Source organism: Impatiens glandulifera, chromosome 4 (genome assembly GCF_907164915.1).
Source record: "Impatiens glandulifera chromosome 4, dImpGla2.1, whole genome shotgun sequence".
NCBI lineage: Eukaryota > Viridiplantae > Streptophyta > Magnoliopsida > Ericales > Balsaminaceae > Impatiens > Impatiens glandulifera.
Window position 1 is genome coordinate 60,427,318 of NC_061865.1, and position 120,521 is coordinate 60,547,838.

General features: G+C 30.4%; 17 protein-coding genes, 1 long non-coding RNA gene and 1 pseudogene across 20 annotated transcripts; 10 read left to right on the top strand and 9 right to left on the bottom strand.

Moving 5' to 3' along the window:
• Window positions 1–14,472: 14,472 nt before the first annotated feature.
• On the top strand, window positions 14,473–15,924 carry LOC124934329 (guanine nucleotide-binding protein subunit beta-like protein). Its single transcript, XM_047474847.1, has 2 exons — window positions 14,473–15,427; window positions 15,537–15,924. Exons 1-2 carry the CDS (start codon window positions 14,546–14,548, stop codon window positions 15,633–15,635), a joined length of 981 nt encoding a protein of 326 aa, XP_047330803.1. The 5' UTR covers window positions 14,473–14,545; the 3' UTR covers window positions 15,636–15,924.
• A 241-nt stretch (window positions 15,925–16,165) lies between these two features.
• Window positions 16,166–21,706, top strand: LOC124935594 (transcription factor MYB8-like). Its single transcript, XM_047476018.1, has 4 exons — window positions 16,166–16,174; window positions 20,659–20,857; window positions 20,949–21,078; window positions 21,195–21,706. Exons 1-4 carry the CDS (start codon window positions 16,166–16,168, stop codon window positions 21,562–21,564), a joined length of 708 nt encoding a protein of 235 aa, XP_047331974.1. The 3' UTR covers window positions 21,565–21,706.
• A 7,595-nt stretch (window positions 21,707–29,301) lies between these two features.
• On the bottom strand, window positions 29,302–31,304 carry LOC124936603 (uncharacterized GPI-anchored protein At4g28100). Its single transcript, XM_047477116.1, has 2 exons — window positions 30,519–31,304; window positions 29,302–29,788 (listed from the first exon to the last, which is right to left on the bottom strand). Exons 1-2 carry the CDS (start codon window positions 31,155–31,157, stop codon window positions 29,444–29,446), a joined length of 984 nt encoding a protein of 327 aa, XP_047333072.1. The 5' UTR covers window positions 31,158–31,304; the 3' UTR covers window positions 29,302–29,443.
• A 9,399-nt stretch (window positions 31,305–40,703) lies between these two features.
• LOC124933970 (protein CHROMATIN REMODELING 35-like) lies at window positions 40,704–46,608 on the top strand. Its single transcript, XM_047474424.1, has 6 exons — window positions 40,704–40,781; window positions 40,948–41,034; window positions 41,248–41,816; window positions 42,442–42,822; window positions 44,051–44,212; window positions 44,776–46,608. Exons 2-6 carry the CDS (start codon window positions 40,953–40,955, stop codon window positions 46,591–46,593), a joined length of 3,012 nt encoding a protein of 1,003 aa, XP_047330380.1. The 5' UTR covers window positions 40,704–40,781; window positions 40,948–40,952; the 3' UTR covers window positions 46,594–46,608.
• Window positions 46,609–48,727: 2,119 nt separating this feature from the next.
• On the top strand, window positions 48,728–51,985 carry LOC124933555. 2 transcript variants are annotated; one of them, XM_047473971.1, is made up of 4 exons: window positions 48,728–48,922; window positions 49,011–49,781; window positions 51,148–51,210; window positions 51,292–51,985. In XM_047473971.1, the coding sequence occupies exons 1-4, from the start codon at window positions 48,785–48,787 to the stop codon at window positions 51,628–51,630; spliced, it is 1,311 nt and encodes a 436-aa protein (XP_047329927.1). In that variant the 5' UTR covers window positions 48,728–48,784; the 3' UTR covers window positions 51,631–51,985. The 2 variants fall into 2 exon arrangements, with proteins under 2 accessions (XP_047329927.1, XP_047329928.1); XM_047473972.1 differs by having other exon boundaries at window positions 51,175–51,210.
• Window positions 51,986–59,584: 7,599 nt separating this feature from the next.
• Window positions 59,585–64,279, top strand: LOC124934131 (probable serine/threonine-protein kinase SIS8). Its single transcript, XM_047474609.1, has 13 exons — window positions 59,585–60,536; window positions 60,634–61,074; window positions 61,207–61,310; window positions 61,376–62,280; window positions 62,356–62,396; window positions 62,478–62,546; window positions 62,711–62,811; window positions 62,903–62,981; window positions 63,058–63,156; window positions 63,230–63,298; window positions 63,394–63,443; window positions 63,532–63,708; window positions 63,797–64,279. Exons 1-13 carry the CDS (start codon window positions 60,078–60,080, stop codon window positions 63,906–63,908), a joined length of 2,706 nt encoding a protein of 901 aa, XP_047330565.1. The 5' UTR covers window positions 59,585–60,077; the 3' UTR covers window positions 63,909–64,279.
• A 61-nt stretch (window positions 64,280–64,340) lies between these two features.
• On the bottom strand, window positions 64,341–70,613 carry LOC124934132 (golgin candidate 2). Its single transcript, XM_047474610.1, has 10 exons — window positions 70,432–70,613; window positions 69,290–70,339; window positions 68,107–68,217; window positions 67,897–67,956; window positions 67,006–67,063; window positions 66,336–66,379; window positions 66,098–66,190; window positions 65,106–65,231; window positions 64,948–64,995; window positions 64,341–64,870 (listed from the first exon to the last, which is right to left on the bottom strand). Exons 1-10 carry the CDS (start codon window positions 70,522–70,524, stop codon window positions 64,529–64,531), a joined length of 2,025 nt encoding a protein of 674 aa, XP_047330566.1. The 5' UTR covers window positions 70,525–70,613; the 3' UTR covers window positions 64,341–64,528.
• Window positions 70,614–72,275: 1,662 nt separating this feature from the next.
• On the bottom strand, window positions 72,276–73,500 carry LOC124936706 (uncharacterized protein At3g28850). The gene has a single exon (XM_047477225.1). It carries the CDS (start codon window positions 73,423–73,425, stop codon window positions 72,385–72,387), a length of 1,041 nt encoding a protein of 346 aa, XP_047333181.1. The 5' UTR covers window positions 73,426–73,500; the 3' UTR covers window positions 72,276–72,384.
• Window positions 73,501–74,920: 1,420 nt separating this feature from the next.
• On the bottom strand, window positions 74,921–76,667 carry LOC124936029 (protein C2-DOMAIN ABA-RELATED 4-like). Its single transcript, XM_047476480.1, has 3 exons — window positions 76,545–76,667; window positions 75,303–75,398; window positions 74,921–75,217 (listed from the first exon to the last, which is right to left on the bottom strand). Exons 1-3 carry the CDS (start codon window positions 76,653–76,655, stop codon window positions 74,921–74,923), a joined length of 504 nt encoding a protein of 167 aa, XP_047332436.1. The 5' UTR covers window positions 76,656–76,667.
• Window positions 76,668–77,843: 1,176 nt separating this feature from the next.
• On the top strand, window positions 77,844–78,410 carry LOC124935595 (60S ribosomal protein L19-1-like). The gene is made up of 2 exons (XM_047476019.1): window positions 77,844–77,955; window positions 78,040–78,410. Exons 1-2 carry the CDS (start codon window positions 77,844–77,846, stop codon window positions 78,408–78,410), a joined length of 483 nt encoding a protein of 160 aa, XP_047331975.1.
• Window positions 78,411–81,315: 2,905 nt separating this feature from the next.
• On the top strand, window positions 81,316–87,412 carry LOC124936028 (probable serine/threonine protein kinase IREH1). Its single transcript, XM_047476479.1, has 18 exons — window positions 81,316–82,123; window positions 82,213–82,286; window positions 82,370–82,552; window positions 82,632–83,870; window positions 84,573–84,745; window positions 84,843–85,089; window positions 85,168–85,260; window positions 85,329–85,469; window positions 85,546–85,638; window positions 85,731–85,935; window positions 86,016–86,101; window positions 86,175–86,263; window positions 86,337–86,388; window positions 86,474–86,533; window positions 86,622–86,801; window positions 86,872–86,949; window positions 87,040–87,189; window positions 87,258–87,412. Exons 1-17 carry the CDS (start codon window positions 81,409–81,411, stop codon window positions 87,121–87,123), a joined length of 3,792 nt encoding a protein of 1,263 aa, XP_047332435.1. The 5' UTR covers window positions 81,316–81,408; the 3' UTR covers window positions 87,124–87,189; window positions 87,258–87,412.
• Window positions 87,413–90,953: 3,541 nt separating this feature from the next.
• On the bottom strand, window positions 90,954–93,368 carry LOC124936056 (probable inactive receptor kinase At1g48480). The gene is made up of 3 exons (XM_047476508.1): window positions 92,538–93,368; window positions 91,817–92,458; window positions 90,954–91,734 (listed from the first exon to the last, which is right to left on the bottom strand). The coding sequence occupies exons 1-3, from the start codon at window positions 93,250–93,252 to the stop codon at window positions 91,133–91,135; spliced, it is 1,959 nt and encodes a 652-aa protein (XP_047332464.1). The 5' UTR covers window positions 93,253–93,368; the 3' UTR covers window positions 90,954–91,132.
• Window positions 93,369–95,452: 2,084 nt separating this feature from the next.
• On the bottom strand, window positions 95,453–98,340 carry LOC124935597 (glutamate receptor 1.3-like). The gene is made up of 5 exons (XM_047476020.1): window positions 98,058–98,340; window positions 96,708–97,972; window positions 96,314–96,620; window positions 95,874–96,241; window positions 95,453–95,809 (listed from the first exon to the last, which is right to left on the bottom strand). Exons 1-5 carry the CDS (start codon window positions 98,338–98,340, stop codon window positions 95,453–95,455), a joined length of 2,580 nt encoding a protein of 859 aa, XP_047331976.1.
• A 2,734-nt stretch (window positions 98,341–101,074) lies between these two features.
• LOC124935598 (L-type lectin-domain containing receptor kinase IX.1-like) lies at window positions 101,075–103,030 on the top strand. The gene has a single exon (XM_047476021.1). The coding sequence runs from the start codon at window positions 101,075–101,077 to the stop codon at window positions 103,028–103,030; it is 1,956 nt and encodes a 651-aa protein (XP_047331977.1).
• A 3,207-nt stretch (window positions 103,031–106,237) lies between these two features.
• Window positions 106,238–108,799, bottom strand: LOC124935599 (glutamate receptor 1.4-like). Its single transcript, XM_047476022.1, has 5 exons — window positions 108,517–108,799; window positions 107,502–108,430; window positions 107,108–107,414; window positions 106,659–107,035; window positions 106,238–106,594 (listed from the first exon to the last, which is right to left on the bottom strand). The coding sequence occupies exons 1-5, from the start codon at window positions 108,797–108,799 to the stop codon at window positions 106,238–106,240; spliced, it is 2,253 nt and encodes a 750-aa protein (XP_047331978.1).
• A 2,512-nt stretch (window positions 108,800–111,311) lies between these two features.
• On the top strand, window positions 111,312–113,291 carry LOC124933893 (annotated as a pseudogene).
• Window positions 113,292–113,967: 676 nt separating this feature from the next.
• On the bottom strand, window positions 113,968–115,483 carry LOC124936823 (cell division cycle-associated protein 7-like). Of its 2 annotated transcripts, none has more exons than XM_047477345.1 (5): window positions 114,852–115,478; window positions 114,681–114,758; window positions 114,523–114,613; window positions 114,384–114,439; window positions 113,968–114,292 (listed from the first exon to the last, which is right to left on the bottom strand). In XM_047477345.1, exons 1-5 carry the CDS (start codon window positions 115,306–115,308, stop codon window positions 114,219–114,221), a joined length of 756 nt encoding a protein of 251 aa, XP_047333301.1. In that variant the 5' UTR covers window positions 115,309–115,478; the 3' UTR covers window positions 113,968–114,218. The 2 variants fall into 2 exon arrangements, with proteins under 2 accessions (XP_047333301.1, XP_047333302.1); XM_047477346.1 differs by having other exon boundaries at window positions 114,198–114,292; window positions 114,384–114,423; window positions 114,852–115,483.
• Window positions 115,484–115,846: 363 nt separating this feature from the next.
• LOC124937048 lies at window positions 115,847–117,340 on the top strand. Its single transcript, XR_007099214.1, has 3 exons — window positions 115,847–116,037; window positions 116,540–116,723; window positions 116,805–117,340. It is a non-coding gene; the product is annotated as an uncharacterized LOC124937048 (long non-coding RNA).
• Window positions 117,341–117,550: 210 nt separating this feature from the next.
• Window positions 117,551–118,689, bottom strand: LOC124936571 (chorismate mutase 1, chloroplastic-like). The gene is made up of 5 exons (XM_047477079.1): window positions 118,659–118,689; window positions 118,361–118,552; window positions 118,148–118,257; window positions 117,978–118,074; window positions 117,551–117,892 (listed from the first exon to the last, which is right to left on the bottom strand). Exons 2-5 carry the CDS (start codon window positions 118,515–118,517, stop codon window positions 117,849–117,851), a joined length of 408 nt encoding a protein of 135 aa, XP_047333035.1. The 5' UTR covers window positions 118,518–118,552; window positions 118,659–118,689; the 3' UTR covers window positions 117,551–117,848.
• Window positions 118,690–120,521: the final 1,832 nt, after the last annotated feature.

The following is a 120,521-nucleotide window of genomic DNA, read 5'->3' on the forward strand; positions in this document are numbered from 1 at the left end:
TATGTCAGATTAAATATCTCATTTAGATGTTGATCAATATTAAATCAAGTTTTGAAATATATTCAAAAATTGATTGATAGATTCTCTTTAGTTCTAGATTCAAATTCAAACCCATATCCAAAAATGTTTAAAATGGGCACAAAACATTTGAATATAGAAATATATATGATCCAAAATATTATTTGTTTAAGATGAATGAGTGGTATGTTGAATTTTTCACAAGAATAAGATAATGAAAAAGTTTAACAAATTTTATCATCACCACTTTCCCTATGCATCCCGAGATGATACAAATATGGTTACATATGAAAGATGTTGAACCAAGGGCGAATTCAAGAATTATTTTTTCTATGGGAGGAGATAAAGATTATAGATATTCCATGAATATCATTGCTAAAATACAATAAATATACTAAATTTAAAATGTGATAAAAATACTTGATTTAAAAAATAAATGTATACATTTAAAATTATATAGTTGAAAAATAATTAAGTTAAGAAAACGTGATAAGTGAAATTAATTATGTTTAAAAAAAATAAGATATAAAAGTCTAATTTAGTAAATTTCAGTCTAGTTGGGTGAGAATATAAAAAAAATATGAAAATAAGAATAAAAACATAAAATTAGGTGTTTGGTTGATGGGTTTCATTTCAGCAATTTAATTACCGGATACTTAGGAATCATCTGTTCCTTTCTAAATTGGTAGAGAATCATCTATTCCTTTATAAATTGGTAGAGAATGAATATATGCTCGAATGATATATTTTCTCTCCCATGATGTTCACTCTTTTATATTCTCTCATAATGAAAATAATAATAATTATTTATTTATTTATTAAAATTTGTTTCAATTATTTAAATAATATCAAAATTTATGTAAATTAAAATTTAATTAATAAAATAAAATTTAATAATAATTACAATAACTAATAATAATATTATCATTTTTATATAATTAATTTTAAATATTATATATTAATAATAAAATTATAATATATTAATTAAAATATAAAAACTTACAAATAAAATAACAATTATATATATAAAAATATTTAAAAAATATTTAAAAAGTTAAATATGAAATATTTTAAAAAAAATTATTATTAAAAAAAATTATACAATGTTATAATATATATTATTAAGCAAAACATTATATTTAATTTAATTAATTATTCATATATAATATTTTAAAGACTTTGGACTTATATTTGAATTTGAATTCTTCAACTATTTCTTATAAGTATTCTTAAAACATATATATAATTAGTATAATCATTATTTTATATATTTAAACAATTATGATAAAAAATAATATTATTATTTTAATTAAATAAAAATAAAATAAAAATATTAATACTAATTCCATTTACAAAATAATATTAATATTTATCTTTAATAAATTTAAATACTATTAAATGAGAATAAAAATATCCAAACGCAGAAATGAGAATTATTAATACTAATAACCAAACACTATATTTTTATCGATCATACTTATTCTCATTCCAAATATCTATCCATTCATATCTTAAATTCATTCACATATCTAATATTATAATATTACGACGTTATAATCCATCAATCCATTTCATAAATTCATTCACATATCCAATATCCAATATCCAATATCCAATATCCAATATTATGATGTTATAATGTGATTCTCAAATACATAATTTGCTTGCACAATCTAAAAGTTCTAAACTAAATATAATCATATCCTCCACTAAGTAAATCAATTTTTCTAATAATTAGCGTATTGATCCAAATAATTTATTATATTTAAGTTTCAGTTTCAGAGGACATAGTATTTTGTATATTTCTAATAAATATATCCTTTTAAATTAATATTTATGAAATTGGTGTTTATGTAAAATATTAAAAAAATAAGCTCAAGAATCTTTTCAATAATTTATTACTTCGCAAATAGATATAGTTAAGGAATAAAGAGGTTGTAAACTCACAATTTATAAGTTGTAGATATTTTTTTGTTTCTAATTTTATACAAAAACATGAAAATTACTTAATTTTGAGATTTATTTTTTAAAATAACATAATATTCAATAAATATAATATCATTCTATATAACTTTATATACAGTTTTTTTATTTAAACATATTTAGACGTGGATGAAAATAGTTTTTTTTTTTTCAAATATATGTATAAATAAAATAAATGAATATAGAATATTATATAAGATATATTTAAAATTACTTTTTTTTTACATAAATATACAAATTAATAATGAGAGAAAATATATATATATATATTTATATATATATAATAAGATAGAAAATATAATTACTTATATATAAATTAATAATTAAAAAATATTACACAACCAATTTTAACTCTTTGGATTCATAAGATTTCATATTATTTGGAATAAATCATTATTTTGGGGAAAATATTGTATCTATTTATTCTAAAATAATTAAAATAAAGACTAAAAATAAAATAAATAATTATATTGATAAAATAGTTTATAAACCCAAAATAACTAAAATCAAGGTAAAAAGATAATATATAATTATTAAAAGAAAATATGTTGTATCCATTTTTTCAAAAAAAATTAAAATTAAATTCAAAATTAAAATAAATAATTGTTTTGGTAAAATATTGTATCCATTAATATCAAAATAATTAAAATTTAGGATAATACTTAGCTAAAGAGTATACAAAATAATAAATGATAAGTTAAAATAGGTATATCTTGTAATTAAATTTGTTGTGTTTTGTTAAAAAAAATTAAATAAATAAAAGCCAAATATGTTTTCAAGTTCATTGTTCTTTAATAATCAATACTGTCACCTCTCCTCTAGGCAACAAAATGTGGATATCTCCAGATCTCCCTGAGGTTTTGAATTCGAGCCGTCAACGGTAAATTATGCGTCTGGTTAAATATTTAAGTGTGTTTGCGGGCTAAGTGTTTAACCCGCAGGGATTAATCGCATCCTATAAGAGAAACGTTATCCAACGTTCTAGAAAAAATAAAAAATAATCAATATTGTCGTACACAATTAATATTTTTTAGAGAACTAGTACTAATTCTTAATTCATTAAAATTTTAAAGAATTAGTAGTCAAACCACATTTCAATAATCATTATATTTTCCAGTTGTGTTTTTCTTTTCATGAAATCAATAATCTAATTACATAATCTTAGTTAATGTCTTGATTTATTGTTAATTATTTTAAAATTTATAAATTAGTTTATAAATTGAGAATGTCTAATATGTTACTAGCTTAAGTTTAATTCTAAGTTTTTTTTTATAAATTATGATATATCTTAATATTTAATGTTAACGATTAAGTTTAATGTATTTTTTTTATAAATTATAATGTATCTTAAATCTTAATACTTAATGTTTTAAATTTATAAATTATGAAAAGATGGTCTAAAACAATGCGAGGAATATTTTTGTTGTATCGGAAATGTTTATTTTTTGCTCCATCGATTTAAAAACATTTTAACTCCGTCTTTAAGGGTATTTAAAAAAAAATTAATGTCATTTCATTAAAAATCCAAAAGTAAGAGAAATGATCAATTATCAAAGTTAAACTAACCCTAACTTTGATTAAAAGAATCAAACGACTCTATAGTATCTGATTAAAAACAAATAAAAAAACAGAGATTACAAACAACTAAAGCATATCAATCATACTATATTACATTCTTGTTCAATGTACCCAATATCATTTCCGCTACTTTCGGATCCCAATCTGCTGCTCTCGTAGCCCACCTACTTTTTCTAATTACCTATTTGGCTCTATGCTTCTTTATTGGTGATGGAACTGTTGTATTTGATGATGACTGTTTCTGAGCATTGACTTCATTCCCTTGAATTAGTTTTGCTTTAGAGAAGCCAGCACTAATCTGATAAAAAAATTATGTTTCAGTATATTAGGATCGGGATCGACGATAGGGGACCGGAGTCCGGCTAAAGGAGAACGCTTACACACACACACTCAACGGTTGGCGTAAATCCGGTTAAAGATTAACATTGGTCTCTATTCAACGCAAACTGTCACAAACTCTTGAACCGAATTTAAGGGCGGAAATGTTTGTTTTAGTTTGAAGCAACACACACAAATCGGATAGAAATAAGACTAAGGAGGAATCAGTTGAAATGAGGGGAAACAGTTAGGATAAGAATCAGTTTGGAAACTAAGATGACCAGAAAGAGAAAATAACACAACACAGGAATTTTATGGATGTTCGGAGTAAACTCTCATACGTCACCCCTTCTTCTCAACCTCGAGAAGGATACTCTTCTAAACCTTGAGAAGAGTATTCACTAGAAGATTTGGTTAAATATAACACACTTGTACACAACCCAGTCGAACAACTATGACTTAGTTGTTGCCTGCTTTCGAACTCCTAGAACACACAACACTTGTTGATAGACACTCTATCAACTTACAAAGAACTCACATGATGGAGAAGTGATACAATAATTTTCGGTAAGAAAAACACTCTCTCACAGAAAAGATATGCTGAAGCAAAAGCTTGAATGTATTTGTAGAGAGAGATTATTTTGATTAGCAAGAGAGCTCTCTGATCTTTAAGTGTTGTATGTTCTCTCTCTTGTTGAACCCCTTAAATAGTAGAAATATGACAACGGTCATATTTCTCCAACGGATACTTGTAACGGTCAAATTTTCTTCATAAGACATGTTGACAGTCTGTCTCTGCTGCATCTGCTCCCAGGCAGTCTTCAGACTTACACTAAAATGACAATCTGATTTTTTATGGCAGACTTCTGTTTCCAAGAAAAGTTCCATCGGACTTATATTAAAATGGCAATGAAATCATATGAAAACTGTTTTTCCGGACTCTTAATGGAATCTTAATTTGGAGTTAAGAATGTTGAAGGCATTTAATAACCGGAGCTGAAGGCAATTAAATGATCGAAGCTCATTTAATACTGAAACAAATTAATTGACCGGAGCTCATTTATCACCGAAGGCAATTAATTAACCAGTCATGCTTCATTAAATACCGGTTGACCGATCTTCACTTCAGGTGCATTAAGTGTCGGTTGACCGATCTCCACTACCGAACCGACTTTCGGTCGTGCCGTCAAATATCGGTAGTGGTTTGGATACCTGGTCACCCGTGTGACAGACAAGGGTGTTTACCACTGCACTACAACACCTTGTTGTTATCTTTAAAACAATTAATATATATGATATGACTTAGCAGTTTAACTTATATATTTAATTGACCTTAGTTTTATCCATTCATTATTAAAACTTTTCATAAATTCTAACAACTTCTCCCTTTTTGATTATTTAATTTTAATATTTAAAACTTATAATTGTTGGTCGCTTAAGTTAATTAGCATATTTAAATAGTTAATTAATACTACTACTTAATTAACTATTACTTATCAATTTCTCTCTTTTTAATTATTTAGAATAAATATTCAAACCAGGCGAGTTTTATGATAAAATCAGTTTAGGAATTATTGTAATCTAACAATCCTAAAATATTTCTAAGGGAAGAAAACATAGACTCGAGAAGTGACTTCGTGAGGATGTTAGCCACTTCATTCTTGTTCCCTTCATGTGATGTTTTCGTCAGCAACCGACTGTCTAGATGCAATGCTGTTTCTTCCAAGTTTTTGTCTTGATTTACCTGCATTCATAGACAATAACAGATTTGATACCCATTTTTCTTTGGGTCCGTGGCTTATTAGTCCTTTGGGAATCATGTTTAACAGAGACATGATTCTAAAGATTGATGTTGCTTGAGAATAGAGAACCTCGCTCTGATACCACTTGTTAGGATCGGGATCACCGATAGGGAATCAGGATCCGGCTAAAGGAGAACTCTTACACACACACTCAACGGTTGGCGCTAATCCAGTTAAAGATTAACATTGGTCTCTATTCTACGCAAACTGTCACAAACTCTTGAACTGAGTTCAATGGCGGAAATGTTTGTTTCAGTTTGAAGCAACACACAAATCAGACAGAAATAAGACTAAGGGGAAAACGATTATGATAATAGGAATCGGTTTGGAAACTAAGATGACCGGAAAGAGAAAATAACACAACACAAGAATTTTTTGGATGTTCAGAGCAAACTCTCCTACGTCACCCCTTCTTCTCGACCTCGAAAGGATACTCTTCTCAACCTTGAGAAGAGTATTCACTAAAAGATTTGGTTAAATACAACACACTTGTACACAACCCAGCCGAACAGCCAGGACTTAGTTGTTGCCTGCTTTCGAACTCCTAGAACACACAACACTTTTTGACACTCTATCAACTTACAAAGAACTCACATGATGGAGAAGTGATACAATAATTTTCGGTATGAAAAATACTCTCTCACAGAAAAGATATGTTGAAGCAAAAGCTTGAATGTATTTGTAGAGAGAGATTATTTTGATTAGCAAGAGAGCTCTCTGATCTTCAAGTCTTTCATGTTCTCTCTCTTGTTGAACCCCTTAAATAGTAGAAATATGACAACAGATACTTGTAACGGTCAAATTTGCTTCATAGGACATGTTGACAGTCTGTCTCTGCTGCATCTGCTCCTAGGCAGTCTTCAGACTTACACTAAAATGGCAATCTGATCTTTTATGGAAGGCTTCTGTTTCCAAGAAAAGTTTCATCAGACTTATATTAAAATGGCAATGGAACAATCTAATCATATGAAAACTGTTTTTCCAGACTCCTCATAATGGAATCTTAATTTGGAGTTGAGAATGCTGAAGGCATTTAATAACGGAGCTGAAGGCAATTAAATGAACGGAGCTCATTTAATACTGAAATCAATTAATTGACTGGAGCTCATTTATCACTGGAGGCAATTAATTAACCGGCCATATTTCATTAAATATTGGTTGACCGATCTTCACTTCAGGTGCATTAAGTGTCGGTTGACCGATCTTCACTTCAGGTGCATTAAGTATCGGTTGACCGATCTCCACTACCGAACCGATTTCCGGTTGCACCGTCAAATATCGGTAAAGCCGAAACCACTACCGAACCGGTTGAGCAATGTGAAACCGACCGATCGGTAAACCGATGTCTGAAGTCGATCCTAGAAACCGATCTCCACAGCCGGAACATTAAATACCGGACTGATCTCGCCTACATGGAAATTTCGGTATTTTGCTCAGCTTTCCTGAAATAACAAAAAATACGATTATTTATTTGTAGCTGGTGAGATTCGATCCTAGTCACCCGTGTGACAAGCAAGGGTGCTTACCACTGTAATACAACACCTTGTTGTTATCTTTAAAATAATTAATATATTTGATATAACTTAGCAGTTTAACTTATATATTTAATTGACCTTAGTTTTATCCATTCATTATTAAAAATTTTCATAAATTCTAACAATTATATTTTAACACAGTATTTTAGGAATTTCACATTTACCTTCACATTCATTTGCTTCATTTTTGTCTGACTTGCTTTGGTATATTTTCAAAGTTTCCTCTTCACTTTCATTAACTTCATTCTTATCACTTCCTTCCTCCGATTCTTCCCATTTTCCTTCCCTGACTCTTCATCTTCTTTCTCTAATTTTTCATCCTTCATTTCTTTTGATTCTTCATCATTCTCATAATCTGCATCTCTATTTTTAACTTCCTCATTCTAATGGTCTGATTCTTCAGTTTCAGCTTCCTCATTTTGCTCCTGAACTTTTAGCTTTTCCTTTAGTTCTTCAATTGCTTTTGCACAATTATTAATGGGATGTTCAAAAGTATTGCAGAACATACATTTGTTTAGCCTCCATTCATACGTAATATCCATGTATGTGGGTTTGCCTCTTCTATCAACTATTGTCATCTTTGTTGGTAAAGTGTTTTTAGGATGCATTTCAATGTTTATCTTAGCATATGTGATGTGTTCGTTTTCCTCTATTATTGGGTCCATATATAATGATTTCCCAAAGAGACTAGCAAAATGGCTAAGTGCTTCTGCGTTATACATATGAGCTGGAATGTTCCTTAGTTTGAACCAAATTTGAGTTGTTTCCTTCGGTTTGCTGAGTAGGTTCATACCTTTGGACTATTTTTCTAGCTTCATACAGTTTGACCCAACATATGTGTGTCTCAGCTTTAGAATATTTTCCAGATTTGTTTCATGCTTGAATTTCAAGAAATAGAGATCATGGATTTGCTTGTACCTTTTCCATTGCCATATGTTTTCATTGTTTTAGCAAAACATCCTTAGTGACTAGGAAAGATACACGATTCATACCTATGTAGTTCCCAACAACTACATTTCCCATTTTTTAATGCATTTTCCCTCCACTTCAACAGGTAATTTAAACTCAATAGGAGATTTAAGAATCTCAACTTTTGGTTTAAAATCTCGTAGGTAAGTTTTGCCGAATCAAACAACCGAATTTCGCGCGACCGTTCTGATTGTGTCGAACGTGCCAAACGTGTCGACCGTGTTGATCGTGCCGATTGTGTCGAACGTGCCGACGAACATGTCTTATCTTCTACATGTGCTCTCGCGATAGGAGACGAGAGTTTTTATGGTAGACTTAAACCGTGCACTTTAAAAAATATATATATTTTTAGTCGATTACTTTACTAAGTTCCATTACCTTTCTCTCAAATCTCGTAAAATAGAGCGAGTAAACGACTCTCGCGGGAGTCGTCTCGTCTTAAATTGATATTATGAACCAAAATAGAACTTAACAATATTTAGATATATTTTTTACTTTTTTTTTAAAGTAACTTTATTTCTGAGTAATTAAGAAACAAAATTTTTAAAAACTCTTTTAGGCTAGGTATTTAGTTATGTGTGAGAAAGAACCTTCCGCGCTAGCATACAAAGGCGGATCTAGATCTGTGGGCTCAATAATTAAATTATAGTGATCACGTAATCATATCACAAACAAAACAAGAATCAATCAAGAAATAGAAAACTTTCAACGCAATTCGAAATTCTATTATATATGAATTAAGACTTAGGAGTGGAGAATATATTTACCATTCCATTATGTCCCGCTTTTACTTTTTTACTTTGGGGATTTTTTTACTATCATATCCGTTCCATTTGGTTTCAGAAATTCCCTCGGGGCACCGTTTATATCATATTCTAAAAAATAAATAAAATTTTATATAATTAAATTATATAAACGATTTTTTTAATATAATATATTTAAATTTTATTTTATTATAAAGAAATAAACTTAAAACTCTTATAAAATATAATGAATAAATAAATATATTGGTAATTTTATATATTTAATTATGTTTTTAGTGTTCGGGGCATAATCGAGATGGGGACACAAATATCATTTTCCGCCCCATTCTCGATCAATTAAAAGTCAAACCGAAAAAAACCCGCACCAAACGGGGCAATTTTGTTCGATTACCGCGGGGCAGTTTCAAATTTTCATTCTTAGCTAAAACGATAATAATACCATGTTTGCAAATACCTAGAGCTAGAGTGAAGTTGAAGCTTAAGAACAATGTTATTAAAATTGTTAATATATACATAATTAAAGTATATAATTTAGGGGTGGGTCGGTACGGTATAGCTTAATGTTTTATCCATACCTTCCTTATACCTTACCTAAACTTTCGGTGCAAAAAATGCATACATTTACCTTACCTTGAATTTCGGTATACCTTGATTTCGATTTACCTTAATTTTGGGAATACAAAAAATTCATACATTTACCTTACCTTGATTTCGGTACGATATCGATATTATACATTTGATACCAAAAAAATATATTAACTTAAAAAAATCAATCTCATCGGTAAGGTAGAGATTCATTATATTGAATAATATTTCAGTATAATTATATTTTGATATTATTCAAAAATTATATTTTTATAATTAAATTAGCATCAAATCTATTTAACTATTTCCTCATAAGTATTATATATATATATATATTTATAGATATTTTAATTTATAAATACTATGTCGGTATATCTCGATATACCAAAATTTTAAAAATTTCATACCTTTACCTTACCAATAATTTTGGTATTGGTATCATACCTTACCTTTTTCTCGGTATACCTTAAAAATCGATATTTTCTTTATATTGTGGTACGGTATTTGATATACCTTTAATATCGGTAATTTTTCTCACCCCTATGTATATTCCAAAACATTATTTCATTTAAATCAATATTTTAATAAAATATTATTAAAAAAATATAGTCTTTAAGTAAATTAAAAGAAAAAAACAAACACAGCTTCAACTCTGATGGGCATTTTCAAACAAGGCCATGTGTAGGGATGGTAACGGGTACCCTACCCGTCGGATAATAAAGTAGTCATCCCTAACCCTAAACTCGACCCCGATGGATGTATTTATTTTATCTCCATCCTCGATTTATCGGGTACCCATTACCCGATTAAATATTGATATGATTGTAAAAATTTTAAAATAAAATATAACTTTAAAAATATTGATGAAAACAAAAAGACATAACATACCCGATTATTTACCTAGTTAGTAGATATTGTAAAGAGAACAATATTGTTGTTATTATAATGGAAGAAAAACTTAGTATGATGTTGAAAAAAAATTAAGAGTTTTTTAGGAAGAAAAATGAGAAGAGATAAATAATATTTTTGAATAGGAAAAATGAGAAAGAGAAATAACATTTTGTGATTAAACAAAGTTTTAAGATTAAGAGTAATAATCATGAGAAAAGGAATCTTACTAGAAATATTAAAAAACTAGCGAGATTTCAATACATTTTTACGGTTAAAAAATCAAAATAACAATCTTATCTTTACTCCCGTCAACCAACCAACCAACATATTCTTTATTACTCAACCATCACACTTTTGTCAACCAACTTATTTCATATTACCCAACCATTTCCTTATTTACCAACCTTTATAACTCATTTCCGTCAAACAACAATAATATTCTCACCTACTTAAATTTACTTCCGTCAACCAACATAATTTTTATTCTCTCTTTATAATTATTACAAATTTTTACCGGGCGAGATTCCATATATACTACTGGTCGATTAATACTTAAGACGTCGGTTTAAAATATCGGTATACACTGTTGTTCGATTAATATTTAAGATGTCGGTTTAAAATTATGTTTTCAAAAATCCAATAACGGATAATATTTTTTGTATTATATATTTAAAAATAATATTATTATAACAAAAAGTAAGCTTAATTATTTTTTATTAAATATGAACAATAAATAAATATATTTATTATATTATATATTTAATTAATTTATATATATATAACATAATATATATATATAATATACAATTTATTAAATAAAATACTAAAATAATTTTAAATTAAATTTTTATTTTATCTTTATATATTAATACATTATAAGTATTTTTAAACAAAATATCCATCCTCAAAATAATCACACAAAGTTACTTTTTAATCGACTACTCTTTTAAAACCTCAATAAAAAAAGACCCTCATTTGATAGTCCCGCCCCCTCCCGAATTCTCGGTGGGGTTATTAAAGTATTATATAAAAATAATAATTACACGCCTTAGTATATCTTTTGAATTAAAAAGTCATTTAATTTATTAATAAAAATATTAAAATATTATTATTTTTATAAAATTAAATTATTTTTTAAAAAAAAACTATATAGCTTAATCACTGTTTGAGGCCGGTCATTTTTACCGAATGACATTCTAACTTTTAAATTCTGATATATAAGGTTATATAATGTTGAACTATTAAAATTTTAGTCATTTGAAATTTTTTTCGAAAGGAAAAAACACGTGTTATCTTGTTTTAATATATTATTTTTATTTTTCTAATTAATTTGCCACGTTTTTAAATAAAATGATATTTAGAAACGTTTTAGACGTATTTTTTAAAATTGAGTATTGTTTTCGTATTGTTTTCAAGATTTGCACATTTTAATTTATTAAAAATTGATTTGGGTGACTAAAAAATGTATAATCTAAGGAAAGATTTCAATTTTTTTGAATAGAGATAGAAACTTCGTAACGATATAACATTGGCTATAGTTTATCAATATGAACGTATTTGTGTTTAAATATATTGAAAAATAGACCAATGAGATAGTTGTTAATTTTATTTTATTTATGGGATAAATTAATTAAGAAAGGAAAATTGTTAGGTTAAAATAAGAAAACGAACGTTTATTCATTTAAAAAATCTTTAAATAATATATATATAATAATGCTTAATTTTTAAAGTGTCCGGATTTCTGTGTCGAAAACTGTAGTTAATTTGAATATATATGTGAGAGTGAATAGATGATTGGGTCGGATCGTGGGTTCACCCGTCCACCCATAAACTTGAAAAATCAAATAAAAAATGTAATATTCTCAAGTTTTGAACTTGCAATCTCATAATATATGTTTAACATCTTAACCAACTAATATAATATCACTTTATATTTTAAAATCAACTTTAAAATTAATGAACGTATGACATTTCTAATAATATAACTTCAAAATTTAAATAATTAAACTAATAATATTTTTAATTCGTTTATATAATTTATTTATATATATAACATTATATATATATAATTGTTAGTCATATCAATTATATATGCATCCATAAATTTATAAAAAGAAATCAACAATCTTAAGTTGTGTAATAATGAAGTGTTCATTCTACATAATAAAGATTCAATGTTCGATTCTCACCCGATACAAATTTGTAATAATTATAAAGAGGATTAAAGAATATGTTAGTTAGTTGACGGAAATGAGTTAGTAAATGAGTGGGAATAATATTGTTGTTTATCGGAATGAGTTAATAAAACTCGGTAAAGAAGGAGATAGTTGGGTAATATAGAATATGTTGGGTAACGAAAGTGACTTGGTAAGTGGATTAAAATAAGATTATTGGTTGACCAAAAGCTCGGTAAATAAGAAATGGTTCGCTAATAAAGAATATGTTGCTTGATTGATGGAAATAAGACGATAAGTAAATGAGGATAAAATTGTTATTTTGTTTTTAATCATACAAATGTACGAAAAACTCGCTAGTTAAAATTATGATAGTTAAACAAATTCACATGTAACACCGTTCAAAATTTAATTTCATTTTTACTGAATTTGTTATAGTGAACTAACTCTAACTGAATAACGTCTTTCCTTTCCCTACTTAAATAAAATACAAACTCATTTCTCTTCCTCGATCTCTATCTCTTACAAAAATCTGCAAACGGATTTCTCTTTCTCTCTATCTTTTACAAAGATCTGCAAACGGACGACTTTCCAGAATTCCAAGGCATGTCTTCATCTGGCGCTGTTGATCTTGATCGAAGTAACAATTTATCAAAACCGAATAAGGTCTTATTTCAACGTTTCCAATTGCTACTAACTAATGCTCGCCGGGATGAAAACAAGACGAAGAAAGATTTAAGTCGATTAAAGATCGCCAGAGATGAAAAGAAGATCTCACGTAATTAGTACCTATCTCAAAGACAGAAATTCCAGAAAGAACTGTTGGAATATACAGATACTATCTCAAAGTTGGAGTTAAGGATTGAGCGTCTTTTTCTGTAATTTTTTCTAGGAATTCATTTGGATATATATTGACATACATTCATAATGTTCTTTTTCTGGATTTAATATCTACTTTCTTTGTTCTTCTTATTAATCTTGATTATTATTAATGATCTTGCTATTCTTGATAAGGCCAGCTTTCTAAAATTATAACACTTCTACTAACTCACTCCCGTTAAAAATCTTATTCTCAAACATTAATTTATCTCTGAAAAATTGGTAGAGTCCGTTGGTAAGTTTATCGTTTTTCTCGAAAACTTTCGAACTCAATAACCTCATTTAGTAACGATTTTTATTTTTTAATTTTAAATTTTGTTTTTTATTTATTTTATCTTCATTTTTAATATATATATATATATATATATATATATATAAATTATTGATTGTTTTTTATAATACAATGTACATCTTCTAAACTTAGCATGATTTGAGCATTTTTCTTTTTTATGTTAGGAAAATTTTGATGAATTTTCATTTTACATATTGTGTGAAGTCCGGCCCGAGGCATATCCCCATTTCACATTTTCCCAATTTTTAAATATATAATAATATTAATTTTATTTTTTTCTTTTACAATATTATATTATATAATATATTAATTTTTTATTTATATTTTTATATTACACATAGTATACTATATTTTTTTAATAAAATTTATAAATACTATATTTTTTTAATAAAGTTTATAAATACTATATATATATATATATTTTAATTTTATGTGTGATGAAAAATTGATTTTTAATATATATTTGTTTATCATCGTTTTAACTTAATTTAAATAAAAAAATTTAATTTAAAAAACTATATATAAATACTTAAATTTATTATGTATGTGAATAAAATAAAAAAATGAATTGGGGACAAACAAGTTAATATTATAAAATTAACCCAATCCAAATGTAAATGGGCCCAATATACATCTTCTCTAAAACCCTAATTGCCGCTAAGCTATATAATTTCTTGTTTCACATTCTAGGGTTTCATCATAATACTCTGTTCTTCCTTGTTTACGCGAGAGAGAGATTACCAATCAAACTGCAAAAATGGAGACTCTTGTTCTTAAGGGTACGATGAGGGCTCACAGCGATTGGGTTACAGCAATCGCATGTCCAATCGACAACTCGGACAAGATCGTCACTTCATCTCGTGATAAATCCATCATTGTCTGGAATCTCACCAAAGAAGACAATGTTTACGGTACTCCCCATCGCCGTCTTGAAGGCCATTCCCATTTCGTTCAAGACGTCGTCCTTTCCTCCGATTGCCAATTCGCTCTTTCCGGATCCTGGGACGGCGAGCTTCGTCTTTGGGATCTGACTACAGGGAAAACCGCCCGTCGTTTCGTCGGCCATAAGAAGGACGTTCTCTCCGTTGCGTTCTCTGGCGATAATCGCCAAATTGTTTCCGCTTCTCGCGATAAGACGATCAAGCTATGGAACACACTTGGAGAATGTAAGTATACTATTCAGGATACTGAAGGTGGTCATTCTGATTGGGTTAGTTGTGTTAAGTTTAGCCCTAGTGATTCACAACCCAGTATTATTTCTGCTTCATGGGATCGATCTGTTAAGATTTGGAATTTGAGTAACTGTAAGCTTCGTCATACTTTGTCTGGACATACTGGGTATGTCAACACTGTTACTGTCTCTCCTGATGGTTCTCTTTGTGCTACTGGTGGAAAAGATGGAACTATCCTTCTTTCTGATTTGACAGAGGGAAAGAAGCTATATTCTCTAGATGCTGGTTCGATTGTCCATGCTCTTTGTTTCAGTCCTAATAGGTATTGGCTTTGTGCTGCTACTGAGAATGGGATTAAGATCTGGGATTTGGAGAGTAAGAGTGTTGTTGTTGAACTTAAGATTGATCTTAAGTCTGAGTTGGAAATTGCTCCAGAGGGTACTCAACCTGCTATTGCCAAGACTAAGGTTTGTGATTCTAATTCACTTTTTTTACCTGAATTTGATGAATTGTTCCATGATTTGACTTGGGTTCATATGGGTTTGTACTGATTGAAGAAAATTTGTTGTTTTTTAGGTGATATACTGCACATGTTTGAACTGGAGTGCAGATGGAAGCACACTTTTCAGTGGATATACAGATGGAGTTGTTAGGGTTTGGGGTATTAGTCGTTAATAAACCATCCAATCCAGTTTTCAGGTGATGATTATGATGATGATTCTTTTTGGGTTTCAATTGGTTTACTTATTTTGATCTTTTTTTGGTTTTGAATGTTGGGATTTTAGTTCAGTTTTGTTTGAATTCAATTCAAATCAAGAGTTTATTTAGTTTAATTTCTCTGTTTTGTTTGACAATAACCCTAGAATGAAATCAAAGCTTCATATAGTTAGACTATACCAATGAATTGAGAGGTTAATTGTTTTTCATTTTAATTATCATGGATCAAGTTTAATTAGTATGTTAATGATGTTGATCTTTGTTATTTTCCTTTATCATATTTTATTTTAACTTTGGTTAATTCTTGTCATAACACTATTATTTTAGACTTTCCTAAATATTTGAATCAATTAAATTGTTTCAACCTTTAAACACTTGTAAAAAAAATGAATTTTCTAAGGAACTTGTACATATGCCTATATCATCCCATTTTGTAGAAAATTAACTCCTTTTAAGCAAATATGATGTTCTTCACTATTTTTAAGTATATGGTTTGGGTAATATCATAAAGATTTTGCCTTGTTATTTTTTTTAAAATTCAACTATAATCTAATATCCTTACATACTCTTAAATACTAAATTATTTTTATTTAATTTATTATTATTATATATTATTTTTTTATAAAATACCTTCTTAAAACTCCAATATTTTTTTAATTAAACCCAACAAACTCTAAATTTTTAATAGTGATTTATTGGTCTAAAAACTTAAATTGTATTATTCTTTTTTGTGCATTTCAAATTATTGTATACATATATGTCCTTATGATAAAACATAGTGTTACATCTATTTTCTTTTATGTTATTTTTTTTGTGTTATTCTTAATTTTGAAATATCTAAACTAAAAAAATAACAAAACTTGTACCATGTACGAATCTCATCTCTGACAGTCATATATTTATGACTTGATAACGTTAAAGAAGGAAGCAAACTTTCTTCTTTCAAAAGTTGACCTATCATCATACATAAAATTGTTGTTGACTTTGATTTTTTTTCTCTCTACCATTCTTTCTCTTTATCTACCTATTAGTCAACACAGTTTATATATGATTCTAATCTAACTCAAAATTTACAATTTTTATTATTTTATGAGTAAAAGATCACAAGGAAATATGTTTTTTAGTAACTAATTTGTGTTTTGTAACCAATGAATTTAACTATAAGTATAAAAATTGATTTTTAGAAATTGATTGACAGTTAGAAAACTAACAAATGTTCAAAATGATTGACTGATAGAAATATTAATTTTTTGTAGACTAATCTTTACTTCTTGTCCTTTAATTAAACCTTAGCTAACGCATTGATTTTCCATGGCCTACCACAATCAATTGAACTATATTATATAATATATAATATAGTTTCATGGTACATTATTTTGAATAATGGATAATTCTTGTCTATATATTTATATATATAATTTGTAAAAAAAAAAGTTAGCTATCCTTATTTCAAATAAAAGTTATGTATAAAAAAATAATTTACAAAATAATATTAACAAATTTAATAACAAAATGAGAATTTATATGTTAAATAATATGATAAAATTTTGATTTTAAAATTTCAATGAAAAAGATTCAACAACCTTATAATTTCTTTTTGGTGACTTCAAAAATATGTAACGATATATGATTAAACAATGTCTGAAAATTTTCAATTTAATATTTTGATCTATAATCAAAATTATTTTTGTATGAATGTGGATATCTAACACCATAAAAAATGGTGCAAAAATGATAGCTTATAAAAACATGAGAAATTCATTAAAAATTTTAATGTAGCTATACATATAAGAAAGTCTCCAAATGAAATGATATTTTTTTTTGGAAAGAAGAAAAAGATCTTGTTGTTCATTTGTTGTTAAAAATGGAAGAAGAAGGATACTAGAAATGATCTTAAGACAATTAGAGGGTATAAATAATAAATTATTTACAAATAACTGAGAATATTATTTTAATTATTTTTTTTTTTTGGATGAAATCTGATCTAACTAAACAATATACCGCAACATAAACCAAACACAATACCAACTTTAACGTAGGTAGTGAAAAAAAGAAAGAGTCATGACTCCGATATGATGTTAAAGAAGTTATTGGAGGGAAAAAAAGACTTTTTTTTCCTTGGGATGTTTTTCTATAGAAAGAAATCTTTAAATCATATGATAATTTCATGATTTCATATATATAATTTATCCTTCACATTATATAAAATATATATTTTTTTTTCTCAAATATTCTTCTCTACACACCAACCGTGGAAGGCAGAAGCCTAGGGTTTGACTAATTTGACCAATTTATCTCTATCATTAAACTTTTAAAAAAAACTAATTATGTTAATTTTTTGTATTAGTTTTAATGTCAAAATATCATATAACTATGTATTGTTTTTAAAATGTGTTTGAACAAATTTAAAAAATAAGTTACATAGGACTCTAACAAAACTCAACTCTAGTGCTTGTTTGATTATGATTATTTTGGGTTTAAGGACTTTATCCTAAAATCCAACATATCATTTCAACAATCTAATCTCATCTTTTATATATTTAAATACTAAAATTATTCTTTATTTAATTATATAAAATTAATTTATCTTTAAAAAATAAAAAATATTTTTGATTTTTAACCATAATTTTTTTTTTTTATTTAATTTAATCAGAAATTGTTTTTTATTGAAAACAGTTTAGTGTCATTTCATTAACAAAACTCAAAAGTATAAAAATAATTTAAGGGTTAAGATCAAACATAGACAAACTCTAATTTTGACAAAGAAACAAATAACAAACCTGAATTACAAATAAGAAAGAGAATTGTAACAAATAAATACTACCTAAAGTGTTTTAAATCTGATTTTGTTGGTGACTATTCTATGTTTCATCTTTGATTTAAGCTCTAATTTTCTTAGTTCTTCTGAATTTTTCGGATCTATATAAATGTAGTGTCGATTCCACTGCTAACCACTTAAGTTATGGTCACATTTTAGAAAAACAATTATTATTTTTTTATTTTTTACTATTTGAGTTACTATGGTGGTTGAATTTCATAAAATATATAATATATTAATTAGTTAGGACTTTCTTGGGCAAAGAAAGTTGATATTATAGGACTTTAAAATCTAACATTCTATCAGAGTATTAAATCCAACGGTCAATCAAACAACCCTAGAGACATCACGTGCCGCCATGCCTTGTTCATGAACACCTCCGAATCTCCATTCAACTACCTCTTTTAGTGCCCTGTTTGATTTCTCAATTCATTCTAATCCACTATTTTTTTTATAAAAAAATAAAATTGTTTGAAATGTTATGATCTTAATAAATAAATTATTCATTATATCACCGTTGAATTGATGATGATCAAAATAATTAAAAATAAATAAATTTGAAACAAGAAAGTCCCATTTAGTAACCCTGCTAGCTAGGATCCCAACACCTCGAATTTTGAGTCTGGTTCTTCATGTATTTGTGTTTTTTATTATTCTCACATTCTGTTTTATTTATTAATAATTTTAAACACATCTTAATAAAAACTATAAATCTAATCAAGGCGGATTTATCTTATTGGCTATGTAGGTTGTAGTTATGATATTATTATTGTTGCCCAGCCCGGGAAGATTTTAGATCATATATCCCCCTTGAATTTAGGTTAGATTGGTTTAGTTTATAATTACAAATAAATTATGACTAATAAATAAAATTAAAAATACACGAGAATTTAATTACTAATAAGCGCTAACAAATAAATATGATAAATTGGAGTATTAAAAGCGTATGAAATATAATCAACGTTGTTATTCTAACTATATTCAGTCTAACAAATGTATACTTGGAAAGTTGGATATTTAGAAAATAAGTTGAATCAAGCTAACCCTTATTGTTGTTGGTTGATTATAACTTATGACAAACTAAACTTGTTCAATAAATTATTTTAAGTTGTTTTCATCATAAATTTTATAATTTTGAAAATGTGAATAGATTGATGTTTTCTTCCTTGCAAAAATATCAAAAGAATAAGATTTTGATGATTTAATGTTTTGTTTGTACCATAATTTTATGATTTTAAAATATGTGAATCAATTTTATTGAGTACTAGTTTTAAGTTCTTACTAAAATTTCATGAGACTTAACCATTTTTTCTTTAGTTTTTTTTTTTTTTAATTTTTTTAAGAAATTAGCATAATTATACTTTTATGGTTCTCCATTTCAACTTAAAAGACAATTTAATATTAATCAATATCTAAATATTTTATTCTTATAGTAAGTCAAAACATTTTATGGTGAATTTTTTATTCTAACTTTTTGAAAGTTATATTGAGTAGGATATCTTGTTTTAAATTTATGTGATTAACCCATAATCAACTATTTAAGCTTTTAAACAAACTTTTTTTCACCATAATTATTGCATGCATGACGATTATTAATGAATATATTTTTTTAAATAAAATTATTAGATGAGCTTGAGCCAGTATATTTATGCAGATCTTGATTGTAAATTGTTTCTCCTATTTTAGTCTAAATTGTTATATTATTATGTATTGTAATTGATTAGTAGTTGTTTTTTAATTTATGGTAGGTTTAATGTTTTTTTTTAATAAAGTCAATTTCATTAAATAAAAAAATAAAGAAGTTGTATCTTGTTTGTTAACTTCAATTTATTAATATTATTATTATTTTAATTAAATGATCTCTAATATAAACACAACAATTTGTATTACTGAAACTAAAAAAGTAAAGGAAAGAAAGACTGAAAAGCATGCATCAACAAGAACCCTAGTTATAAAATATAATTAATTTAATTAGTCATTGTTTTTAAATAATATATAATAAAGAATAATGCTAGAAAAAGATTATCAAATAAATATTAATTAAAACCACCAGTCCAAGTCAAACCTGAGATCCCCCACCTCTCCGTCTCTTGTGAAATCCATATACCTAGAACCTGTTTTATTATATATATAAGTTAATTTACTTCTCTTTTCTTTATCAAGAACTTTAGATATGGAAGGAATGTAATTGAATTGATTCATTCCAACAGATCAATATTAGTGAGATTAATCATGAGAAAACCTTGCTGCGAAAACGAAGATAAGAACAAAGGAGCTTGGTCCAAACAAGAAGATCAAAAGCTTATTGATTTTGTTCAAAAGAATGGTGAAGGAAATTGGCGAAAACTCCCACTATCTGCAGGTTCAAATCACTTCTTTATGTAGAAATATATGTTTATCAATATTATTATTAATGAAAACATTATCAATATATTTATATACTTGTGAATCAGGCTTGCTTCGATGTGGAAAGAGTTGTCGGTTGAGATGGATAAATTATCTTAGGCCTGACCTTAAACGAGGTAACTTTGGAGAAGATGAAGATGACCTAATTATCAAGCTCCATGCTCTATTGGGAAACAGGTACTGCCTATACTTTCAATTGTCATATTCTATTTTTCTTCTTCTTCTCTTAACATTTATGTATATTTTTTTTTGTTAATATGTTAAATAGATTGTTCATAAATATTGTTAATTAGGTGGTCGTTAATAGCTGGAAGACTACCTGGAAGAACAGATAACGAGGTTAAAAACTATTGGAATTCACATCTCAAGAAGAAACTTATAAAATGTGGCATTGATCCGAATAATCATTCAATCAATAATCGCCCAACTCCATATTATTCTCAAGAACGCGCTAAATCACAAGAGATTAATAAGCCCGTTCTTGAATCAAACGCCACAATAGCTGGAGAAGAAACAAGTCATGTGGTACCTGATTTGAATCTTAAAATAGAATTGTCTGATAATTTGAAGGTTGTGGAAGAGAAGAAAGAGCAAGAGTTAATGACCGTCGCAAAAGAAAAGATCGAGGGCAAGCATTTTGCTACTCTCGCCCTCTTCACGTAATCTCATATATATATATATATATGCATATTATTGTAAATTAATTTCCCTATATGATATATATAGTTCTCTAATTGTTGTTGTTATTGTCATTTTGAATTATATAGTTGAAGCAGAAGGAACAAATGGTATTTAGTTTTGTGCCTATCTGTCTATGGCAATTTATTAAAAAATACCATGTTATATAACTAATTATTAAGTCTTTGATACTTGAATATTGTTTAATTTTGTGCAAGAAATTTAAAATTTGTTGTTAATCCAAGAAGGGTTTAACAATGAACTGCTTATTAGAATCTTCTAAGGAAGGAAGAATATTAATTATAGATGAAGTTTTGGATAAGGTTATATGTGTATACTTCATGCAACTTTAAAAGAATCCCATAAAAATGTTGGCTAAAAGCATTATCCAAAAGACAATGAAATATTTAATCACATGGATTAGGTTACTAATTTCGTTTTAATAAAGCCTATATCATGATGTCAATAACCAAAATCACAATACAATTTCAATAACAAATATTGAATTGAAGTTGAAAATTCATATTGCCCATTTTACTCAAATAGTTTGTTTTTTTTTTAGGTTTTTCTACCATAAGAGGATGTCTTTTTAGGTTTTTCTAGTATAGGAGGATGTTTTATTTCTTTTTTCACCACTCAGATTTTAGTTGGTGCGTTCTTTTGTTCGGTGCGATATTTTATTTAGTCGGATCGAATTTATCATCTCCAATTTTGTATTCTGAATAATACTTTTCAATTGTGTTGGTGACTATTTTTCGAACCCGTGTTTATCTTTTTCTTTGCAGCAAATGAGATGATTTTGTAAAATTTTAAGTTTTATTTTTTGAATTTTAATTTTTATAGGTTTATCTATATTTTGACCATATTTGTAGATGGTCAGTTATCATTTGACAGAACTTTATTTGGTGTTGTTTACCAATCCTCAGGTAAATATAAATTTCATTGCAGTTCAAAATTCTGGTTAGAGATTCTTCTGACACCGTTTTATTGATTTGTTCGGTTTATTTTCCTTTATCACTCATTTATATTGAATTAAAATTACGTGATCGGTGGATCATTTCTATTAGATTTTTAATTTTGCAAATTAGTATTATGTGACGTTTAGAACTTTATTTAATTCATTTGATTTTTTAGAAATTTCTTCTATTATCTAAATATATATAATGATGTTTAATTTTTAAAGTATCCGGTTTGCCGGGTCGAGAGTTGTGGTTAATTTGGATATATGTGAGAGTAAATGGATATTTGGGTCGGATTGTGGGTTAACCCGCCCATAAACTTAAAACGGTTAAAAATAAAATTAAAAATGCTATAGGTATGGTTCGAACTTGCAACCTAATAAAACAAATAAACCTTTTAACCAACTAGGCTAATAACAATTTATATTTTAAATTCAACCCAAAATTTGATAAACGCGTGACATTTTAACAATATAAGTTCAACTTTTTAACTCACTAATCTATACATATATAATGATGCTTGATTTTTAAAGTGTTCGGCTTGTTGGGTGGAGAGCTGTGGTTAATTTGGATATATGTGAGAGTAAATTGATATTTGGGTCGGATTGTGGGTTGACCCGCCCACAAACTTAAAACGGTTAAAAATAAAATTAAAAATGCTATAGGTATGGTTCGAACTTGCAACCTAACAAAACAAGTACAACCTTTTAACCAACTAGACTAATAACACTTTTTATTTTTAATTCAACCCAAAATTTGATAAACGCGTGACATTTTAACAATATAAGTTCAACTTTTTAACTAACTAATTTATATATATATAATGATGCTTAATTTTTAAAGTGTTCGGATTTCCGGGTCGAGAGCTGTGGTTAATTTGTATATATATGAGAGTAAATAGATACTTGGGTCGGATTATGGGTTGACCCGCCCATAAAAATTTTATGGTAATAATTTTTTACGGTTTTTTATATTATTACTCGTGCAAATGTACGGAAAACATGTTAGTTTACATAATAATGTTTGAAATGTAACTCCTTGTTTGATTTAATGAGAATTGATTTGTATTAAAAAAAATTGAGAAGTATAGTTAGTTATGGGTTATAATTAAATTTGTGTGAGTGAATAATTAAATCCAATTATGAATTTATCTATATATTGGTTGGAGTGGTTATAATTTACATGTGAATGAAAGCAAGTATTAACCAACTCCATCAAATTCTTAATAACAAATCACAAGAATCATGAGAGGGTAGGAAATAAATTAAATTTCATCTACCATTCAAGAAAAGTACAATGTGCCATGAAGAATTAATATTAATAATTACTTACTAGGGTTCATGAAATAATTATTTCTATATTTGTCTATTTTAATACATCTTCTTTTCTCTTATAAGTCAATTTAAAGGATGAAATAAAATTTAAACAAATATTTTATTTTATCAAAAGTGAATATACATATATAATTAGTGATAAAGTCCTTAAAATGTTCACCAATCTTATGATTCATGGATATGAACAAATATTGGATTTTATTAATTTCTCAAATTGATGTACATTTTAATTAATTAAACTTGTTTTACAATTTGCGTATTATGAACGATATTTATTTTGCCAGAAATGAATTGATCATTTATAGTTTTGCACATGTATAAAAATAATAGTTTAATTAAGATGAATTTTCAAATTGAATAATACAATAATGGCTTATTATTGTGTGTAATGTTCATCCTTTAATCTTACACTTCTGCATGTGAAGACTATACAGTAGTACTGAAAGCTGCCCTTAACTTCCAGTCTCATTTTCAATTTTTTATTTTTTATTTTCAAAATCTACTTTGTATTTTTAATTTAAAGTATATATATATATATACATCCGCTTCAATTAAAAGTTTTTAGTAAGATCTAGTCAAATATACAAAGTCAAAACATATTTGTAATTCATTTCTTTATTTTGTTTTTAATTTAGAATAAATTATATATATATATATATATATATATATATATATATATATATATATATATATATATATATTAATGCACTCATTTTGATATCAGTCTTATTTTTTATTTTATTTTGATAAGTTAAATTTTTACTTAAATTTTTTTTGATGAAGTCATAATTGTAGTAGGACAATGATAGTTCTCTTTCACATAAAATAATAATAATAATAATAATAATAATTGATTTTTGAATTAATTAAGTCATTTCTAAACTATTTCCTGAAAATGGGTTTGTCACGTCATGACCTATTTAATTATAAATAAACAAAAGGGCAAAACCCTCTAACACATATTCCTTAGGCCAGTAACATTTTGGTTTTTTTTCTTAAAAAAAATTCTTTAGGCCTTGGTTTGATATTATATATCCCAATATTCCAAATTATTATCCCCATCAAAGCATCTCAACCACTAATTAAAGTACACAAATATTACTCTTTTATAATACTTTATCTAATTTTAGGACAATATTATTATTTTAAAATGTTAAATTTAAATTAATAACTAATATATTGTCTAGTTAATAAATATAATCAAACACTAATTAATACCATATCTGAAAAAAATAATTTGAGAAACACCAATCAAGATCAACACAATTTTTCAAAATAAAACCAATCCAAGATTTTTTAAAATAATTTTAGATTTGTTTAAATAAATCGCCATTGAACAAGATAATTTCTTTCTTGTTTAATTTAATACGAAAATGGTATTTTATTTTCAAATGTTTTAGGTTAGATTGTTATTATTATTATTACTATGAACATCCTAATTTAAAGAATATGTTAAGAGAAATTTTTTAATTTTTTTTTTATAATATAGAGTTTTAAGCTCATGTCAATTACTAATCATCAATTAAATTTTACATAATCATTCCATTTTCAAATATATCAAATGGCCAAAGCATCATTAGTATGTGATTCTTATGTTCTTGGTCAATTATCTCATAATAAACAATTAAAAGAAAATCTACTTTTAGTTTCTTTTTTTTGTTCCATTGCCACTATTTAGTGCTCACCATCAATCCTTGGCTGATTAATATTTAATTCAGCTAAAGTAATTCTCTTTTTATTTTTATTTTATTTTTTTTGGCCACATGAAAGTGAAGATGCCATGTCAACGGGATTGTGTCTGTCGAATTCCTATTGGTTAAATTATCGAATATATATGAGACAGACTTATAAATTTTATTATTATAAAAGAAAATTTAATAAATTGGTTAAATTCATAACATTTGTAAATAAATATAAAGGTTCTTTATCATCTTAATTTTTATGGCTTTATTTATTTCGAATTTTTTTATTTATTTTTGTGGACACTATTCTCGATAAAACTAACACAAACCCATTTAAATCAAATATATTCTTAATGAAAATCAAACTTAATACATTTTTTTTAGTTTTTTAAACAATTTCTTTTTTATTTAATATACTTAGTAAGTTTTATTTGAAATTCATAATCATTTTTTTTTTGAACGATTTTAAATAGTATTTGAATTTGAAATAAATATTTTGTGTTTTGATTTAGTCAGTGTAAAATGATTTAAAAAGTAGTTTATCATATTACGATGTACGATTGTAAAATGAAAAAAGAAAATAATTTGTGGAATATTCTAAGCATTAAAGATGGGACTATATATAAATGGAACACACATCAACTTCTTAAACTCATATACACCATATATAGTTAGGTGATATTGAACTAGCTAACAATGGAAGTACATCAACTTTGTGTGATAGGTAAACTTTGGAATCAATGGTAATTAGGGTTTAGGTGACAGAAGAGAGTGAGCACATATGGTCTTTCTTGCATCGATATTATGCTCGAAATCTTTTGTGCTCACTCTCTATCTGTCACATAACCCGTCATTTCTCTATCTTTAATTTCGTCTTATAAATTAGTTTTCTTGTTAGTATCATAAAAACATGTGCAATTTTTCTTCTTTTAATTTTATGATTAAATATAGAAATGCTATCAAAAATATATTAAACAATATCGAGCTTGAGTTATCTTGGTGATAGGGTTTAAAGCTTTGAGTTTTTTATGGTATCAAATTAAATTGGAGATTATGAATATGCTGATTTTTGAATAGTTCGAGGGCTATTTTTCTAGGTTGTTGATTGTTTAGGTATTTTAATAATTTATTTAAAATTAATCAAAATAACTCATTCCATCTTATAATTCTTGGCAACTCACATCTAATAAATTTTCTATTAAAAAATTTATCATATATCATATAAGTTTAAATTTATTTTTATCCAAATAACTTAATTAACTCACTTTTTTTTTTCAATTATAAAAAGCCAAACAATATTATTCGAAAATAATTCTTAATAACTCACAAATTAAAAAGGTTTAGAGAATGTTTGAAAAAGGTTTAGAACATGTTTAGATGAGTGAAATTGAAATTAGAATTGACATTTGAATAATTTTAATTTCATGAGAATTGATATTAAATTACAAATTTATGTTAAAAAAATATAATACAAATAACTTTAATATATATTATATATTTATTTTATTAAAATATTAATTTGACACAACCGATTGAGATAGCTCAAGTGTCAAGTTTTGTTTAAGTTTAGATTCTCATTAAAAAAAAGTTGTTCGACAGGTTTTCGATATTTTAATTTCCTAAATTCAAAAATAAAATATCGGTTTCACAATTAAAATAAATATATAAGTTCAAAATATTATCTTACTAAATTAAAAAGAAAAAAAATAAGTTCGATATTTTAATATCCTAAATTCAAAAAATAATATCGATCGAAAACGTTAATCGTGTTTTAACTGATAAAATAATAAGTTCTTCTGTTTAAAAAATATAGAAAAAATTAAAATTACAATTCCGAACTAAAAAAAATAAGAATTATAAAATTACACCATGTAATCAAATATAATTTTAATTGGTAAGGTCTACTAAACCTAAAAATTGAAATTCGACCAATTCCAATTCCAATTCCAATTCCAATTCCAATTCCAATTCCAATTCCAATTCCAATTCCAATTCCAATTCCAATTCCAATTCCAATTCCATTGTCAATTCTAAGATTACCAAACTTACTCTTTTATATAAAAATAAAAGTATTTTTTTTATCTAGATTAATCCAAAAATATAAATGTTTGAAAATTAATTGTAATAATAAAACAAAATTGACACTCTATGTTGGTCAGGTGGAAAGTGTTTATCTAAATTAACAAATGTCACGTATCTAAATGCGTTTTTTGAATGAAAGTGGAGGATAATAAATGTGAGTCTCATATTAGCTCTCTACTACAAAAATAAAAATAAAAATTTGAATTTGAAATAATGTTTTCAAATGTAATTTGTTATACGTAAGTAAAAGTCTTCAAGTTTAGTACTGGATAATAGATAATCTCAACTTTAAGGCCCGGTTACTTCATTAAGGCCCAATTATTGTATAAAAAATAAACCTTCAATGGGCTTATCAGATTTTGCAGATTACTTACGAGGCTTTCGGCCCAAAAGACTTTTTGCTTACGTGGAAAACAAACAGAAGGAGATGCCAATCCTTTCACTCTCATTAAAGCGGAATAATATAAAAGTGATTTTGTTTTATTATTATTATTATTACTTTTTTAAGTTGAATAATGATTTAGTGCAATCTCATTTGCAATTATGGTGGAGCTTGATTGGATTTTAATTTAAAAAAATATATTATTAATTTTGTAATATATATAATTAAGATATATTTAAAAATATTATTAAATATAAATTAATATTTTCAAATAAACTTATACTTTTAGTTGTTCAAAACCAAATTTGAAATGTACTAAGCTACTTGTTAATTTGTTTTTATATACTTTTGTGTTTTAAAACAAAAATTTGAGATATACAAAGATTATACAAAATTAACAGATATTAGTTGATTAATCTACTTATTAGAATGATTTAGATCATAAATTTAATTATTGTAACTATTATTCTTTTTAGATTGATTCTGAAAGTCGGTTAAGTGCACTAGACACTAGGTCGAGACGAAACTAGGTTAGAGTTAAAGTAGACTCAAGCCCGAAAAAAAGTTATATTAAAAATGTGACATATTCTTTTAATTTTTTAATTTAATTAACTATTTATTTTTCTAATTCTAAAATATCAACAAAATCATACTTGATATACCTATTTCATTCACATTTTTTTCCAAAAAAAAATTAAGTTCACCCCAATTTTTTTTCTTGAATTCGTGATTACATCCCACATACATTTTGGTGATTTTTTTTTAATTGTTTTGAATGATACCATCCTCATCTCTCATTTTGAGTTTCACATCTCATTACTCAAACTACTAAGTGATTATATTTTTACCAATGGTTAGATGGGATTTTCATGTTAACCGTGATTTGATGAGATTTCATTACAATTTTAAAAAAATAAAAAAGAATAAAAAATGAAAAGGAAAGCTCTAGGATTCCTTTATGGAGAGAGGGATATAAATTGACTAACATTTAAATTTGGTTGAATTGATGACCAAATTACCAAAGTTGTGTCCTTGATTTGTTTGTTCTATATATAATTATGTGGCAAATAGAGACAAATGGTTTTGTACATTATTATTGGATTGAAATTGGACCCTACTTTTGCCCACATGATGCCCATTATTGCTCATTTGGCTCCCACTTGCTTTGTTTGAGTTATTTCATCATGGCCCTTCTACTGGCACCACCAAAGCCAGATGTTGACATTTCACCAGTTAACACTAACTAAACTACCCTTAAACAATTTTACCAAACTACCCTTGTCTAAAACAATCAATTATACATAAAAATTAGATCATACAAAGGGGGTGGATATGTCAGTGGCACTGAAAATAATAAATTTGAAAAACCAAAAAAAATACTTAATAAACTACAATGTTTTAACAAGAGAATGTGGTAGAGATCTCTCATGAGATCATATACCTATTATTAACAAGTAGTATATATAGGAAAGATATTGATAAGGCATAGATTAGTGCAAGTGAAGAATAAGCTGTTACGGAAGGCTGACCGCTGATTTCTGATGAATCAACGGCCAGAGGCATTCCGTAACTGCTTACACTACATGTGCGAGGATCCGAGCCATTGGTGCTCATCATCATGGCTCTGAGGACTGCTGAAACTGTATGGATGTATGCGGGTCTGTCCTTGGCTAGAAGCCAAGTTAGACCCATTAGTTTACAATCCTTTGTGTGCATTTTGCTTGATCGATCCTCGATACTACTCATGTTCTTGCTCTTCTTCTCGTTAAACTGCAATCAAAACACTCAAATCAATAATTTTTTAAGGCCTATTGCATAAAAATTGACCTTATAATATCAAACTTAAAGGCTTTTTACATTAGTGTAACTACTAGTAACATACCCAAATTCAAATGGTAAAGTATTAAACTATATATATATATATATATATTAATCTAATTATTATCAAAAGAAAAAAAATACATGCCCCATCAAAACATGTTTGAATAACAAATTAGTATTTGTTGTTTTGAGTTGATTAAGATTTTTAACTAATTCACTTCTTCATAACTTGACAATTTAGAAGAAAACTTTTTGAAATAATTTATAACCAAACAAGTCTTTAAAATATAATAATCATTTCATTCATTTAAATATTATTTTTATTTACTAAAATACCAAAAATACCCTTTATTTAATTATTTAAAATTAATTTATAGAAAAAAAAATTAAGGGTATTTTGGTGCTTAATCAACCAAAAAATGGGTTTTTTCTCATTTTTAATGAAACAGGTTTTTTTAGAAAAGAAAAAAATAAAACCAAGATCAAACAAGCTCTAGTGGAGAGCATGTGAGTTTTGCAGTCGATAAAGCTAAAAGAAAAAAACCAGACTTTTCTTAATGGAATCATCTTCTTCATTGTTCTTGAATGAATTCTCAATCCACACCCTGAAAACCCTAATTTGTATCTTAAACTCAAATTATCATTTAAAAATCTATTAAAAAAAAGATGAAATAATTACCAGATGAAGAGTCTGCAAGCATTTTGAACATCCAGCAAGACCCAAATTCCCCAAACAATCCTTCTCCAATTTCACAACTCTTTCATCTCCAACCAATTTCCCATTCTCCGAAACCCTAAATACTTCCGGGCAGCTAAAAGGATGCAATCTAATTCCACAAAAACAATAAACCAAATCGCAAGTCTCATTTGGTTTAACCAAATCAATACCTCTATTATTCAAAGCATTCTGAAGTCCATCCAAACAAGTCTCAGAATCATCCGGCAACATAGGAAGATCAAACGCCGCCGTCTGAGGAGCTCTTCCCGCCCTACCCAATGCAGTTTCTGAATAAGCAGCGTAAACCCAAGCAGCAAGAACCGGACAACATCGTACCCGTCGAGATAAACTCGACCGGTCGGATTCTGTTTTTCCTTTTCCAACACTACAAGCTGATTTCACTCCACGGAATAACTCGCCGGGAAGATCAAGACGGCAGCCGGATGCGTCGGATTGTTCTGGAAAAGCTGGAATTGTCGCCGGAGGAGATGAAATCAGTAGAGATTGGACTTGGGTTTGATGGGTTAATGCCGATTGGGTTGTTAATAGTGAGAATAGAGTGATGAGTGTGATGGCGTTTGCGATTGCGATTGCGACCATAGCTGTGTGTTTAAAATACAGAGAGAAAGATTCAAGCTTTACAATGCAAAAGGACTGCAATTTGGGTTTGGCTTAATGGGCAAGACTGGTCTCTGGTTTTGTATGTGTGTTTGTGTGTGAGAGAGAAAAAGAAGATATTGAATGAATCATTGAGGAAGACAATGGTGGTGGAGCCACAAATATGGCAAATAATCAAAATAACTGTTGGGTGGAGAATTGTTTTTGGGTATTGGATAAGTTTTGGCTTTTACTAAGATAAAATAGTTTATCATAAACAAAAACAAGTTATTACATATGTTATAAGAAGTATAAAAAATCATTCATTTTTCAAAGTGTTTGAATTTATTTGATGATAAGTAGTGTTGGAAATGATTAGGTAAAGGATTAGTGTTTGAATGATTTGGAAATCATTATATTTGTTTCTATATCAATTTAGTTAATTTTTGTATAATATAATGTAGGATAAAGGAACAAACAAACTTATAAGAGAGAAATATTAGATTATTAAGACACTTTAATTTAAATTGAATCTAGGGTTAGCAAGATCCATCTGCATAGCTGTTTCAAGAAAAATTAGGGTTAGAAATTTCACTCCCTCTTTGCGGTATTGTTCATTTAGTTTTATCTAGATTGTTTCGTGATGTTATTCATTTATTGTCACAATTGTGAAAATTGTTTCACAAGTTATTCTCATTTGTCTTTTTTTTTTTTTTTTTTTAATTCAATGTATTTTTTTTTCGAATTTCTATATACCAAAATCATAAATTAGAGTTATGGACCTTAAGAATATTAATTTTTCAAAATTTGGACACATCAAGGTTTAGTATAAATACAATTTTCTATTTTAGTTGGGCTTAAGCATAATAAAACTCTTATATAAATCCAATCCTTAGTAGGACTTAGGCTAGGTTGATAGTTGTTGTTAGACTTCAAGATTATGTGGTGTTCCATCACATTTATTGTGTTTAATATTATGAATTCAGTTTATTTTGCTTTGGAAATATGTTTGGATTTAGACTTGATTATCTATCGATTTGTTTTCCAAACTTTAGATACAATTTGTATCGATTTCCTTTAAACCAATGAACATTTCTAACTAGGGTTCAAAATTTAATGTTAGGATTAAAGTTTTATTAGTTTTTTCAATCAATTGTGACAAAACTAACGGGCCCGTCAGACGGCAAGTTCTGTGCTTAGTTGAGTGTGTTTGCGGGTTACATACTTAATCCGTTGTCCTATTTTTTATTTTTTATTTTGTAGATAATTTTTTGTCTAAGATTTTCTTTCAATATTTTTATAACTCTAATATTTGTGAACAATTCATTACTATGACCTTAATTAGCTAGGAAAATATCACCTACTTTCTCTGCACTTATTAGTTGCTAATTACATGAGTTCATATATTTTTTAACATTTCATGTGAATGTGATGGTTGAGGCACAATCACGTGACCCTTTGAAATGGGCTTCACTTTGGATTTTTGTACTCAATAGAATAGTGCCCCCACTTTAACTTGGCACCATTTCTAGCTTCCAAAAACCAGCTCTTCTAAAATATCGGCGAAAGTGATCGTTGTATGGCGATGGTAGTGACCATACATTCCCTCATCGTTTGCAATTCATTTGTGTTTACGATTCTATCCCATCCGTGAAATTTGAACAAAGTTTGTGACCGACATGCACAAGTATGGTTAAATATTTGATTTTCACCGATCTTTCGACAAATATCTTATGGTTTTTTTTGTTACTTTAATTCAATATATTAGCATTGTTTTAAATGAAACCCCTAGATAAAGATAATTTAAAATCCTTTGATAAGAGCATATGTTAGATCAAGAATGTTAAGATTTCTTGTTAATTGAATGTTAAGATCAAGATTTGCTTCATCATTACAATGCTTAACAATATTTTGATTGTTCTAGTGTTAGAAAACATTTTTGAATCATGTCACATTAGAAGACAACTTTATTCATATAAAATTCAATATTTAAAAATAATTAAAAATTAAGAAGTTTTGTAATGATATGGAAAAATCAATATCTTAATAAATTTGTATATGGGTTAGATTTTAAAATGACAATGAAATGAATTTGATTTGGAGAAGATATGAAAAATAAACTTGATTATAAGCAAATTTATAAAATTATTTATGAACAAAAAAATAAAATAAAAGATATTTTCAAATAGGATAATATAATTCCAAATATATATCATTTTCAAAAATAAATATGATTTTATATTTTCTAACAATATATAAAGTAATGTAATATATAATCACATTTATAACATTCATAAAATTTATTCAACATATTTGTTATCATATTTATGATCTCAATTATGATTCATAAAATCTGTATTAAATATGTTTGAAAAAAATCACAAAATTAAATAAATAATTTTATTTATGATCTAACAAATAATATGAATTATGATTTTGAAAATACTTTTTATAGTAAATAAATATAAGATTATACTGTAATTTGAATCATAATTTTGAAAATATTTTTATAACAAATAAAGTAAAAAGTCATATTATAATCTACATCATCTTGAAAAAAGTAATTTGGATAATAATCTTTAAAGATAATTTGGATAATAATCTAAAAAAACAATAATTTTGTCAAAAAAAAAAAATATTCAACTCATATAAGTCAAACAAAATTTAATTAAAATAAAATAAAATATTTTATACATTCAAAGGTAATTAGTTATTTAAAGGTTCTAATATTAACATCTCATTATTAAATTTTTTATTGAATTTATTTTCTAGATAATTAACATTTTATTAAATTTAACTAGTCCTGAATAGTGGGTTGATAATTCTTAAAATTACTACATTCAAACAAAATATTAACATTATGATATCTATTATATAATAATGTTTAATTTTAAAGTGTTCGGATTAACGGTTTGAAAACTGTGATTAATTTGGAGATATATATATATATATATATATATATATATATATATATAATAAATGAATACTTGAGCCGGATTGTGGGTTGACCCACTCATATATTTAAAACCGTTAAAAATTAAAATAAAAATGTTATAGGTATGTTTCAAACTTGGAACCTAAGAAAAACAAATACAATCATTTAACCAACTAGATTAATAAAACTTTATATTTTAAATTCAATACAAAATTTGATTAACGCGGGACATTTTTAACGGTATAAGTTCAACTTTTTAACTAACTAATATATATATATAATGCTTAATTTCAAAGTGTCCAGATTGTCGGGTCGAGAATTGTAGTTAATTTTGATGTATATATGAGAGTAAATGGACATTTGAGTCGGATTGTGGGTTACTCGCCCATAAATTTAAAACGGTTAAAAATAAAATTAAAATGTTATAAGTTATGTTTTGAACTTCCAACCTAACCAAATAAGTACAATCATTAACCAACTAGACAAATAAAACTTTATATTTTAAATTCTATATCAAATTTGATGAACGTGTGACATTCTTAACAATATAAGTTCAACTTTTTAAACTAATATATATATAATAATATTTAATTCAAATTATTCGGATTGTCGGGTCGAGAACTATGGTTAATTTGGATATGAGAAGTGATAGAGAGAGGGAATTTGGTGAGGAAATTTGGTGAGGGAATGATTTGGCATCACCTTCATTGGTTAGAAAATGTAAAAGTGGGAGGAAAGAGAGAAAAGAGAGAAATTATTTGATTTTTTCAGCGAATAAGATTATGCCAAGTCATTCCCTCACCTAATCTTTTCTCTTTGGAAATATATATGAGAGTAAATGGATATTTAAGTCAGATTTTGGATTGACTCATCTATAAACTTAAAATTAAAAAGATTATATGTATGTTTCGAACTTACAACCTAACCATACAAGTTCGATATATATATATATCATTTATATAATAAATCTTTATATATATATATATATATATATATATAAATAATAAACTGTAGTAAAAAAATTTAATAAATTTAAAAAATATATATTTAATTTAAATATATTAAAATAATAAATATTTATTAAATATTTAAAAATATAAATATTATATATATATATATATTTTAATTGTTAGTCATATAAATTATATATATAAACGTTAATGCTACATAATGTTGATGGTTAATATGTGAAATAAAAACATTAATTTATCGAAGTGAGGAGATGAGAGATAGTTGTATTTGACATGAGATAGTTGGTTAGTGTGAGTATGACACATGATGAGAGGTTGACTGGGTCAATTGAGGCGGATAAAAATATAGAATGAGATGGGAATTGGTGTGTCAAAGTGAGGGTAAAAGAGATTGGTAATGTAATAGAGTAAAAGTTTAAGTTTAAGATCATAGGTATGAGATGTCCGATTATGATAGATAAATATAAAATGAGATGGGATAGTCGGTTAAATAAATAAAATTAATAAATTAAAATATATTTAAATTAATAATAAAAATCAACGTTAATAGTATAATAATAATTCATTCATATAATAAATCTTAGTGAAAAAAATTAATAAATTTTAAAAACAATCTTTAATTAAAAATGTTATGAAGTTGTAACCTAACTGAATAAATTATAAATTTTTAACCAACTTTTTAATTATATATATATATATATATATATATATATATATATATATATATATATATATATATAATAAACATTAACGGTGAAAAAGAGAATTTAATTAATTAAAAAAAATAGACATATTTCTTTATATTTATTTTAATAATAAATTTAAATAAATAAAATTAATAATTTAACATTTATTTAAAATAATAATAAAAAATAAACTTTAATAATATAATAATAATTCATTATTATATATATATATATATAAATAATAAATTATAGTAAAAAAATTAATAAATTTTAAAAATAAATATTTAATTTAAATATATTAAAATAATAAGTATTTATTAAATATTTATTATATATATATAATTTTTAATTGTTAGTCATATAAAGGGAAATTTGACGAAATGACCTTAAAAATTCCTTAAATGCGCGGGTGACTAGCGCATAAATTTAATTGCACAAATGATCATTTTAAAATATTTTGACAAAATACCCCTGTCACGTAACGTGAAGGGCAAAATCGTCTCGCAAAGGAAAAACCTGTGAAAAGTCCAGAATGATCGTGCCCTTCACGTGACGATCATGCCCTTTGCGTTACGCGACGAGGGTAATTTCACAGGCTTTCCCTTCGTGTGACGATCCTGCCCTTCGCGTTACACGGTGGGGATAATTTCGTTAGAATATTTTGAAATGGTCATTTGCGCAATTAAATATATACGCAAGACTCTTTTTAGGGTCATTTCGTCAAATTTCCCCATATAAGTTATATATGTATACACAAAATTATAAATATAAATCAATAATATTAAGTAGTCTAGTGGTTGAAATGTTAATGCTACATAATGGAGACCATGGTTCAAATCCCGTTAATATGGAGGTCGATTGCAATTAGTGGGATAAAAATATGGAATGTGATGGTTTTGATTAATCGAAGTAAGGTCACACTGTGAGAGGTCAATTGAGGAATTGATGAGTCAAAGTAAGGATAAAAAAAGATTGATAACATTGAAGATGGTTAATTTCACCTAAATGAAATTGTGTAAGGTCACACAATATGAAAGGTTGATTAGGGTGTGGATAAATGTGTAATGAAATGCTTAGTTATCCGAAGTGAGGATAAAAAAAGTCATGTTATATATTGTAAAATATGTGAAGAGTCATGTTATATATTGTAAAATATGTGAAGAGATGGTCACGAGATAAAAGGTAAGTTGGGAATTGGTGACCAAAGTAGTAAAAGATATCGTTTGATGTTAAAGATGGTTGATTTAACTTCAGTGAAAGTGTAAGGTCACATATGAGAGATCGATTATTAGGGTGGATAAATGTCGAATGAGATAGTAGAATGTTGATTATTAGGTCACAAATGAAGTGAATTGAGGATAAAAAAGGTCGAGTTATATATTGTAAAATATGTCAGGAGATGAGTTGTTTGACGAGTGAAAGCAAAGTCTCAAAATGAGAGGTCAATTGTGAATTGGTGGATAAATATGGAATGAGATGGTTAATTAGTCAAAGTGAAAATAAGGTGAGAGGTCAATTAAGGTAGATAAATGTGGAATTAGATGTATGGTTAGCCGAAGTGAGGATAAGAATGTCGGGTTGTATATTATAAAAATGTGAGAATATGAGTTGTTTGATGAATTAAAATTAAGGTCTTCGAGAGAATATAGGTCGATTGTGATTGGTGGATAAATATGGAATGAGATGATTTTTAATTAGTCGAAGTGAAAGTAAGGTAAAAAGATATTGATGGTTAATATATGCGAGAAATTAGTTGTTTGACCGAAGTGAAAGTTAATGTCACGAGATGAGAAGTCTGATTTGAATTGGTAATTAAATGTGAAATGAGATGGTTGGTGAGTGTTTTAAGGTCACGAGATGAGAAGTCGATTGAACATTGATGAGTTAAAGTGAGGGTAAAAAATATATTAGTAATGTTTAAGATGTTCTATTTTTTATTTTAATATATTATTTGTGATTTATTAAAAAATTAAACATTAAAATACTTATTATTATAAATTTTTTTATTAAATTTATTTTGTTGTCTGTGATTCTTTACATTCGTATAAGAATATTCATAGTTTTTTTAATTGCATTAAGAATTGAAATTTTAATTTATTATTATTATTATAATATAAGAAGCTAACACATATTTGATGTTTTAAAAACTCTTAAAATTATTATTTTTATTCAAGCTATCTTAGTGGAATGAAACTTATTATATTGTTACTACACTTTTTGTAATAGTAATAATTTCATCAAAATAATTTCATACTATTTGGTAAGAGAATAATATTAACTAAAATGTTTTAAAAATTCTTAAAATTCTTATTTGTATTCAAGCTATATTTAAGCTACCTTAGTAGAATGAAACTTATTATATTGTTACTACACTTTTTTTAATAATAATAATTTCATCAAAATAATTTCATACTATTTGGTAAGAGAATAATATTAACTTATTTGAAAAATATTATTTTGTTTGAGGATAATTAAATTTTCTTTTTGTTAAACTAGATCTATATTTTGATTTATAAGGATCTTCACTTTATATTTATATATATATATATATATATTAATAAAAGGTAAATTTTTTATTAAAAAAAATATTGTGAATATAAAAAACATTAAAAAATAAATTTTAAAAATCTAAAAATAAAAGGAAACAAAATCAAATCAAATTAGATTCAAATGAGCTAAAAGATGTCAAATCCGTTACATAATGCGTTACATATTCCTTTATCAAGATTCTTTTCGATAATTGTGAGAATATGGAGAATGAAACATTTGATATAGTAATGCCATCTTTTTTTACTTTGAAAGATTCAACAATTCTTTTATTTTCAAATAGTCAATCACATAATTGGAATGATAGACATCAAGTTTGTACCAATATTGTTTGGAGTGCTCTCATTCCATTTTTTATTTTCAACGTTCCCAAAAATATTGACATCTTCGTGTATTTTTTATTTAGTAAGAATTATATTTTAAATATTTATTATTTTAAGAAATATTATTTTACTTAAACTATTATATTGATTTTGAATAACGGTTATAAAAAAAATAATTGAGTTATAATTGAATTTTGTTTGGGTTTGATTTATAATTATTTTATGATTATAATTTAATATATTTTAATTATAAATTAAAATATAACTAAATTTTTAGTTTTAATTTAAATAAATGTTAGTATTATTTAAATGAGATAGACTTTTATTAACACGAGTATAAAGGTTGAACATTTATCCATATTATACCTTATATGAAGAGATTTAAATATACATTAATTTCGATACGGTATCGATATTATACTGTTAATTCCGAAAACAAAAAGTATTACTTAAAAAAAATTATGATTATTACAAAAACTTTAAACAAAATTAAAATTATGTTTTATAATTAAATTAACATTAAATTTATTTAAAAAATAAAATAAATTTGTTAAATTTAAAGAGAGAATATATACTTTTATGTTTTGAGGAAAAATAAATTTACTAAATTTCGTTGGTTGATTCATGTACCATTTGATCTCGCTGAAATGAAATTAGTCATTATTTATTACCTTATAAATATTATATATATATAATTTTATTTACGTATATATCAATAAATCAATTTTAGAAATTTCATACCTGTATTGTATTAATAATTTTAGTATAGTATTATACCTTACATTCTTTTTAATATATTGAAAAAATCAATAATTTTAATATTATGCGGTATAGTACTTTTAATATTTCGATAATATCAATAATTTTCCGACCGTTAGACTTAACTTATAAATACATTAGTATTGTGTAAATTAAAATAGTTTAGGTATTTTGTAATAATAGTTTTCTTTTTTTATAAAAATTAAAAAACCACAACATAAAACTTGTTTAAAATAGACAAAATTTTAATAAAGGGTTTCATTATATTTTAGTTAAAATTGAATTTTGTTTGGGTTTGATTTATAATTATTTTATGATTATAATTTAAATATATTTTAATTATAAATTAAAATATAACTAAATTTTTAATTTTAATTTAAATAAATGTTAGTATTAATTAAATGAGATAGACTTTTATTAACATGAGTATAAAAATGGAACATTTATCCATATATTATACCTTATTAGGAGTATAGGAAGAGATTTAAATATACCTTAATTTCAATATACCTTAATTTTGATACGGTGTCGATATTATACCGTTAATTCCGAAAAAAAAAATTACTTAAAAAAAATTATAATTAATACAAAAACTTTAGACAAAATTAAAATTATGTTTTATAATTAAATTAACATTAAATTTATTTAAAAAATAAAATAAATTTGTTAAATTTAAAGAGAGAATATATATTTTTATGTTTTGAGAAAAAATAAATTTACTAAATTTGGTTGATTCATTTTACGTTTGATCTCGATGAAATTAGTCATTATTTATTACCTTATAAATATTATATATATACAATTTTATTTATGTATATACTAATATATATCCATTTTAAAAATTTCATACCTTTATTGTATCAATAATTTTAGTATAATGTTATACCTTACATTTTTTTAATATATCGAAAAAATTAATATTTTTAATATTATGCGGTACAGTATTTTCAATATTCCGATAATATCGATAATTTTCCGACCGTTAGACTTAACGGTCGGAATACATTAGTACTGTGTAAATTAAAATAGTTTAGGTATTTTGTAATAATAATTTTCTTTTTTTATAAAAATTAAAGAACCACAACATAAAACTTGTTTAAAATAGACAAATTTTTAATAAAGGGTTTCATTATATTTTAGCAAAACTAACTCCCACCTCTTTTGTGTGACTCCTCCGTCTTTCCGCCGACCCCCTCCGCCGACGTCCTCCGCCGGCGTCCTCTGCCGGTAAATAGACCTAAGAAGAACATATCTCGTCTTTGAATACTTATTCAGTTGATTTCTAGCTCTTAATCTGCTTTATTTTGCTTTTGAAACTCTCTTTCAAGCTCTCTAACCACATGCGCTTTCACAGCATCACTGCGGAAGATTCCATAAGTAGTTTTACTGTCAAGCTGTTTAGCAATGTAAGTCAATTAGATGTCATATTTGTTAATTTTATAGTCATTTGTTTGATCAGATTTAAGGTTTCGACAGAATTCGATGATTCGGAAGGTTTTGAGCTATATACGCTTGGAGTTGATTGATTATGGTGTTGAATTGTTTAACGTTTTCCTTTTCATTTGATTATAGTGAAGATGATGGAGTCGGCTCTTGAACTCGTGCCTCTCAATTACGCTCCACCGATTTCCCCAATGTTTCAACCACTTACTCCTCACGGTATATGCTTTATTGGAAATAAGTTAAATTCAGTTGATTATGCGTTGTAATGATTATAAGCGTTACGATTTTGACCTGAATTATCATTCTCAAGTTATTGAAGGTTGTGGAATCCTGTTAATTTTTTAAATAGGGTTTTGTGTTGTGTATACCTTACAACTTTTAGTAGAATGAAAATTGATTTATTTATTGGTTTTGGTTTTGGTATAACAGACTCAAACTTAACTGGCCATAAGAGGGTGAGAACATCGGATATTAGTCCTAGTACATTTACATACGAGAGACGTGCTAAGAAGAACGCAAGAACTGTATCAGAGAAAGTTATTGAACATTCTGATCCATTTGCTGTAAGAGCTGTAGTGGAAAAATGTGAAACTGGGGAGTATGGAAGCGTGACAAAGGAATTGAAGGGACTTCTGTCTTTGAATGCTAGGTTTCGGAATAAATATTATGCCCTTTATCCTGAAGTTAAACTTAAATATGAAGGTGTTGATGTGGCGTACTACAGTAATGATATTGTAAGTTTGGAAAATCCAGCTAGCTCTTCTGGTCAGACTAATAATGTGATAGATTTGGATGGCGATGAAGATGTTGTTGTGGTTGCTTCACCTTCTGTAAACAATGTGAAGGGACAAATTGTACCACTTGTCATTATTGATTCTGATGAAGAAGAGCCTGAGCCTGAGCCTGAGCCTGAGCCTGATCGTAATAAACGTCTCCTTTGTCCATTCCAAGAGGTTGCTTTGCCAAAATCTGAGGAATTTTTAATGAAGAATTATCTGGTGAGTTGGGAAACTAATGAAGTTCTTTTCATAGAATAAATTACTTTATAATGTCCTGTTTTCTGGAACATGTACATGGGAATCTCCGTCACTATCTTTTTCTAAACTAAATGTTTCGAGAGACCAAAAAAATGTTCAAGACCCTCAAAATGGTTGTAAATCAAGACTCAACAATTTACATCAAACAAATAGTCAGTCTTCTAGGACAATAGGTCTTTTAAACGATTTAGCAGCCTGTCTTCCTGTTGATTTTTCTGGAAGGAATTATGCTTTTTTGTGATTATCAAAATAGATTACACCTGAAATATGCGGCAACTGTTTTAAGTGCCTCATAATGTTGTTATTCGCTGCTTCCTAATCAGAATATTTGGAAACACAATTCATTACTTGGGAGTCTAACTTTTCATTAATGTAAAAAATTTAGTAAACACGGAGGTCAATGTTGTTGATAACAATTTGGCATTCAGACTATTGGAAACATGGAATGAAGAATATAAAATGACAATTTTAATCTCATTCAGTTTTCTCATATCTTTTGATGCAGAACTTTTTCTGATTCTTCTGCCTTTTAATATTGACTCGTTTTCTGTTTTCTTTCTAACAATTGACTACTCGGCTGGTGCAGGACATGAGTTATCCCCCACGATCAAATACCAAAAAGATTCAGGAAAAGAGCACTGCACGACCAAGTAGCAAAAAGATTAAGGAAAAGAGTTCTCATGTTGGACCAAGTATCAAAAAGGAAGATGTAGACCAAAATCTTGAAGAAGAATACAAACCAATTAGTATTAAAAAGAAGTCTAAAAAAGATAAAGGTGTTTATGCCGGGATGGAGGATGATGAGTTAGAGGAACCTCAGGAAAATGAAGCTGAGAAAGAGAAAGATAAAGGTGTATATGTCGGAGTGGAGGATGATGAGTTAGCAGAACATGATGAATCTGAATCCGAACAGGAAGATCTGTCTCACATTTGGACGGAGATGACTGTTGCATTAGAATGTTCAAAGGTATCTTGATTACATTACAACACCATAGCATGTGATGAATGTGTTACTCTTATCATTTGTTAATACATGTTTCTTCATGGCTCATCACTATAGCAATAGTTTGGCGAAATGTTTCAATTTATCAGATTTGGCTGGGTTGTATGTTTCATGACACTAAAATACACCTGATACGTGTTTCTTGTTAAATATGATACTGGAAAATGAGCATGAGAATACACATGGAAAATTAATTTTTTCCTCTGAATATACATGGAATGCTTTCAGCTGTTTGGATAGCTATGCAGATACCCGCCCTTTGCCTTCCTAGTTTAATATAGAGTATTTTAAGGTGAAGATCTAGGACACGTGTGCTTAAGTCTGGAATGGAATGACCTTGTTGGCTGATTCAACCATCACTCTTATGATTTTTTCTCTTTATAACAATCTATAGTCTGGCTAATAACATTTCCTAAGCTGGTTAGGAACTACTGAGGCAGAAACAAGCCCATTTGTCACAATCTATGTCATTATCACTATCACATTTGAAAATCACCAAAGTTAAAACTTTCTTTATTTTTGTTTGGTATAATATTTTTTTATCATGATAGATTATTATATAGATCATGGTCCAGATTATAACGTTGTTGCTTCATTTAGTATATACACTATTTTTTTTGTTGATCATCCAATTATTGTGTTATTTTTTCCTTCATTTTGTATCGAGATTTGTTTTAAATCAATTTGAAAAAAAAATGTAACAAAGCAACCCAATGTATGTGCTGTCCCTATCTAAAGCTGTTTGTATTTATAGAATAAGGTTTCTCATGAAACTGATTAAATAGTAATCACTTGACATTGATGTCATTGGGTCTTTTAGTCTTTTTCATCTTTTGCCTCTTGAAAGGGAAAAAATGTTACTCCCTTGTATAGTTAAATGTCCATTTTAAGATTTGGATTTTATACCACTTTCCATTGCAATGGGATTAGGATTAGCAGCAGCATCTGGATTGCTTATGATATATATTTCAAGCCTGACAATTATTATTGGAGAAGTAAAATCTTGGTTTAGAAGATAAATTAATATTTAGCTTCAACTTTATTAGTATTGGTGGTGGCAATATTGTGAGTTATAATTTCTGTAATGTGGCATCATAACGGAAAAATCAGATAAAATGCTATGCATCTTTTTCCATTATTTCTTCCTTGCAAATCTGCTGTTTTAGAATTTTGATTTGATATTCTCTCTCAGGTTGCTTCTGTTGATCCTCCTCCAACTGAGGAACATGTACAAGAGGAAGGAGATGATTGTGACCATGACTTTATCTTGAAAGATGATATTGGTTATGTTTGCTGCATTTGTGGGGTCATTCAGAGAAAAATTGAGACCATAATTGAGTACCAATATGCAAAGGTACAAATGTATACAATTATTCTTTCTAATATTTCGATATATAAACCAATGAGTTCTTCCTTAAGACCATGTAGTATTCATGTTTTGTTTTATTTTTTTATTTGTTTTTCCAAATTCTATGGTATTTATAGCAAAATCTTATGAAAAAATTGAACCAGTTTAATGCAGGCTAATATGTTTTGTTAGCTAAACATACTCAAATGATATTTTGAATAACCAAGTGGTTCTTTCCATATAGTTTTGTTTGATGTAGGTTATTTAGGTAAAAAGACGGGTTTACATATATAATGATAATAATTAAATAGAGGGTAATTTTGTCGATGCTTTTATGAGTAGATTGTTGACGTGTAAGCAGGTTATTCCAGACAAATATTTCTGGAATAAATCTGTTTCATTCAAAAAAGAAAATTTTCTCAAATTACCCACCATCAAACAAGGCCTATGTTTTGTAATGCTTAATTTTTATTTTTATGTTCTTGGTAGATATACCAGCTTCTTTTTCCGTGCATTTAGAAGTTCATTCATAGATTTATTGTTTGTTTCATTTTTCTATCCTGACATAGAGCTCAAGATCGGGACGGACTTCCAAATATGAACCCAGGACATCTAAAGAAAAGGAGTCTATTGAAACGACTCATGATGGGGTTAAATATTCAGGAAAGAATTTCATTGTTGCCGAAATGTTTGCTCACCCAAGGCACAGCAAGCAAATGAAGCCACATCAAGTCGAAGGGTTCAATTTTCTGTTGAGTAATTTAATGGCAGACGAACCTGGTGGCTGTATCATGGCTCACGCTCCAGGATCCGGAAAAACTTTCATGATAATCAGCTTCATACAAAGCTTCATGGCTAAATATCCTCTTGCTCGACCATTAGTCATACTTCCCAAAGGCATCTTAACAACATGGAAAAAAGAATTCCAAAGATGGCAAATTGAAGATCTTCCACTTTTCGACTTCTATTCTGTAAAAGCAGATTCAAGAACTCAGCAGCTTGAAGTCTTAAAACAATGGGCTAGCGTGAAAAGCATTCTATTTCTAGGGTATAAACAGTTTTCCACCATTGTAACCGACGACGAAAGAAACAAAGTGGCCGCCGCTTGTCAGGAGATATTACTAACTTACCCTTCAATCCTCATCTTGGACGAGGGACATACTCCGAGAAATGAGAACACTGACGTTCTAAATTCGCTTCGAAAGATCCAAACGCCTAGAAAGGTAGTACTTTCGGGCACACTGTATCAGAACCACGTGAAGGAAGTTTTCAATATATTCGATCTTGTCCGTCCAAAGTTCTTGAAAACCGAAACTTCCAGATCCATCATCCGTCGGATATTGAGTCGAGTCCCAAGCGTCAGACGTCACGTGAAAGCCAAGGGTTTGGAAAGCGTCTTCTTCGAATCGGTTGAGCTCGCGCTTCAGAAAGACGAAAACTTTAAGAGGAAGACAACCGTCATACAGGACCTACGCGAAATGACGAGGAACGTTCTTCATTACTATAGGGGAGATTTTCTAGACGAATTACCCGGGCTTATTGATTTCACGGTCTTTCTTCATCTAACTCCTTCTCAGAAGCTCGAACTCGAAGACGTGAGGAATTTAGTTAGGAGATTTACGATTAGTTCGCATGGGAGTGCTCTTTACGTCCACCCGAAGCTGAAAACCCTTTTGAAGAGTTCGTCTAACCGAGAACAGAATATCGACGATGTCAGAGTGGATCAATTGCTGGAGAAGATTGATTTACGAGAAGGTGTGAAGGCTAAGTTTTTCCTGAATTTAATCTCGTTATGTGAATCAGCCAACGAGAAACTGCTAGTCTTCAGCCAATATCTTCCCCCTTTAAAATGTCTGGAACGTTTAGCGGTTAAAGAGAAAGGTTGGAGCATGGGGAAAGAATTATTTGTTATAACAGGGGACTCGAGTACCGAAAATCGAGAATGGTCGATGGACTGCTTTAATAATTCGCCAGACGCAAGAGTTTTTTTCGGTTCAATCAAGGCTTGTGGGGAAGGAATTTCATTGGTGGGGGCTTCTCGAATACTTATATTGGATGTTCATTTGAATCCTTCAGTTACTAGGCAAGCAATTGGGCGCGCTTTTAGGCCCGGGCAAGAGAAGAAGGTTTATGTTTACAGATTGGTAGCGGCTGAGTCTCCGGAAGAGGAGGATCACATGACATGTTTTATGAAGGAATCAATTGCGAAAATGTGGTTCGAGTGGAATGAGTACGGCGGTAAACAGGAGTTTGCGATGGAGACTGTGGACATAACGAACTGTGGCGATCAGTTTCTTGAATCTCCTAAGTTGATGGAAGATATTAAATCTCTGTATAGAAGGTTGGTTGGTTATTTATTTTATTTTTCAGTATTAAACAAAATTTGATTATTTTATTTTTTTTGTTTTTTCAGGTGAAGATGTTCTAAGGAAGGGATGAAGGAACTATCCTTTCTGATTAGGGTAGTTATTTTGAAAGGCAAATATGGGTTAGAACTTAAAACTTGTCAATATTATTATTAATAATGTGATAGCAATTCAAACTTTTTTTGATTTTATCAAATAGAGTTTGTATATGCTTTAAATAGGATGGATTCCTGAATTTATTTTGATACATGGTAGTAGTTGCTTAAAAGAGTCTCATAAGGCTGATATATGAAATCTAATTTTGAGTTTTTTATGTTATTTTGGTGAAGTTTATTTTTTGATTTTATACTATTTTGGTAGATATTTACTTGATGTCATATTTTGCATATGTACATTATTTATTTTCATTGGAAATGTATCTTTGCTCGTGAATCAATCAAATAGTTATGAGTATTTGATCAAAACGATATATGATCGAATAGATTTTTGATATAATAAACCAATAGATTAGGGTTGCATATATGATGAAATATATTAGTTAGAGTTATGTACAATTTTTGTTATATTGTTATTTTTTACTTGGTTTTGTATGATTAAATTGTTTTAAATTAATTTAAAATATGTTAGAATATAAGTTATTAGATGTATCTGATCAGATATTTAAACAATTATTAAATTATATAAAAATCTATTAAATTTGATCCATAGTCAATCTCTATAAACGGACAATGAGTCTTGTCTAAGTAAACAAAATTTTGAGATTCGATTTTTACTAAAAATCATGTTATAAAAAAAGCATAGTTTTTTTTTTAAAAAAAAAATCTTGTTTATTTTCTTCTTATTTTACCATTATTTGATACATTTCATATTATATACTAAAACTTAACAAATGTAATACATTTTAAATTAAACTTTATTATTTTAATTAGTTTTTTATAATATATATATAGATAGATATAGGTTAACTAACTTTTGGTTATTCATACTATATAGTCAAAAACAAGAACAAACATCCATATTATTTCACAAAATTATCAAAAAAAAAATTTGTAGTAATTGACGAAAGTTATTTCGGCTTCACTACTTCTTCCGACTTCAATTGCTGAAAAAAAATTAACGAGTAAAGTCTTATGAACGAGTATAACTTTGTTTATACAAGTAATTCTTGTTTGTGTTATATAAAAAAAATTAAGAAAACTTTCACTAATGTTTAATCACCTTAATATCTATATCTAAGTAGATTAGTGAAACCATTCTACCAAAAAAATATATAAAATGGACTTTTTGAATATTTAGTTAAACTTTTATTTTCATATTTTTTAATTACAAAGAAATACAGTTGTAAATTAAATTTAAATTTTAAAATTATTTAGTAACAATTGAATAAATTAAACTTGTAAATAGTATAATATCTTATTTAATAAAAAAAATTGTTTGATATATCCATGTAAATAATATTTTGTAATTCATATAATTCTTAATATAATTACAAAAATTCCTATTTAATAATAAAAAAAGCAAAATACATATATAGGTTTAGTCAATAAATTTAAATTTACAAAATCAATTCAACCAAATCTATATTACATTTACTAAATTCTATATTCAGTCCATAAAATATTTATTCAACTAAATCTCATCTACTTTTAAGAAGAAAACAAATCTTAAAAATTAGAATTCAATATTTTCTTTTTTTTCTTCTTCTCAAATTCTAATAATAATTATTTTTTCTTCAATATGTATAAACCCAATGACCTATTTAAATTAATTAATTTCAATTTCTTTACTATTATTCTTATACTTATTTACTTTAAAATATTGTCTCATATAAAAAATAAAAACTATTTAAATAGATTAATAAAATGTTTTTTTTTAGACATTAATTTTGTAATAAAATAACTTTTTTCTATTTTTTTTATTATGTTAAATTTTCCTTACATGATAATATTCCTATTTATTATATACTTATTTCTAAAAAAATATTTAAAAATAATTCAACTCTTTGAAAATTGGATCAGTTTTGTAGACCGTATTCATTATTATTTTCAAATATCCAACTGTCCAAATAAATTATCCATACAAGAAAAAAATCCCAAAAATTAAAATAAAGAAATATTTAATATTATCCCAATAATAAAAATAATAAAGAGGACCACAAAACAATTATATCATATTCTACTTTCTCTCTCTAACCTTCATCACTTTCTCTTCCATGGATCCATCGATCACAGATCCAGGTATCATCGTTTGGAGTCAGCCGGAGCCGCCGGCGACTTACATGGAACCGATCGGAAACCTAGTTCTTCCTCCTTCCTACGCCGGCACTACCGATCATACTCCCTATCCCGAGGTAAATCTTAGTACTGTTTAAGTTGTTCTTCCTCTGGAGTCTGAATTTCGTTTAACTGTTTGATTCTATATGAAATTTGTATACGCAGATGATAACAGCTGCAATTGCTGCTTTAGGAGAACCAGAAGGATCTAGTCGTCAAGCGATAGCGAAGTATATAGAGCAAACCTACGCTAACCTACCGGATAATAACGCGGTTTTGCTTACTCGTTACTTGAAGCAGATGAAGCAAACTGGACAGCTTGAAATGGTTAAACATTCTTACTTATTGCCTGGATCTGTTCCAGTTTTTGAACAACCTATAACCGGAGATGAGTCTGCAGTTGTTTCTGATTCTGGAATGAAAAGACGACCTGGCCGTCCTCCTAAGGTTAAGAACGGAGATCAGGTTATTGGAGATCAGGTTAATGGAGATCAGGTTCAGGAATCGGTATTTGTTTCGTTAGGGCTTGAGGATAAGGATGAGTCTACTCATCAGACTACTCCAACTATGTTAGGTAAACGTGGCCGTGGTAGGCCACCGAAGAGTCAATCATCATCGGTGATTGATGAGAATGGGAGTAGAAGAGGACGAGGTCGACCGAGAAAGATTGAGTCGATTGGATTGGGATCGAGATCGAGAGGATCGAAGCCGAGGAAGGTGGCGAAACAGTCGGCTGGAAGGCCGAGAGGAAGGCCGAGAAAGTATGCGATTTTACCTGCTGCTATGGATGATGGAGGAGCTTCGGAGGTGGTGGTTGGTGGCGGCGGTGGTGGTGGAGGAATAACTCCGGCGAAGAGACGTGGACGATTGCCATTGGGTGGAATGTTGAAGAAGAGGAGGAGTTTAAGTGGGAAACCATTGGGCCGGCCCAGGAAGGTACAGATCTATTACTCTTTAGATTCTTATGGAATTTATTACTATATATTACTTACTACTGATGATGTTATTTATGAAACTTAAAATTAAATCTAATATTGACTTTTAAATATAAAAATAGTTTATACAAAAAATAACTAAATAAAAATAGGGTAACGATATAGAGCCGGGAATTTGGTGTATTCATGGAACCAAATTCATGTTCTATATATCACTCATAAAAATATATAAATTTTAACTTAATTTGATAAAATGTTAAATTAATATTTAAAAATAAAGATAGGACGATGAATATTTGGTTTAAAAAGTAATAAACCGAATTCGAATTTTATTTTTGTTTTTTTAATCGAATTTTAAACTTAATCAAATTGAAATTATGTTTTAGATTTGATTTTCGAGTTGAAGATGCATCGTGAAAACTATTTTATTATTTATTTTAATTATATAAGTTATTGGATATAATTAAATAATTATATATTTTATTATATATTAAATTAGAATAATATAACAATTATGATCTAATAACATATGTATTGTTATTTTTTATGTTAGATTTTTTTAGTTGTTTTTGATAACTTAATTTAAAAAAAATCAAATTTGAATCTATTCAGTTTTATTCGAATTTGGTTCGGTTTTCGAATTGGTCTTAGAATAACCCGAAAATTAAAGCAATGAACACCTCTATCTAACACGTACTCAAATATTATTATCATTATAATGATTTAATTTGATTTGGTTGTTTTGGGGATTAAATTTGTTTATTTTACCCTCATTCTAAATTATCAAATTAATTCATTCATAGTTTATGTATCAGCTTTAATTAATATTTATTGAATAAACTAATTTAAATAAGAAAATACTTAAATATTATTTTATTCTTATAATGAACTAATTTAATTAGTTGATTTATTTTACACTCATTCTAAATGAACCTAGTTAATTCATTAACATTTTAGCTTTACTTCTAGTTCAATGTAAAAAGTAATAAGTGATTTTAAATAAATCAAATAAACTTTTTAATTTAAATAAGTACTTAATTATTTAGTTTAATTGAAATCTGTATTATCAAACATAAGGCATTGATGGATCTGGGTATTTGCATTTAATGTCAAATAACATTTTCTCCTATATTCACCCCCTTCATAAATTTGTATCATTCAAATACAATAAAAATAGTCTCATTTTTCATTATAATATATAGCCTTAATGGCTTTTTATCCCCCAAATAACTCAGTTTTTAATTACTAGGGATTCATTGTTAATGAATGATAATTAATATACATAACAAATCCTAGTTGTTGTTTTTATGTATTATTTTTCTTGTTGCTGATTTGGTCTTATTATTATTGTCTATATCTAATTCTAGAATGTTGGAAATCTGCAAACTCACCAGGCACATGGTGATCTCTTAAAGAAGCTGGAAAACATTGTGAGTTATATATACTACCCCCTATAGATGTTTTTTTGAAAACAATTTTTCGCATACATTTATTTATATTTATTTATGCAGCAATTGAAGGTGAAAGAAGTAATCGATGTAGTGAAGCCGCACCTGAATCCAATAACTGCTTCAATCGCCATTGATGCCCTGCAAGAGCTAGAACAACTCGCTCAAGTACAACAACAAAAGGCAGTTCCAACTGCCACCACCACCGCCTCTGCACAGCCATCTCCGGTTTTGACCACCAGCAGCAGCCAGGAACAAATTCATTTTCCGAATCCAATCTCTCATTTCCCAATCTCAACTGCCCCCTTTTCTACTAATAATACTGCAGCATCTCCATCTCCCTTCCCGGTTTATCCATCACAGTTTCAGGCTTCATATCCTCCTCAAGGACCAATAATCTGAAACCGAGAAACCAACCAACCATCCATCCAACCGAACCGCCATGCGAGGAGGAGGAGGAGGAGAAATGGAGGGTTCTTCTTCCATTGTTGTTTCAGGTATTTGTATGTAAGTGTTTTTTAGCAATTTCCAGCATGAATAAAAAAACAACATTAGGTAGTAATAGTAGTAGATCATTACTAGCTTGTGGAGGGGGAGTCTTAACTCTGTTTTAAGAATAATATGTTTGTCTTTTATGAGTATGTATGTGGTCATTTTGTTGCTTTTAGGACCCATAATTAGTAGCCTTATGTTTGTTTGTTGTTATATTCATCTAATGTCACTTAATTCCCTAGTTAAATCATTAGTTTTCTCACTATATTTTGTGCTTTTATATTTGTGTTTAGTCATATGATTTTTGAGATTATACCCACAATGAGTTGCTCGTTTTGATAATAGAACTAAGGTCCCACTTTTGGTTTTCATTACATGTATTAAGATTGAATTGGGAAGATTATGACCAAAAAAATATAATGTTTTCTTAGAATATCTGCTTGAGATCAATTTAAATAGTGTAAAACTTGTAAATTTAAATTGTATGATTTTAATGTCTTTATAAAATATTTAAACAAGTTATACATACTTAATAAATACAAAATTTAAGGTTTGTGTTGCTCATATGTCTAGTCTTTGCTTAAATATATATATTAAACTAAATTTAAGTCATATTATCAATGTATAACAATGATTCAATTTTACATTATTTTAGGTTGCCTTTGTTAAGATAGGTATTGGGGCTTAATTTCAGTTTTTATTTTTGTTAAAATGTACCTTTCTTTGGTATATCTAGTTAATAGGTGGATCATAAACTGAAATATTTTGGAGTTAAAAAGATATTTATTAAATTGTTAGCACCGCATAAAAATATTCTTCCTAAAATAGTTGTAAATACGAACAAGAAAAACTTTGTTATCGTCAAATTTATAGAAAAATCGACTATCTAATTCAAATCGATGACCATCTTCCATCGCATTACAATTGTATTGCTCTAACATGTGAGCTATGCACAACCAAGTCACATTCTTTTTGCATTAAAATTCTTATCATACATTTCAAAAGAAATTAAAGTTAAATTACACTATTTAAAATTAAGAAGCTACAATTCTTATCATACATTTTCAAAGAATTAAATTTAAATTATACTATTTAAAATTAAGAATTATAATTAAAATTTGTAATTCTTTTATGCATTTTAGGCTGGAACAATTCTAAAATTTATTCTTTCTATAATTTTTTTCAAACAAAACATTCGATCAATTTATTATCTATAATAAGTTTAACAATCCTATATATATATTAATAATATTCAAATTCTATGACACTTAAAAACAATTCTTCACGAATTTAAATTATAATTATGTTCCTTCCAATTCTATTTTTTTTTCATTCAAACAGTACCCTTAATGAATTTGCTTATAAACTTATATATCTTATTAAATACTTGTCTAGGATTGTCTCTTTATTCACATATAGTGACTAGTTTATCTTAAGATTCTTAACTACAATTTCTCAAAACTAAAACTGAAATATTATTTTCAATTAGTATAAAGTTTTAAACATCTATTTTATATGATAAATTATATTTCAGTGATCAAAATTCTTTTTAAAATATATTTATAGATTTTTCTGATTAATTGATTAAAAAATATAAATATAAATAAAAATATAAGAGATTCAGATTTCATAGGCTGAAAAAGCTAAAGATTCTTTATTTATTTAGTTGTCCTTAAAAGCTTATCACATAAAAGGCACCCCACGAATATGCCCACTACTACCACCTACTTTTTTCAAACCTTTATTTTTATTTCTTGTCGGATTTCTATTATTTTATATTCTATAAATGTTTTCCTATTTATATATTTTTTAATTTAATTTAATATTCAAATAACATAGATAATATTTATATTTTTGTACATCAAAATTAGACAGACATAAAATCATGAGTCACATAGATTACCATCAATTAAATTATTTTAGTTATTTAAATCAATGATCTTAGTGTAAGTAAATAAATACATTTATTTTTACTTAAATTAGTTTAAGTGGGCATATTTTAAAAAAAATATTCTAAATTTAAGGGAGTTATTTATTTTATATTATAGATCATGACTGTGAGTTTATACTACTTCCTATCTTTTTTAAAAATATATATTATCTTATATTATATTCTTATTGAATATATCAAAATAACCCAGAATAGTTATAGAACATTTTGATGAACAATTTAATTTTAAAAAATATATAAATAGTTATTGTGCCTAATCTTTAAGGAAATAATAATAATTCTTCCATTGAAATTTTAGTAGGAATCCTTGAAAGCAAAAAGAAGCATTTCCAAATTAGTTGAGAATTATTTTAAATGGAGTTAACATATTCCTAAATACTCTTATGTTAGAATATTCACATTATACTTTGTTTTATTTAATAAAAAGTTGATTAATATATTAAAATTTGATTCATTTTTTTTTTTTATCATAAAAGAGATTGCAATGTTTCGGCCTTATTTGTAATCTCGATCCCTTAAAGATGAAAATATTAATTAATTCTCAATGAAAAGTAGAATATTAATTTATCATTACAACCTTATACTCCAAGTCTCCAATCAATTATGTTTTTAAGTAAAATTGTATATAAAACATTCAAATATTAACAAATAATTTAATTCAGACATATATTGTGATATTATTATATTAAATTAAGAAGATCAAACTTGATTTTATTAGTCAAAAATAAGATTAAAGTGATGAATCATTCTGTAGGAAAAAACAATAATGCAAGATGACACTCCTTTACAGCATGGAGATTGAGATGAGAACAAAAAAGATATCCAATTATTTATTTTAAATTGTTAATTAATTATAAAAAAAAACTATGCCATTAAAATTATTTAAATATTTTGTTATAAGCCCCCAACTTTTTGTATTAATTAGGTCAGACTAAGCTAATTTTCAGAATAAACTCTTATATCATATTTAATTAGTTTGTCCCATCAAAAATGGAAATAGTTTGTAGGCCTAATTAAACCAATGAATTATTTTTCTCAAACTATAAGATATAAATAAATAATTATAAACACTTTAAGGACTTATTTTCAGAGTTTTTCAAAATAAATTAATAAATATCTCTCATCATTTTGACCCATTTGAAAATAGTTGCTGGATCTAGGTGTGAATTCTGCATATAATTAGATGTCTATATTATAAAATATCAATAAATAAAAAATATTTGACTAAATTTTATGGTTTGAATGGGGATGCATGATTGTTAGTGATTGTGATAATTTTTTATATTTTTTTTATAATACACTCATTTTTTAATATAAACTTCAATGAATCACAGTCATTTGTGAGATATAGACAACAAAATAAAATAAAATTAAGTGAACTCATTCTTTTACATATTAAATTTATTGTTGTTTGAATTAGTATTCTTGTTTATTTTATTCTTGTAACAAAGTATATTATTTTATATTAATCTATGTACTATATTATTTTACATTTTAAATTAATTATATTTTATGTAGGTTATAATATTATTTAAATCTTGCTCTACCTACCATGAATTTTTTGAAAAATTATTTGTGATGTGACATGTGTGTTTGAATAAGTAGATGTTAATTCCATTTAATCTTAATAAAGATGGGGTGAATTTAATTATATCTAATTTACAATTATATATATATATAATATAATTAATTTTCTATTTATAAATGAAAAATAGTGAACTTTCAAATGATTTAAATTGCCTGATAACCTAAAGTTTTTTCTTTTGTACTTTAATTACTTTTTTGTAGTTTATCTTTTACTAAAAGTATTTTTTTTATAAATAAAAGTCTCATTTAAAAAAATAATAATAATAAATTTTAAAATGTAGTTGGAGTAGAAATGTTGATGACAGTCCAATTAATACACTGATAAGGATGTGCTTCTTGGTAATTGTTATTTGTCATAAATCCAACAACTATATTTTATAATAAATTAATTATACAATCTAGAGAGTTCAATAATTTTATAAAATATTTAATCAATTTTGAAAGTAATTTTTTTTATAATGAAAGTGATGTTTCAATCATTTTTTTTATTTAATTTGTTATACATAATGTTGTTGATTAATTAATAATTTTTTTTATATATGCCCTAAAGCCTCACACATATTTCATTTGTGACCTAATATTGGATCATTACTTACCTGCATAAATTGCATGTGAAATGAAGGGTTAAAAAGTAATTTTATTTTTAATAATTAATTCAATATTTCTTGCTTTTATTTTAAGAGGCCGTTTAAATTAACATCACGAGATATTTGACTATAACAATAAAGTATTTTTAAACAATTTTATTAATAATTTCACGTTCAAACTTAACTTCTTTTAACTCTAAAAACATTATTTCGAAACAAAATATTGTACATGCAATATAATAATGTAATATTCAAAAGAAAAATAAATAAAAAAATAATAGTATAGAAATGTGACATGGCAAATGAGTTATAAGTTATATATTAATTTTTCTTTGGTATCATGGGATAATTAATTAATAATGAAAGATAGTATTCAAATAATTCCCTCAAAAAGTTTTATGCTTTAAGTCACTCTCATTATTATGGATATATGTTTATTATTTTTTAAACAAATTAAGCTTGGCCACTCCTTTTAGGAAAATACATTAATGGTGTTTATAATATTTTTTAAGTCTTATATCAAAATTCAACTCTTTTAACAGATATACAAAAACTAGTTGTTTTTATAGCATTAGTCTCATAATTTAATTTTAGTTTTTTTTTTATCAAATTTATTATATATATTATAATAATTAAGAGAAGATTATTAGATTTGTGTATTCTCAGTCATTTAAAACTTCATGTAAATATAAACTAGTAAAAATTATAATAGAGAAAATTCACAATTCAATGGACATGTAATTTTTATCTATCATAAATAATAACAAAAACAAATCATAATCATCTATTTCTCTCTCAAATAACTTTCTAATGAATGTTATTTTTTCTTGATTTTTGTTATAATTATTTTTTTTCTAAAATTATAAATAAAAAAATATTTTACAAAGTATAAACTTCTATCTAATCTATCAACCAAATAATCATTTGTTTTCATTTTTTTGTTTGTGATTAACTTTGACAAAATTATAAATGAAAATTACATATTCTTAATTTTTACAAATAAACAAAAATTTAGGTACTAAAATATATGCATATAATCATATGTTGAAATATATATAATTTGTATAATAATTCATTTTAAATTATACTATATACTCTATACATAATTTAAGGTCAGATTATTCAATTTATTTCTTTAATTCTATATGTGATTAATCTTTTCAAAAATTAAAATTAAAAAATATTTTTATACAAATTATGTGTATATATTTATAATTATGAAATAAATTTTTATTTTATAATTTAAAAAATGATACTTATAAAAAAGTAAAAAAAATAACCCTTTCTATGAGAAAAAGATATTTCTACAATTTGTTATCAATTGGTCAAAAATTTGACAATTTATCCCTTATAGCCTATCTAGATTAGTTGGGCTCTAACTTTTTGTTAGTTTGTGAAGACTTTATTTATAATTATTTACATCTTCTTATATCATTATAAATTTACATCTAAAACTTATTTTATTTTACATGTGAACCAAAATTAAATATTACAATACTATTAATTTTTTTTTTTTTTTTTTTTTTTTGTCTAAAATCATTTTTTTTTGTTTCCTTTAATTCAAATAAATTATATAAAAAAATAATTTACAAATAATTCAAAATAATACAAATTTAACCATCAAACACAAATTAAATAATTAATTAGTACAAAAACACATTTGATTAAAGTAAGAGAGCTCTATGATATAGACTACTGTGAATATGCACCAAATCAAATGACATCAAAATACTACTCAACATTCTTTTTAAATAAACCAAAATCGAAAAAGCTCTAAAAACTTATCGTTAACTATATCAAAACCGATTTGGTATATATTTATGCCTCCTAACAAAATGGTATTCAAGTTTTTTTTTAAGAAAAAAACAGTTCAGTATCATTTCATTAAAAACCCTAAAAGTGAGAAAATAGTTCGAGAGTTAAGATCCAATCTAGACAAGCTCTAGTTTTGACAAAAAAAACAAACAACAAACCAGAATTACAAACAACAAATAAAAACTGTCTAAAGCGTTTTGAATTTGATTTTGCTTGTGACTATTCCATCTTTGGCTTAAGCTCTAGTTTTATTCATTCTTCTGAATTCCTCTACAAGTATGAAATAGTGCATTGTCGTTTGCAACTACATCTTCACAGACTTTCTCCACTCATTTGCGCATTGTACTATAAAATTTTCAATTTTTCCCTCCATACATTGTAGATCAATGCTCCATAGAAGCATTTCAACAAATTTGCGTAAAAATTCTCTCTTTTCATTTTCATCATTATCATTTCTTTGATTTAATTCCATGTTCTTGAGAAGTTAGAGATGTTCATACTTTTTTAAAATTAGACCAAAGTATAGATATAAATGAGCATTCCTTAAATAAATGGTTTATTCTTTTCTTATTACTTTCACAGACTAGACAATTAACATCAAGTATATTCATGTATTTATGAATTATATCTTGCATCGTCAGTCTTTCCTGTAAATCAGTCAAATTATGAATTGGTGTCGAGGGATTATACTTGTAGACCAGGCCACTTTATGCCAGTCGACCACATGCTCTTTGTTCTAATGTTTTTCCATGCCAAACCATCAATAAACTTTCCATTTCTTTCGATTTTTCAGGATAGATTGTCACTTCTTTCAAAGAACTGCAAATTACAAATCAAATTAAGAATTTTGTCTCCTTCTAAAATTCGCATCAGAGTTGATTCACATTTTCCTTCATAAACTTCTCTCACCGAAAATTTTAGACAAATTCTTCTGATTCTGTATTTTGAAATTCATCTTTGAGTATTATGGGATTACTTTCTAGCCAAAGATCTTATCAAAATAGTAATCCCCTTTTATTTTCTATGATGCACTGCATCATTTTGTAAGCATCCTTCCTTGATCTTATGATTTTCTTCAGTGACCATTTCATTTGTTCTTTGATTGCACGTGTCTAGATGCTTGATTATCTTTTCATAAATCTCGTATGAACTCATTTTACCCATAAAAAAAATCAGTTTTCTGCTCTAGTGCCCGTAGATGACATATAGTGAGTGCTCTGTTCCATTCAACACAGTTCTTTATTCTCAGACCTCCTTCTTCTCTAAGAGTACAAACATTCTTTCATTTAATTTTTTTCCCTCTGCCTTGTGTACCCATACATTGTCTTTTATGATTCTATCTATTTCAAGCATAACTTTTTTTGGGACGACTATTTGTTGCGTCCAATAGTCAATTATTTCCATTATAACTCTTTTCACGAGTTCTATTATTCTTGCATAAGATAGTTTTTTAGTTGCCTATTCTAAGACAGAGTTTCTAATATTTTTAATCAGTGGTCTAAAATGTAAACATTGAAGTTGTTTAGATGACAGAAGAACTCCGAGATATTTCACCGGTAGAGAACCTTCTTTTATTCTCCTAAGGTTGAAGATGCTTTCTTTTTGTTTCTTCAAGGTTAAATATCAGTTTTACAACTATCTTTTGTTCAAGTTCAATAGATGAAAAACAAATGGATGTTTCAAATTGAAGTAAGATTCTTAAATATGTAATTATGGTAATTTAATAAAGTTAGAATAAAAACATTATTAGAAAATAAATGTTATGAATTTGTTGGGTGATGATGATAAAAAGAGATAGGTCTCATTAATTGGACGGAAGTAAAAAAGGGCAAAGTTTGGTCGGACTAAAATGGTAAATTGGAAGTAGAAGAATTAATTGCCCAACTTGTTCTTCTCTATATCCATTATAGGACAGTTAACAACCTCTTTTCCCTACCAGTACCAGGTCACACGATTTCTTAAGAAAGAAGAAGAAGAAGGCTTGAAATGAAAACAGCTCAAGGAAGAAGATGAAGATTGAATTAGGGAAGAAGATCAAGTTGCCCCTGTTTCCCACCACTGTGAAATCCTCTCAAAATACTCTCTCTCACTCAAGTGGGTCTCATCTTGCTTACGGTCCTACTGTCTCTTCCACTAACTAGGTCATAAACCCACATCTTCTTCTTTTCTAATTTATTATTGTTTTCATTCTTCATCATCTTCATACCAATAAAAGGTCAATCTTTCTCTCTCTTCACGCAACCCACATAAAAACCCTATTTGATTATTCTTTAGGGCAGTGACAAAGACACTATTCTTCTTTACCTATTCAATTGCATGATCTGAATCTTTTTCTTCTTCTTCATGCTTGGTTCTGGGCAATGGAAGAGATTACCCTCTTTTAGCATTCAAAGCTTTATCTTATTACTAAAACCAGAATGAAGAACCTGCTAAAGAAGCTACACATCATGTCCAATCAATCTGAAGACTCATCAGACGGGCCCAGTTCATCAAGAAACAATAGGTTGACTGACGCTTCATTGACTGAAAGGCTTCCTCAATCAAATCCAGAAAACAACAACAAACCCTTATCTGCAATTTCTGGATGGTTGAATTCTGTCACAAATAGAAAGAGCCCAAGTCCTCCATCGTCTTCCAATTTCAAGAAAGTAGAACAGTCTGATTCCCCTACCGCTTTAGATCCTCCTGCCATGGATTCTGGATCTAATAACACCAGGGATCCTGATATTGAAGAAGAGTATCAAATTCAGCTGGCGATTGAGCTTAGTGCAAGGGAAGATCCTGAAGCTGCACAGATTGAAGCTGTTAAACAGTTTAGTTTGGGATCTTGTTCTTCAGAGAATACACTGGCTGAGGTTCTTGCTTATCGATATTGGGTAGGTTTGGATTTATGTTAGTTAGTTTACTCTTATGATTATTCACCCTTTTTCTAACCTAATCTCATATCGTAGATTTAACCCGTGACCTTCACAGAATTACAATGCTCTGGGCTACGACGAAAAGGTCTTGGACGGTTTCTACGACGTTTATGGTGTCTTGACAGAATTGAATTCATCTTCTTCAAAGATGCCATCACTTGTTGATCTTCAAGTAGCTCCAATTTCAGATAGTATAAGCTGGGAAGCAGTTCTTGTGAACAGGGCCGGGGATGCAAATTTAGTGAAACTCGAAGGTGAAGCTATGGAATTGATTTCGCTTTCGAGGTTAGAGGATTCGAATAACTTCGGTGATCTTGCTAGAAAACTGGCTGTTTTTGTTTCGGATTATATGGGTGGTCCGGTTGGTGATCCTGCTAATTTGTTGAGAGCTTGGAGAGATCTTAGTTATAATCTTAAGGTTACTATTGGTAGTATGGTTTTGCCTCTCGGTTCGGTTACAATTGGATTGGCCCGTCATCGAGCATTGCTCTTCAAGGTATAAATAATATTACCCCGGTTTCTTTGTATATTCATGTTAGTTCAATACCTTGATTATTGCATAATGACTGTTAGAGTTTTGGTGACAGTGGGAAGAAAAAAACCTTAATTTCGCATTATGGGTATTTAGGTTTTGGCAGATAATGTGGGGATTCCTTGTCGATTAGTCAAAGGACAACAATATACTGGCTCTGATGATGTCGCGATGAACTTCATAAAGACTGATGATGGAAGGTTATTATTATTATTTTGGTTGTTTTTCTTCGTGTCTGTTTGTTTATGTATTGTTTTGATTTCAGGGAGTACATTGTAGACCTAATGGCTGATCCCGGAACACTTATACCATCAGATGCAGCTGGATCGCATATAGAATACGAAGAATCCATCCTCGATTCATCGGCTGCAGCTTCCTCTACTTCATTTGAAGAACATTCGGATAAAAGATCATCCGATTTCACGAATTCAACAGTGGCAGGAAATGAATCGGACATTCAAAGTGATAAAAGACGCAATATTCACCCATTCGATATTAAAAAAGACTTCACCCGAGGAACACACATGCATGCTCGGTCTCCTTCATGGACAGAAGGTGTCAGCTCGCCTGCAGTTCGAAGGATGAAGTTTAAGGATGTTTCTCAGTACATGATCGATGCAGCTAAGGAGAATCCTCAACTGGCTCAAAAACTTCACGATGTTTTACTCGAGAGTGGAGTCGTTGCTCCTCCAAATTTGTTTACTGAAATGTATTCCGAAGAAATAGGTTTATCGGTTGCTGAATCGAAGTCACCGCCGGAAATCCAAAAACCTAGATTCTTGCCTCCGTTACCTCCTCCTGGGAGGCATTCGTTGGAAGTAACTCCAGCGAGATTGGAAAATAACGTTCCGATTGCTGCTGCGGCGGCTGCCGCCGCGGCAGCGGTTGTGGCGTCCTCGATGGTGGTTGTTACAGCGAAAACGGGTGGCCCTGATTTGAGCGTAGAGCTTCCGATGGCAGCAGCTGCTACAGCGACAGCTGCTGCGGCTGCTGTCGTAACTGCAGCTATGGAGAGCCGTCCGATCGAGTTTTCGAGATCGGACGATAATGAGAGGACATCGGATCGTTCGGCGGGTAATGACAGTGCAAAATCGGATGTTACGCTTGATGATGTGGCGGATTGCGAGATTCCTTGGGAGGATATTTCCTTGGGCGAGCGGATCGGGCTCGGTAATTATTTCGTAATGGTTATGTTTAGAGATTTGTGATTTTCTTCTGATTTTTTATTTTACGTTTCTTGTGCAGGTTCGTATGGGGAAGTCTATCGCGGCGAATTGCATGGAACTGTGAGTTTGGGGGATTATTTTGTATACTTTAAACGCTCACATTTCTTTTGGTTCTATAATTGCTGCAATTTTAACATCCAGGAAGTTGCTGTGAAGAAGTTCCTTGACCAAGATATATCTGGTGAATCGCTCGAAGAATTCAGAAGTGAGGTATATATATATTGTTATTGGTTTTCAATTCTAACTTATGGTTGGTTATTTGATTTGTTTTTTCGAAGAAATACTCAATTGGATCGAGGTTTCTTCAAAATCCCATAATAAAATTTGTTGAATGTTTGATTTATTCATATTGTAACGGTATTTTGGATTTATAGGTCTATATCATGAAACGACTCAGGCATCCGAATGTCGTTCTTTTTATGGGAGCGGTTACTCGTGCTCCTAATCTTTCCATCATTACCGAGTTTCTTCCTAGGTTAAAATCTTTTTCTTTTATCGATATTCATGTTTAAGGGATATTACTGTAAATCAACATTAACTAACGGATATTGAGAGATCATTTGCAGGGGAAGTTTGTATAGGTTGATCCATCGGCCCAACAACCAATTAGATGAAAGAAGGCGTTTGAGGATGGCTCTTGACGCCGTATGTTATCTACCGAGAAACTTGGATATTGATTTTGAAAAAAGTGTAATATTTTCTTGATAAATTTTCTTTATAGGCTCGCGGGATGAATTATTTGCACACCAGTACCCCGGTTATAGTTCACCGTGATTTAAAGTCCCCAAACCTCCTCGTTGATAAGAACTGGGTGCTAAAGGTGGTTTTTTATTGAATTATTGATTTAACGCTATTACAATTATTAACTCATTAACTTGAAATGTCTGAAACAGGTTTGCGATTTTGGCTTGTCAAAAATGAAGCACAGTACATTTCTGTCTTCAAGATCTACTGCAGGAACAGTAAGTTTATCGACTATTTTTTTGTGTGGAAATTAAGAGTTATGAGTTGAACTTGAAATAGAGAGCTTTGCTATTTATTGTATATGGTATCCCAGGCTGAGTGGATGGCACCCGAAGTGCTCAGAAATGAACCATCCAATGAAAAGTACAGTGTTTGTATCGTTTTTCTTTGTATTGACAAATAGATTATGCATTTTATATTCTTGATAGAATCCTTTTTTTTTATAATGCAGGTGCGATGTCTTCAGCTTTGGTGTAATATTATGGGAGCTTTGTACAATGCGACAACCGTGGGGAGGAATGAACCCGATGCAAGTTGTGGGCGCTGTTGGATTTCAACATAGGCGTCTCGACATTCCAGATGATACAGATCCTGCAATTGCTGACATTATTAGGAAATGCTGGCAGACGTGAGTAAATAATCATTTTATTTTTCCTTAAAAATCGTGTTAGTTTTCAAAAAAAACAATAACGTTTGTCATGGTTTGAACACGACAGAGACCCGAAACTACGACCTTCATTTTCGGAGATAATGGCTGCCCTAAAGCCGTTGCAAAAGCCATTGACTGCTCAAGGGTCTAGGCCAAATATGAAGACAAACAATGGTTAATGGTTAGGATAAGAAGCAAAAGACAAGACAGAATACCATGAAGAGATCAATTTGGACATAAAATGGTTTTTTACAGTTCTTAGAGAATGAAATGCCACAAAAATAGAGAGGCAAAGGTTGCTTGGCAAAAACCACCCATTGAAGAGATCATCCACAAATTATACCCGAAAAAAGGAAAAAAAAAAAAACTTCGTCGTGTCGGGCTGTTGTAAATTGTAATTTATTTTCTCAATATTTGTGATGGAGAAAGCCACCCACTGCAATAATGTGTATTTTTCAGCTGAATTTGTTTCAAGATTTAGTTTTTTAAGTTCAGTAACAACATAAAAACATTGAACAGATGAATGAAGACATCTCTTTGTAAATTGTCAGGAATCAAAATCTGTTTTTCTGCAGCCAATTTCTTCTATTTTTGTTGCAATCAAACACATATTAGGAAAGAAAAAACAGGAAAAACATGATTATATTGCAATCAAACACATTATATAATTCTTTAAGCCTATAACATGATTGAACTACCAATTCAATTCCTGATAACCAAAGAAATTGTAATATTTCATCTTTTGCGTTAATAAACTATTAGTGTATATACAAAACAAAACCTAAGATATGGGCCAAAATCACATGCCTCCGGTTTTATTGATATTCTCCAACGAGAAAACAGCACCCGAAGAAACATCAACGGACACTGAAGATCGTGAAAACATAATGTACATAACCCATAAATGAAGGCACGCGACATAAACGATCGACCAAATCCGTGCTGTCGAATTTCTTCTCAGGAATGCATATCCTGCACAAAATATTGAGTCCAACTGCTGAACCAATGACCCAAAATGTTGCCTTCCAGAATGGATTTTGTTTGCCAGCAAAGGCTTCAGTTTTGAATTCGACAGTTCCCAGATTCCAGATTCTTCATCATTAAGCATGGCTTTGCTTCCATCCAAAAAGCTAGAAACAGTCTGAAATAAAAGTACATAGAAATCTTCAAAACTGGTCAATTTAGTGACGGTGGTGAATCTATGCAGAAGTATCGTACCTCAATTCTAAACAATAGTGTGGCCTTTTCAGATGACAATGCTTCAACCTAAAAATGAATACAACCGATAATTTTTCGTTTAGAAGTTAAAAAAAAAAAAATATCTCTACAACGACCTGTCATGTAGAAATATAAAAGTGAAAAAAACAAAAGCAAACCTGAGCTTGTTTCTGAATTAAATGGTCAGTCAGTTGATGAAGCCTTCTCTTCAGTTCGACTTCAACTTCAGTTGGGTTCTCCATCTCGTTTTGGGTTATTTGTATATCAGATTCCAATGTTCGTGCCTGTAATAAATGAAATATCTTAGACTCAAGAAATATCAAGATCGTGGAACCCTCTTGACGAACCACTATAAACTTGTTCATAATCCAAACTACTCTTGCGTTTTAAATGTTCATCATTGCTAATATCAGCACTCATCCTACACAAACTAAAAGTAAGATTTGAAGGCAAAAGAAAATGATAGCAGCTTATATGTAATATTTCATGCGTTTTTAATACCATAACTTATCATTTAATCTAAATTATAAAATGCATATTTGAATTAAGTTCATTTAATAACTTTTATTTAAAACTACTTTATTATTTAGATTCAAATTATTATGTTGTTTTCTTATTTATTGTTTTGTTTTTTTCTTTCCATTTTGTAACGTTTGAATGCATTTTGTTCTCTTTTTAATAAAAGTTTAAAATAAAATAAAAAACTCAAATTTCTGAAAAAAAGAGAAAATATTAAGCTAAAATAACTTAGCTCAATACGGTAATTAACTTGGTAATCAAGAGCTTCTAAAAGGCAACTTTAACCATGAAAATTAATCAAATTGCGTCATAAGGGTAAAATAGTCTTTAAATATTTTCTAACATTAGTTCCATATTTTATTAAATCAACTTACATACCAAGTACTTAATTTACAAATATTATAATTTGGTTTATTTAACATTTATTTTTCAAATGCGTAACTCATTCCACACTTAAGAACTTAAAATTTCAGTATTCAACATTCAAACACTTAATTTTCAGTTTTATCATACAAACCTAAGATGTTAGAAAGCAAGAATATTGCAGTGGCTCATTTTTTCCATATGTTCACATATTGTCAATCTCTGTATTTAATGGGAGAGCGATACACAGTAAAGGTGAAGGAGTTACCTTTTCATGTAAATGTCCAATTTTCTCAATCAGAAATGAGTACTCAGCCTCAAGAATCTCCTGCTCAAATTCAGCACCTTTCGAAGCAACAATCTGCAAAAATGAAACCTCCCCACAAAAATTAAAAGAGAAAAGAAGAATTTGAAAAGTGAGTCAGAGAGAATCCATTAGTATTGAACAAAAATAGAAATCGGGTTAGTCATGCACTGCAATTATAATAGTTGGAGAGAGAGCTCACATGATTTCCCCTTGAATGAGTGGTCGAAATCTTTCTTCTGAGCTCTGCAGTAAGGGCAGGATAATTCTGAGTATAAGATTTTCAACACATAAAAAATTCTTAAATTCATTTCACCATTCAGCATAATACAGATCTTTGTGCAGCACTGAGAAAGAATAAGACCTTGTTTGACGATCACATCTTTGTGCAAATAATCAACTTTTTCATCAAACAATATTTTGTTTTCCAAAAAATTGGTTTACGTAAAAAAACCTACATCAAACAAGCTCTAAGAGTGTGTGCATATGATACAAGTGTTAGCACAATCCATCATATAGAAATCTGGTAAGTCGTCTAAAGGCTTGGTTTAAAGAGAAAGGGCACACCACATTAGCAAGTCATAATAATATCCATTTCCCTTTTTTTAATTGATTTAATGCTGGAGAGGTATAAGAAGAAGGGGTGGAGCCTGGAGTTCTACTTACGTGGAATTTCATAGCACAGTATTATAAAAAAAAATCCCATTTGACTATAAGTAAACATTCTCTTCTTCCACAAACTACTTAGTTCAATTAGGAAAACAAGAATTTGCAATTGCAGAGAAAGAGATATATTGAATGAACAAGTCCCTTTAATGGTCATTGATGCAAATGAAACAACTGCAAAACCATTTAACTATAGAAAAGTGTACCTTCATGTTTTGATTCTTTAACCTCAATTTGTTGCCGAAGTTCTGCCAACCGATTAACCTAGCCATTAAAATCGATGTAAGCAATATTTAACTAGTGCAATACTCCAATTAAGCAAAGCTCATGACCCAAAACATGCCACTTCTGTTAAATAGAGTTTTTCTGCTCAAGTATAATGGAGTTCACATTATAAATAATCACGTAAAGAAATATTGTTAAAGAATTCACAAGACTTGTAAAGGTACATTCACGGTAGAAGGTGGCATTGTGTGCGTGTGTGGAGGCGGGAACCATGGTGCCCCCTTGGCATTATTATATTAAAAAAGAATTTCATTCTATCCATTGATTAAAAGTAAGGATAAATTTACAATATATAAATGTTATTGTAGATGTATAGAAATAGAGTGACATTATTCTAAATTAGAGTAACTGAGGCGAAATCAGCTAGGGCATATGAAAACTTCCCCGGTCTAACTCAATTTGCAAAATCTCCGGAACTGCCTCAAAAGCCAGTCAAATTAGAAAAAATTAAAAAAAATAACTACCCCATACCGCTCAAACTGGATAAGTCCCAATGAGGCACATTCAATTGGTCACCCCTCACTAGTACAAACATGAACATGTGGCAATATAGACAAGCAAGACAAATTGAGAAATTAGATGCAAAAAACTGAAGAGAAATCTTCCAATTTATCAAATGCCTGGAAACTTTCTTTCTTTTTCTTTTTACTCCACATAGTAAGTAATAGTACAACAATTCATCCAGACGTTACATTTTCAGAGCTTTATTTGTCCTTGAACCAAGGAATTACACATTGAAGAATAAAAACTACACCGATTTAAAAGCAATTTTAGTGAAACAAGCAAAAAAAAATCTAAATTACACTATATACCTCCACTTCCAAATTCCACTGTGCTGCAGCAACAGATCGAGCAAGATCAGCATTGGTAGTCTGGTAATATATTTCAAATTAGTGAGACTTAATGTTAAAGACAACTCATCATAAAAAGCAAACCTTAGTCCAATGAGAACAAAAATAATAAAATGGCATAAAGCAATCTCAAAAAAACATGGAGATGTGAAAGGGTGTTAATAGAAAGACCTCAAGTTTTGCTACTCGTGCAAGGGCTTCCATTCTAGTATTATTATGTTTCTGCTTCTCTACATCAGCAGCATCCATCGTTTCTGTCATCGTCTTTTGTAGCTCTGAAGCCTGATACAAAAGGAATAATTGCCTCAACCATCAACCAACAAATAAGAAGGATGTCACATTGCAACTTCATATGATTAATAGTCAAAAGTATCAAACAGCATACTACTTACATCAAATGTCCACTAATAGGAGTCAAATATATGTAAGATTGTAGGCAGACTACTTATATGCGTGTCCATGTTCTATTGGAATTGGAAAATCAAACAGCATAAGCATCAGATGTCCAAAACATTACTGTGGGGATTCCAACTACCCAGATGGCATTAAAAGAAACTAGATTGCATCAGTAGCTAAGGCTGATAAAATGATGCTGCCAATATAGATTCATATCTAATCATCTGTACAATACACCATCTGATAGAAAACAGATCTTAAGGAGCACAGTATGGCATGTTTCATCAGACTCCAAACGGTTTGTAGGCAACCGGTCAAGTAAATTCTGTTATGGTAGAAAATAAAGGTCTTGGTATCCTAACAAAAGGTCAAGTCTAGTTTTAGGAAATCAGGTCTCAAAGGAACATGTCTGCTTCTGAATTGTTATGTGATGAAGTAAAAGTAATGCCCCATTGTTCACGTTGATCACGATCATCTAACAATACCAATAATTAATGTGTCAAAAGATATAAGGAATGAAAGGAACTAATAGTTCCTTCTTTTCTTTGCTAATTTGCCTTTACTACTTTTGTGACCTTAACTATCAAATGTTATTTCCCCTCCCTTTCTATGTGATATACATGTGCAATCTAGCCAGATACTATCCCTCAATTGTGGACTTCATTTTTGTTTATAGACATTATTTTTCATGCAGTGGATTCATCACTCATTTTTTTTTTCTAGACTTATGATTAGATAAATGATGAATGCATTCCAAAATGCTGGTTGACGGTTGTATTAGTTAAGAAACAACCCATGACCAAGCCCAATGGAGAAATAGGAATTATATAGATAACCCCAATTATATTTGAACAATACTAACATGAGCTGGGTAGTAAGAGATGCACGATTCACCAAATGAATGATGAATCATGCATATACACTAGGGAATGAAATGGAAGAGATGAATGAACATTACTTCTTGCACTTGTTGCTTGGCTCGTTCTTCAAGTATTTTCTCTAAACTCTGTTTCTCACCCTCCAATCTTGCCACCATGTTTTCGCGCTCTTCAATAACTTTTCTTGCTTTGGCAGCTGTTTTCTCAGCCAATATTTGAGCACTTCTCCTCTTCCTTTCCTCCCGCTCACCTTCACTTTCTGAGCCAGACGTTGAAGTTGAGTCGGTCTCTGAATCAGATTCCCCATTATTAATAGAAGAGGAAGTGAAAGATCCCTTTTTCAGAGAATCAGAATTGAGCACTGGCACATTTATTTCCTTAACAGCATCATCATCATCCTTCTTTCTCACATTTGCATCAGAAATCCTGTCAACCTTAGGGGATGTATCTTTGTCTATACTTTTTGGACTTCCATCCACTGAAGTCTCCACTGGAGAAGTGGCTATGCTACTTTTTCCATCAACTGCCTCAGCATTTCTGCTCAGACTGACATTGTTGTTACCACGAAGTTCTCGTCCACTGGAATGTCTACCACTACAATCGCTCTCGGATGTGGCATCTGAAACTCTCTGCTTTAAAGCAGTGAATTCCAAATCCCGTTTCTCATTCTTTCTCCCATCTATGCTCTTGGCATTTGATCTTCTCTCCAAGACAATATCTGACCTTGAAGAAGCCTTTGAACCTCCATTTTGACCCTTCAGGTTCAGCCCCTGCTTACGAATATCTTTACGCAACCCAGTTATCCCAGGCACTGCATTACTTCGACTAGGACCTGGTGGTGATTTGGGCGAACTGGGTGCACTGAGAAGTTCAGTCCAATCACCATCAGTAATATCAGAATTAGGGTTCACTGGAGATTTTAATTTCCCAACAACAGGAGCAATCTCCTTCTTCCTATCCCTATTATTACCACTACTCCCATTCTTCAAATGGGTTTCAGTTACTCTCTTCTTCTTCAGCTGATCCTTCAAGGGCAATGTTTCGCCAGTTTTTCTAGGTGAATCGAGATTCAATTCATCAGATTGACGTTTATCATCCTTCCCTAACGATTCAGCAGCTTGTTGATCGATCTGAAATCCAGTTAAATAAGAATAACCCACAAGTTCAGTTTCAATTCAGATTGTAATTTCTCTTACCCATATAGATCTTACCCACAACTTACCTGTTGAAGAAAGGTCTCGGCGACTTTGAGTTTGGAAGAGATCCAACCTGCCATGGTTACGCGATTTCTCAATCTGTAATCACTTGGGCACATACATTATAGAGAGATGATTGTACTCATACGAATCCAATTGAACTAAACGCCAAGAGAAGAACTGAATGAGAGATTGCTGGAAAACGCGCGTTTTGTTTCAAGAACAAGCCCCTCTCTTTTGTACGCCAAGAAGAACAAAAATAAATAAAAATGTCATCTTGTTTGGTTAAGAGTTGCTCTCATTTTATTTTATTTTTAATTTTGTAAAAGTAACTTTTATTAGTTATTACATTTTTTATTAAATTTTAAACATTTATCCCATATTGATAATGTTAATCTTCAACGGATTATTGTATATTAGGTTACCATGATAACTTTATTTAATCATGTTAGGTTATTACCATGTGAGTCTGTTAATTTAGGCCGGAGATAACAAATCGATTTAAAATATATCATCGTGATTCTTAAGATACCAAACTTTACAAAGTTGATTCTCATTTTAAATGCCTTTAAAGCAAGGGTTAGAATTGTGAGAATATTACGATATAATAATAAATTTTTGTATCACTTAAGAACAAAAATGTCACAAATTTAATTCACTTGAAAATTAAAAAAAAAAAAGACTTATATCTAATGTATGCTGTAATGTTAATAATTCAACAAGATGTATCATTGTTATATTTTTCAAGTAACTCAATCAATTATAAAATAATTTAGTTATGATCTATAATATAAAATGAATAATTAATTTTACATCAAATAAAACCTAAAAACATTATCCTATGTATCATCGTCTAAAGAATATTTGAATCATAATCATTAAAATAATTATATTATTACAACGTCTAACGTTTATCAAATTTGGTGTTAAATTTAAAATATAAGTGATATTAGTTTAGTTGATTAAAATGTTATACTTGCTTTTGTTAGGTTGCGAGTTGGAAACTTAGCTATAACATTTTTACCTGACAATTCGGACAATATATATATATATATATACTTGAATATATATATATATATATATATATATATATATATATTACATACATGATTTTTTTTATTAAAATAATTTTATAAAATTAAAATAAATTATTCTCAATTTTCCTTAAATTAATTTTTATTAAACCAAAGTTTTAAACAAAAATAAAGGAGAATTTAACAATATTATTATTATTTTGTAACGTCTCGAACCTGACTATCGTTACCCATGAAGAATAGGCTATAATACCCTTAAGCAAACCAATGTGTCACCACAACCTTCACGATACCATTCGTAGTCCCAAACCCACTCTCCCAATTAGGACTCTAGAAGTAATTCACGCGACACTTTTTATACCACCAAGTCGACTATGGTACAAGATGTAACGCTCCGAACTTATGTACCGTTACTCATAAGGAAATAGACTATAAATATTCCGAAAAAACTATTATGTCACCATAGTTCAAGTTCAAAAGGTATCCATTAAAATATTTATAGTTTATTAGTTTCACTCTTATGAATAAATCATATTTAGTGTGATTTTTTAATATGAGACCTCACAAGTTGATTCTTAGGCATCGACTCTAATCACTTGATACCCTGAGTTGAAGAATAAATTCTAAATACTGCATCATGCAACTCAGGCAAAGATAATTTAACCTTATATAACAAGATTAAAGACAAATTATTAATTGCTAAAGAAATTTATATTTCTCCAATTTTGCTTCGACCCTTTAACATTACAAAGTAAGAAAAAGTTGAAAAAGTTCTATTTGTTTTTTTCATTTAGGTATCCCAAATAAAGGGTATAAGGAACCCAATTCAAACCAAATACAAGATATAAAAAGTGTAGAACAATATAAGTATATATAGCAAGTTCACATACACACATTATTACACATAACAAGTAAAGTCTTGTTTGGTTTTCGAATCAAAACTAGCTAGAGACAAAGAGGGCAATGAGCCAATCCATTCTCATTACACTTACTACACCTCTCTTTCTCATCTCCAACCACAATCTTGCAGCTCCCCCCACAATCCAAACAAGGCACAAACCTAGCCCCACCGCACCCATCACACCCTTGTCTACCAACCCCTCTTTCCACCCTAACCCGACTCCATAACCGGGCCAATCTCCCCGCATCATTCAAACCAACCACCACCTCCGCCCCTCCAATATACCTTCCCTTCACAAACAACCTCGGCACCACCCTCCCTTCCTCTCCAATCAACTCCCTCAACTCACTCAAAAACTCCCCGTGAAGCGAAACATCACGCTCGTCGAACACCACTTGATGATTCTCGAGAATCGACCTCACTCTGTTGCAATCCTCGTATGTCTTTCTTACTCCTCCCAAGGACGTGCTATAAAGAACGACCGTGTCGGAACCACCCGGAGGGATCAACTCCGGATAGTCGCTTAACGGATCCCATCTAGCAGGACCCGGTTCTTTACCTTCTTTCTCCCTTTCTTGTTTATCCATCATGATAAATATGTTGTTCTTTAACGACGACGATTTGTTCACCACCGGATGAGGTACTTTCGGCTTGAAGGTATCAACAACAACGACGGGTTTGTTGGGTTTCTCGGGTTTTTCGGGTTTAGGGGATAGTTTGGCATCGAGTTCTTCTAAGGTGTGGAAAGATGAGGTTTTTAGTGGCGGTTTTGGGGGAGTACTTTTAGTGACGTTTATCGGATTGACAGTTGGATTGACAATTGGGTCGTTTAGGTTGGGTTTGAGATCTTCCAAAGCTTTACTAACCTCGTCCCATGATTGAGGACCGTCGGAATCAAGCTTATCTATCTTGGCGAGAACAAGGGCAGGGACATGAGTTGATTTTTCAGGGTTTTCGAATTCGGTATCATTAGCGACACGCCATGGTTCTTCTATGGAATTGATATCGAAAACGGCAAAGCTTGATGGGGCGGGGCGATACACGTCTAGGGCTACATCTACACGTTTGGATGAGGCACAACCCATGTTTCAAGTTTTCGATTTTTGTTTTCTCTTTAGAGAAACTATAGTGTGTGATGAATGAAAGGATGAGGGTTTAGACTTTAGAGGAAATGTTTGAAGGGGGTATTGAATTGGGTGGTGGAGAATGATTCTTATCTTTTAGGTGGGGTTTGAAAAAAATCAAGTTTGTGAATTTGAGCCTTGAATTTGAGCCTTGAATTTGGCTTGTGGTACGAGTTTTGGCATGGTTAATTTGTTTTGTTTGGTACTTGGATTAATTGAGTGTACTAGATAATTTGTTTTGAATATTTAGGGTTTGTTTTATTTAAAATTATTTTGATTATATTAAATGGTTTCGATCAATAATCTAGCATTTTATTAATCCATGGTTCAAAAATACACCATGAGATTACCTCAAGATGTATTAGAATCGCATTATTTTATCCAAAGTAATAAAGATAAACAATATTATTTATTTCCATATAATTATATATAAAAAAAAAAGCCTTAATTCTGATTATAATCTAAATTGAATTGAATTTGAGTTTAGATAACATTATTTCTAAGTCTTTTATCTTAAGAAAATGTGCATAAGAAAATAAAATAGATTCCATTATATTGTGGTTAGGATATATTTTCAAACCAAACAATATAAATAATTGATGGTTACAATTCAAGGGAGACTTGTCTTCTTAATGACCATACATGTAATCTTGTCTTTTACTCAGTCACTATTAAATGTATTTTGTTTGTTTATTATTTTAAGTTTGTGTCCCTAAAAAATTGATTTTTATTTATTTATTTTAATTTAAAAAATTATTACAAGTATATTTCCCATAGTAATAAAAAAAATTATAATTTAAAGAAATTATTCAATTCAAGTATAAAAAATAATACATCTGGAAGAAAAATATTAATTTTTAGTAAATTTATAAATTTAACTCAATATCTCTTAATTCCATAACTAAAATAAAAGGTTCTAAACATATTTTATTTTATAAGTGATTATTGCTGTTATTATTTAAAAGTGATCATGAAAGCATATGTAATTATATATTTTATTTTGAATAATATTAGTAAATAAATTTATTTGAACAAAAATGAATTTTTTATTTTTTTTACTTTATAGGGGATGGAAGCCCATGATTCATTATCTAATATTTTATAGTGTCATTATCAAATGACCTTAATCAATAACCTTGGTACAATGTGACCCTAATGTATTCTAGTGTGGTTAATCATGGTTTAAAATAACGTCGTCAAAATCATTATTTTCCGATGATAGATATTTTCATCAAAATAATCGTTTCTTTATAATGTTTAGCGAGTTTAATGTCCTCCAAAAATATTTCCTTCTCAATTTTATAAACGATATCTTCTTACATGCTAGTTAGCTTTTTCTTTTTTATTCCATCTCAATGACGCATAGGAAATTATACAAAATTTAATAACTAATTAAGTTAAAAAATTAGGGCTATTGACAATAAACATGCATGCATTATGGGGGAAGATAATGAAATTACCAAATGCCCCTAGCACCAGGTAGATCAATCCAATTAAGGGAGAGTTCAACTTCGCCACATTCGACATTCCTCAACCTAAGTACCATGTCTTGATATACTTTTCCTTCCGAGGTCCAACTAATGCAACTTTCTTTTGCAAGACAGTTTTGTCTCGACGGTTGCACTCTTGTCACCACAGTTCCTCCTGGGAGCCCTATTAGATCCATCCTCATGGATTCCACAAACTCTTTTATATCGAAAACTGCATCTCCCATTTTGTCGTCTTTACTAAAAGTGTCGTGATCATACACCGTCTGCACGGGCGAGGAATTCATCGGTTTTGTTTCATATGTTTTGTAATCTTATGTTCTTAATTATCTCATAGTAATTAAAACTTACCAACTTGATTGGGACATTGAAATCTGAGATGGAAAGAGTTAAATATTCATTCCACTTGGGATTTATGTCTTTTCTCACTACGTGAGTCTTTACTTTCTGTATTCAATAAATTATCCCATAACACTTTCAATATATATAATTAATAAAGCCCATACTTGAAATATATATAATCATCAAAATATAATATATATATACCACATGCATGCAGAGACATAACAATCATGACCATTTATCTTTTATAATTATTAATATTTATTTATCTAATTAAGATAATTGGTGTACAATATTTCTTAAATTTTAAAAGTTTCATAAAATATATATATATATATATATATATATATATATATATATATATATATATATATATATATATATATATATATATATATAGGGCACCCTACCTTTCCAGATAATAATAATAATAATAATAATAATCTCCAAGATTTGAACCTAAGAACTAAATAGTTTTTCTTATAACATTAAAGTAATTTAACCACTAATTAAATTATAACCAGTTCAATAAAAAAAATGCAAAAAAATTATTATTTTGCCCTTCACCCACTCTTTATAGCTCAAATAGGTTACTTTTCATTTTAATTTTTTTTATCATTCTAAGAATTAAAATTTAGTTGGAATATTATACCTCATTATTTAAAATATTAAAATATATTACATTATATTAATTAAATTTAAATATTTTACTAATTAATTTATTTAAAATAAATTTTAAATAACTCATTCTTTTATCAAACAAAAAAATATCGAGAGTATCTACATTATTATGGCACAGGTGAGCTTTGGCCCATCCCAAATTTTTCTTTTTATATCAAGATTTTGAAGTGCCTCATAATTTTCTTTTTCTTTTCAATTTAACTTGCTATTATAAGCTTATTTAATTTTAAACAAAAAGAGTAAAATTCATGTTCATCCACTCATTTCATTTATTTTTCCTTAAATTTATTCTAATTAATTTTTAAATTCACCAAACTCTAATTTCCCTTAATATATATATATATATATATATATATATATATATATATATATATATATATATTAAAACGTGATCATCCAAATTTCTGAGATTAGTTTGATGTTGAAGATTTTGTTATAGTTTTGTACTTCAATTTTTTTTATGATATCTTATTTCATTTATATATATCCTCAATCATTAACGCAGTTTCATTAATAAAAATATTAAAATATTTTTATTTTATTTTTCATGAGCAAAGAGAGATATTGAACCTGATTACCCAATTCAACTACAGCATAAGGATCGCTGCTGATCATATCGCGAATGGCAAGATTAATACCGCGTTTAACATGGACGCGTAAGAGACCCAAACGTCTATCCATTTAGATCGCAATAGCCAGAATCCAACTAAAGAAACGGTTGTTCCTGCTGATACCCAAATCGTAAAATTCATTTTAGAAAACATTGGTTTGTGGGAATTAGAATAAGGACATAAAATGAAAATGTAAAATAGAACCTTATAAATTTGTCAATTTAATTTACGGTAATTAATTAATTTCTAGCTCTGTATATAATTAGAGATTGAAAATGTGGTGGTGAACGTTCTTAATTATTTCTGTGGCTTTCCTCCATCTCCGAAAATCTTAAACTATATATAATTTTGGTAATTAATAAATATATTTTTATATCAAAATTGTTAAAGAACATTAAAGTATAAAATAATTAAAATAAGAGAAGATATAGTAAATACATTGACCATATAATGGTTTATGTAACTTTATTTAAAAAAAAAAAAAAATCAAATTTTTATTCAATTTCACATAAAATAATTTAATTACATATTTCATATAAAATGAAAATAAAATCAATCTCATTATTTATTTTGATAATTTTAAAAAATGTTTACGATTGTTTCTTCGACAAAAACAAGAGTTTTCAAATAACCTATCCATTATCAATAAAGTGTTATAATATTTACATTAAAAATGATTGAATGAAAAATAATTAAGGTCAATAAATGAGTCAAAAAAAAAACCTAAAAACATAAATTATTTAACAAAATATAATGAGTTTATTTTTAGTTTGTCATAATTACAATCATTTTTAAAAAGTGATGGAGTAATTATGTAGAAGTGATTTTATTTAATTTTTTAATATGTATTGAATTATATAAAAATAAATAGATGAAAACAAATATTTTGATCATACTTGAGAAAAAAGTTTGATCATTTTTTTACAAAATATATTTTGTAATATTTGTCAAAATAAAAACAATGACATACCTAATAAGCTAATTAATTAATATAATTTTTCATACAATTATTCTAAATTTGAATTTCCTAAGCATCTAGAAGTGTATATATATAATTGATTCCCCACGCAATATTTGTTCTCACACATGTTAAAGCACCAAAATGTCAAACCACTATGAATAAAAGTAATGCCTTATTTCGTGGCTACCAAGGAAATTATTTTAACCATGCACACATATATATATACCTACTTATAGCTTAATTAATCATATTTCATATAATTAGAGATTGACTTAGTTGTTAATTTCCCGAATAAAAATGGTGTCTCTGAAACTACAGAAACGATTAGCAGCAAGTGTAATGGATTGTGGAAAAGGAAGGGTTTGGCTCGACCCTAACGAGACGCCTCTCATTTCCATGGCCAATTCAAGTATAATTTCTTTATTTTAACTTTTGTTGTGTATGTTAAAATGATCGCAAATACTATAATGTTAACTTAATTGACAATTTGTAGGGATGAGCACAAGAATGTTGGTTAAGAATGGATATGTAATGAAAAGGCCTACAAAAATCCATTCAAGATCTCGTGCTCGCAAGACCTTGGTTGCAAAACAAAAAGGAAGGCATTCGGGATTAGGGAAACGCAAGGGAAAGAAGGAGGCGAGATTGCCTTTGAAAGTCTTGTGGATGAGGAGGACAAGAGTATTAAGGAGTTTGCTGAGAAAGTATCGAGAATTCAATAAAATCGATAAACATATGTACCGCGACATGTATATGAAGATCAAAGGAGGTGTTTTCAAGAATAAACGTGTGATGATAGAAAATATTCACAAGTTGTTGAATACGAAGAAAGCTATAGAGAAAATAAAGAATTGTTTTAAGTGAATTCTATAGTTAATTCAATTTAAAAACACTAATAAATTTTATTAAATGTATTCTATGTCAAGTGAGAAATAATTAGTAGCTTGTTAATGACTATATTTAGTTGTAAATTGTTTATCATCAACATTCAAATTTTTGTTTAATCATATTCCCTAATGAGATTATATGGATTAAGAACGATTTAAGGAACCTCTAACATGCCAAACAATGCGACATGGAAGAGTATATATACCCTGTCCTAAATTTGGTTTGAGAATAATGATAGAAATGTCGATAATCAATGCTCGCCTATTTTTTTCAAAAAAGAAAGAAATATTTATAGTATTAAGTCACAACATAATGTGGAGGTTGGAATATATACTAAAACTAGTGGTAGAATATGAATTGAATTCATATACTAATACAAAAACAATTTTATCTAAATTTATAATCATATTATGAATTTATTATGTAATACAAGATAATCAATTATATTACATAATGAGACTAATATTGATAGATATTATATTATATGTTTACTAAAATTGATAGACATGGAAAAACAACCCGTGAACTCAGCCTCGAAAACATGTAAAATTGATTTGAATAAGTTATTGGGGGAAGAATTAATTATGTATAAGAATGTTTTCAACATTAAATACTTTATGGATTATTTTTTCTTGAATAGAAACGAAAATTAGTTTTAATTTGATTAAAATGAAAAATATCATTAATCTATTTCATTATCTCAAATAAGTTTAAGATTATTTTTTCTTGATAGATGTTAATTTTCATTAATTTAAATAAAGAGTTACACAAAATATTAATTTATAAATAATACAAAATATCATTTAAAAATTTTAAACTATTAAATGAGAATCTAGTATTAAGTATGATAAATTTATAAAAAATAAAATTATAATGGAGAAGATGTAATAATTTTGAAATTTCTTAAAGGTACTCCAAATACAAATTTGTTTGAGTTGTATACGATTAGTAAAGAAGTAGAGTAAGTCGAATAAACAAATCATGTGGTGTCGAAAGAATCTCTATCAAAATTCTAAGCGACAATGAAATTTGTCATTACCCGTGAGCAGGGGCGGAGCCACGCATGGGCTAGGGTGGGCTACAGCCCCACCTAAATTAAAATCTTAAAATAAAATATTTTATATATGTGTTTAACATATGACTCTCAGCCCAGTTGGCTATGTAACCAAATTGTGAAAATGAGGTAAGATGATCTGATCACCTGGCCTCACCTTTAATTTATTATATTTTAAAATATAATTTATTTATAAACTAATTCATTATTATATTATTTTAATTTTATTAAAATAATTATATATAAAATAATGTAAATCATATAATAATATTATTTATTTTAAAATTATATTTATATAATAATTATACATTATTTTTATTTATTTCAATATAATTAATAATACAAATTATTTATAAGGGTAAAATATAAAAATTAAAATAATAATAGTGTTTTATAATTCTTAATTTTAAACTATTTCAAAAATTTATAAGAAAATATAAATTAATATTAATAAACAAGTTAAAATAGTTACATTGGTTTGATTCGGTATTTAAATAAAGAATTTGATATCCCTGCTCAAAAACCTAACAAATCTCCTAAAATTGATGTTGATGTAAGTTTTCTTAAACTTGATCCAGCATTACGTATTCCGATATGGAAATATCCTTTTAATCAAATGGATGAAATTAGACGAGCTTATATCAAGATGGGTCATATCAACCTATTAAGGATGAGTACCCGCCGACCAAATTTAGAAATCAAAATCGACAGTTCTAAAGTCATTGGTTTAAGAAATTTACTTGGTTAGAATACTCTCCTTTGAAAGATACTGTTTTTTGTTTCCCATGTTTTTTGTTTTAACATAAGCAACCCAAAAACCTATATTTACAATAAATGAATTCAAATATTGAAAACGAGTTAATGATGGGGATATATGCTCTTTTGTTATGCATATATGATGTAATATTTCACCACATAAGAGGGCAGTTGAATATCTTGATAATCTAATGAATATCCTTATCATATTGACAAAGTACTGAATGCACAGTCTTCAGATAAAAAACAAAATAACAGATTACGGCTTACAACAACTATTGAAAGCACTCGGTGACTCACTTTGCAAGCGTGTGCATTGAGAGGGCATGACGAGTCTCCATCTTCTAATAATAGTGAAAATTTTATTGAAAAAAAAACGGAGCCTAAAAAGTTAAATCTGAGATGCAAGTTGGAGTCAGCCCCAAATAATTTTTCATTCTGGCTCCGCCCCTGCCCGTGAGTTAGTAAGCAACACCGAAAAATGTTATATCATGTAACAACTCATCATCTACATATTTATGGTCAAAATAATGAGAAACTTGTACAAATCAATAGAAAATACATATAAAAATAAATAAAAAATCAGCTTAAAAAAATTCTATATTGAACAAAATAAAAACAACTCTAGATCTATCAATTTCACCTAATTTACTATTACTACTAAGAAGAAAATGTATGCAGAGTCGAGAATATATCACCAAGACATTTGACAAGTATAAGCAATAAACGACCTTCTAAAAATTGGAAATAATATTCGAAACATAAAAAACCGAGACGAAAAATCCAACCAAACTAAATAATATGTTAACCGAACAAAAATACAACATCAACATATTTGGTGAAAAGAAAAACGAGACCTCCTATACTTTATACTTATAAAAAAAAAAATTTAGAAACAAAAATAATGTTTGAATTTATAATCATATTAGTACAAATCAATTTATTCATTTAAACACGATCCACACGCCCCTTTTTTCTGTAACACGCGCAAGCGCGTGCACAACAACTCCCCACTTGCATTTGATCTCTGAAAAGAGTTGTTACTGTTGTCCATATGAAAACTCCCACTCTACTTTTCAATTTCAGGCCTCTTTTTCATTCAAAGGCTCTTCTTTGATTTGTGGGAAGAAGTGATGAAATCATCAATGAAATCCTAAAGGAAAGATGGTATTCAAAGGAAGATTCTTCTCTTCAAAGAAATCCGACACTTCTAGCCCCGACGGATCCAACAGTCCTCGATCCTTCGGTTCCAATTCCCCCATCAGATCCGATAAAAAGAAAGTTAAATCCCTCAAGGAAGATCAACAGATCAGTTCTACTTCTGGGTCTTCTTCTCGTCAACCTCAACTCAAAGATGCTCTCAAACAGCCTCGTCTTAAGGAGAAGGATTTGAAAACCAAAGAACCCACCCGCCTTCAGCCTCCATCAGCCCAGCCGCCGCCGCCGCCTAGTGCTTCTTCATCTGCTTCCAAGCCGAGAAAAGGAACGGAAGTGAATGAAATTCCCTCGTCTGTAACGCCGCTTCTTGCATCATCATTGGGATTGAATAGAATTAAAACTAGGTCAGGGCCTTTGCCTCAGGAGAGTTTTTTTGGGTTTAGGGGAGAAAAGGTATCTGCTATCGGTGTTAGTAATCTATCAAAACCCGGAAGTGGGAATGGCTGTTCTTCTTCTTCGGCCACTGGTAATGGCGAAAGGAAGCAATCGATCAATCAGGGCAAGATGGGTTCGAATGAAAATGTTGGTTTTGGAGGATTGGCTGATAATAATGGAAGCAATTCAGATAATATGTCAACTGGGAGTGACCCATCTAGAGACCAGAGTCCATTTGTCCAGACAAGGTCAAGACTTCAGAATGAGGAATCTTCAACTGAGGCTGGTATGATTCATTCTTCTTAATTCAGCTAGAACTACTTAGTATACACTTTTGATTAGTTCGAGCAGATTTAGAATTATGTTAATTTGTAGGCCAATTTAGTTCGTCTTTGAATCGTTCCAGAGGCTTGAAAAGTTCTGAATTATGTATCACACCTGAGATGAAGGTATACACACCATCTTCATTGATCCCAATTTTCATGACTTCATAATGATCAATGGCTGAAACTTGTTTAATTTTGAAAATCAGACATCTTATGATTTTGAAAATCCGAAAGAGTCTGAATCACCTCGTTTTCAAGCTATTCTTCGCGTTACAAGTGCACCAAGAAAGAGGTTTCCTGCAGATATTAAGAGTTTCTCACATGAATTGAACTCCAAAGGTGTACGCCCTTTCCCACTTTGGAAACCTCGAGGACAGAATAACCTGGAGGTAATAATCGAGTCTTTAGTGAATAAGAAAGAAGAATGATCGGTTCGATCTTACTCTCTTCTTTTTATTTCTTATGCAGGGTGTCTTGGTTATGATAAGAGTGAAATTCGACAAAGCAAAAGAAGAGGTAGACACAGACCTGCATATTTTTGCCGCAGATCTAATTGGAATCTTGGAAAAGGGTGCAGAAATCCAGCCGGAATGGCAAGAGACCATCGAGGATTTGCTGGTTTTGGCTCGTCGATGTGCAATGACATCGCCTGGAGAGTTTTGGTTACAATGTGAGAGCATAGTTCAAGAATTAGATGACAGACGTCAGGAACTTCCTCCAGGGACACTCAGACAGCTACATACAAGAATGCTGTTCATTCTTACTAGGTGTACAAGGTTGTTACAGTTCCACAAAGAAACCGGGATGGCTGAAGATGAAAACGTATTTCAGCTTCGTCAATCTCTTCAGGTCCCCGATCCAGTAAAGGTGGGAAGGGTTGGGATAAGTTCTAGTGCTGTAAAGCCCACGAAAGCAGTTCCATCATCAAGGAAATCATACAGTCAAGAGCAACATGTTGAAAAGACAGTACAGACTGAAAAAACCCTTCTCCCTCCTTTGAATAAAATTTCATCATCTTCTCTCAAGAATCCGAAAGAATCGCCTGTTCCAGTGGTGGAGGAGCAGAAAGTTTCGTCGAAGATAAATAGAAATAGACGAGTTAATTCCGATTTTGATTTGGCTATGGCTAATAAGCCATCTTCTTCTTCTCAAGCTGGTTCTTCCAAACATCAGCATAAAGCGTCGTGGGGTTATTGGGGAGATCAACCGAATATATTCGAAGGGAATTCGATAATATGTCGGATATGTGAAGAAGATGTTGAAACTTCGCACGTAGAAGATCATTCGGGAATTTGTGCTGTTGCAGATAGATGTGACCAAAAGGGTCTTAATGTAAACGATCGTCTTGCAAGAATAGCCGAGACACTTGAAAAGTTGGTGGAGTCTTATAATTCAAGTGTCCCTGAAGATTCAGATCTTCTTTCTCCAAAACTCAGTGATTGGTCACGTAGAGGATCGGAGGACATGCTCGACTGTCTTCATGAAACCGATGGATCTGGGTCTGCTTCTGGATCTGTCGTTTTCATGGATGATCTTAAAGCCATGTCTTGTAAGACACGATTTGGACCGAAGTCTGATCAAGGAATGACAACTTCGTCTGCAGGTAGCATTACACCTCGGTCTCCATTGTTGACACCAAGGACGAGTCAGTTTGACTTGTTGCTATCGGGAAAGGGATCGTTTTCAGAACAAGACGATCTTCCACAGGTAAAACTGAATTTAAGTGTCGAATTAGTTAAGTGACTGAAAAGATAAAGACCTAAATCAAATGAAAATATCTTAATATCAAGTACTTGATATAAAAGGTGGAACTTTTTTAGAGAAAAATCCTTTAGGAAAACTTTATTAATGAGTTAGTTGGGTTACAAAGTTGTCCCAATAACTAAAATACCCCTTAGGGACCTGAGTATACTCGGGTAATTTTCCTTTGTATAGAGCAGGATTTATACTATACTCTAAATTCAATGCAACATGAAACAAATTGAAACAAGAAAAGGAAGCCATGACCCTTTTTATTCTCCCCTAAGCTCCTCGATTAAATCCATTGTCTCCTGCTGTGTAACAAGTTTTACCGCATCTGATTTCCACCAAGGTGATGTTTGATGTTGGAACTAATGTGGGAAAAATACTTAAAGATTATTTTACCCTGATACTTGCGTAATTTGATTAATTTACGTGGTTAAAGTTGTTGTCATTTCTATGTTCCTACAATATTACCTAATTAAGTCATTCGAATTAAGCTAGACTTTCTAACTTATTTATTTAGCTTAATTGGAGCTGAATCTAAATGACAGTTATAGACTTAATTCAAATAAGAACTTAATTTTTATCAAAGATTGCCTGTGTTTATTTTGATTCTGATAGATTGATCCACAACCTGCTAAGAATGTATAAAATATTATTGGATAGATGAACGAACTAGCAGACATTGCTCGATGCGTAGCAAATGCACCTTTGGACGATGATCGATCATCATCATATCTACTTACTTGTCTCGAGGACTTGAGGCTTGTAATAGAGCGGCGAAAGCTAGATGGACTCACTGTAGAGACGTTTGGTACGCGTATAGAGAAGCTTATTAGGTGAGCAGAAATTTAATTATTTGAAAACCTCTTTTTTATATATATATATATATATATATATATTGAGTGATGAGAGTGTCTTGTCTTTATTCTATAGGGAGAAGTATTTACAGCTCTGTGAGTTAGTTGATGATGAGAAGGTTGATTTATCAAGTACGTTTACTGACGAGGATGCAGCGTCGGAAGACGATGTTGTACGAAGCTTGAGAGCTAGCCCTGTTCATCCTTCTAAAGACAGAACATCCATAGATGATTTTGAGATCATAAAGCCAATCAGTCGTGGGGCATTTGGTCGGGTTTTTCTTGCGAAAAAGAGAACAACAGGGGACCTTTTCGCTATGAAGGTACGGTTTCGTTCATTTTTTTTTTAATAATTGTTCTTCGAGTGTTTATGTTTTATGGGTTCTTTCTTTTTTCTGCAGGTTCTTAGAAAGGCAGATATGATTTGCAAAAATGCTGTTGAGAGCATTTTGGCAGAGCGTAATATTTTGATATCTGTTCGAAATCCTTTTGTGGTAAGTGAAGAAGGTAGGTTTTCTAATCTTAAACCGTATTGAGTGTTAACGAACATGGTAATTTTCAGGTTCGCTTCTTCTATTCATTTACTTGTCGGGAAAACTTGTACCTTGTGATGGAGTATTTGAACGGTGGAGATTTGTATTCGTTGTTGAGAAATCTCGGCTGTTTAGATGAAGATGTTGCTCGTGTATATATAGCCGAAGTTGTAAGTCATGTTTTTTTTAAAAAGAACCAAAAAAACTTTTGGTTCTCCCCATTTTTACATATTCATTGGTGAACAGGTTCTTGCTTTGGAATATTTGCACTCTCTTAATGTAGTTCATCGTGATCTAAAACCCGATAATTTGTTGATCGCACATGATGGGCACATTAAGGTGATTTCGCGTTTCATCTATATGCTATGACTAAAGGTTTCATCTATATGCTATGGCTAACCTAAATGTGTTGTTAATATTTGTAAATGCAGTTGACTGACTTTGGGCTTTCAAAAGTTGGGCTAATCGATAGCACAGATGATTTATCTGGTCCGGCAGTTAGTGGAACGTCGTCGTTAATGGGAGAAGATGAAAATCAATTGCCAAGTTCTGAGCGTAATCAACAAAGGAAAACCCGATCTGCAGTTGGAACACCTGATTATTTAGCACCTGAAATTCTTTTAGGAACTGGGCATGGTTGGTTTGGACCAGTTTATTTAGCAATCGGTTGTGCATATTGATTTGTATTTTATTACAACTATATTCGATTTGTGCAGGCACGACAGCTGATTGGTGGTCTGTGGGTGTTATCTTATTCGAGCTGATTGTTGGCATTCCGCCTTTCAATGCAGAGCATCCTCAGGTCATAATCGCGCTTTCTTTTATATGAGCGTTTTCCTCAGGAATTTAACTAATGTTTAATTTGGAATTTTCAGATGATATTTGACAATATTCTGAACCGGAAGATACCATGGCCAAATGTGCCGGAAGAAATGAGTTATGATGCACACGATCTAATTGACAGGTGAGAGTTTCTCTTCTTAAAGTTTTTTTTTCTGGTCCGAGACTTGACAGCCATTGATGCTTGAATATCCCAGGTTACTAACCGAGGATCCTCATCAGAGACTCGGAGCCCGAGGAGCAGCTGAGGTGATAAATTATATATTTAAAGAAAAAATTATCATCTATTATGACTAATTCGAAAATAAATAATAATTTGGGAATTTGAATCCAGGTGAAGCAACATCCATTTTTCAGAGATATTAACTGGGACGACACTCTTGCCAGACAGAAGGTTCGGTTTTGTTTGGATTTTGGTTTTCGGTTTATGGTTTTGTTTTGTTTTGTTCTGTTCTGTTCAAATGTTTTGTTTGGATTATTAGCAAGCTGCGTTCATACCTGCATCAGAGAGTGCACTTGACACGAGTTACTTCACGAGCCGATACACATGGAATCCTTCGGAAGAACATGTGTATCACACGAGTGAACTGGAATACGACGATAGTGAAAATGGAAGCACAACTGGTAGCAGTAGTTGTCTGAGCAATCGCCAAGATGAATTGGTAAATAATTTTTTGTAAGAAACGATTAAAACTCTATAAGTATTTGAATTTGTTTCGTTGTTTTCAACAGAGCGATGAATGTGGCGGTCTTGCTGAGTTCGACTCGGGTTCTTCTGTCAACTATTCCTTCAGTAACTTCTCGTTTAAGGCATGTTTGTTTTTCAATTTATTTATTTTATTTATCTGGCGTGTCGTGAGTAATTTGTTAGTTTCGTTTATTTTTCTTCCTGTTTTACAGAATCTATCGCAATTGGCATCAATCAATTACGATCTGCTATCTAAAGGATTGAAGGATGATGCCCAGACGAGGCGTGATGTGTAGACCACCTATCAACGATCTTCGACGTCGAAGATCGTTTGGCTATTTTTGTACACCCATCCTGTAAATGTATGTTCAAAACTTAAAAGTTCTATTGTTCCATCCAATCTTGTTTAACTAATTCTTCGGAATTGCAGAGAAAGAGCGCTCGGAGGCTGATCCCGACACAAACAATTTTCGCTTGTGTTATTTTAGAGTGAGTTTTACTATTTTATTCGGTTTGACTGACTTAAGTTTGTATCGTAAACCCGACATCTTGTGCAATGAAAATTATCCTGTTTCTGCCTGTTAATCAATAATAAAATCTACTTAGATTATTAAATTAAACAATTACAATCGTGACGTTTAAGTCATTTAAGTTTGACTTTCGTGGAATTGAATATGACAAAAAATTTCAATAATTAATTGCCCTTAATCATATGAAGCTGATTCAATTTGTGTGCATTTATAAAGCTTATTATTAGTTTAATTTAATAAAGTTTGATAGATATTGACAAAAAGAAATAAAATCCTATGGTTAATTTGTGTTCATTCAAATGGCATCCAAGAAAATGTTATTTATGTAACTTTGTCTATAAGGAACAATAAGCAGACCAAAATTTGGCAGAGAAAAGTCTTTTTCTAGGCTGCTTGGATGCCTGGATCATGGTGGTGGTGCCTCATAAAAGTTATATTCCTAAAAATATTATTCCTATTATGTTGAGAGGGACTATAGATTCTCGATTTTACATGGTAGAAAAATTATCGATATCTTACCGTAAAATATTAAAAATATCGATTTTTTCGTAGTGTATATACTAATATCGATACAGTAAATTTTTACTTAAAAAATTTCAGTATATGTACCCAAAGAATTTTTAGAAATTAAATATATATATATATAATATTTATAAATAATTAAGTTATGATTTTCATTTCAAAATTTAGATTCACCACGCCTAATTTAATGAAATTTTCAATTAATTTATTTTTGTAAATCAAAATAAAATATAATTAAATTTTAATATTATTCGGTATGAGTTATAATATCGATACCGTACCAAAATCATAGCATACCATCAATATTCAGTAAACAACGTATGTTGTTGTTGGTATTATATCGAGATTTTGTTATACCGAAATAACAATATTATTTTTTATACATTAATTTAAACTTAATATTAATAAAGAAGAGTTAAAAAGGTTTTTTTTTTCAAGCTAGAAGATTTTTTTTAAGTGTTTTAACCTCCAACTTTCTTAATTCCTGTCCAATAAGAAGTTTAAAAATTGAGTTTATTTTTATAGCATGTCTTTTGAGAGTGAAATCCATCTTTTATTTTTTCCTTTTCATTCACTCGGATCTTTTTTAGTTCATCGATTTTGTAAAATTACGATATATCCAATCCACTCCTAATTATAATTTTTTTTAATATAAGAAACTAGCACGAGCACTCCCATTCACGATTTTTAAATGGTTAATTATTATTTGATATATAAATATGTTAATTTTGAGAGAATTCAAATTTTGAAGATGGGACAAAAGTTTTAAGTTTTTTTTCGAGACCTTTCATCTCTTACTCATATCTTATGTAAGACTTTTAAACTACGAAAATGTGTTAGTCCCATTAATTTGATACTATTATTAAAAAAGGAAAAATCAAACAAACTTTATTAAGTGAGACAATAAGTAAATGTATTTACAATTAATGTATAATCTACAACTACATTAATAATTAGGCTTAAATGTATTTACATTTTCGTTTTTAATTAGAAGTCTTCTTACAAACAATAACTCTCATTTCTTTCTTTTTCTTTTTTTTTTTATTTCAATAAAGTCAAACCAACAATGGAGGTTTTAAATACCCATCACGTGTTATAGTCATTTAATTTCAATTACATAAAATATAGTATAAACCATTTGTAAAATTATTATACTAATTTAATATAAACAATACACCAACCAACCACTTTTAATAAATAATTTACTTGTTGACATTTAAGAATTAAAAAAACTATTTTAAATTAAAAAGCTCTTAAGGGTGGTTAAGATATGAAAAAAGTTTGAATACAATATTAATTTTTTTAAAAAGATTTGAAAATGAAATAAGAAAAATACAGTTTATAAAACATAGAATAAAACAAAATTAAATTAGCCGTTGAGACTGACTGACTGACAAAACATCACACACTCTATCCATTTTCTATGTGTAACGGTTGGGAAGTGGGACCATATATGAAAATAATATACAAGTCCCTAAACTTTTTCATTATTTGTCAACTCTAACTCAACTTATTAAAGTGGCCTTGTTCGGTTGAAGAAAAAAAATGATGATTTAAGGAAGTGATTTTTCTTAAATACTTAAAAGTGTATTAATATATATAAATAAATAAAAAATAATAATTTAAAATAAATTATATTTTATATATTTTAGTTAATAAATTAATTTATTTCATAAAGAGTGGAATAATATTTATTTTTATAAATTATTAAAATAATTCAAAACTGATGAAGCTAAGAAGGGTACAAATCACACTCACATGTGTAAACTGTAAATATTTTATTATATATATATATTTTTTTTAATTAAAGAATAACTAATATTACATCTCATAATTATGATTTTCGCTTAAATTCAAAATATTTTAAGATGTAATCGAACCATCTTTTGAACTTTTAAATCGACTTTTACTACCGAAATTTCATAAATATTTTATTATAATAAATTAATTATATATATAAATTAATAAAAATGAGATCACTTATAATATGTATTTATGATGTCATGAAACTTGAGCTGTCAATAGTAGGTAGAAAACAGAGTAATAAAATTGAACATCTCTGTCATCAATTAGAGATAAGATTGACCCATCTCATTCCCATATATTTCTTAATATATATATATATATATATATATATATATATATATATATATATATATATATATATATATATATATATATATATATGGGATATTTATGATTTTTATTGATTTTTTGAAAAAAAAAATATGAAGAGTAGGTTATTTAAATTATTACAATGTACTTTTATATGAATTTTTGATAAATAAATACAAAATCCTAAAAATTCAACATACTCTAGACTGGTTTGATGTTGGATATTTGGAGAGTTTTAAATATTTGGGTTTTAATTGTTTGAATTATTATTATATTTAAATTTATATTTTATAAATATAACATATAAATATTTTGATTGATAAATTAAATGATTAAAAAATATAATAATATAATTAGGTTTCAAAAAAAAAATCATGATGAAAATATAGTCTTTATATTTGTTACATGAAATTATTAAAAATATATTAATATATAATGATAAAATATTTTTTTAAATATATAATATTTTAGTAATTTTGTTATCAAATTGAGTAATGTAATAAATTATAGTAGATTAAATGATTTTTGATTATGTTTAATTTTTTTTTTTTAAAAAAACAATTTTTTTATATAGATTAAAGAAACTGAAATAAAAAAAAAAAATTGAGCGAAATTTGAATCTGAAATCATGTATGTCTTATATAATAGAGAAACTATCCTACTTTAGAAAACCAAAATCATCAAGTTTGACTTCTACAATTTAGAATAATTTTTATTATTTAAAATTTATCATTCAAATCCCAATTAAAATATTTTAATCATCTTTTCAAATACCCTAACTTATTAAATGAAACAAAAAATAATTTAAAAACATCAATTAATATATTCATATAATTCCAAGCAAACAAGACTTGTTTTGACATATTTATAATAATTAATCCACTCAACTGCCAACTACCTAAAAAGCAAGTCTTCATAAAAAGGTTAAAATTAAACCTGCATGTGACTGAGAAAAAGCATAAAGTAAAAGTTTCAAAGCTATAATTACATAAACCTCATCATCCATTAAAAAAAACAAATGGTACAAAAAAAGGAAATAAATTTGGCATAAAACAATTTAATTTCAAACATAAGTAACAACATAACATTATAATAAGTAATAACCAACATTAGAAAAAACAACAACCAAATTCTAAAATCAATCTTCATCTTCATTTATGTTATTGCTATCCAAATCTTCTTTTCGGCTCATCGCCTCGATCCTCCGTCTAACATCCGCCATCGTAGGTCGTCTATCGGGGTACTGATCCGCACAATCAATTCCCATTTGCAATAGTTGAACCATCTCTTCTTCCACATTTTGAAATCTCAACAACTCGAAATCGAATACCTCGTTAGTCCATTCCTCCCTTACAACCGATTGCACCCATCTCGGCAAATCAACTCCTTCCTCGTTCATTAAAGCGTGCATTGGAGCTTTACCCGTGAGAAGTTCAAGTAACAAGACCCCGAAACTGTAAACATCTGCCTTTTGAGATACTTTTCGCGAATCAGTTACTTCAGGTGCGCGATAGCCAGCAGCTCGAGATGGGTTAGTAGATGGTCCAACAAGTTGGCTTAGCCCAAAATCAGATATATGAGCTTCATGGGTATTTGTTAGGAGGATGTTTGACGCTCGAATGTTTCCATGGGAAGCGGTTGGGGATTGTGAATGGATGTATTCAATACCACGGGCAGCTCCGATCGCGATTTTGATTCTTGTTTCCCAGTTAACCGGAGGTCTTCCTCCTCCTCTGTTTCCTGTTAAAGTCCGAGAACTCAAATTAGATAAAATCAATACAAAAACACGAGTGTTCGTCGAACACGAACATTAAAAACTCACCATGGAGAAGTGCAGATAAGCTACCCATGGACATGTAATCAAAAACAAGAAGCTTTTCATCTCTACTGAAATAATAAGCTTTTAAAGGAACAAGATTCTGATGAATCATAGCTCCGACGAGCTCAATTTTCTCTTTAAATTCTTTCTCTGAAACAATAACATCTTTCAATCTTTTCACCACCACAGCCACACCCATCTCCATAACCGCCTTGTATGTCGTTCCCGACATTCCTTTTCCCAAAACCTCAGCCGAAGCTCTAAGCAGATCTTCTAAATCGAACACTCTCGCTGAATTACCAAAGAAAACGAGTTTTTTCGCACCGCCGGTTTCAGATTTGGGAGTCATTGTTGCAGCTGGGGCAACAGTAGAGGAAACAGAGTAGCCATTGTTACCTCTTCCGTTGATATCTGCTCCGACTATAGGTTTCTCCTCTGAGATTTCATTGTCTAAATGCTTAATCGCAGCTACTTCAACCGAACTTGATTTTCTACCCTTCTTTTTCCGGCAAAGGATACATAAAATTAGGAGAATGAACAGAAAACCCAATACAGAACCGATTACAATTCCGGCAATTGCGCCACCGGGAAGGTTCTTTTTCTTGTTTACGTTACTGGGTTTGATGTTAATCGGAGAAGAAGGACCTAAAGATTTAGAATTCATATATCAATGATAATGCATGAGTGTAGAAATGGAATTTACATACATTAGTTTGAATCATACCGTTGTCGCCGGGGCAAGAATCAAGAGGGCTACCGCAGAGGGAATTTCCGGTGAATGCATTCGCCGGCATTGCTTTAAGGGTTTCAGGAATCGACCCATTAAGTTGATTATACGAAACATTAAACTGTCCAATATTAGGAAAACTTAGATCTGGAATGGAACCCGAAAACTGGTTACGGTCAAGGTAAAGAGTTCTCAATCGTGTCAGATTATTAAACCCAGATGAAATCTCGCCGGAAATTTCATTTCCAGCCAGGTTTAGCCTGATGAGTCGGTGTAGACCAAACAGAGAATCGGGCAACTCGCCGGAAAATCTGTTGTCCTGGAGATAGAGATTACGTAGCTCAGTACAGGCCGCGAGATCAGTCGGAAGAGAACCTGATAGAGCATTGAATCGTAGACTGAGTGTTCGTAGCTGGGTAAGATTACCGAAGGTACCGTCTGGGATTTTTCCGGCGAGAGAGAATGCAGGGAGACGAAGGGCGGTAACGCGGTTGTTCTCGCAGGTAACGCCAGACCATTTACAGGGACTTGAAAGTGAAGAGTTCCATGAATAAGTACGGCCGCCGACGGCTGAACGAAGGGTTAAAAGAGCTTCTCTGTCGCCGGATAGATCTGGTTTTCCGGCGGGTAGAGAGAGAAAAAGTAGTGCTATACAGAGTAGCATTGCAAGATGGGTTTTTTTCGAATAAAGAGATTCCTCCATTTCTGGCATTCTCAAAGATGAAGCTTTTGTTTTATATTTCCATGGCGAGTACAAAATAACAGTGTTATTATTCTCTCTCTTGTTTCTCTCTCTGGAATTCTTACAGTTTTTAGAGAGAGAAAGTGAAAAGAAGAAGAGGGAAAGAGATTTACAGGCTGGCTATGGGTATAATAAAAAAATAATTAATTAATAAATTAATTATTATTCCTATCTGTTTAAAGGTCTAGTTTGATTCTAAGTTTAAAAGCTTCCTCTTAACATCTCATCACTTTGATTAGAAAGAGTCATTAATTATAAAGTAAAATTTGAAATTGATTTTTTTATTATTTTATATTAAAGATGTGATTGAATTAAATAAAAAATTAAAGTTTTAAATAAAGTGTTTTTTAATGAAATTTTAGATTAAATTAAAAGAAATTTGATCAACTTTTTAAAACTAAATTAATTGGTTTTTGTTTAAAATTCAAATCAACTTTTTATTTAACTGTTTTTTCTTTAAAAGAAATATACCATTCTAAATTTTATAAATTGTATTGGATTTCTTTAAGCTTGTTTGTGATTTTTGAGTTTTTTTTTTAATTTTATATGGGTTTTGAATAATTTTGTTTGATTTTACTTTTAAAAAAATAATTTTTTAAGTTAAATGACCGTTATATTAGTATATAATAGAAATACAAGAGAATATAATGTATTTTAGTATTTTATTACACTTTAACTGTAAATAAAAATTAAATTCGTATTTAAAAAAATGTTCTATAAAAAAAACAAAAAGTTAAAATATTTTGTCAAAGGTAACTGAGTAGGATTGACAGTGGATTTTGGAGTGTTTCTTACATAAAAATATATATATATATATATATATATATATATATATATATATATAGATGGAATACAATAAGTGATAGAATAAATAAAGTGAAATAAAAAAAATACTAATTTTAGATAAAAAAATTCAAATCAAACTCTTATAAAAATTTAATGATGATTATAAAATTTTATTTCTTCAAATTATCTACTAATGAAATCTTACATGATTAAATGTATATAATATATCATTAAATAAAAAGTGATAGGCAAAAATCTTATTATTTTATATATTTTAAAATAATTTAGTTACATTTTTCATGAAGTAAGTAAACAAATATAGTTTTGACCTTACATCCAACTTAGACATTCTAGAGAAAAAAAAGATTGACAGATGAACTACCTAACATATTTTGATTTAAATTAGACGTTACAATTTACTAAAAAAATATTATTAATAAAATTATTAAAATGATCACTTTTACACATTAAATAACTTATGTTATAATTTGAAATTGAGGAAAGTTGCATTTATTATTTTTTAAGTTGGGATTATTTATTGGATTCTAATAGATTAAGTGTCCTTAAAGAAATCTATAGTAATATTAATTAAGAGATGTTATAACAAACTAATCATCATTAAACTAATAAATTTATATTTAAATTTTCATTGAAAATTTAAATATAAATGAAATTCTGTTCTATAAGTCAAGATTATATATAATAAAAGAATTGTGAAAATTCATAAAATACTCTTAAAATTTGTTATATTTTCATATATGGTCCTAAACTATTACATTTTGAATTTATACCCCTAATCTTTGTAACCGTTAACCATAAACAGAAATTTATATTTTATAAACAATCTTTCAATCCAGTTTGAAACCCTAATCGTTATCGAGATTGATCCAGTTATACCCCATATAGGAAGAGATGAACAAGGATGAGCTAGGTTTAACAATGGCGGTGGAATTGTTGACGCGTAAAGTATCATTGAATCGAGGTACTCTTCTCTTAACATTCCTTGTTTAAGGTTTCTCGTCTTGATTATATATGTTACGATAGCAGAGAAGAGCTTCTATTTACATTGATCACCTTTAATTGATGATGTTATTTTCATCTTAGGTTAAAAATCATGCTTATCTAAGAAGAAATAACTACTTAGAGTTGATTATTTATGTGCTGTGCTTTTAGGGACATGGATTCTTACTGAAAGAACCACTGTTTGTATCTTAACAAAGTTCATTAGATTCTCCAATAATACGATGATCAATAACTCTGTAATTTTCTTATTGAATATACGCTTATTGAAATACTATTATAATCAAATTATACAAGAAGCACATGCTAACTAATTTGATTTGATTGGCATATTCCAATGACATTAACTGTTAATAACAAAAACCTACACATTGCGGATGGACCTATCCTTAAGCAATACAAGCCATACACCAAATTTCCTAAGAATTCTCATTTTGATTTCCCTAAATTTATCACGCCATTCTTGGCATAGTGATTTGACCAAGAATATGACAAGGGATGACGTAGAGGAAATTCCAGTGATAAGAAACAAGCCTTTAAAGCTCTGAAGCTTTAATGAGGCTGGGGTGCTTGTAGTTGAATTATCTTCTCGCATGAATATTGCAAAAGAGGAATGCGGGTTGAGCCAATTATGCTCAATCCTTGAAAGCTCTCCTTCTTCTCTTAGTTGGGCTATTGCCCTTGATAACTGAGAAACCAATGGCGAACCTTTTGGAAAGACCTGTCGAAGACCAATTGCGATGAGAAGGGAACACATATAAGAAAGAAGGAAACGGTATACTTACAAAGCCAAAGCCACTGGTGAGAGGTTCCGAAGATACCATGACATAGTTACTAGATGGATACTTAGCAAGGAAGAACTTAATGTATGGAATTTCATCAATGATAGCAGCCAAAGTTCCATTCGATAAGGCTTCTGCGTATTCATTGGGTGTACTATATACCTTTGTGTCTGCAAAGTTCAAATTGTTGAATATGATCCCTGACCCAGCTTGATATCCTATTGCATAGCTCTTACCTTTTGATACTAATTCTATCTGTTGGACAGTTAGCATTGAGGTTAATGTGGAACTGTAGCTTGTAGTCAGTATAAGCACCACAAAGATCCAGATGACGATAACAAACCTTGACAGGTTGCTGATCAGCCTTTCTCCTGTAGTTTAAACATCTTAAATAAGATTCCCTAAGATAAAGCTACTTGACCCTTTCAATTTGATTTACTTACTGTGAGCATAAACAATTGTGGATAAGGAGAACCACAGGGCTGTGGCAACTTGCTGTGATAGTGAACCCTGGAATTCCTCGTTTATGGGACGCTCAATGACCCAGACGACAAGTCCAGTTATGATGAAGAAACAAGCAGTAGTTAGCCATAGGTTCGAGTGGAGGGGCTTCAAGAAAATCCACATGTTCGTCGTATGAATTTGATGCTCCATCCTCCCAATACCAATGTCAGTGAATGTTGATGTGAAATCAACGTACAAGGATCTGTTGGCTGTGATTGTTATATCTCCCACTGCGGCATCGTACTCCTAATCCACCGAGAATCGAAGAATTTACCAAGACGTGGATTAACGTTTACTTTTGCAGAATAAAAGGAGAAATGAAATAAAATATACCCCAAGATAAATGCTGTCTATGAGATGATTGTAGGTTCCTGTCATTGCTCCACTCGAATCAAGATAAGGGACAAATTCATAAGCTATCTCATCTTCAAGTCTTTTCATGGCAGCAACGAACACCTCTATGCAAAAGCCATCGATAGTTGTTGAATTGGTTTTTGGATCGTATACCACGGATATCAGTTCTCCAAAATGATTAACGGGAACAGCAACTATAAGCCTCCTATTGTTGGTTATCTCCTTTGGGGGAGTTACTGAACCACCTGGCCATATAATGACCTGGAGATCTTTCTCTCCACTGGTAGGACGATGCAGTTCCCTTGCGATTCCATCTGTTGTTGTCCAGAAGCCAACTCTTCTGATTGCCCCGATGTCCATATTAACTAATTCAAACTGGCTTGTGTTCAGTCTTCCATTGACAAGTTTGAACGGTCCGCTTATCCCCCTGAGATTAGTTTGCAATATCTCATCAAGAAGACTTGAGTCACTCTGGACATGTGGTTCGTCATTGGCAACCCGGACCCCATCCCTCTCAACTGCTTCTGCAAGTGCCCAGATTGTATCATATGCTCTTAAACCAAAAATATTTGTCTTTACCAATTCAACATCAGGAAACTTTGACCATAATTCTTTCTTCCATCTCCTTGTGATGTTTTGAATCTTGTTTGACGATGGGATGTGAGACCTTAAACCTATGGCTCCTTGCAGTGTCTCATAGACACTGGAATCTAGAGTATCTATTAGGTTTAAGACCTCGTCAGTTAATACCCAAGCATATTCTTTACTCATCATCCTCAACCGTTTTGCATTTAGGAATAGACGTGATGCAAATGACGCTGATATGTGAACCACGTACACCTTTGTTCCCACATCCATCAGCTTCTTGAGCTCTTGGTTGATTACGTCGTCGGTTGCTGATGAAGAAATTGAGAGAGTGTAAGCGATCTGGATATTTGTCTCCTGGAAAGTACTCAATAGAACAGAGAGCATTTCTCTCCCACTGTCGGAGTCTTCTGAAACGAAAGCAACATTTTTCCATTCAAAGAAGGTCATTATTGCAGCAATGCCTTCAGCCATAGTTTTCCGCTCTGTAGCAATCTGAATGTAGTGAGGATTTGAAAAGGATGAAGATGGAGTTGTGGCAATTGACATCAAAGGAACTTTATATCTGTCACATAGTTTGGCAAGGAATTCAGCTTGAGTTAAAGATTCTGGAATGGAAACAATGGCTTCCACCTTGCTGTTTTCTAGAAGATCATGAGCTGCATTATTAATGGGTTTGAAAGAATTGTTAAAAAGACATGTTGCTGAAAATACATTGTTTAAAATGGAATTAGGAAAGTTTACCCGCAGAGAGAGCACGGAGAGGGTCACCCTTAGAGTCCCTTAGATGGAGAAGTATCATCGTCTCATATTTGTGCCCGTTGAGAGCGTAGAAATCAGAAACCGACATATTAATGATAGTTAGCACAGCATTACCTAACCATGATCCCATGTCAAGAGTCACACCAACACTAACATATTTTCTTATGGTGTTATTTGATGCCTCGGGTTGGGTATATAACCGAGGTACAAAGTTCAGCAACAAGAAGAATGTCCAAAACAGGTGGCCTGGAAATTTCTTGCTCATCGTTTGAAGGGTAGTCAGCATTAGTAAGTTTTACGTTAGAAGTTTCAAAGTTTCATTTTGGTTCCCCTCTTTCTCTCTCTCACAAAGTGTTCATTATATGGACTATAATGTGACAGGTATAAACGGGGTTCATACTAGGTTTTGTTCTTAAACTTGAGTTGACAGATATTAAATGCATATAGACTATAGATTAAAATGTGGATTCAACATTTGGAACTTTGAAACAGTCAGTCCTATTTTCTAGATTTCTTTTGTATTGCCATCTGGTAGATATAGGAAAGTGATATTTATATTGGTCTAAGTCTAACATGCATCATACCAACTATTGAGTCAATAATTATTGAGACAAATATTTAGCTTTATTTTATATACTAATGTGTTTTAGTTACTAATACTTTTTATCTATTTTAAAGTGTTTCAAATAAGACACTATTTCAATTACTTAAATTTTGTTTCCTATTTAAATATATATATAAATAATAGGGACTAATTCATATGTAAGGAGCATTCTTCATTTTACTTATAAAGACCATGTATATTTAATTATGGGTAATTAATTCCCAACATTATAATAAAATAACATCTTCATTCATGGATTTATCTCTTGATCTTGCTTACAATTTGTTCATCTTATTCCAGATTTAATCTTCGGCACTCAGATTTAACAATGATTCTTACCCTTTATTTGTTTATTTCATGCTAGAGTCCATTGTCATGCTGAAATATTCCAGATTCATTGTCTTGAAAAGTGGTGATGTTTATGTTGGTCTAATATTCGTCAATAATCCGAAATAACTAAATCCTGGTGATGAGCAATGTCCTTAGGTTGTCTGAGTTGTGTAGCAGCAACGGATCATCTTGAATCAAGAGGTTTTCTTGTTTTTATCAAGATCTCGTGGAACCAAAGAATAAGGATTCTAACGTAAAAGTTTGAAACTTCAATCATCTTGTATTTGTCACATAGTTTGGCAAGGAATTCAGCTGGAGTTAAAGATTCTGGAATGGAAACAATGGCTTCCACCTTGCTGTTCTCTAGAAGATCATGAGCTGCATTATTAATGGGTTTGCAAGAATTGTTTAAAAGAAAATGTTGTTGAAAATTCATTGTTTAAAATGGAATTAGGAAAGCTCACCAGCAGAGAGAGCATGGAGAGTTTTTCCCTTAAATGGAGCGTAGAAATCAGAAACCAACATGTGAATGATACTTATACAACATTACCTAACCATGATCCCATGTCAAGGAGTCACACCAACACTAACATATTTCCTTCTGGTGTTATTTGCTTCCTCGGGTTGGGTATATAACTGAGGTACACAGCTCAACAACAACAACATTGTCCAAAACAGGTGGCCGGGAAACTTATTACTCATCGTCTGCATCAGATGAATGGGATAATTTTCAGTCCAATAATCATCTTCTCTATACCTTGAATTTTAAGCAGTTTGCTGAGAGGGGAAGATGATAAGAAGATGTGTAAAACATGCTTGATAATGATATGGTAGTCCAGCCTGGAAGAGTTTTTTCAGTATTTGCTATCTGGAGTTAACTTAAAGTTAAATTAGAGGGAAACTTTAGTTCTCTGTTAATCTTGTTATGAAGAGTTTAAAAGAATGTCATGGGAAAAAACTGATGTTCATATTATAAAGAGACGAGTTGTTCAAAAGAGCATTAACATGAAAGATGGATTAAAGGGAAGGGTAGCCAGCATGAGTAAGTTCTAATTTGATGTTTCAAACATTCATTTTATTATCCACCTCTTCTCATGTTTCATTTCTTCTATCAAGGCACCTCCATCTTCATCTCCACTACCCTGATTGGGAATATTTTATAAAATAATGAAGTGGGAAATTAGCTCCTGCTAGGATATGCAGCTTCTTTCTGACCGTCTTCTTTTACACAAATATATATTTTTTAGTGGAGATCCAACCAGGTATAGGTTCTTTCTAGGGTGGGGGCTCTCTAGTCTTTAGGTCTTGGTCATAATGCTGAATCATTCTTAAAAACGTCATATAATCCAATCATATAATCCAAACATATAATCCAAACATTACAAGTATTTTTGTAGTCAAAACTATATAGATATTGATATCTAGTGTTATGTTATAGTGTATAAATAAATGTTTTTTTTTTGTTTTTTTTTATTTGGGGTACTCAAGGACACTGCTGACACAAATTTTATTGTGGAATATGTGATCTAAACATTGTTCATTGAATAACTAATCTATCAGGCTAGTTGAATTTGTAATTATTATAAAATTTACAAGTATTTGATTTGATACGTTAATGTTTCCAATAAATTAGAGTGTAGCTCTCAAACTTGAGGTGACAAATTTAAATGTCTATATACTATATTTTATTGCGGGTTCCACATTTGAACTTTGAATTTGAACTAATGTTGTTTAATGATCTGGAAAATGATATATGAAAAAGACATACTATAAAGTAATGATTAAGAGAATAAATTTTAATTATTTGTTGCTAAAGTCCTCTTTATTATTAATATATAGTTAGATATTAAGACTAGCTAGTAGATAATTTGGAACTTCATGGTCACAACCTCCCTAGCTCAAAACACACGTCTCTTTGAATTTTCAACTGAAGGATGTGGTCAATTTTCTTCACGAAAATGGATTTTTTACTATAAAAGTGTGCCCCCACTTAAATATACATATATATAATTTATTGAATGTCTGTTCCAACAGCCACCCCAATTAGAGGGAGGAAGAGCTAGCCATGCAGATTAACAATTATGTTGTCTTCTTCATGGCTAATATTACTGGTGCGTCTTGTGTTCTTTCCTTAATTCCCTTAATATCCTCTCTTCAGTTTGAGTTCTCTCGTTTTGACTCCGACCTATCTGACATATCATACCAAGGAGATGCGACTCCTTTGCAAGGAGCCATTGAATTGATTACTGTGGATAATTTTTATAGAGTGGGATGGGCCTCGTATGCCCACAAGGTGCCAATATGGGATCCAAAAACCGGTCAAACCTCCGATTTCACTACCCATTTCTCCTTCGTCATAGACACACTTGGCGCTGATTCTTACGGAGATGGTCTTGCATTCTTTCTTGCTCCCTTTGGTTCCCAGATTCCTGCTAATTCAGCAGGAAATTACCTTGGCCTTCTTAACACCACGACGATTAAGGATACATCTAGAAATCAAATTGTTGCAGTTGAATTTGACACAACCTCCAGCGATGCTTTTGATCCTCAACACGAGCATGTCGGTATTGATGTGAACACATTGCAATCGGTTACTACCTTGCCTTGGAATGCAAGTATGTATACTGGAAATGTGATAGATGTTTGGATCACATACAATTCTTCAACTACAGATTTAACTGTTAACTGGGCTAACAAAACTAATCCCAATTCAACTATCTCTCACAAGGTGGACTTGAAGAAAGTTTTGCCACAATGGGTAATGGTCGGAGTTACAGCTTCCACTGGTTCATTTAGACAGAAGCACATTATTCAATCATGGGAGTTCAGTTCAAGCTTGGATATCAAAGAACAAAGTGGAACACGAAGGCATATCAAATTGATCTTAGGTCTATCATTATCCATAGGTCCTCTTGTGATTGGGATAATACTTGCAATTACACTGAAAAAAACAATATGCAAGTCTAAAGATGTCGAAGCCAATTTGATCACATCTATGAATGATGATCTCGAAAGAGGGTTAGGGCCACACCCATTCTCTTACGGTGATCTTGCATTGGCCACGAACAATTTCTCAGAAGAACGCAAGCTCGGTGAAGGAGGTTTCGGGAGTGTTTACAAGGGCTACCTGATTTCTCTGGACTTGCTAATAGCCGTAAAGAAGATTTCAAAAGCGTCCAAGCAAGGGAAGAAAGAGTATGTGACTGAGGTAAAGGTCATTAGCCAATTAAGGCATCGAAATTTGGTACAACTCATTGGTTGGTGCCACGATCATCAGGGTCAATTCCTGCTTGTTTATGAGTTCATGCCAAACGGCAGTCTCGATGTGCACCTTTTTGGAAAGAAAGTTGTGTTTAATTGGGACACGAGGCATAAGATAGCTCTTGGTCTCGCGTCTGCGCTACTGTACCTTCATGAAGAGTGGGAGCAATGTGTTGTTCATAGGGACATAAAATCAAGCAACATAATGTTAGATTCGAACTTCAACGTCAAACTTGGAGACTTTGGATTGGCGAGGCTTACAGATCACGACCATGGCCCAGAAACAACAGGGCTAGCCGGAACACTAGGTTACATGGCACCTGAATACCTAAGGACAGGCAGGGCGAGCAAAGAATCCGATGTTTATAGTTTCGGAGTGGTGATCTTAGAAATTGTCACGGGGAGGCGGTGCAGGGACGCAAAGCTTGCAGAATCCCAAATGGGGTTGGTGGAATGGGTTTGGGACTTGTATGGAAAAGGAAAAATTCTCGACACTATAGATAAAAGAATGAATCAAGAATTTAATGGTAATGAAGTTGAATGTTTAGTGATTGTTGGCTTGTGGTGCGCTCACCCTGATCATACGTTGAGGCCAACCATAAAACAAGCAACACATGTTCTTCATTTTGATTTGTCGTTGCCTAAGCTTCCTCCAAAGATGCCGACTTCGATCTACTACCCGCAAACAGAATTGAGCAAACCTTTGGTTACTTCTCATGAGCCTTTGATTACCTCTTCAAGCATGCAAGTTGGGCGCTGAATGAAACCATTAAATGTTCATATCTATTACATTGTGTGTGTGTTTTCAGCTTTTCTTGTTTCTTTTGTTGGCTTTCACAATAGCTTGCTAAATTTTATAATTTATAAATATTTGGAATTCTCTGAGAGCTTGCAAGGACTTTAGATACGATTGTTGTTATTACTCTATATCGATAATGTTAAAAGGAGATCTAGCATGACACTCACAATCATGACCACCCGCTTAAACTCAAAACGTTAAATGTGGCCACAAAAGGGTTAAGCACATAGCCTGCAAACACATTTAACCATTTAACCAGGCGCAGAACTTGTCGCCTAACGGGCTCGAACTCAGGACCTCTCAAATAGACTGGGGATATCTACCTCTTGTTTTACTATTTTAGTTATTGAAAGATGACTTTAATTTATCTTCCGTTTTTAGTTCAAATAAATCACTATGCTAAGAATTAACCCTTAAATTATTTTGTATTTTAATTTAATCCCATGTTTTTCATCAGGTACAATATCCATTGCATCTAAAAAATTGTTGTCGCCAAATTTCAATATTATGCTTCAGATGAGGATCTTGGTACTGTGACTTGTTTCATTGTCTAACAAGATATGGTTTCCGTGTAAGTTAAGATTCATTTAAGTTAAAATATAATAAGATAATTCATTTATATGGTTTGAACCATTTATGTTATAAGCTTTTAAATTAAAGTCCGGCGGTTTTTGTTTATGTATTTAATTAAGGAATGGTGGCCCTCTCTCTACGATAATGAATTCTCTCATCTCCATTAAGGAAGATCAATAAGAGGCTACTGATTAAGGAAATGGTAGAGAGAAACAATTAGCATAAAGATTCGCAAAGCTATGAATCGAGGTATGTATTATTATTTTATGTATTGTGAAAGTCATATAGATAAAAAAAATTTGCCACTAATATTTTCAAACTAAAGTATATGTTTTCCTACCTTCAGTAACTAACTTCATACAGTATCAGGATAAATAATGTCTTCTATTTGAGTATGTTGCCCAATCAACATCGGAAACAAAGTGAAGGTGAACACTTTAGATATCCAACATTCTACAATGCATCATTTTACAATAGATGGGTCATGCGTGTATTGACTAAGTTATTGTTCACAAAATGCTATGTCTGGTTTTGTGAAATTAAGATATATTAGACTACCAATAAAGCTCTATACTTATCTAGATCACATATTTTGTCTTTCTTAATGTCTTGCAATTTTAATCATTTTGTCATTCGTATATTGGCTGGTTTTGCTCCCATTAGGATTTTGATTACCATAAATTCTTCTGTCTTTTCATTTTCAGAAAGTCGAAGGATATATTTTCTTTCACCAAGATCCTTATTGGTGAACTTTGCATTCTTGCTTTCTTTGTTTTTAATTCATTTTGGTCATTTCTTGCTATTAGAATGTTGTCTACATAAATCGTTATTTTTCTTGACAAACATGCAATTATCATTTTTGGTAGTTTAGTAAATCCAAGTAGCTAGCACTTAGAAAACTCAATTCTCCATTGAGTCACCAGATGCATGCTTGGAACCATAAGTACTCTTATTTAATTTACATTCCTGAGTTGGAGATACTTCTTTCAAGTAAGAAAGCATTATTTACATTATTAAATTGATGTAAAGGCCAATTTTTAGCTAGATCACATCTACTAATCTATTTTTCAATCCATCAATTCTTTTTTTTGTCTTGCACACCCATTTACAACCTATAGTTTGTTTCCCTTCTGGTAGAGTACTTAAATCCATGGTGTTCTGTTTTAATGTTTATAATTCATTATTGATAGGTTGATTTTTTTTTTTGAAAAGGATCGATGCAATGATATTATGAAATTGATAGTCGTTTAAGCACAACGACAAAAACATAATATTTGTATAGAGAATATTAAACAAATATTAAAAAATTAATGTGTGCGGAGATCTTTTAAAAGAGAAATGAGCTCTCCGACCGAATCTGTCGACTTTCCGAATCGAACCTCATATAATGTCAAGATGATAGCATCATAGAGGATCAAACTACTGTTTGAGATTGTGGAAGGTTCTATGATTTCTCTTTAATCAAATTATTCACCAGGAAATAATAAGGATATAGTCCCATTGTTTTAGACCGTAAATCTAGTTGTCTCAATCCACATTTCCCTAACACGGACCAATGGTTCCTGGCATAAGCATAAGCCAGTGAATACCAATAATGCTCCAAAGAAAACTCCAAATACCAGCTACACCTTACAACCTTACAATGTAAAAGAAGATGAGGGGTCATCTCCACCTCCTTACAACACAAACGACGTCGACTACCTAAAACACAAGACCCGCATACATTTATCATCAATTATTATCCATCCTAAAACTAGATTTGCTTGCTTCTAGCTTAATGGATCAAGTTTTTGTGTGTTATCTAGACATGAAGGTTCAAATGGGAAAGTGTGGGTGTACTTCAAAATAGGCACTTCTAACTTATGATTGTGTGTTTATGAGTATTGCTATAATTTAACACATAATCATAAGTTATGCATGAGTATCTCTATCTCTGCTGCTGCTTTTAACTTTTGTTTCAGTGGAAAGATCTAAAGAGCTTATATATGATTTCAAATTATTTTCATTTGAAGCTTTTTATCATGTCTTGCAATTGTTTCTGCTTCTTCTTCCTCATATTACTGTGGATCTTGATTAATCTACTCAAAAGGAAACATGTTTTTGTAAGACAGATTATTCCTCATTCAAATTAAAGCGTTCTTAGTTAGGATTTCGTAAAATATTTGTCACTTAAACTATTTTTTATAAAGGCTTTATAGATGTGTTTGGTTGTTCATACTACTAATAAACGATTTTTGATATTGGTTATTTAAAAAAATGTGAAAGATTATTTGAAAATGATTTTTTTCTATATATGTTACTATTTATTCATTTTCTATATTAAGTTTAGAATTGATAATGAAAAAATAAATAAGAACTATTTAAATGAGTTCTTTGAGTGAAAGTGGCCTATCTTATCACAACAAAAAGATTGGTTGTAGGCCCTCTTGAAAATCGATTAAACTAATACAAATGCTAATGTTTACAGTTGTTTATCTATTTGTAATAATACTAGAAAATTAACTCAGGGAGCCTAACATATTAAAATACTATAATAATCAAATTATACAAGAAGTTCATGCTGACTAATTTGATTTGATTGGCATATGCAAAAACCTACACATTGAGGATGGACCTATCCTTAAGCAATACAAACCACTCGCCAAATATCCTAAGAATTCTCATTTTGATTTCCCTAAATTTATCACGCCATTCTTGGCATAGTGATTTGACCAAGAATATGACAAAGGATGACGTAGAGGAAATTCCAGTGATAAGAAACAAGCCTTTAAAGCTCTGAAGCTTTAATGAGGCTGGGGTGCTTGTAGTTGAATTATCTTCTCGCTTCAATATTGCAAAAGAGGAATGCGGGTTGAGCCAGTTATGCTCAATCCTTGAAAGCTTTCCTTCTTCTCTTAGTTGGGCTATTGCACTTGATAACTGAGAAACCAATGGTGAACCTTTTGGAAAGACCTGTCGAAGACCAATTGTGATGAGAAGGGAACACATAAAAGAAAAAAGGAAACGATATACTTACAAAGCCAAAGCCACTGGTGCGAGGTTTGGAAGACACCATGACATAGTTACCAGATGGATACTTAGCAAGGAAGAACTTAATGTATGGAATTTCATCAATGATAGCAGCAAAAGTTCCATTCAATAAGGCTTCTGCGTATTCATTGATTTCACTATATACCTTTGTGTCTGTAACGTTCAAATTGTTGAATATGATCCCTGTCACAGGTGACCTAGCTTGATATCCTATTGCATAGTTCTTACCTTTTGATACTAATTCTATCTGCTGTATAGTTAGCATTGAGGTTAATGTGGCACTGTAGCTTATAGTCAGTATAAGCACCACAAAGATCCAAACCACGATAACAAACTTTGACAGGTTGCTGATCAGCCTCTCTCCTGTAGATTAAACATCTTAAAACAGATTCCCTAAAATAAAGTTACTCGATCCTTTCAATTTGATTTACTTACTGTGAGCATAAACAAGTGTGGATAAGGAGAACCACAGGGCCGTGGCAATTTGCTGTGATAGTGAACCCTGGAATTCCTCGTTTATGGGACGCTCAATGACCCAAACGACAAGTCCAGTTATGATGAAGAAACAAGCAGTAGTTAGCCATAGGCTCGAGTGGAGGGGCTTCAAGAAAATCCACATGTTCGTTGTATGAATTTGATGCTCCATCCTCCCAATACCAATGTCAGTGAATGTTGATGTGAAATCAACGTACAAGGATCTGTTGGCTGTGATTGTTATATCTCCCACTGCGGCATCGTACTCCTAATCCACCGAGAATCGAAGAATTTACCAAGACGTGGATTAACGTTTACTTTTGCAGAATAAAAGGAGATATGAAATAAAACATACCCCACGATAAATGCTGTCTATGAGATCATTGTAAGTTCCTGCCATTGCTCCACTCGAATTAACATAAGGGAAAAAATCATAAGCTATTTCATCTTCCAGTCTTTTCATGGCAGCAACGAACACCTCTATGCAAAAGCCACCCGGACTTGAGTCACTCTGGACATGTGGTTCGTCATTGGCAACCCGGACCCCATCCCTCTCAACTGCTTCTGCAAGTGCCCAGATTGTATCATATGCTCTTAAACCAAAAATATTTGTCTTTACCAATTCAACGTCAGGATACTTAGACCATAATTCCTTCTTCCATCTCCTTGTGAAGTTTTGAAGCTTGCTTGACGATGGGATGTGAGACCTTAAACCTATGGCTCCTTGCAGTGTCTCATAGACACTGGAATCTAGAGTATCAATTAGGTTTAAGACCTCGTCAGTTAATACCCAAGCATATTCTTTACGCATCATCCTCAACCGTTTTGCATTTAGGAATAGACGCGATGCAAGTGACGCCGATATGTGAACCACGTACACCTTTGTTCCCACATCCATCAGCTTGTTGAGCTCTTGGTTGATTACGTCGTCGGTTGCTGATGAAGAAATTGAGAGAGTGTAAGCGATCTGGATATTTGTCTCCTGGAAAGTACTCAATAGAACAGAGAGCATTTCTCTCCCACTGTTGGAGTCTTCTGAAATGAAAGCAACTTTTTTCCATTCAAAGAAGGTCATTATTGCAGCAATGCCTTCAGCCATAGTTTTCCGTTCTGTAGCAATCTGAATATAGTGAGGATTTAAAAAGGATGAAGATGGAGTTGTGGCAATTGACATCAAAGGAACTTTATATCTGTCACATAGATTGGCAAGGAATTCAGCTTGACTTAAAGATTCTGGAATGGAAACAATGGCTTCCACCTTGCAGTTCTCTAGAAGATCATGAGCTGTATTATTAATGGGGTTGCAAGAATTGTTAAATGGAAAATGTTGCTGAAAATGCATTGTTTAGAATGGAATTAGGAAAGCTCACCAGCAGAGAGAGCATTGAGATGGTCACCCTTAGAGTCCCTTAGATGGAGAAGTATCCTCGTCTCATATTTATTCCCATTGACAGCGTAGAAATCAGAAACTGACATATTAATGAAAGTTAGCACAACATTAGCTAACCATGACCCCATGTCAAGAGTCACACCAACACTAACATATTTTCTTCTGGTGTTATTTGCTGCATCAGGTTGGGTATATAACCGAGGTACAAAGCTCAACAACAACAAGAATGTACAAAACAGGTGGCCTGGAAACTTCTTGATCATCGTTTGTATCAGATGGATGAATAAACTTTAGTCCAATGTTGTTCTTCAAAATAAATAAAAATATTACGATTCTTAGGTTGAGGGTTAGGAATTTGTAATAGATAATAGTAGATTGAAGAAGATGAAAAATGAATGGCCTAAGCCTTTAGATGAGAAGCATGGAAAACCTCCCGAGAAAGAGATTGTAAACTCAATTGTTATTCATACTATAGGGTCACCATATTTATAACTATAGGGTACCACATTAAAACAACTAACAATCCCTAACAACTTCTAGGACTAATTAATATTAACTGATATAATTAACTTAAAGACTTCTTCACTAGTTAGGTCATAACTAATAATCCTAAAACTTTACATCCAATAATCATCTTCTTCATCTAGTTCTTTACACCTTGAATTTTAAGTAATTTGCTGAGAAATGAGGGTGATGAGAAGTCAGAGTTGCTTGATAAATGATATGGTAACCCAGCCTGCCTCTGGCAAAGATTTTTCAGTATTTGCTATCTGGAGTTGACTTGAGCTAAATCAGATGGAGACTTTAGTTTCTCAATTAGTCTAGGTATGAAAAAAATGCTGTTCATACTTTTCTTTTTTTGACTATAGACAAAAATGTGGATTCAACATTTGGAACTTTGAACCAGTCAGTCTTAACTCCTAACTATAGACTAAAATGTGGATTCGACATTTGGAACTTTGAACCAGTCAGTCCTATTTTCTAGATTTCATTTTTATTGTCATCTGGTAAATATAGGAAAGTGATATTTATGTTGGTTTACATGCATTATACCAACTATTGAAAATGTGACTTACTCTTATCAACTCATACCCTTTCATTTTTGTTTGTTTCATGCTATAGTCCATTGTCATACACTCTTGCTGTAATAATCCAGATTCATTGTCTTGAAAGTGGTGATATTTATGTTTGGTCTAATATGCACCAATATTTACTTTTATCAAGATCTAGTGGAGTCAAAGAATAGGGTTTTTTATTAGATTGGTAAATCTCTGTTACAATTGGATTTGGGAATTTCTTCCTATTATTGTGGAAAGTATAATACTCAAGTTACTTTTATATAGGTGATTATACAAACCTTGAAGTATTTCCTAATACAAATTGAACCTCTAGCTTTTATATAGGTGATTTTAAAAAGGAATATGCTTAACCATAGATTGAAATATATAGACAATTGAGGCAAAATTACTCAATTGGTTCATGTTTCTAATAAGAAATAGTAATAGCTAGAGTTTGATGATTGATACTCCTTTTTCCTTCATCGATGAAGTTTATATATCGTTGAAACATATCCATTACGAAATGTGCATGCAACCGGTTTGTATCCCATCTCACGAACCGGTTGAATTGATCTTTCTTTTCTTCAAAGCAAAGTGAACTGTTATTTGCTTAAAAGAAAGAGAGCAAATTAAAGCTAGTCAAAATAAACTCATGGAATTTCAAGTGTTTGTTCATGGTATATGTGGAAACACTTTCTTAGTTATGAATATATGTTCTTTTGATATAAAAAAAAAAATAAAAAAAAAAAAAAAAAAAAAAACTTAACTAGACATAGATTAAGAAATAAAAAAATACTCAATGCTTTGCTACAATAATTTTTACGAATAAGCTACATAAAATCATTATGTATAAATAAAATTAAACAAACATGAGTGTTTCATCAATAAATTGAATAATTTAGACAAATAAAAATGATAATCTAAAACGGTTAAGCTTATCAAACCTATTCAAATAAAATGAATTATTATGATCCATTTATTAATTTATTTTTCCTCATCCATACAAAAAAAAAAATTAATAAAATAAAAGAGGACCATAACAAATCTACAATTATTTCAATTTCACTTGACTTTGGTTAATTGAGAATCATGACAAATGATCCATTTAATTATTAATTAACCATTAACTATTATATTAGATCACACGTCTTTTCTATTTATTATTTAATATTTATTTATACAAGAGGTCTATATTTAATTTAATTTATTTTCTGTCACTTTAGTTAACAATCCAACCCAACTTAACACATTAATTAATTTATCTTCATCCCCTTCCTCAGTAGGCAACTCTATAAATTCTATAAGTTTTTTTTTTAAATCTATTTTATAAATGCATAACACCTTTAGACACGCTAAAACTATATTACACCTATTCCCATTTATTACACTTCAATAATCAAATGTAATCAAATAAAAAAATAGTTTTTTAGAATTTTTTTTCTTGTGGTGTTTGATTTTATGATATTTCATTCTATCATTTTCATGTTTTTTTTAAGATATATTTATAGTATGTACTTATGACCAAGTCTCTGATGCATGCATGCAGATTAATTATAATAATATAACGTGCAATATTAATTAATTACAATCCCTATCTCTCATATAAATTAATATATAACCATATGAATTCTCTATATATAATATATATGAATAGAAGGAAGGAGTGAAAGCTAGCTAGCCATGGTGTGGATTATTAGCAAATTATCTGTTGATCTTGTCTTGTTCATGATGAGTTCTTTTCTAATCCTATCCCTAATTAATATTCCCTTAATATCCTCCCTTAAGTTCGAGTTCTCTCGCTTCGACGCGGAGCTAACCGACATAGCCTACCAAGGAGACGCGACTCCTAATGGCCAAGGTGCCATTCAATTGACTCTCCCGAATTCAGTTTTCCGAGTGGGATGGGCTTCCTATTCCAAAAAGGTGCCAATTTGGGATCCAAAAACCGGTCAAGTCGCCGATTTCACAACTCATTTCTCCTTTATCATTGACACGGGAAACCGCCCTGTTCATGGAAACGGTCTAGCCTTCTTTATGGCTCCATTTGGTTCCCTCATTCCTTCCAACTCAGCAGGAGAATACTTCGGCCTTCTCAACACCACAACTTCTATGGACACTTCCAAAAATCAATTTATTGCGGTTGAATTTGAGACAGCCGTCAACACTAATACATTTGACAATGATCAATACCAACACGTAGGTATTGATGTGAACTCGCTGAGTTCGCTTATTCCGACGTCCCCATGGAATGCAAGTGTGTATAGTGGAAATGTTATCGATGTTTGGATAGCTTACAATTCTTCAACTACCGATTTAATTGTTAATTGGGCTAACAAGACCGAATCCAATTCAACTCAAACTCACAAGGTAGACTTGAAAACCGTTTTGCCACAATGGGTCATGGTTGGATTTACGGCTACCACAAGTTTGCTTCTTGAGAATCATTTGATTCAATCATGGAAGTTTAGTTCAAGCTTGGATATCAAGGAACAAAGTGGAACAAGAAGAAGAAGAAGTCATATCAAATTGATCTTAGGTCTATCTTTATCAATAGGTCTTATCTTCTTAGCCATACTTGCAATTACACTGAAAGCAACATGCAAGTCTAAAAACATCAAAGACAATTTGATACCTTGGATGAATCATGATATTGGTCTTGAACGAGGGTTCGGGCCACAACCATTCTCCTATGCCGATCTTGCATTGGCTACGGACAACTTCTTAGAAGCTCACAAACTCGGCGAAGGAGGTTTCGGGAGTGTTTACAAGGGCTATTTAACTTCTCTGGACTTGCTGATAGCCGTAAAGAGGATTTCAAAAGGGTCCAAGCAAGGGAAGAAAGAGTATGAGACTGAGGTAAAGGTCATTAGTCAACTAAGGCATCGAAATTTGGTACAACTCATAGGTTGGTGCCACGATCATCGCGGTGAATCCTTGGTCGTATACGAATTCATGCCAAATGGCAGCCTTGATGTTCACCTTTTCGGTAAGAAACCCGTGCTCAATTGGGCCACGAGGCATAAGATAGCTCTTGGTCTTGCATCTGCCTTACTCTACCTTCACGAAGAGTGGGAGCAATGTGTGATACATAGGGACATAAAATCAAGCAATATAATGTTAGATTCGAACTTCAACGTCAAACTTGGAGACTTTGGATTGGCTAGGCTTGCAGACCATGAACACGGTCCAGATACGACTGGGCTAGCCGGAACACTAGGTTATATGGCACCTGAATGCCTAAGGACAGGTAGGGCGAGCAAAGAATCTGATGTTTATAGTTTTGGAGTGGTAATCTTAGAAATTGTCACGGGGAGGGTGTAGGGGTGCCAAGCTTGCCGAAATCCAAATGGGGTTAGTGGAATGGGTGTGGGACTTGTATGGAAAAGGAAAAGTTCTTTACGCTGTAGATGAAAGATTGAATCGAGAACTAAATGGTAAAGAAGTTGAATGTTTAGTGATTGTTGGCTTGTGGTGTGCTCATCCAGATCCTAACTTGAGGCCACCCATTAAACAAGCAATGCGTGTTCTTCATTTTGAGTCGTCTTTGCCTAATCTTCCGTCAAAGATGCCAATTCCGACGTACTACCCACCAACAGATTCTAGTACATCAATAGTAACTTCTCACGACTCTTTGACAAGCTATTCAAGTATGCAAGTTGGGCGTTAATGAATTAATTGGTGTTTTGTTATATGCTTGTTGTAATGATGAAAACTATTGTGACTTTTTAGATATTTTGTTAAATTTATTGTAATTTTAAATATAAGATATTGTAATTTAGTGATTTAATATAAAAAAATTATTTAATTATGAGTTTAAATCTCACCAAAAAAAATCAATTTTTTTTTATCAATTTTTTAAAACTAAACCTAGGTAACAAAAAAAATATGAACATTTTTTCTACGGTACCTACGACAGTCCATAACTCAGGGCCTGCTCATTTTAAACGAGTCTAAATAAGTATTGAAAACTCAAAAAACAATTGTCACTAAAGGTCAATAATGACATGAATTAAACTTGTAGATATCATCACTATGTTTGTCACTAATTCTTGGCTAGGAAATTGATTTTGGAATTTTAAATATAAGATATTGTAATTTAGTGATTTAATATAAAAATTTAAAAAATTTATTTGGTTATGAGTTTAAATCTCAAAAAAAAAAAAAAAATTTATTAATTTTTTAAAACTAAACCTAGATAAACAAAAAAAAATATGGACATTTTTTCTACCGTGTCTATGACAGTCTATAACTCGGAGTCGGACCACCGGCTCATTTTAAACGAGTCTAAATAAGTATTGAAAACTCATAAAGCAATTATCACTATCACTACTATGTTTGTCACTAATTTTTGGCTAGGAAATATTTAGGAATTTCAGTGGAAAATCTTAGTTACAATTGTGATTTGGGAATTCTTTCCTATAATATTGGAAAGTATAATACTCAAAATTCTCCTAACTATTACACGTAGGAACATTTGTTAATACTTTCCAATCCAATCTTGAACCTTTAAAATGCTAATCATAGATTGAAAATAGATAGAGAAATTGAGGCAAAAAGTACTAAACAGGTTCAAGGTTCTAATAATAACAAAATGGTAATAACTAGCTAGAGTTTCTAAGATCGATCAGCTCCTATTCTTTTTCCTTTGAAGTTCATCCATCAGGAAATGCGCCACCGATTTGTATCCCATCTCACGAACTAATCAAGAAAAAAAGACAAGAATCATCATCATCAGAAACAAAATCTATGTAATTGACAAGAAACTGACTCTGATACTATGTGGACATACCTTTGTATATGGCTAAACCTGTTGGATCCATCTTTCTTTTCTTCAAGCAAATTGAACTGTTATTTGTTTAAACAAGAAAGAATGAGAAGCACTTTCTGGGTTTGGAAACCCTAAATTCATATAATATGTTGTTTGTTACCTGTTACATATCCAGAATGGGTTTATCCCTTGATCTTCAATACAATGTGGACACATCCATTTCTTCTCTTCTTTTTTAACTTCTTCCAACTCTGCAACCAACACCCACCATTAAATGTTCTATCTTTTTATCATTTCCCAAAGTTCAAAACTTCTTACCTTCTCCATATCTAACCTTAAGACACCCTCTGCAAAGAATCCCATAACTAGAATGACACAATGAACATTCTGTCTTCCCTAAAAGTTCATCAAAAAACTTTTAGAAAACAAGAAACAAAAAAGGAATCTCTCTTTCTTTCCTTCTTTCTGATTATTGATTGATTCACTCACCTATACATGGTTGCTCAAAATCAAGCTCACCACATCTCTTGCAATCATCTTCACTGCATAATGTCTTTTGCCTACAGAAATGACAGCAAATCCCAAACATAGAATAAACAACTCCCCTTCCTTTCCTCACACATCTCCTGGCTGACTGCTCCGGCGAAAGCACTGGTTTCACCTCTCCTTCTTCTTTAGGTTTTCCTCTTTGTTTCTCTTCTTTCTTCTTCTTTAACTGTGAGCTTTCGATTGAACTTTCCCCTGTTTTGCCTCTTAATCTACTAGATCTACGGCTGAGAATGGGTTCTGATTTTGAAAACGATTGATTCAACCGGGGGGATCGGCGAGTAGGAGTGAGATAGATGGATTTAGGATTTCTCGGGATCGGAGTCTTTTGGGTTTTAGGAGATGTTGAAGTAATGGATCGGAGATTTTCTATTTTCTTTTGCAATCCTAAAGAAGACATTCTAGCCTGTTCTTCATCATGCCATAGGCACAATTAGTTCCGATTAAAATCGAATAAGAGAGATTATAAAGAAGAGAATAAAGAGATAGAAATGGACCTTATTCTCGAGAATTCGAGCATTTCTGATGTCTTCATAACTGACCATTGTTCTTGATCTCCGGCGGTGGTTACAGAAAAAAAAAATGGCGCTATTTCTTCTTTCTTTCTTTGCTAAGTTCTTTAACGGCTAGTCTGCTCTGTTTTTGAATGTTAAAGACCAGTAACCTACAACGGTAAGAATTTTAAAAGTTTTATTTTTTGGTTTTGGAAGGAAAGAATATCAGAAGGGAAATTTGATAATATGACCCTAAAAACCTAACTATTTTGTTTTTTAACCTCACTAAATTTGGTTTTGTTTTTTAACCTTTTTTTATAATTTTTTCCAATTATACCCCTGATAACCTTTTCATTTTTTAATTTTTTTTTTTTTTTTTTCTTTCTTTTTCTTTCTTTCTTTTCTTTTCTTTTCTTTTCCTTCATTTTCCCCCATTTCCTTTCTTTCTTCCCGTTTTCCTCTTCCCCTGAAGCCGCGGCGACCGTTGGCTTTCCCCGAGCATCCCGACCATTCTTCCGGTCCCTTTCTTCCTGCCGAGCATCCCGACGATCGCCAAGCCACAGCCGGACAATCTCCAAGCACCAGCCGGACGTTTTTCGTTTCTCGTTCTCGTTTGAATCCTTCAGAGACCTGAGGTTAGTTCTCCTTTCTCGTTCTAATCATTTAGTTTAGTTTAGGGATTAATGATTGCTGCAATATGCCTAGATTACTGAAGTTTAGTTTAGGGATTGCTTCATTTCGGAAATGCTTAGTTAGTTTAGGGTTTGGGCTTGGGCGTGGGCGTGGGGCGTGGGGCGTGGGGCTTGGGCTTGAGCGGGGGGCTTGGGCGTGGGGCTTGGGCGTGGGGCGTGGGGCTTGGGCGTGGGGCTTGGGCGTGGGGCGGCGTGGGGCGTGGGGCGTGGGGCGTGGGGCGTGGGCGTGGGCGTGGGCGTGGGCGTGGGGCTTGGGCGTGGGCTGGGGCTTGGGCGTTGGGCTTGGGCGTGGGGCGTGGGGCGTGGGCGTGGGCTTGAGCTTGAGCGTGGATCATGTTCCCAGGCTATACTTTGTCTGCTACTGGCTGGGCAAATGCAGCAACCATAGATGTCATCTATGATTTACTACACATAAAGAGTCGCGATGACATTCCTGTTGGTGTAGGAGATGTACTTCCAATGAACCAATCTGACTCTATTTTCTCGGCTGTTGGTGATTGCAAGTACACTCAAGCTATCCCTAATGGATTAGTACACCCTTTATGAAGACGCCCGAAGCTTTTCTAGCTAAACGATTACTGTCTCGTCTATACAAGCTGCAACAAAAGAAACACAGATATCAACATGTGGTAAGTTGACATCCATTCATTGGTTGGTTACACTAGTTTGTATACAATAAATAATTGGCATTTGTTTATGTTATTCTGCAGGGCATGTTTTTAGGTGAAATATTAGGTGCAGTAGTAATGGCTGGCGACCGGTCTCAAATTTATAGAGAAGTCTGTTGTAGTAATGGCAATGGGATTAGAATCTGAAGATGGGCAGACAATTATTACTGATGCTAATATGAAAAAAATGGTTAGAATTTTGGAAAATGTGGATTCAATTGCATGCTATGATCATTTTGTGGCTCGGCTAGCCGACAGACAACAATCGGCAGTTGTTGGAAGTCTTGAGGAACAGAAACAAACTTGGAGCAAACCACCCAAGTGAACCTACAATCGGTTAGACAAAGTTGTGAACCTACAATCGGTTAGACAAAGTTTCAGCTTAGCAAATTTGTTGGAATTTTGTATGCTTATTTTAGTTTGTTATTCAGTGGATTATTATATTCTGTCTCATGAAATTAGTTTGTATTAATTATGATACTAAATCTAAGTTTCATTTTTAGCTAATTATTAACAAGTAACTTGAATCTTAAACTTAGTTAACATATATAATTAATAGATGGATCTGGAAATGAATACAAACAGCAGAGCAGTTAGTGTTATCCAGTTCATACTTGTTTCATTACGCGTCCTCTTCCTTATTACACTTTCATTTTCTTTTCTCAAAAGATCAATAATAATATAAATAAGGAAATCATATTGAAATCTGAAATAAACATACAAATATAATTAATTAATATAAGATTAAGACATCATTCATTGGTCGGCAATAGATAAGACTTTGTTTTGTTCTAAAACAGGGGAGGCCAAACATTAGGGCATTGATTTATAATACATAAGTAGTAAGTAATCTAATAACATATTATTATTATTATTATTACATGTCAATCAAGTCTTCTTAACAAATACTCAACTTGAACTTCCTTTGTCAATGGCATGATCCAATCTCCATACAAATCCCCAACCAAGTTTGGTTTTATTCTGTAATTCGGATCTGAACCTGAAACCAGTTCATCTCCCTGATTAATCACCACTTCTTGACCATGAGTTTTCGATTTTATCTCCACCATTCTCTTCACTGCTTCTTCAACCATTGGATATGTAAGTAAATCCATCAGCCATTTTCGGTCCTACAACAAAGACAATATCAAAAGTTCATTAATTGACCTCTATTGTAACAACTAACAGGAACTTTATGTAAGTGCTCCCACACACTTAGTTGTGCTTTTATTGCACTTGTATAGTCCTCGGGCGAAGCTCGAAACTTAGCCTCTGCTACAAATTTCCCATATTGAATTCTCTTCGAAAGGGCCTGGAAGAAGAATTGACACGAATTCGTCAAATTGATCAATGGGGATACCATATCTATATCTTTATAGATATACCTGAAGACAAATTGTGTCACATACTGCTGTTGATCCACAATTACCATCATCTCCTTCCTTAACCAATCTGGGAAGAAGGTTTTTAAAGTACATATATATCCCATACTTTCCTGTTAATATTGATCAGGCGACCAATTAGATGAAGAACCTGACAAAGAACCAGCATAAGATCAACTAGATGAATGATGAACACTAAATATTGAACTAGTTTACCTGTGGATACTTTAAAGGTGGATACACGAGCATGAAGCTTCTCAGTTTCTTTGACCATAAACTCAACCAAAGACCCGCTAAACCCATCAACTGGAAAAGCATTAGGATCATTCAATAATCCTAATGGATGAGTCACATTAGAGTTAAGGACAACCATTTGTGAAACATGCGCACTGTAAAGCTTTGAGTTCCCTTAAAGAAAACAAGAATTACAATAAAATTAGCTATAATCTCCACAGTGGCTTCACCAAAAACTGAAGAAGAATCATGTTCAATCCAAATATGGGCTGTTCTCTACCATCGGTTGCATGCAAATGACATATAGAGTAATAAATGACTGAAAAAAACAGCTTTGTGCATGATCCTCCGGCCAGGTGAAACCATTTTAGTTTTTAATATTCCTATACTCTTCTAGCTAGATTAGCAAACACAAGAGGATTGTGAGAAATGATAATACACAAGAAGCTATCTTAACTTGTAAGAACTTCACAACAGAAATTCAATTCTTCTATTGGAAAATTCCACGCCCCACGCCCCCGCCCAACGCCCAACGCCCAACGCCCAACGCCCAACGCCCAACGCCCAACGCCCAACGCCCAACGCCCAACGCCCAACGCCCAACGCCCAACGCCCAACGCCCAACGCCCAACGCCCAACGCCCAACGCCCAACGCCCAACGCCCAACGCCCAACGCCCAACGCCCAACGCCCAACGCCCAACGCCCAACGCCCACGCCCACGCCCACGCCCACGCCCACGCCCACGCCCACGCCCACGCCCCACGCCCAAACCCCACGCCCAAACCCTAAACTAACTAAGCATTTCCGAAATGAAGCAATCCCTAAACTAAACTTCAGTAATCTAGGCATATTGCAGCAATCATTAATCCCTAAACTAAACTAAATGATTAGAACGAGAAAGGAGAACTAACCTCAGGTCTCTGAAGGATTCAAACGAGAACGAGAAACGAAAAACGTCCGGCTGGTGCTTGGAGATTGTCCGGCTGTGGCTTGGCGATCGTCGGGATGCTCGGCAGGAAGAAAGGGACCGGAAGAATGGTCGGGATGCTCGGGGAAAGCCAACGGTCGCCGCGGCTTCAGGGGAAGAGGAAAACGGGAAGAAAGAAAGGAAATGGGGGAAAATGAAGGAAAAGAAAAGAAAAGAAAAGAAAGAAAGAAAAAGAAAGAAAAAAAAAAAAAAAATTAAAAAATGAAAAGGTTATCAGGGGTATAATTGGAAAAAATTATAAAAAAAGGTTAAAAAACAAAACCAAATTTAGTGAGGTTAAAAAACAAAATAGTTAGGTTTTTAGGGTCATATTATCAAATTTCCCGAAAAGCCTCCTGAACTATTTTTCAATATTAGATTGACCCTTTTAACTTTAACATAGAATATTCGAACCATTAACTTATATATATATATTAGATCAAATAATTCAATTTCACAATATAATGTTGAACTTGAGATGTAATAAATAATATTATAACATTTTAAAATTAAATAAAAAGATAATTAAAAGTCTCTATGATTGACCAATAAGTTGAAAGGTATATAAGTCATACAAAATTATTACATGCAAAGTTTTAGATGTCCTAATTAATATTTCAAAATGATAATAGTTTTATATTACTATTTTTTTTTTTAGGAAAGTAGCTATATATTAGTTATTAAGTATTTATTTAATAAACTCTATATACCATTATTTAGATTGATTATACTATAGGTAAACCCATTTAAAAATAAAAAAAGATTCTTAAATATAAAGATTTTTGTTTAAAAATCAAATCCCATTAAAACCTTCTCAATTAGGCTAGGCATTAAAGTGGAAGTAAATAATATTATATTTTAACATAATTTCGTAATACAACAGTATACTATTTTAACCTAAGAACTCATTTAATCTTGAGTTATTTTTGAGTTTTCTTTTAGGTTCTTTAAAAAAAAATCTATTCTATTATTTATAAAAAAATATATTAAAATACCCTTATTTTTTTTAAATTTCTCTTAAACAAATTTCAAATAACTCATTTTTTTTTTATCAAATAATATTATTCTTATAAATAAAACCAAAGTCTTAATAAACCAAGCTTCAGATTGTTTTCGACGTTGGATTAATTTTTTTTCAAAATAATTAGATATGAAACTTTTCCAACTTAAGACTT

What these genes read in the sequence shown, in the direction of transcription:
- LOC124934329 (XM_047474847.1), top strand. Translation starts at nt 14,546, where the DNA reads ATGGAGACTCTTGTTCTTAAGGGTACGATGAGGGCTCACAGCGATTGG. An exon ending in CTGCTATTGCCAAGACTAAG is followed by an intron (nt 15,428 to 15,536) that starts GTTTGTGATTCT and finishes GTTGTTTTTTAG; the next exon opens with GTGATATACTGCACATGTTT.
- LOC124936029 (XM_047476480.1), bottom strand. Translation starts at nt 76,655, where the DNA reads ATGGATAGACGTTTGGGTCTCTTACGCGTCCATGTTAAACGCGGTATT. An exon ending in TAGTTGAATTGGGTAATCAG is followed by an intron (nt 75,399 to 76,544) that starts GTTCAATATCTC and finishes TATTGAATACAG; the next exon opens with AAAGTAAAGACTCACGTAGT. An exon ending in TCAATGTCCCAATCAAGTTG is followed by an intron (nt 75,218 to 75,302) that starts GTAAGTTTTAAT and finishes TCGCCCGTGCAG; the next exon opens with ACGGTGTATGATCACGACAC.
- LOC124936823 (XM_047477345.1), bottom strand. Translation starts at nt 115,308, where the DNA reads ATGTCTTCTTTAGGATTGCAAAAGAAAATAGAAAATCTCCGATCCATT. An exon ending in TAAGGTTAGATATGGAGAAG is followed by an intron (nt 114,614 to 114,680) that starts GTAAGAAGTTTT and finishes TGTTGGTTGCAG; the next exon opens with AGTTGGAAGAAGTTAAAAAA. An exon ending in AGGTTTAGCCATATACAAAG is followed by an intron (nt 114,293 to 114,383) that starts GTATGTCCACAT and finishes TTTCTTGATTAG; the next exon opens with TTCGTGAGATGGGATACAAA.
- LOC124935594 (XM_047476018.1), top strand. An exon ending in AAAACTCCCACTATCTGCAG is followed by an intron (nt 20,858 to 20,948) that starts GTTCAAATCACT and finishes CTTGTGAATCAG; the next exon opens with GCTTGCTTCGATGTGGAAAG. An exon ending in CATGCTCTATTGGGAAACAG is followed by an intron (nt 21,079 to 21,194) that starts GTACTGCCTATA and finishes ATTGTTAATTAG; the next exon opens with GTGGTCGTTAATAGCTGGAA.
- LOC124936706 (XM_047477225.1), bottom strand. Translation starts at nt 73,425, where the DNA reads ATGGGTTGTGCCTCATCCAAACGTGTAGATGTAGCCCTAGACGTGTAT.
- LOC124936571 (XM_047477079.1), bottom strand. Translation starts at nt 118,517, where the DNA reads ATGGTTGTCCTTAACTCTAATGTGACTCATCCATTAGGATTATTGAAT. An exon ending in GTGACACAATTTGTCTTCAG is followed by an intron (nt 118,075 to 118,147) that starts GTATATCTATAA and finishes TTCTTCTTCCAG; the next exon opens with GCCCTTTCGAAGAGAATTCA. An exon ending in TGCAATAAAAGCACAACTAA is followed by an intron (nt 117,893 to 117,977) that starts GTGTGTGGGAGC and finishes TCTTTGTTGTAG; the next exon opens with GACCGAAAATGGCTGATGGA.
- LOC124936028 (XM_047476479.1), top strand. Translation starts at nt 81,409, where the DNA reads ATGGTATTCAAAGGAAGATTCTTCTCTTCAAAGAAATCCGACACTTCT. An exon ending in GGAATCTTCAACTGAGGCTG is followed by an intron (nt 82,124 to 82,212) that starts GTATGATTCATT and finishes GTTAATTTGTAG; the next exon opens with GCCAATTTAGTTCGTCTTTG. An exon ending in CACATGATGGGCACATTAAG is followed by an intron (nt 85,639 to 85,730) that starts GTGATTTCGCGT and finishes TTGTAAATGCAG; the next exon opens with TTGACTGACTTTGGGCTTTC.
- LOC124936056 (XM_047476508.1), bottom strand. Translation starts at nt 93,252, where the DNA reads ATGCCAGAAATGGAGGAATCTCTTTATTCGAAAAAAACCCATCTTGCA. An exon ending in TTCTTGCCCCGGCGACAACG is followed by an intron (nt 92,459 to 92,537) that starts GTATGATTCAAA and finishes CTAAATCTTTAG; the next exon opens with GTCCTTCTTCTCCGATTAAC. An exon ending in CTTATCTGCACTTCTCCATG is followed by an intron (nt 91,735 to 91,816) that starts GTGAGTTTTTAA and finishes GGACTTTAACAG; the next exon opens with GAAACAGAGGAGGAGGAAGA.
- LOC124935597 (XM_047476020.1), bottom strand. Translation starts at nt 98,340, where the DNA reads ATGAGCAAGAAATTTCCAGGCCACCTGTTTTGGACATTCTTCTTGTTG. An exon ending in TCTCCGTGCTCTCTCTGCGG is followed by an intron (nt 97,973 to 98,057) that starts GTAAACTTTCCT and finishes TTAATAATGCAG; the next exon opens with CTCATGATCTTCTAGAAAAC. An exon ending in TCACCAGTGGCTTTGGCTTT is followed by an intron (nt 95,810 to 95,873) that starts GTAAGTATACCG and finishes GGTCTTCGACAG; the next exon opens with GTCTTTCCAAAAGGTTCGCC.
- LOC124935598 (XM_047476021.1), top strand. Translation starts at nt 101,075, where the DNA reads ATGCAGATTAACAATTATGTTGTCTTCTTCATGGCTAATATTACTGGT.
- LOC124934131 (XM_047474609.1), top strand. Translation starts at nt 60,078, where the DNA reads ATGAAGAACCTGCTAAAGAAGCTACACATCATGTCCAATCAATCTGAA. An exon ending in ATCGAGCATTGCTCTTCAAG is followed by an intron (nt 61,075 to 61,206) that starts GTATAAATAATA and finishes ATGGGTATTTAG; the next exon opens with GTTTTGGCAGATAATGTGGG. An exon ending in TGAGGATGGCTCTTGACGCC is followed by an intron (nt 62,982 to 63,057) that starts GTATGTTATCTA and finishes TTTTCTTTATAG; the next exon opens with GCTCGCGGGATGAATTATTT.
- LOC124935595 (XM_047476019.1), top strand. Translation starts at nt 77,844, where the DNA reads ATGGTGTCTCTGAAACTACAGAAACGATTAGCAGCAAGTGTAATGGAT. An exon ending in CATTTCCATGGCCAATTCAA is followed by an intron (nt 77,956 to 78,039) that starts GTATAATTTCTT and finishes GACAATTTGTAG; the next exon opens with GGATGAGCACAAGAATGTTG.
- LOC124936603 (XM_047477116.1), bottom strand. Translation starts at nt 31,157, where the DNA reads ATGGTCGCAATCGCAATCGCAAACGCCATCACACTCATCACTCTATTC. An exon ending in GCTTGCAGACTCTTCATCTG is followed by an intron (nt 29,789 to 30,518) that starts GTAATTATTTCA and finishes TTTTGATTGCAG; the next exon opens with TTTAACGAGAAGAAGAGCAA.
- LOC124934132 (XM_047474610.1), bottom strand. Translation starts at nt 70,524, where the DNA reads ATGTGCCCAAGTGATTACAGATTGAGAAATCGCGTAACCATGGCAGGT. An exon ending in AGTGGAATTTGGAAGTGGAG is followed by an intron (nt 67,064 to 67,896) that starts GTATATAGTGTA and finishes TTTAATGGCTAG; the next exon opens with GTTAATCGGTTGGCAGAACT. An exon ending in TAATTCAGAAACAAGCTCAG is followed by an intron (nt 64,996 to 65,105) that starts GTTTGCTTTTGT and finishes ATTCATTTTTAG; the next exon opens with GTTGAAGCATTGTCATCTGA.
- LOC124933555 (XM_047473971.1), top strand. Translation starts at nt 48,785, where the DNA reads ATGGATCCATCGATCACAGATCCAGGTATCATCGTTTGGAGTCAGCCG. An exon ending in ATCATACTCCCTATCCCGAG is followed by an intron (nt 48,923 to 49,010) that starts GTAAATCTTAGT and finishes TTGTATACGCAG; the next exon opens with ATGATAACAGCTGCAATTGC. An exon ending in CATTGGGCCGGCCCAGGAAG is followed by an intron (nt 49,782 to 51,147) that starts GTACAGATCTAT and finishes ATCTAATTCTAG; the next exon opens with AATGTTGGAAATCTGCAAAC.
- LOC124935599 (XM_047476022.1), bottom strand. Translation starts at nt 108,799, where the DNA reads ATGATCAAGAAGTTTCCAGGCCACCTGTTTTGTACATTCTTGTTGTTG. An exon ending in CACACTTGTTTATGCTCACA is followed by an intron (nt 107,036 to 107,107) that starts GTAAGTAAATCA and finishes TTTAATCTACAG; the next exon opens with GAGAGAGGCTGATCAGCAAC. An exon ending in GCACCAGTGGCTTTGGCTTT is followed by an intron (nt 106,595 to 106,658) that starts GTAAGTATATCG and finishes GGTCTTCGACAG; the next exon opens with GTCTTTCCAAAAGGTTCACC.
- LOC124933970 (XM_047474424.1), top strand. Translation starts at nt 40,953, where the DNA reads ATGATGGAGTCGGCTCTTGAACTCGTGCCTCTCAATTACGCTCCACCG. An exon ending in TTTTAATGAAGAATTATCTG is followed by an intron (nt 41,817 to 42,441) that starts GTGAGTTGGGAA and finishes CGGCTGGTGCAG; the next exon opens with GACATGAGTTATCCCCCACG. An exon ending in TTGAGTACCAATATGCAAAG is followed by an intron (nt 44,213 to 44,775) that starts GTACAAATGTAT and finishes ATCCTGACATAG; the next exon opens with AGCTCAAGATCGGGACGGAC.